Source organism: Suillus paluster, assembly GCF_016628075.1.
Source record: "Suillus paluster strain FC165 chromosome Unknown EDB91scaffold_53, whole genome shotgun sequence".
In the NCBI taxonomy this organism is placed as follows: domain Eukaryota; kingdom Fungi; phylum Basidiomycota; class Agaricomycetes; order Boletales; family Suillaceae; genus Suillus; species Suillus paluster.
In genome coordinates, this window is record NW_024537613.1 from 1 (window position 1) to 134,656 (window position 134,656).

Genomic DNA, 134,656 nt, shown 5'->3' on the forward strand with positions numbered 1-134,656 from the left:
GAAGTATGTGGAAAGTCTATTACTAAGTATAACAGATCAAAGCAGTGAAGTCGGAAATGAAGTAAGAATGGACAGATCAAAAGCATAGCGGAATAGGACATAACCAGTAACAGCAATAGCTAATCTAAAAGGAGTTAGGGGTGAGTGCGGAGATGAAGGCGGAGCACCAGGTGGAATAGTAAGAAGGAGGACCGGACTTCAATGAAGTAGATCCGGAATTCCGGATCCGGAGGTATGGGATATGACAGGTGTCCGAAATGCTATTTTCCACTTGTCGCCCTCCTTAATACAGAGGTGGTTATATGCAGACTTGAGATCAATAACAGAGAAAACTTTACAACCCTGCACACAATTGAGAAGATCATGCACTAGGGGTACTGGGTATCGGTTTTTCTTTGTTATGGTGTTGAGGCCATGATAGTTCACCAGTCTTCTTGTGGATAAATAGGACTGGAGTGCCAGCTGAGGAGGTTGAGCTCCGAATATGGCCATGTTTGAGGTTTTTTATTGACATATTTGGTTAGTGCTTCATGTTCTGGTGGGGTAATTCGATGTCCACGTCATATGAACGGTGCAGCGGGAGTCTCTTGAATTCGGTAGGTGACAATACAGTGGACATGTAGTCCATGTACTTGGGAGGGATGCTATTGTCAACTGAAGGAGGTACTGGGACTTCATTGTCGATGGAGTCAATGGAAGTCGATATGGTGGAGCGGATATAGGTAGGAGAGGATGGGGAATGGTAGTGTAGCAAACACGCCTCATTTGGATTAGAGCGTGCTGCTTTGGCAAATTTCTTCACAGAGACGAAGCAGATATTGGGTGTCACAGGTGCCGCGGATGGAGTAGCGAGTGGGTTGGAGCGACCATAGCCAGTCCAGGATGCGAAGGAAGCAAGGAATGAAGTTTTCAGATGAGTGGGGTTGGACTCTGGCATGGGTACTGGAGATTCGGCACTTGATGCTGCAGTAGGCGAGAGTGTGCGAGCTGAGTGAGATGCAGCATCAAAGAGACCAAAGCCAATTCCAACGGCTGCCGAGACATTGGGCGTGGATGGTAATAGCTTCGGCATAAGACCAAAGCCTTTTGCCATTACTACAACGGGGTTCATGTGAGTGAGTCTGCAGCACTTGAGTGAGAGGGTAGAGTCCTCCCAATCAATATTTGGGTTATGCTGGCGAAGCCAGTCTAGGCCTAGAATGATGGGATAAGCAACAGACACAACCGCGAGTGGTCGTGTCTCTTTGTGGTCAGCAACTGAAATGTGAGTGATGACATCATGGGTGATCAGTCCAGATGTGATCAGGCGGTCATCAACTGCCATGATGGGTATGGGTATGTCCTTAGGACGACAAGTCAAAGCATGACGAGAAGCAAAACAATCTGAAATACACGATGTGGTCACACCCCAGTCAATAAGGGCAAAAGTATGAATGGGCTTCTTGTCGGGGAACAAGAGGACAATAGAAATGAAGAAATGTGACGGCAAATTTAAATATGAATTAGAGGAAAAAATGTAGGCAGGAGCAGACTTTACAAGTGAGGTATATGTTCTGTCCAATAGATGAACAAAAGGGGGCATGGGAGTCACAGATTGGTCTTGACGTGTCCCATTTTCTTCAACTGGATGCCCAGTGACAGGGGGACAACCGGTTAAGCTTTTCCCGAGTCATTCCACGTGTTGAATTTCTTCTTGACATGTTTGGACATGTTCAGGCAATTCTTGACAGTATGCTCAGTACCTCCACAATACAAGCAGAGGCCCTGAGTGAAACGACGGTCCCGTTCCTCTTTGGTGAGAGGCTGACGGGGTACAGTCTTTGTGGCATCAATCTCCATTGGTATGCCAGGAGGGAGATTGGTAGCTGAGGTTGAAGGTTTGAATTGGGTGCTGCGCTGGGCAGTCATGTCCACAGCATTCTGTTGATGAGACATGGGCTTCTTGGTGGTCTTGCGTTCAACTTCACAATGGTGAAGCTGGTTGTCGATTGCGACTGTTAGAGTAACAAACTCATCAAATTCTGTGGGAGGATCGTGTACGGTTAGTAACAAATCCTTGACTTTGTCCTTTAGTCCTTCATAGTACTTCTGAATGGTGGTTGGGGTGTTGAAATTGATGTAAACGAGTAACTCGCGGAACTTGGAGGCGTAGCTCGCACAACTGCCAGTCTGCCGGAGGTTTTTGATCTTGCGCAGCGCAGTGCCTTCGGTGTCTGGATCACCCAAGTGGTGCCTAAAATCCTCAATGAGTAGATCAAAATCATGTAAAAGGTCCTCATTAGTATGGCGGATGGCTGTGAACCACAAGTGAGGAGAGCCGTTATCTAAGTAGGTGGACAAGTACAAGGTTTTGTCCATGTCAGTGGGGAGGGATGAGCGCAAGAGCTCAACGGCACTGAGAATCTCGTCCACAAATGGATCTACTTCAATTGCATTGCCTTTGAACAGGCGTGGCTCCCGAAATTTGGCAACACTGCATGGAACGACAGTATCCATCGAATTATGCATACTTGAGGCACTGGCAGGTGTAGTTGGGAACCTAAGGGCAGAAATCTTTTCAGTAATGGCTTCGAGGGCATGCCCAATGGTGCGCTGGTTCTCATCGAGCTGATAAGAGCTTTGTCCAAGTGCCAAGATGGCCTGCAAGAGTTGGTGGAAATTCTCCACCATAGGGGTATTATTGAGTTGTGGTTTGGACACAGCCTCCATCTCGGATCTTGTGCTACAGTCAGACATATCAGTAATAAGAGTGTGAGGATAGGAGGTTCGAGTTTTGAGAGTCAAGATTGTGGTCAAATCAAACTGTAATGGGCACTCAATGAGGTGAGCGGAGCGAGAACGATATGAGGGTGAACAGACAAAGAGAGGCCAGATACTGGCGTTGATTCAATGAGGAAAACAATACAAAGCCCCGAGCGCATATAAATACCTGCTATGTTGATAGTGTAAGGTGAAACCATGATCAGTAAGAGTGTCAATGAGATAATGAGTCTGTAATCATCCAAACAAGCTGGCCCGTGCATGCAGGCTATACTGTCATTGTATTGCATTAAACCAGGCTAACTACCAGTCAACTGTGTTGCATTAATGAGGCTAGTTAGCCTGATTATACCTTCTCACCCAAACTGGCAGTGTAATCACCTCCTCATGTTAGGCCTCTCCACACTATTCCCACACATTACATTTCCGCATTTTTCAATCACACAGTGTGGGAATTACCCCACAACACCCAAAACATCACCCAATATGGTATACCCCACAATTTCAATTATTCCCACACCCTCCCCACCTCACTGCAGCTTCACCACCACACCACAATAGCTCCCCCTGTATATATATGTATAATACAATATAATAGACCGCTTTTTTTTGTTTATTTGTGTGCCTGCTCCTGCTCCAGGGGCCATTCAAAATAAGGTAGGGTACAAAACACTTTCGCATTTTTGCCCATTTGATATGGAAGTGTTCCAGGGCATCCAGAACATGTTTAGGAGCATACATGAAGAGATTACCAACTCTTACTTCTATAGTGCTCAATAGAAAGGGATGTTTTTACATAATTCTAGCCTTAATATCACTTACCCCCAAGTCACAACATGGTGTCTATGGTGTAATAAGCTACTTCTAGATATTATACAGTCTTTTTGTCACTTGAGCAGCATTTGCAGGCTTGTCAGTACTGTTTAAGCAAATAGCATACTAAATAGTAGAGGTAAAAAGCATAGAATGGTGATCACCAATGAATTTCTGAAGGCTTGTATAGTGTCTACAGTAAATTTTATTAATAATACTTTAGTGGACACAAGTATAATGTGAGATATTCTATAAAAATTTGGTTGAATTGTGTAGAAAGAGTGTTGAATTGATTTTTGTATCTCCGCTCCATGACATCACTTTCCCACGTTGCATATCTCAGATTCAAGCCTGGATACGACGGATTCAGACATGTCCCTACAGCCCTATTATATTCCTACACCCTGGCTCACAATGATGCAATTATATGAAAATGTGCAAACATTGAGACACTTTTTTGAGCCACTGTATACTGTACCTATTGATGTAGGGCGCTTCAGGGGGTCAAATAAAGATGGTAATCTCTTCATGTATGCTCCTAAACATGTTCTGGATGCCCTGGAACACTTCCATATCAAATGGGCAAAAATGCGAAAGTGTTTTGTACCCTACCTTATTTTGAATGGCCCCTGGAGCAGGAGCAGGCACACAAATAAACAAAAAAAAGCGGTCTATTATATTGTATTATACATATATACAGGGGGAGCTATTGTGGTGTGGTGGTGAAGCTGCAGTGAGGTGGGGAGGGTGTGGGAATAATTGAAATTGTGGGGTATACCATATTGGGTGATGTTTTGGGTGTTGTGGGGTAATTCCCACACTGTGTGATTGAAAAATGCGGAAATGTAATGTGTGGGAATAGTGTGGAGAGGCCTAACATGAGGAGGTGATTACACTGCCAGTTTGGGTGAGAAGGTAATGCAGCCCACACTTAGCATTCCCCATGCATCACCACCTACTGATACTTAGCTGTTTTAATGCATTACTCCTACAGGATCTTGTAGTGCATGACGGAGTACATCGGCGCAATGTTTGGTATAGTGGAGTGACCATGAGCTAAATAGAATGGCTGTGAGCTATGTACAGTGACCATGACCGTGACAACGAGCAATCTGATTAGCTATACTGGTCAAATGAGCTGGCACATGCTCGGACACGCAGGATTTCAGTCCTGTCTGAGATGCCGAAGGGATAGCAGAAGCTGCAGAACTGTTCCACTGGTGAAAACTCATGTTTTGGGAATATAATACTAAACTCACAGTACAATGCACAAATTTATATGATGACCTATACATCCGTCGCCTAACCACACTTGAGGATTGCTCAACATTTGTATTGTACAGCATTGCAAGCGCCTGTCCTCCGGCACTAAAGCAGTGCTACGGTCCGACGAAAATATGTATAATGATGTTCTATACCAAAAGGTTTGAGGACGGACAATGGAGGAGCAGAGTACATTGAGGAAATGCTAGAGATGTGAGGTTGCTGAAGTACTACTGTACAATTTCATTCAATTCAATAGTCACATGTCACAGAAGGTCATGTCGGCGTCGAAATTAGCCCTATGTTACACATAACATTTCAGCTTGTCAAATTCATTTTTCGGGAACAGAATTTGCTTCCGCCAATACTTAATTAACTACCCCATCACTATATTTCTCATCTCAGTACTCAAATCTAGCCATCATCATGATGGCATCAGAATGTGTGGGAATACAGAGTATTGGCCTTCTTGTTTCTTCTTCCCCTGTTAAGACTGTGCTCAGGGGTAAAGCGGAGTCTGAGGGGCTTGGCTTCAGCTCGTACACTGTGCCCCTTACCTGAGTATGTGCCCCTAATTTCGGGGTGTAGTCTGATGCGAGTTCTATGGGTTCCGACAGGACGTCGGAACAGGGGTCCCCTGAAGGAGGACCGACGGACTACTAGGTGAGCATGGGAAGTTGGGCGGGGGTTGTTCTGCCTGACAGGAGGGAGGCGGGAGACTACTGCGGTCAGAACCAACAGTAGAAGCGGAGTGGAAGGAACTGCTTGGACGAAGTCCGAAGCAGAGTGGAACGGAGGGGATGTATGAGTGCCAGTGAAAGATTTGTTTCACCAATTGAGCAACTGAACATGAAGATTAGGTGAGCAAAAAATGGTTGATTGTTGGTTTGAACCATAACACAATCATATCACAGAGATCCAAAGAACTTGGGGTTGCATCGAAGGAGGTCTTTGCACTGGCGCCAGTCAACCATAGACTCGTAGTTGACTTGCAGATATTTGTATCCAGTAATCTAAATATTATGTTGTGCAGCACAATTTTAGTGAGTAGTTAGCAGGGTGAATTGTTGGTGTACCTTGTTGTCAGCCTGCAAATGAATGCACTTGCCATCTGGTAAAGGAATGTCATTACTGGGGAAGAATGTGTTCAGGAAGGTGTTGAGTTTGATTCGAAACCGACGAAGGCCCTGTCATCTGCATGCGACTGCTTGAGACTTGCAAATGAGATGTCACCTTGCATCGAGCCTAACTTTACGTGGGTGCAGGGAGCTGGATCCACAGAAATTGCAGGATTTTCTGTGTCTGCATCTTCTGTTGTTAGGATATTGGCTTTCCGATTGTACTCGTCCAACTAATCGAGTTCAGAACACATTGATGTTAAGGTTAGCAGCCAATGATCATAGCAAAGTATCTGAGCTCGTTAAGGGCAGTTCTTATTAGTTCATGTTAATCCAGTCCTGTTGACACATGAACCTGTGTAGCAATGTCCTTGAAATTTGTTCGATTGTGGTAGATGTCCCTCACGGGGCCGTGCATCTTCTCGTTCGGTTTTGTGTTGTAGTTTTGTGTCGCACCTTTCGCCAAGATATGGTCGAATAGATGCAAACTTGCGTGTTTCTTGGGGAAATTCCAGTCCTTGCCTGTTACAGGCTGTGAATTGAGAATATACTCCTAATCACAGATCATAGGTGAGTGGTCGGGAAGTATTGCGAAGCATAACTTACCTCCATCAGCGCTGAAAATTCCCGCAGAGCTTGTCTTCCTGCAACAATTGAATCTTCAGTGTGAACCTCAAATCCAGTGTAAATGTCGAGATCAATATAGTGGTGTATGCATCGCAGAAGCAGATAGCCGAGCTTACTCTGTGAACGGCAGAGGATCCTTTGTGCCACAAAGATAGCCATCTGAGGCTCATTAGCACAGAATTCAGCTTCAGTTGCAGCTTACCTTCAATATGTCCTCATGATGTAAGCTATCATTGAAATCAACTCCAAAAAACGTGTACCATTGAATTTGTATAGGCGTTGTGCATCAAATATGAAGTGTGGCGCAAGATGTTGATCTCGCAACATATCAAGAGCCCAATCCCAAAGAGGACGGTAGTGCATATCAAACTTGTGCACCTTGTTTTTATACAGAACCGAAACTACATTAACTTGAAACTTGATAAATTACTTATGTTTTAGTTAAGTGCGTCTAATTGAACTTGTATTTGCCTACTGGTGTGAAGCATTGGGAAGTGGTTGACCACAACTCCTGGACTTCACCACAGTTTTGTAGTGTAAAGGTTTCATCCCTACGTGCGGAATGATGAACGAGACTAAGCAGACAATTGGTTTGCTCTGCGGTGAGTGCAGCTTCAAGGGCAATTTCTGTGACCTCAAAATTGAGCCGTGTTCGGAATGGTTCCCATAGTGCATGATTCCGAGGTACTGAAGCTTCCATGGGACATGTGCGAGAGAAATCAGCGAAATGATGAATGGTGGACAGAATCTGGCTGTGAGGATGATAATCAACCTTGATATCATCCAGCTGCGGTAATGGTTCCTGATCTTCAGGATTTGCATCGTCATGGTGGCTCTGAAGGCCAGGCAATGCCATATTGAAGTCCGATATATGACTTCGAGGCGTTGATCCTTGCATGTCTGACACATAAAATGATTGATCAGTTTTTGGGAATCCACTAGATTATGCAAATGTACCAATATTATCTTCTGCAGCTTCGTTCTCGTGGTTGTGACGTTGCGTCGACCAAATTTTGATTGGATCAACTGACAATAGTATTATTCGAGTGATCAATGTGAAAGCAAATTAGTTGAGTGCTGACTTACCTGTAGATGACGCTGCACATTGTTTGGATTGATTGTGAGCCTTGTGTTCTGTGCAGTTGTGAGGTGAGATATGGGACAAAATGAAAATGGTGTGCATATGTACGTTTCTTCACCGCTTCTTTGATAATTGCTTTGACCTCGTCATCTTCTTCTTTCTCCCGTGCTAGCTTCCTACATTTCTTTGCATGTGGCACCAGTCCACGAGCTCATACTAGTATTCCACATATGTTACACTTCATGTCATCTGATGTCCATTGAGGAGGCATTGAAATGGAAATTGATGGCACTGAAAGGCGAGATGAGGACTTGTGGGGAATTTGTGAGCAGTGAGAAAGAGGCTTGACAACAGATTCTATCTAGTATGAGTGATACACGATGTAGACGTTAGAAATACTGCATACCTTTGATGCAGATGGTAGTGAGCAATAGAGTATAATTGAAACTCAGGTCAGGCTGTCGTGATAGTTGACAAAACCAGATAATATCCCACATCCATCCAACCCATCCTAAACCCATCCGTGGGTATCCATCTCCCATCCAACGCTCGCTCATGCACACATGGATGATCCGTCACCCGCATGCGCGGCCAGATGCAAGTGCATGCGCTCGGATACGTAATAAGGTGCATCAGATTGTTTCAGAATGTTTCAGGTGTACATGTAATAGTGAGTGTGTTTGATACAAGTCATGGACTCATAGGCAATACGCATGGTCGGTTAGCAAGTGGGTTTTTGCCCATATATCAGAGGTGCTTTGGTACATACTTTCCCTCAGTCGTTTCTATCGCCTCCTTTGGCAGCGGCTGAGGTATGTCTTCACTTACATTCATTTATACCAGTGTAGCCAATCTAGAGTAGTGCGGATCCTATCCGCTTTACTTAGGTGAATACAGTCGTTTCTATTGCCTCCTTTGGCAGTGGCTGAGTGCGGATCCTATCCGCTTTACTTAGGTGTATCCACAGACCCTGATCCGCGTTGCTTAGGGTACTGACAGGATCGCATCCACTTCACTCAAAGTTTTGTCAATAGTCTCAACAACATCGTAATCAAATTCATAATCAAATCGTAATTGCATCATGATTGAATTGTAATCGAATCATGATGGTGATAAATGTAGCATTACGATATGGGAGTATTATAATGCCTGCTGGAAATTTCCTGACACATTACAATTGTGGTTCTACTATGGCGAGTTTTAGTTTGTCTCTTGACGACAATTAATTGCCGGTTTGATTTGCAACCTCACTTTGAGTCCAAGAGCATAGAGCATTGCTGAAGGGTGAATTAATCAGATTATTGCAAGGCAAAGGTGAGACAGTTCGGGTGTGGCTGTGCATAATTTAGTATCGTGAGAATATTGGGGGCTTGCTCGCTGGCTGGCAGAGGTTCTTCCGTTTCTGTGGAGCCTTAGCTATTGACTCGGATGGGGATGAACTTGACTCTACGCCGGCATGCGCATTCGCGACGTCTTCAAAGAAGACATCGGACTCGGAGGTGTCATTTCCCTCCTCTGGTTCAAATGCCGGCTTCCCAGCTGGGCCACTAAATTCACCGAGATGGTGGTTCTATAGTACCCCACTGTCATTCCCCCTTCCCCACTGATCTCAGCTTACAACAATGCGCCAGCCTGGCCCTGTAATACCGCCCATTCAACTGCCTTCATATCACATATTGTCCCTATGCATGGACATACATCAAGCCTCATACTCTAGGTCTTACAAGCTGGAAGGACACTTGAAGAAAGTGAGGAAATCGTAAGCATAAATGGAGTGCCAGGAGAAGGCACAAGTCCGGTGTAACTTACCCTGATAAACGAACGCGCTAACTTTATGTCGCAGGACATCATCGATCCGTGAGGAGGGTCACTCTCAAAACATTCCCAGTCTCAAGTCTGGGTAGGATGCCGGAGTCTACACTCACTACAAACTGAGGATATGACAGCCTACGCATAATCCTCAGGTTGTAGTGAGCCCAGGCTCAACTGTCGTTGATTTTCGGGCGATCGTCTCCAATCTACATTATACAGCTCCGCACCTAGGTCGCAGAAGTGGTGCGTCAGTGACTTCAGCTATCAACCTCAGGGGTTTATTGCTCAGCAAGGCGAGTTGCGACTGATCTCTGTATTACAGGCCATGATATTGACTATGCTACTTTACGATGCTCCAACTCCCTTAGAGGCCATGTTCGAAAACTTCTTTTCAATCCCCTCATGTCGAACAACCACAACAGCTCACTTCGTAGGAAGTTTCCCCTACCCCACCAGTCAAGCCCTGCGTTTGTGTTGGGTGTCCTTGATCTGATCCTTTGCAAGAGGCTCATACTGACTTACTGACGTACGTGCCTACCACTATGAGCACCAACAGCACGACACCAGTAAGCAGCAAACACCCCACCCTCTTAAACATCCAGTTCTCATCCCGGATCCCCGCCCTATGAACCACCTTCAGCTCGCAGCACCCCACTCACAAGTGCCCACACACCAGGTGGTTTCATGAACGACGCGACCAAAGCCCTCAATAGTGCTGCCGAAGTCCGGTTCGGTCCGGTTCTCTGGCAAAATTTTCCGAACGCCAAACCGAACCCTAGGTTCAGGTTTGGCTGTTGGTTGAACTCTGGACCGAACGCCTCTGAACGCGTTCAGGAGGTCCGGTTTGCGTTCGAACCAGGTTCGACCTCAATGCATGGGTGAAAAAGTCCAAGGAAGGCTGACATAGTATCGCCTGTAGAAGATGGGTTCAAAATGATTGGAGGTGGTTGGATGCAGACGTCAGTCACAGATCAGCGTCCTGAGATCTTTGAAAACAGTGAGGTGAGGAAGCGGCTGCACACCTAGCTCAGTGCAGAAGTTCAGAACACCAGCATAAAATCTAATCATATTAAATATCGAGCATCGAGCTAGTGTCAAAGAGAACAAGCACATCTAGTATTCGTCAGATGAGTCTGATTTTGACAAGCGCTGAACCGCTGGCACATAGCCCATGTGACGATCAGTTCAGGAGCGATTAGTGCCGCTATCATGATGCCAAGTCACCGCCATAGGATGTGCAATGTACTCCAACAAGGTAAAGGATCATGCACAGAAGTAAGCGCATTATTGGATGTCACTTTGGGGTGGGGATATTGCACTTTGTATATCTCGCTCACTACTATGTGTATTTTATCTGCTGGTGAGCGTCATCTCAAGGCAGTATAATGAGACCCTGAGCAGAGATTACGAAGAACATAAACCCATGTTGAGCATGAATCTGGCGCCGTACTGCTTGTGAGACGCCTTGCCTGACAGTGTTTGCATTGTGCTCAGAGCTTGGTGACAACTTGAATGACAGTGCATCTGAAGGTCATTTCATTCCCATCCACAGGCCAAAATGTCTAGATTGATCTCGGCTTACCATGATATGAGACATCTCACGTCGATAGCCTGACAAAGAAGCCGAGCACCAAAGTATCTCCGTGCCACGCCAGGGTTCAGCTCCTGTTCAAAAATGGATCATGAACACGCTGAAGCCGATTGCAACACATACCTGTGATGGAAGCAGAAGACAAGTGCAATCAAGCGCCCAGAATCGTTCTGTGGTAGTTGAAGCATGGCCTCCTCGTTGCCGGCGAGAAGGTTCTTGATCAGGGCATTGCAGGCACTGCGATCATGATCATAGCATTGAGCAAGAGACAACTTGCAATTGGAAACAAAGGTTTGATTGAAATATGAAACACTATTAAAGCGCAAAATAATGTACATACCGTGAAACCATACAGTATCAATGCATCGACATGAGACAAGGGTCCCATTGTGCACATATGGGTAGACTATACAAGTCCGATCATGCCATACGAGTGGTGTTGTGACAGTCCTTATTCCAGACAGACAGTCTCTCAAGCACGGACTTGGTGAGTCCGCAGAAATGAACATCATAAGTACTGAAATGCAGATTAAAAAATGTGTGAAACCTACCCAAAAATTCTGAGGTTCGAACCCGTTCGAACCTATTCACTGTCAGCCGAACCCCGAACCTCTGGAGAGGTTCGGTTCTGAGTCTTGGCTGAACCTAGGACCGGACCATGAGTCCGGTTCAGAGAGGTTCAGGTTCGAACCGAAGTTCTGAACCGGACTGCGGCAGCACTAGCCCTCAAAGCTACACGCCAGCAATCCTCCATTTCCTATGTATTCTCACGCGTCGATGTGTATTCGCGACACGCGCATTCTACGTCTATGGCCGTTGCTGATGTGTGATAGGAAAACATACGGCCCATGGGGTTGGAGTTCATCCGAGGTTGGAGGCGGACCCGAAAGGACTTTGCATTCGATAAAGAGGCGGATTATGGTGAGGTTCGGGGAGTTATGTGGGTTGAACACGATCAGGGAAGGTCACGTCCATGTGAGCATTGGGAGTGCCAGTTCTAGCGGGGGTGTAGAGAGAGCTGCACTGACGCTTGCTGAGAAGTACGCCCTGATTTCTGCCTACCTGTATCAATATTGATGTCAATAGAATGCAATCACAGGCACGCCGACCTCCTGCACGCAATTGCAGCCATTGAGAGTAAACATCCCGAGCTGACGGGCGGGCTGGGTGTTGTGGAAGGGGAGTTGGGAGATTGTGAGTTCTTGCATTCTGTTTCTTCCCTCGTGACCTTCATTCAATGTGCTATTCGCCACCACACGTCCTGAATTCTTAAATAGAGCGAACTGACCCTTTCTTGTCTTCCAGTACAACGCCAATGGGAACAGATCGTCAACTGCGAACCACATTACCACACATTCCCCTTCCCCAACCCTCGTGCATCACCTCTGTCCTAGATGGCCTCAAAGGAGGCGCAAGAGTACTCGCATCTGGCCTGAGCGACCTAGGCGGCCCCACTTGTTTCATCCCGTCACACATTCTTGCACCAAATACATAAGGAAGAACGAGAATTCCAAGACGGCATACACAGCGCGAGAGCGACTCGTCTACATCAATACCTACCCATTCAAGGGTTAGGCGAGTTCCGTGTCATTCGTTTAGCATGAGGGCCTTTCTCTTCCTTTTCTCGACTGCGCGGAGGATATCGAGCCAAGTCTCACGAAGCACTCGCGAGACAAAGAAGCAGCAAGAGCAAGACAAGAGAAAATATTCCCTCGCAGATCTCACGATATGTCTCATCCTCCACCCGCATTTACAAGGCACGCTACGTTAGCATGAGCACCAGCGTGGATCTCGACTCGACGCCAGACGTCGTTCGGGTTACGTCGAATCTAGGAGTGGACACTTCTATTGTGGCGGTGGGCATGTCGACTCTAGAATTTGATGCAGCACAAATACGCTCCGTCGCACCGCCCTCGTCAGTGCCTGGTATTGGATCGCTCGCCGTGGTTGGTGGGGCATGGGGAAACACGGGGAGAAAGCTTGGAGGCGAGGTGTGAGTGATTTCTCCCTTCGTTCCTACAATGTATTAACCCCTCTTCACCAGGTTCTCCAAATTCTAAAAACGCGCCTCCACCCTCCTCTCAGATGTCTCCCGACCCATCATATCAGCACTAACCCCAGGCCCAGTAGCCATATCCCCAGTACCCGCACCATCCCTCTTTCCATTCCTACAATCCCTCCGCAGCCCCTCATCCTTATCCACCTCCCAATCGCAACACAACTCCTCACCTAACACCACTTCCTCTTCCTTCCTCACCCCGTCATCAAATACGAGCTCTCCACTCATGCGTTCTATGTACCTGCACATGGCTTCTGCCTCGCGCAAAACTTACCTCTGCATCTACCTCTGCGTCTGTTGGCAAAGTGTCCAATACGCTCGTATCTGCCAAGCCAGAGACGATGTCGAGTTTTGACGATGACGATGATTGGAATGGATAGCAGTTATTCTTTCCTGGCGCTGGCGTCGTCTGGTGGTTTCTGGAAGGTGAAAATCAGGTGGACGAGGGTGTAGTGTGCTTAAGTTTGACAGTGAGAATGCTACATTTACGGTCAACGAGTTTGATGGGCTAGTAGAAGCACTAGTGATTCGAGTGATGAGTAGTTAAACGAGACGTTGCTGTGCGACTTTCATCATGCAGGACAAGTAAACTACAATTGATCATGTACGACGACATGATGTGCACGGCTGGGTGTACATACTCCATAAGAGCACAAGAGACACGACACGCAGCTTCAGGTCACCTCATCCCTGCTGCAATCAGCTGACATTTCAACGCCGTGGTTGGCGCAGTATTGATTGCAACGCATTTCCAGGTCGAGTGTTGAAGTGTAGGAAATCCAATAAATTTCGCCAATGAAGGGGGGATGATGCACACGCTGAACGACGAGGCATGCGGTTTGCATCATCGCCCCAGAAGGTATTGCTAGCAAGAGCGCAGGAACGAAAAACAATATTGATGTATCTCCCAAAAACTCTGTTTTTGGCGTCCTGCTGAGGAACAAGACAGATATCAATGATTTAACGAGATGAATGAGTATTGCAAGGTTGTTCACGACTGAATGAAGGTCTTATAATAGACATAATCGAGTGAGGGATTGTACTTATAAATGTTGTCCTGAGGGTTCAAAACTTCCTCTCTTAGTGAAGGATCTCACATGAATGCACAAGAAAAGCAAACAAAATGTGTGATTAGGATGAAGTATTATGATCCTCAACGAGGCCCGGGGACATCAATATCAATAAGCGACCTTCCAACCCCACATCAATCACTCCCCAAATAAATCAACTGTCCACCAAGAGCATGCTGAGGGTCTAGGCGCCGACGTTGATAGGTGTGCAGCCAAGGTTAACCAAACCGTTCTAAAGTGTAACGATTACTAGGGAGTCACATAGACATCGTGGAAGAACTTACATATTTGTTGTCGGTACAGCACAGAGGCTCCTGGTTAGCTTCACAGCCAGAGCTGGTGCCGACAACGGTGACGCCGCTGCAGCTGAGCCCAACGACCGCAGCAACATCAGCAACAACGGGTACAAGACCCAGTAACTTGGCGGCACTGTTATAGTTGCTGGTCTACGGGTCATTCGTAATTTTTTTGCTTCACTAGGACAAATACATTCACATACGGAGGTAGTACTCTCACAGCACGAGATGCTGCCGGTGTTGCACTGGCCATCGGCAACAGCGAGGGCAACGAGGGAGGCAACAGCGAAGAGGCGAGCGAACATTTTTGAGAGAAGAGAGGATGAAGGGGACTGGTTGAGAGGTGCTAGGGATGTTGAGAGAACTGTGAAACGGAAAGAAAAAAGCCCGTATTTTATACGCTGGAAGAGAACTCTGTTCGGGCATAGTTCCCGAGGTCTGAAATTGCGGAACGTACGAAACGTAAGATGCCGAGACGCGTACGAGCACGTGCCTTGACTTCTGGTCCATTTTACAGTCTGGGCTCGACAATGATTGGCGGGAAACGGGTCAATGGCCCTCGCCCCTACTACTTAGCAAATTTTTTTGGTTACGTGCAATTAGAAAATTTTGAGAAGAATAACACTCTACCGCCGACAATTGCGGCCTCGCTAAGACCATTCGGAGGTGCAGGCTCAGTGTGAGGCACAACTATTCTGAATTGTCGTCTTCAAATCTTCTTGATCTTGTCTTCTGGTAGGCCCGGTCCGTCAACAATTTCAAGCATCGTATAGTAGGGAGGGACTCTACTCCTACAGCGACGCCCTTTTCCCTGAAGAGGCTATATCACCGAAGCAAGGTACAGGTGACAAGGAAAAGTGCGGCTGCCCAGGAGTCCTCGAGCTAATTGTTGGTAAGAAGACGGGCTCATCGAATCTTTGTCTTCACGTGTCGATGGCACTCAAACTCCAAATTGACTTGTACTGTACGTGAATCCTTCGGACACCAGAGCAGGAATCTCGGTTTTATCAGAGACGAGCATACAGGATGTAATGCCGAACCGTGTCAACGAGAACATGATAAGGGTGATGGAGGAGCCTGACGCGCACAAAATGTATTCGAATTCAGGAAGCGGGTGTGCGGTAGAGTGAGGTGAAGCCTAGACATGATCAAACTCATCAGTTTTGCAGGCGCTTGGAGGGAATAAAAAAGGGCACTAGCATGCTTGTTCGAAAACTTACTTAACTTGTTGAGTGCACTGGTGTGATGCCGCATCGAAGTCAACCTGGAATGGACGGAAGCGTGTTGGGAAGCAGGGCAGAAAAAAAGCGATTGTACTTGGATGTACATTGATTGAGGGAACGGGTAAAGGATGAGATCGAAGGGAATAGCTTGATGAAAGATAGTACTTGCCACTTAGCATCGCACAGATACATCGCCCACACACACTTGAGGTATCCTACGGACGAACAGATCCGAGATATGATCGGACGATGTTCGATACTGTCTCTGCGGGCCTATGATACAGGCGATTGAATACTGGGCGATATAGCCGGGACTATATTGTCTAATACGTCAAGCTAGGCCTTTCAATGAAAACTCGATATGAACTCACTGCGTAGTCGTAGACACGCCAATGGTCAATCTTGATGCTCGCGCGTTGATGCATTGAGGGGCCAGAAGATGACGTGGTTGTGACCCGGCGATTCACCTCGTTAGCAACAAAATGCTCGCGACGGGATAGAGAAAAAGACGGTCGACCCGTTTGCGCGAGTCGATTATGTAGGATCATTGGATAGTTTAATTGATAGTGTCGGACAGTAATCGCGTTTGCACCTATAAGGGTCCATATCGCCAGAAATTATGTGCTAACAAAGGTAGAGTGTATGTGATGGGAGATGGGGCGATAAGATGTGATGGTGAGGAACGAGAACAGTCGCAAGAAATAGAAAGAAGGGTGTTCGAATGAGGTGGTCCCTGGAAAAGGACCTCACGCTCGATGAAGAGAGCGTAGGTTGAATGCGGTTGGCGAAGGCCGCGCACATATGAGTGTATTGGGAGTGGGAGTGGAGAGAGAGAGCTATGCTGACGCTTGCTGAGAAGCCATACGTCGAGATCCCCACAATAAACAAGCTGAGATTCCAACACCGGGGTTGGATATGTCTTGCTTGTGACGCATTTGCAGGCCGAGTGCTAAAATACAGGGGACTGAGCAAACTGCGCCAACGACGGGTGGATGATGGGCTCGCAGGCGGAGCTGCGCGACGAGGTGCACGGTTCCTACCAATGCCCTAAAGGGCATTGTCCTGCATCAGGATCAGGCTAGCAAAAGCTTAGGAACGAGAAATTACACCGACATGTGTCGCCAAACATCTGTTATTGGCCTGCTGTGTGGAGACGGAGATGGGGATCAAAATCAAACGAGAATGAGTGCTAGAATGATCAGCTTACAACTGGAAATGCGTTCGAGCTTCGGAATAGACAGCGGCAAAGATGAGGAGCTGCCGAGAATATCCTGTATCTTCATCCTCGCGTTGTCAATGCTATGGCATGATTCGACCTCAGACTCACTTGTACTCGAAATACCTGAAGCTTGCGTGAATAGCAGAGCGCAATTTGGGGCTTGATCAGAAACGGTGTACTGCGGGAAGTGGAGTATATGTGATATAAGGGAACGAGGACGGGAATGTAATAGAGAAGCCTGACGCGCGAAGCGTGTTTGAACGCAAGACGGAGAAGGAGGTGTTTTGCATCGATGAAGGGTTACTTGATGAGAGGGCAAGATTATAAAAAAGATAAGAGCGAAGCTTAAGGGTAAGATTGATGACAACGGTGAGGTGATTCAAATCATGATATAGTCTAGTCGAACAGGATGTTAGAGTAGACCGAAAACCGTTCAGTCATACGTGTCGGTCAGTCTAAGGAACGACTGTCTTCCTTCTGATAGGGGAGACGAGTTAAACCCTAAGGTAGAATAAATACCAGTCTGTGATGATCAATAAAATTCATACATGTGAAGTACGTACTGAAGTCAGAAGCTAGAGTTCGTACTAAGTTCATTGAATGTGGCTGTGCACACTGCACTAGATTTAAATGATTCAGCAGATCTCGTTTGGTCGCTTGACGAACCCGAAATTCTCGTTCTATAGTACTTCAGTGGTACCTCATTAATATTGTCACTCACACACCCCACCATCATTACCCTTCCCCATGGCCTTGCAATCCGCTAGTTCCACTTGGATGCATTCAGTACGTGGCCCTCTGAGTGCCTCCGTCGCATCCATATCACAGATTGTCGCTATGCATGGACATCCACTTACTCTAGGTCTCACAAGCTGGAAGGACGCTTGAAGGAAGCGAGGAAATTGTAAGCATAAATGGAGTGCCGGGAGAAGTCTCTTCCCTCATAAACGAACGCGCTAACTTATGTCGTCGATTCGAGGAGGTTCACTCTTAATACATTCTCGTCTCAAGTCTGGATAAGATGGTGGAGTCTGCACTCACTATAAATTGAGGATATGACAGCCTACGCATAATCCTCAGGTTATATTCAGTCCAGGCTCAGCTGTCGTGGATTTCGGGCGATCATCTCCGATCCAAAGGTCAAACATATACAGCCCCACCCTAGGTCGCAGAAGTGGTGTATCAGCAACTTCAGCTATCAACCTCGGGTATTTCTGCTCAGCGAGGCGAGTTGTGACTGATCTCTGTATTACAGGCCGTGATATCGACTATGCTACTTTACGGTGCTCCAACTCCCCTAGAGGGCATGTTCGACCACTTCTTTTCGATCCCTTCATGTCGAACAAGACCTCTCTAAATAACTCTACGAAATCTAGTGTTTCTCTTTCAGTCTCTTCCTTCGAACGTCACTACTCACTCGAAGACAGATCCGTGTTTGATTAGGTGGCAATGCAGGAGATAACAGCGCCTGTGATGAACGTAATCACAAACGATATGCTGGTAAACTACCTTCTTTCTGTTATAATTCAGATGCACCTTTAACTTGACGCATATAGTCAGCCCTGGGGCACACGATCGATTGGCGCACTAATCGTATGACATAGACGTCTACTTACCTAGGAACTGGGATCGCAGGTATCCCAGCGTCTGCGTACCTACCGTCACAGAACCAGGGATACTCGTTTTCTATGGATGAACAGAACTGAGATGTAATCTCTGCCACCATATCTCATTTATGGGTTACAACTACTCCATACTGTTGTAGCATTGACTACTCCACCCCGGTGGGGAACGGAGTATGATCGACGCAAGGGCACAAGGGGGACCGAGCAGTGAGGATTCTGAATTGTAAAGTAAGAAAAAGAATCTACGTACAAAACACACGCCCACGAACTAAGAAGTCTTTGCATCGGGAGTCAGACACAGGTCTCCAGGGCATTTTGGTGTGACCAGGAAGAACCGCGACTTGTCCCGAATCTCCATCAATCGACTGCTTGGTCATACGGTTCAGCGTCATCAGTGAGTCTCTCGTTCACGACCTCACTCTCTCAACGCACCTGTCCACACCGAAAAGGCCGATCAAACGAAACCATGTAAGTAGAGGAATTTCGGTGAGGTTTCCCATAGTGCATCTTGGCGATCTCATGCGTCATACTTCATAGCATAGGGTGATCTGGACGGATACAATCGAATGCTCAATGTACATAGGATGGCAGGAGCGTGAGAAATAGCCTGTAAACGTACACGAAAGGGAAAAGAGAAAACCATCATCAAATAGCAGAGAGGGCTTCATCAGATACTGACCTCATGCCTGATGCGAGGCAGAACGACGGCAACCAAAGAAGAATCCGCAGCAGCTCACTTCGTAGGAAGTTTCCCCCACCCCACCAGTTGAGCCTTGTGTTTGTGTTGCGTTAGACCCTTGTGCCTCTGCTGAAACTTGACCTTGTTGCATTGAACTGTCAGCATTGTTGCCGTTTAGGCGTTGCATAGCTGCCGCCGCTTCTTCGTCAGTCTCGGGAGCGATGCCATATCTCTGCAAATTTATTTGAATAGTAAGAAACAGGCGAATATTAGTGGGGACGAGCGACTCACGTCATCCTCGCGACAAGGAGCAACAACCGAGTCGACGGGCTGCTTCGACATTCTTATGGGAGATCTGAAATTCCAACGCCTGGGCTGGAGCGGTATTGCTTGGGGTATATCTGCAGATGGAGTGTTGAAACTCAGCGAACCGAATAGATTGCGCCAGCGAGGGGGGGATGATGGGCTCGCAGGTGAAGCTGCATGATGAGGCGTGCGGTTCCTATCAGTGCTCCAGAAGTCGTTGCCCTGTATCAGGGTCAGCCTTGCAAGAGCTCAGGAATGAAAAGTTATACTGACATATTTTGCCAACTCTCTGTTGTTCGCCCGCTGTCTAGAGACCAGAAGGGGGTCAAAGTTCTAACGAGATGAATGAGCATTTGAAGAATTAGTGAACAATTGATCGGCGCACATCTCTCGGTCGGGTTGCACGTCCCTTATAAAAAGTGAGATGCTGTGTGAAAGAGAAGCAGAGTTAACTTACCTTGAGCTTTGCGTCGGGTTTTGCATTGCCATCATCACTCTGAATGACAAGCAAGCCCACTCAGAAATACACTAACAACAAATCAGTATGCTCACATTATCACGATCCTGTTGTTTGAGCGCTGCCTCCAGGCTCCATACATAGATTTTTGCGTCTAATCCAGCACTGACGACGTATTTTCCATCAGGGGATATAGCAAGAGCCCAGACTTCGTCATCGTGCAAGAGTGGGTCTCCAACTTGCTGATTGGTCTTGGGGTCCCAGATGCGAACTGAGTAATCCGTTGATGCGCTAACAAGATGGCATTCGTCCGGGGTCAGACTGATGGATGTGACACCGTTGGCATGACCTCGAAAAATAACAAGCTCCTGCCCATCAATCAACCGCCATTTTCGGATGGTGCGATCGAGTGACGACGAGAAGATGTGTGCGCCGTCCTTGGACCAACACAACGACATCACCGTGTCTTTATGTCCCTTGATCTCGATGAGCAGCTCGCCGTCCTTTGACCACACGCGGATCATCTCGTCCTCGCCGCCGCTCACGAATTTGTCGCCTTGTGGAGAGTATTTGATAGCATATACCCGACCGCGACTGGCCTCTATCGATGGTGCCATTTGTCGCTCAGTATCTGGGTTCCAGCGTCGTATGATGCCGTCTTCCGATCCACTTACTATCTCTAGGCCATTTGGAGACCAATCGAGGCACCGCACTGGAACATTATGCCCCTCCCACGGGTTGCAGACCATGCTGCCCTCTTTGATGTTCCACAACCATAGCCTGTCGTCTGCACTTCCGCATACGACCATCATTTCATCCGGAGATATTGCCATTGAGCCTACCCCTCCTCCGTCACCATGCCAAGGCTTCCCTACAGGCTCTCCGTCTCTCGTCCACTGCCGAATGGAACCGTCTTCCGAAGTGCTCATGATATTGCAATTGGCGCCCAAGCAAGCAAGACTCCATATGCACTTGGAGTGACCCTCGATGATGCACTCCGGTGTCAAGCTCCCTGGTGGACGTTCTGGCGTTGGTTTCTTCCACGATGTGGTCCGAGTGTTGTGATTGACGAAGTAGGACCGACCGAGTGGTGATATATGCCATTCGCATCCGGAAACAACAAGATACCCGGGATAATCTAAGCTCAAGCATCAGTTCCTCGCTTCTAGTGCTACATTCTTCTTTCACCTAGTCGTACCCCTGGTAAAGGTCGCTTCCGTGAATTCATCATGAGTGAGTTGTCTTGATATTCCGTTGTACCATCCAGCCTCTCAAACTGCCACCATTCAGGAGGGAGCGCTTCATTCCCGCCTGCTTGTGTTGAGTAAGTCACCAAGCATAACAATGCGATTGCTCACCTTCCCAAAGTGCATCCTGGCGGTGCTGTGCACCATATGGTGGCGGATTCTTCTCGCTCCTCCGAATAGGTTTAACAAACGCCGGTGAGTCTGACAGCGCTTTTCGTCCCACATCTGTCCGCCTTGCTGACGCGCTTGACTCTGCCACTTTGCGGGCCATGACCCTGATTGAAAAAGGTTGCCGTGAGGGAACGTTCGATAATGGGCCAAATCAATAGTCGAGGGTGGGGAGGGGTGGTGGAGGAGACGGAGAGACCTGCTATTTCACAGGGTTGATCATGCTGTAGATACTTAAGTACTTTTTAGTTGGCGATGCTTAATTATATTCACATCACGGTCCGCGTTCCAGAGCGTCTATTTCTTCACAGCAAGTCGCACTTTGTCAGTATGGTCTACCCGGGCGGCATATCACAGACACGCCAATGGTTCGTGGGTGATACATTGACAATCAAAAAATGACGCGGACGCGGCATAGCGACAATTCACATTCACCATGTCTCAGTCATGTCACTACAGTCGCCTGTGATGTTGTTAATAACCACTATTCGTGATGAGATCAAGAAGGCGACTGACTAGTTTGCGGGGGGCAATTAGAATGTTGGATGGTTGAAGTTATTGATGGTGTCTGACGATAGAATCAGATTGAACGGCGATAGCACATAGCTGTTAGATATCGACGTACATGTTCACTACTATGCTAGAGACAAAGTGACCCAACAAATCGCCTCGTTATGACCGCTTCACTTTCATGGCCTATAATATGGTTAGTCCTCCAGGAGTGTTGGGCGACTGCACCCTCACGGTCATTCAAGGGTTCAGATCTATACTCATAACCAACCCACTCGACTCGTCTGACGCACGAGCCTAGTCCATATCGCAAGGCAAGGTACCAAATGAACAGTCAGGTAAATACCGATTGCCGTTTTGTACCTCACCTTAACTCCTGGATGATGATGTGAATTAGAAGAGTGCGACTGCCGGAAGTGAGATGTCTGCTGGTCGAGAATATCGTAGATCATCGTCTGTGTTGTTCATCCGAGATTCGAACTGACCTCAAACTTACTCGTACATCTTTAAGTTTTCATGGACACCAGGCAGAAATAAAATGTGATGGTGTGATGAAGGAACGAGGACAGTAAGAAATGGGGTTCGAACTCAGGGACGGCAGAGGTGGTGTGGAGGAGGGAGCAATCTCATTAGCTATACTGGTCAAATGAGTTAGCACACGCTCGAACACGTACTTGACGTGCATATGCCGCATGTCAGTGAAGCGTGTATGGAAGCACGACAGAGAAGGAGTTGATTGACGATTATTCGGCAGTCTGGTATTCGGGAACGAGGCGGTAGACGGGATTCGGGTGTCTAGTGACGTCGCGCGAGACAGGTATTCAGTCCTAGGCATATACGGAGCAGTGAAACACAACCGAGAAACGGTAAGTATTCGGGAAGGATAACAGTTTGAACTTTGCATAGCTTATTAGTCAGCAGGGGACATCGTAAAAATGCTGCGCCACTGCTGCGGCAACTGCCGCGACCACTGCTTCGATGTTGCTAACGCATAACTACGCCGGCTGCTAACTATATCGACCTTCCAGCGTCTTCCAAACGAGCTACCATTGGAGTCGAACGTGCGCTGGTCTCTTCATGCATTCACACTCAGTCGAGCGCTATCATTAAGCATCCATACTCCTACCGCTTCGTCACATCCGAGTCTGGGCTTCTGAAAGGATAAGACGGAATAGAAGAGCTCGCGAGCATCGACGATAACACGGTGAGGTGCTTGACATAGTCTGGCCAGATGGGATGTTAGAGTAGATTCTAGAGTAAAATCACAGTAAACCATTCAGTTATATATATACGCGTCGGTTAATCCAGAGGCAGTCTGATAGAGCTCGTTCCGTCTTACGATTCGGTATACTCTGCAAGTCTAAGACTACATGTCAGTGTGGCTGTGCACTAGACATTTGACAACTTGAAGTTGAACCGAACGACTCCTGTGGTCCACCTGGCTACGCACCCGAAACTCTCATTCTATAGTAAGTACTTCGGCGGTAACTCACATTCCTCATTGTCATTCCCTCTTCCCCACTGACTTCACCTTACAACAGCACGCCAGCCTGGCGCTGCAAGCCGTCGATTCTAAATGGTTCACAATGCCCTACACGTATCCTTCTGTGGGTCTCCGTCACATTCAACATCTTCATATCGCACATTGTCGCTACGCACGGCCGAGCTCCTACAACCTTGAAGGACGGTTGAAAGAAACAAGGAAGTTGTAAAAAACAATTATGATGTTGCGAAGGATGGTGCGGGAAGCACGTGGAATTGGGTGCACCTCAAGAGGAGGTATAAATGGAATCGCAGGTGAAGGCTCAGACCTGATGTAATTCTTTTCATGAATGCGCTGATTTAATGTCGTAGGACATCGTGAGTAGTTTCACTTTCAAGACACCCAGTTTCAAGTCTGGGAAAGATGTTGGAGTCTGCACTGACCATAAACTCAAGATATGACAGCCTACGCATAATCCTTAGTTTATAGTCAGTCCAGGCTCAGCTGTCGCCAATTGTTGGGGGAATATCTCCGATCCAAAGATCAAACATGCACAGTTCATGTACCTACATCGCCGAAGTAGTGCGTCAGCCATCGGCCCGAGCTATTTGCCGTTCAGCGAGGCAGTTGCAACTTGTGACTGGTCTCCATATTACAGGTTGGAATATCGACTGTGCTATTTTATGATATTCTACCTCCCGCCGAGGACATCTTCGAGATCTTGCATCTCTCGTTCAGTCTCCCTCGAACGTCACTACTCACTCGAAGACAGATCTGCGTTTGATTAGGTGGCAATGAAGAGGATCACAACAGCTATATTGAATATAATTGCAAACGAGAGGCTGGTAAACTTCCTTTTCTTTGATGTAATTCAGATGCACCGTCGACTCGTCAGTCCTAGGCACATGATTAACAATTCAAGCGCACTAATCGAATGACATAGACGTCTACTAAGTATGAACTAACTACGAACGCAACATATATGTCATCTGCTTATCCACAGTCCAGAATCAGGGAACTCGCTCAGTATGGATGGACTGAATGGAGATGTGATCTCCGCCGCCCGATGACGCATAAGATCGCCGCGATGCATCATGGGGAGGTGCTACTAATTGACTGGGGTCAAAGCTGCTAGGTGTACTCATTGGTGCCAGAGTAGCGTGCGGGATACGTAATATAATACCAAGTCAATCATTTACATGGTGTTGCTGACATTTACCAGGGGTCTGAGCAGGGTGAAGAAAGTTTGGTCATGAACAAGAGACATGATGCGGATTCGAGCCAGATTAGAGAAACCGGCTGTATAATATAAATGGCCCCACCGGGATGGAGTAGTCAGTAACATAAGAGTGATTAGGGATACTGCGGGAATGAGATGATAGCATTGCTGTATAGGGTCATCTAGACGAATATAATGTTCAATGTACATAGGATGGCACGAGCCGGTGTGAGATCGCCTGTAAACACACGAAAGGGAAAAGAGACAATTATCATTGGATGACAGACAGAGTTTCAGCAGATGTAAACTCATGCCTGATGCGAGGCGGGACGACGACGACCAAAGAAAAACCCACAGCAGCTCACTCCTTCATAGACAATGTCCCCGCTCTATCAGTTGAGCCTTGTTGTGTTGGTCGTCCTTGAGACCCTTGTGCATCCACTGTAGGTTGTCCGGGTGTCGTTGAACTGTCGGCATTGTTGTCGTTCAGGCGTTGCATAGCTGCCGCCGCTTCTTCGTCAGTCTCGGGAGCGATGCCATATCTCTGTAAATTTATTTGAATAGTAAGAAATAGGCGAATACTAGTGGTGACGAGCGACTCACGTCATCCTCGCGACAAGGAGCAACAACCGAGTCGACAGGCTGCTTCGACATTCTTATGGGAGATCTGAAATTCCAATGCCTGGGCTGGAGCGGTAGTTGCTTGGGGTACATCTGCAGATGGAGTGTTGAAAAGTCAGCGAACCGAATATATTGCGCCAGCGAGGGGGGAATGATGGGCTCGCAGGTGAAGCTGCACGATGAGGCATGCGGTTCCTATCAGTGTTCCAGAAGTCGTTGCCCTGTATCAGGGTCAACCTTGCAAGAGCTCAGGAACCAAAAGTTATACTGACATATTTTGCCACCCCTCTGTTGTTCGCCCGCTGTCTAGAGACCAGAAGGGGGTCAAAGTTCTAACGAGATGAATGAGCATTTGAAGAATTAGTGAACAATTGATCGGCGCACATCTCTCGGTCGGGTTGCACGTCCCTTATAAAAAGTGAGATGCTGTGTGAAAGAGAAGCAGAGTTAACTTACCTTGAGCTTTGCGCCGGGTTTTGCATTGCCATCATCACTCTGAATGACAAGCAAGCCCACTCAGAAATACACTAACAACAAATCAGTATGCTCACATTATCACGATCCTGTTGTTTGAGCGCTGCCTCCAGGCTCCATACATAGATTTTTGCAGTCTAATCCAGCACTGACGACGTATTTTCCATCAGGGGATATAGTCAAGAGCCCAGACTTCGTCAGTCAGTGCAAGAGTGGGTCTCCAACTGGCTGATTGGTCTTGGGGTCCCATATGCGAACATGAGTAATCCGTTGATGCGCTAACAAGATGGCATTCAGTCCGGGGTCAGACTGATGGATAGTGACATCGTTGGCATGACCTCGAAAAATAACAAGCTCCTGCCCATCAATCAACCGCCATTTTCGGATGGTGCGATCGAGTTGACGACGAGAAGATATGTGCGCCGTCCTTGGACCAACACAACGAGATCACCATGTCTTCATGTCCTTTGATCTCGATGAGCAGCTCGCCGTCCTTTGACCACACGCGGATCATCTTGTCCTCGCCGCCGCTCGCGAATTTGTCGCCTTGTGGAGAGTATTTGATAGCATATACCCAACCGTGACTGGTTTCTATAGGTGGTGCTATTTGTCGCCCAGTATCTGGGTTCCAGCGTCGTATGGTGCCGTCATCCGATCCACTTACTATCTCCAGGGCGTTGCGAGACCAATCGAGGTACGTCACTGGAGCATCATGCCCCTCCCATGGGTTGCCGACCATGCTGCCCTCCTTGATGTTCCACAACCGTAGCCTGTCGTCTGTACTTCCACATACGACCATCGTTTCATCCGGAGATACCGCCATTGAGACTACCCCTCCTCCGTCACCATGCCAAGGCTTCCCTACAGGCTCTCCGTCTCTCGTCCACTGCCGAATGAAACCGTCTTCCGAAGTGCTCATGATATTGCAATTGGCGCCCAAGCAAGCAAGACTCCATATGCACTTGGAGTGACCCTCGATGATGCACTCCGGTGTCAAGCTCCCTGGTGGACGTTCTGGCGTTGGTTTCTTCCACGATGTGGTCCGAGTGTTGTGATTGACGAAGTAGGACCGACCGAGTGGTGATATATGCCATTCGCATCCGGAAACAACAAGATACCCGGGATTATCTATGCTCAAGCATGAGTTCCTCGCTTCTAGTGCTACATTCTTCTTTCACCTAGTCGTACCCCTGGTAAAGGTCGCTTCCGTGAACTCGTCATGAGTGAGTTGTCTTGATAGTCCGTTGTACCATCCAGCCTCTCAAACTGCCACCATTCAGGAGGGAGCGCTTCATTCCCGCCTGCTTTTGTTGAATAAGTCAGCAAGCATGACAATTCAGTTGCTCACCTTCCCAAAGTGCATCCTGGCGGTGCTGTGCACCATATGGTGGCGGATTCTTCTCGCTCTTCCGAATAGGTTTGACAAACGCCGGTGAGTCTGACAGCACTTTTCGTCCCATATCTGTCCGCCTTGCTGACGCGCTTGACTCTGCCTCTTTGCGGGGCATGACCCCGATTGAAAAAGGTTGCTGCGAGGGAACGTTCGATAACGGGCCAAATCAATAGTCGAGGGTGGAGGAGATGGAGAGACCTGCTATTTCACAGGGTTGATCATGCTGTAGATACTTACTTAAGTACTTTTTAGTTTGCGATGCTTAATTATATTCACATCACGGTCCGCGTTCCAGAGCGTCTATTTCTTCACAGCAAGTCGCACTTTGTCAGTATGGTCTACCCGGGCGGCATATCATAGACACGACAATGGTTCGTGGGTGATACATTAACAATCAAAAAATGATGCGGACGTGGCATAGCGACAATTCACATTCACCATGTCTCAGTCACACTGTGGGTAGTAGATCCAATGAAAATCATTGGAAAAAGCCCTGATGCTGAAATTTTCATTGGAACTTCTACTGAAATGGCAGGTAGTTAATTTCATTGGAGTGCTGAATCCAATTCAGCACCACTTTCAGCACTATTTTCCAATGAATCCGATTTAGCACCAACTTCAGCACCTTTTTTTCCAATGAATGTTGTAAATAGCTTACAATAATGATATTTTCACTAATAATTTTTTAGTAGAAGAAGGATGGTATATATTAGAATTGTGATTGTAGTAATCAAAGGTCCCGTGGTTTACACCACTGAGTGCCGAAAGGCTGTCACACAGGTCTAAAAGTAGTACCCTGTGACTGACCTCACCGCCACCTCGGTCCAATGTCTTTCTCGGTACCTCTTGCCAAGCAATATGATATATCTATAGGGAGGCGAGGAGGTGGAGGGGTTGGGAGACATGCTTACGGCCTGTCATATACCGGATTGGAGTACCCCAGTACCACCTATAAGCATCCCCACCCCTGGTCTGACCCCCTGTTTCCCCGTCCGCTCCATTCCTCCTTCCCTGACAATGCACGAAGTGCATCTCAGCAGGATTAGCCCTGCTACCTCCGCCTGACCCCATTCCGCTTTTCCGACACCACCCCTATGTCCCCCGACCCCATACCCCTTCCATCCAACCCTATCTGAGGTTCCGCTCCTCCGCCCTATCGGTCCGCCCGATCCTACTCCTACTCCCTCCGCTTTTCCAACCCATGGGGGTCCTTCAGTTCCGCTCATATTCCCCCACCTGACTGTTAGTCCATCTGACCGCCTCACTGGTCCACTCCTAGACTAGGAACCACTCAACTGGTCCTATCCCCGTTTAGTATCATAGTTCCGCTTTTCGGATCACTGGTAATTCCTATACCCTAGTGATTCTGATCCATCGCGTACATACTGTTCCCCGAGCCTTATTCTCGTATGTCTCAGTCATCCTATTGTAATCCTGTACACTCAGCACATAGCCCTCTGCTATGCTATGCTCATCACTTAGAGTATATAAACATATGTACATTTGTCTGTAGATACTCAGTCTGAATATTACCTTTTCTAAGCCCTGCTCTTCTGCCCTTTGACTTAAAGCTTATCCCAAGTCAAACTCCTGTTTCCTGGCCTAGGGGATTGACTTCCTAGGTTGGCTGTCCTCCAATCCTCCGTTGTTCCTCCGTTCCGTTGTTCCTCTGTTCCTCCATTCCCCGACTTCCTGTGTGTCGGAACTAAACCCCGCACTCTCGCATCCATCCCCTCCATTCTGCTCTGCATCGGACTTCATCCAAGCAGTCCCTTCCGCTCCGCTTCTACTGTTGGTTCCGACCGCAGTAGTCTCCCGCCTCCCTCCTGTCAGGTGGAACAACCCCCGCCTGACTTTCCTGCACTCACCTAGTAGTCCATCAGTCCTCCTTCAGAGGACCCCCATTCTGATGTCCTGTCGGAACTCCTAGAACTTGTGTCGGACTACACCCTGAAATTAGGGGCACGTACTTGGGTAAGGGGTGCAGCATACGAGCTGAAGCCAAGCCCCTCAGACTCCGCTTTACCCCTGAGCACGGTCTTAACACAGCCACCAAATGAGCTATTAGAGGCACCGTTGATACCCTGGCGACCAGAGCTATAGTTAATATAAGCATTAGAGGTTCTGGGTAGGTCTTTTACAACACCTGGCAGAAGCATCTCGCTCATACCTGTCACACAGGTTGGTCTCCATAGGTTGTGTGCAGATCTTCCCAATATTTGGTATACATAGAGTTTCAGCTGTGAACAATATTTAATCGACATTTCGTGCACCATTCTCATCTCACCAGCATGGACAGTTGCAGCGAACCAGGTATATTCACCCCATTCCCAGACTCAAGCATCTGAGCAAATGAAACGGGTCACAAAAAATATTGCATTACGACGGTTTAGATATAGACAACATTAGCAGTAGAAACAAATGTGATATATGTATGGAGCGATGGAAAAGAGGCAGTGCCGGAATGAACATCACTTATTGTCAGTCCACAGGAGGTTGTTCTGAATAGTGGTCTGCCACTGGGGACTACTGTTTGTGAGGAGCCTAGGAATGGTCATTTTACTGGGAAAATCAGCGAGGTCTTCCTGGAAATATTCTACAAGCATTCTTGGCAATAATGAGCAACAATTTGCAAGGTTTGATCATGAAACACCTACTGCCGAAATGCGGTTTCAAGTGTTGTTTGATTGTCCGCCGCCTCCTGCTTGGCAACCTTGTGAATGTTCTTGAGCGAGGTATCAACAAAATTCCAAAATCTTCCTGAAGTGAAAATGGCGGGCTTGCCATTGTCCCCAAAGCCAGAGTCGTCCTCAGCAATAACTCGGTTATGTGGGGTGGTATCAGGCACCTCGTTATCCTCAGGCTCATTATCCTGGTCTGCATCCCCATCGTTACCTGAATTCTCCTCCAACCCCTCTGCACCATCAGCTAAATCACCGTTGTCGATGGCTCCATGTCACGAATCCCTAACACGAATCATTTTTCATTTCTCGGTTTTCCTTCGGCTATGTCCCATACCCGAACCGGTCACGTGATACCTCCACCTTTCACGTTATCACATCATCACCATGTCACATTTTCACCCCTTCACATTTCACCAATCACATCTCCGATCGGATCCCCTATGCCCAGGGCTAGAACCATATGTCTTCCTATCACTTAATCTCCGTCTCTGACATCATTGCTTATATATCACTATGTCATGCGCAGTATCGTACAATTCTTTCTCATTGGCTGATTATTTACAGACTCAGATATCTCCAACTCAATGTTATGTATATAGGCCGGGTAGTTAGCGTAGTTTCTCTTTAGACTTAACCTCTTCGTTCCTACCCAGTGTAGACTCAGACGTTCACTCTCAATCTTATCCTTGCTCTTACTCTTTGACGAGTCCTAGTGGTTGTGTGAAACCTTTGCCATTCGGTGAACATTGATCATAACACTCCACTGGGAGCTCCTGCATTGTGCATTTCCAAGCCTTCATCGTCCTGATTATCTGAAATTTCTTCTTCTCTGCCTAGCATCTCATCCTCGATGCCATTAATGTCGATGCTGAGCTTCGGTCCAATTCTGGCACGGACAGCAGTGTGGAGAGATGGAATAAGAGAAGGCGAATAAAGGGCCTTGAGTGGAATGGTCCTGTAGTTGCTGATACCAATCATAAAGACGCGCAAGCAGCGCCGCTAATTGTTGCAGGTTATTATAACTACAATGACTGATAGTAGGATGAAAACGCACCAAAAATGCAAGCCTATTCCAATGAGCGGAGTCAACCTCGATGGAGCCATGCGCAAGTGATTTTGCCGTGTCCGTAATGCTCATGCGTTTGCAGATAGACGCGAGCAACTGAGCAATCATTTTAGCAATTCTTGAGATAAATTAAATATCACATTGCATACCTTGCTCTTCATGTTACCGCGAATTGATGAAAGCAGCTCACTGACAGTTTTTGCAAGTATTGCAGTCAGTTTGACGTCTTTGAACAGTGACAGTGGAACTTTGAATATACCACTGTTGTTCTTGATGAAATTCTGTCGCAGTATCAGTTCTTGTGAAAGAGTCATCATAACTTGAAGGGGGTTACCATGATGTGGGGAAGTGTGTCCTCCATGTACGCGGTAATGTTTGGTGACAGTAGACATGCTATCAAACGATTTTGGAGTGCAGACTGCATAGAACAATTAACCTGGTGACTTGTGGGTGGAGATGGCAAAAAATACTTTGAAATCTTTGGAGTTTATCAACTCTTTCAAATCAAGGAGAATGGCAGCTCTTTGGGCTACATCAAACTTCATCATACACACTTTGAGGTCGATAAGCATGTAATATATTCCTCCGGTCTAGAGGTGTTTCAAAAAATGAGGATTTGTCAAATGATGCAGCAACTCACATCAATAAAGTCATTGAGACCCTTTTCTGAGACATCGTTCTCAGCTGCCTTCTCAGCATATATTTTGAGCCATTTCATGCGTGAGGGCATAAGGATTGTTGGGTCATCATGGCCAGCCGCAGAATATGTCCTTTGGCGATGTATACCAGTGGTAATTGGCTCATTGATTGAATCACCAGATGAGGGAGAATGCGGAACAGCAGAATGTGCCATGTTGTCGCCAACAGTAGTCAGACTATGAGAAAGTGATGTGCTGTCGACTGGAAACGTGCCGAGTGGTGAGCGTGCACAAGCAATGTTTCCCATTGCCTGAGAACCACATGCAGAAGGGGCTCGTGATCCGCCAAGTTGACTCCTGCTGGACGTTGAAACACTTCTTCCTCGAGACTGCAGCAAGTTGATATCTGGCATCAACAGACCATCATTTCCTGAACTTTGGGCCTGTGAATTACCTGAAGTCTTTGAACCTCGAGAACACACAGGAAAACACGAAATCATGATGTCAAAAGTGAGGAAAATGCACGAGACCTGGTGTTGCCCAAGGTTGATGACGACAGACAAATGGACAGAAAGTCAGAATCCAGTCAAATCACATTGAACTTCACTTAACGTAAATTTGGTAAATTTGGGGCACACAATGAAACCAAGAAACAGACGAAGTGCTCTCAAGAGCAGCAGAGAAGATAAATTGAATAGCATTAAGTATACAAGTGGTATCAAGGGTAAAACAGTAGCAGGGAAAGATAGTATGGGGACATGTTGGATAAAAAACAAGCAGATGCGGTCGCTAATCATTTCTACATCCCATATCAAAACTTACCTTGACCGTGGTGTTCTTGAACTGATAGTTGCCAGCATTGGCAACCAAGCCTTGCATCTTTTTAAGGCCCAGCCAGTGGACCAGTGTGACAGAAACGCCCTTGAAAAAACTTTTCAATTGGCAGAACTGTGGGGAATCTGCATGGAGGTCCAGTGCACATGCTCTAGAACAGCGAGAGCGGCGATCTGAAAGTTACCCTGCTTGAACCTCCAGCGCACAACATTGGTTTGCTCTAGAACAGCGAGAGCGGCGGTCTGGAAGTTACCCTGCTTGAACCTGAGATTTATTTGAGTGTTAATGTATAGTAATCAAGGTAGGCTTGCTTATATGGCTGCTGTTGTAAGCCTGGATGAGGAAACTCTTCAATTCTCCTTGTCTCTCTAAGAGAAACCAGGAGGCAGGAAGTAGGGGTTTGGGATACTTTGGAACTGCAGTTCACCAGGAAGGATATGCAGTGCCATGCGAATGTTTGAACCTGATGCTGTGGGAGCCGACTGTGCATGGGTGGGGCGTGTGTCTGCACTTGGATGATAGCCCGAGTAAAGATGCAGGTTCAGTGGCACTGGTGGTGGATGAAGGTATGGCTATGGCAGATGGAGGTACATTTGTGACGGAGGAATGTATAGTTGCAGTGGAGGAAGGTATGGTTGTGGCGGAGGAACATATTGTTGTGGTGGATGAGGCAGAGAGTGGTGGAAGGATTGGGGTGGAGGAGGGTAGAAGCCTGAGCCCATTGGCGGCACGAAGTGACCCTGGCCATGCTGATCAAAAGCAGCAGCATTAGATTGAACCATGGAATTCTGCTGAGTGACTGGTGTCTCATGTGCAGACGATCTGTGAACAGTTTGACGAGCGTGAGATGGTGCAGCCTTCTTGCCCGTGTGCTGGAGCTGCTTGCTCTTGCTTTCGGTTTGGCGGTGGTCCTCGGTTTGGCGGAAGGTTTATTGAAAGCAGGAACTGGTACCAATGAATGCTGAACATTATTCTTGGTGCTTTCGGCTTCTTGAGGAGTATCGCCAGATTTCTTCAAAGCTTTCTTCTCCTTCATATGTTATACAGCTGTGGCCCAAACTTCTGCCACATTTGTAACTCTCAGTGGCATTTCGCGAAGCGTTTCCGGAACAACAAGATGGATATGCGCATAGTTATGAAGAGAGTAGGTGTTGACAAGAAAGTGCGGAGTGGACTTATGGTGAATGGTGGGTTTCATCCGGGAAGTTTCAATCCGTTCTTGACAGACACGCTGTTAGAGGGTGTCCATACATTGCGAATTGATACAGTTGTGCTGGAGATTGACAATGCATATGATATCCTGTTGGATAATGATCAGAATGATTCACGCATTTGTAAAAAAGACTCACTGATGCCGTTACAACTACTTCATCATCCATAAGATTCAGATGCGGGAGATGGACAGAGGCATGTAATGTATCCAGAAACGAAAAGAGCTGTAGTGCGACATGAATCACTGTTTCATGGTCCTCAGATGATATGAGAATCTCGCAAATCTGTCCAATGCCCACCTAGTAGTATCTCATGAATCAACAGCCACGAAAAGTCAGGAAATTACTCACCTGCCCATTCGCCCCTTGACAAAAGATAACGTGGCTATTTAAATGAGCGATGTCACCCTCACTCGCCACAACTGATTTGCCACAATAGTAAATGATGCCAGGCTGTGTGGTCTTCAAGGTCTTCGCACAATGAGTGTTCTTCCAGGCCACCACATCATTCCTTGTTGTTTTTCCATTCGTGCCAGAAGTCTATTGAGCCTTTCCAGAGCCTACAAGAAATATGAGTGAGGATAAAGCAAGGCACAATGCGCTTAAATACCAGGTACTGCAGGGATTTGAACAAAATGGGACAACCCAAGAAGTCGGGCTTGCTCTGGGTGATCGTCCAGGTACTCAAGGACCACTTGACCTCCCCGAACCCATTTTGCTACTTTATGGTCGTACCAATATCTGCTGGTGGCAACATGCTTGACGATGTCTTGGTGAGTGAAGGTTCTGCAGCTGTCACAGCTCAGCGCTTGATGATTGCTGTATATGCATGACAAACGGAAAACATGATTAAACGACTCATATCTTTCTGTTAAAAATACGATTGCAGGCCCAAACTGACGGATGTAAGCTGGGAGGTGGATCAAGAAGTGAAATTTGGGTTTGCTGATAATGATGCTGGGGGAACATTGTGCCGTGACATTAAGGAAATCCTCAATCATTCGAGATAACATTGCCTGAAAGACTCAGTGTGAGACCTAGAATCTACACTTGCATATGAACTTACAAGATAAGCTTCCATATTCAATATGTTGGTGTGCCATATGAGCACAACGAGTTCTCCGATGATAGTCCACGCATTGAGAACAGTTGAGGGCACGAGGTCATAAATTAAGAACGGCATCACTTGCGCCAAGCTCTTGAAATGTTTTCTGATCAGGCTGCCTTTATAATGGCAGATGTAGTCCGCACCCAAGCATGGAGCATTCAGTCCATCAGTATCAACGGAATGGAGATGGGTCTGAAAGACATCCATAAGCTTCGCTTTTTCGAGCAAAAATACCGTTTGTCCCCAGAAGTACTTGACAACACCAAGTAGCACTGTATGCAGGATTTCTGTTGGCTTGTCCATGTGCATATTGAGGCCTGTCAGGAGTGTTAACGAGAGGGTCAACATCATGGAAAGAAACTGACCATCCATCCCCAACAATGGATTGATGGTATCGTCAACTGTGTTGCCTCGCAGAAGTTTCTCAAATTCTTTCTCCAGTGCAGCCGTGACGTCAGCTTCAGACATTGCTTGAGTACCAGCCACGTGCTTTCGAAGCTTCTTTCCAAGTTCGACGAGGGTATTGATGATAGAGATAGAGGCTGAATCACGAATGCCCGTCGACGACACTGAATTCTTGATTTTCTCCATCACACTGGACTTCAACGCCATCTCAAACTGCTGTTGGATGTTTGTTGCAGTGCCTTCTGGTGTTCATAGATTTCCCGACTACAAGCACGTCATCAGGTGTTAAAGTTTGATTCAAATATGTGCTTACTGTGAACAGGCTACTGTAACCATCACCAGATGCCTTGAATTCTTTTGTTCCACCAATGTCACACGTCCAACAGAAATAGTTACAGTTTAACCCTGCATGACTGCACTCCTCTGCCTGCATAGGATTGTCCCCAGCAAGGAAAAGCCTGCACGGAATCAGCAAAACTTCTTCATTGTCTTTGCAGTCCCTCGTGACGACACCAGACATGGCTGCATCACTATAGGTCATGTTAGAACTTCAATTTGAGTGAGTCAACAAACCAACGGACGAAATTGATTGTTTCATTGCCCGCATGAGTTCCATGGGAGCAGCATGCGGCAAAGATGTGACGAAGCACACAAAAAATTCTTTCTCCAGCATCTCACGTGGTAAATTTGCGTTCGACATATAAATTGCGTGGTGTTTATTCCACTGCTTGGATATGTTACCGGAAACATTGTCCATGAATATGATAAGGGGGACTGTATATACCATGCGACCATTCGCTTTTTTGCGCATTGGACTTGGTGAAAGTGACGCATATTTGGTTGATGAGGCTGTTATCGTGTGAGTCCTGCAACTGCTCACACAAATGGATGCATAACACACCTGTAAGCCCACAATTGAGTTCGCCCTGTGTTGCAGCTATGTCTTCAAATGACCGCATAAACACAGACGTAGGAATGATCTCTTGTTCATCATGAACAATGAATCCGGCCTGTTTTTCGAGTAGTTAGAATATTATATGTCATGATAGATGCACAGCGACCATGTACCTCCGTTCGTTTGACTGCCCGACCAAGTGCATATAAGGGCTTCATGTCCACATGCTCACGGGGTTCAGTGTCATCGGAATCTGAGTCTGCAGGAGGTGAGGCGTAAAAAAAGCGCTCTGGAATGAAGTAGTCTCCAGAGTCATCCTGTAGTAGTTCATCTGTAAAATAAATTGTTCCATCCACTCGAACCGCCGGCAGTGACAGAAGATCAAACAACATCTTCTTCCTGTTGAAGACTTGCGACATCCCCTCACCACCATCCTCAGGGTAGTCTTTCATTGTGAACCGAGTCAGTGGATTTGCATAGTCCTAAATTTAGTGTCACCACTGCACTCGTGTGAGAGACGAGTTGGACGCACCTTTGCGATTGCTTCTGCGATGTTGTTGATATAAAATACATCACCAGAGCGAGATGTGGCTTGCTGAGTCAGATTGCCGACAAGATTATCCAGGTATGTGTGGCACTTCTTCATCGAACCCAGTGAGGGGACATTTCGAGTGCCAAGATCTCTCACCCAATTGAGTATGGCTTTTTTCTGAGTCTCAGAGAACGGGAGACACAGAGAGCTGAAAAGAAGGGATGTGATGAAGTGCTTGACAGGGATATAAGTATTAGGTTGTGATGTGGATACAACAAGAAACATACCGCTTTCGATGGCCACGGATATGTTGGGTTATTCATCGAGACCATGTCAAAGTTCGCACTTGCCTTATCATAGATATCATCTGGTGATGTTACTGAATGACCCCACAGAATGAACAATGATGTTACTTACCAGGGAGCTCAACCCCAAAATTGGGAGCGCTGTCGTCAAAGAGCTCACACTCCTCATCAGAGGACTGGGAAAGTGGAGTTGAGAATGGTAATTCACCCAATGCAAGGGTTGCTTGAAGTTCGGCAAATAAGTCCGGACATCCTCCTTCAAATTCAAAAGTGCGATGGCCAATTATCTTTTTCAAGAGCTCCGATAATCTAACATCCAAGTCAGAGTCCACATTATCTGACACTGTAACAGATGCTGCAGGTGGTACACCAGACTGCGCGCAAGCAAGCAGCACATCAGAAGTGTCGTCCATATCCATGAAAGAGTCATCAGCATCAAAAGAGATATCGATTTCGGCAGCAGGTGGTGGTGATCCGGACTCCATGTGAACGCCCTGGACAGAATGTGGAAGCCTCATCCCCATCTGTTGCTCCATGAAGTATCTAGCATGACGAAAATGAACTCCTTGTAGAGTGTGCTTCTTGGTATGTCGCAGCTCCATTGTACGATAGATACCATTTTTCCGAGGGCACACTGTGCAGAGGACGCGCTTTTGAGTAGTATTGCAGAATTGCAGAACTGTGGCCACTAAATCAGTACGCATAGAAATCATGAATGTATAAGATGAACGGGGAAAAACCTACCAGCGCCATCAACAAGATCAGCTGAATTCATGTCAGGTCAATAAGGCACTTGATTGTGATTTGACTTGACAATTTCCGTGGTGAAGCTCTGGTCACGTGACTCTTGACTGTTGAAATCAACAAGTCCGACGTTCTCATGTCCTTGCTCATTGTTGTCGTTGTTGTCGTCTTCATTCAACCAACTACCAACCAATGCAGTCTGGACTACTCACAAATGTTGTTACCATTTATCCAGATATTCAACACCTGGATGTCAGCACAGGCCCACTGCAGTCTGTGCTCCTTACTATATGTTTTTCGGGTAGACTCCCAAGGCCGATTATTGAAAGGAATATTGTGAGCTCTTGCCGACCACCATCAGAACCATTTTTGATGATTGGTGTATAACAGCCTATCCAGATCACAATCTCTGTTGCAGAGGAATATGGGACCTTTACCTCGCCAGTTGTGGAAATGGATCTCTGCTCCAGTGCTGGAGATTTGATGCACTCAGATAGCGCTGTGAGTCTACAGTCTTCGCAATTTCTTTTGAAAACTTACATTGCGCAGTCAGTCTGCAGTCATGGTCATGATGATTTTCCTGTGCTCCCAGATGACATTTGTATCCCATTCCTGCCCCTTCAACACTTCGACTACTCTGACCAGGCTAAATGGGCCTCACTGACGAAGGATATTGAAGGATGGCTTGTTGCTCAGGTAAATTGCCAGACGCAGCTGTGGACATGGGGACGTGATGTGTTTTGGCTTGCTTTCATTGCGGCATGTCCATCATTCCCAATGGGCTCGTGGCCAAAGTGGGATCCCCGAATTCCTTTGGAGGGTACATTCATTGAGCAATGGTTAGAACGGTCGGGTGATGTCGTTAGGACGGAGGATCAACACACTATAAATGTATTGGCCGACATTTGGGCTGAGTTTTGCAAACATGCCGCCCTCTTCTTTCCTTATCCTCTTGTTGCTTCTGATTGACTCCGAAATGCTTTTCCTCCTGCGGTAACAAATATTTTACTCTGTTAGATAGCTATCAGTGCATACTTCATGTGTATACTACAGTGCTGTGCTTATCTGCAATGCATACCTTGTTGAACCCTTTTGATTGGCCCGAACACACCGCCAGGACACTTCAAAGAGATTTATTCGACCATTCATGGCACGCAGAGGAATTAATGGTGAGTGCCATATATAGAGGTCACTCAGATATTGGTACGAGCTCTGTCATAGGTCTGCCACAGGTATGCCGCCTGACCTGTGCTACATGACTCATTCCGATGTGCCTGATGTGTGCAACTTCCAGGTCAGGACAAGCCCAGAATTGGGCAGCGATATAGCAATAATCAAGGTATTGCCCAGGATTGGGACAAAAGCTTTAAAAAGGACCAGATCCATGAACTTTACAGAATCAATTTATTATTTATGGGCCCAAGTCTATATTCGAACTCATATCCACCTGGTTGCCAGACCTATTAAATCCTTTTCGCGCTAGCTCAGTTTCACCCAAAGTGGCAGTTGGCAGTGTAGTGGTAGTGGTGCTGTGTATCTTAGGCTTCACAAGCCCAAGGTCATGGGTTCAATTCCTACCATTGGCAAATTATAAATCGTGAGGTAAGGTCATGACGCATCACCTGATGTGATGGGTGACATGTCACAACGTCACACTTTTTTTTTTTCGAGCAAGAATTTCAGCACATCATTTCAGAGTATATTTTCAGAGTAAAAAACGGCAATTTCAGCACCTCGGTTTCAGTGCATCATGCTATGAATTTCATGAAGTTATAATCTGATTTCACCCACTGAATTTCATTGGATCTACTACCCACAGTGGTCATGTCACTACAGTCCCCTGTGATGTTGTTAATAACCACTATTCGTGATGAGATCAAGAAGGCGACTGACTAGTTTGCGCGGGGCAATTAGAATGTTGGATGGTTGAAGTTATTGATGGTGTCTGACGATAGAATCAGATTGAACGGCGATAGCACATAACTGTTAGATATCGACGTGCATGTTCACTACCATGCAAGAGACAAAGTGACCCGGCGATTCGCCTCGTCACGACCGCTTCATTTCCATGGCCTATAATATGGTTAATCCTCCAGGAGTATCGGACGACTACATCCTTACGGTGGTTGTATTTGTCCATTCAAGGGTCCAGATCTATACCCACAACCCACCCAGTCGACTCGTCTGACGTACTGGCCTAGTCCATATCGCAAGGCAAGGTACCAAATGAACAGTCAGGTAAATCCCGATTGTCCGTTTCGTACCTCACCTTGACTCCTGGATGATGTTGTGAATGGGAAGAGTGCGGCTGCCGGAAGTGAGAGGTCTGCTGGTCGAGAATATCGTAGATCATCGTCTGTGTTACTCCTCCGAGACTCGAATTGACCTCAAACTTACTCGTACATCTTTAAGTTTTCATGAACACCAGACAGAAACGTGTACTAGCATATTTGATGGGAGATGGGGCGATAAGATGTGATGGTGTGATGAAGGAACGAGGACAGTAAGAAATGGTGTTCGAATTCAGGGACGACGGAGGTGGTGTGGAAACAAGCAATCTGATTAGCTATACTGGTCAAATGAGCTGGCACACGTCGTTGACGTGATGCCGCATGTCAGTGAAGCGTGTATGGAAGCACGACAGAGAAGGAGTTGATTGTGCATTGCTGAAGGGCGAATTAATCAGATTATCGCAAGGATCGGTTATTCGGTAGTCTGGTATTCGGGCAGGAGGCGGTAAACGGTTATTCGGGTGTCTGGGGAGGCAGGTATTCGGTCCTAGGTAAGAACTGCACTGGTATTCGGAGAAATATCAATTAAATATTGTGATACGATTAAATGGTTCGATTACAGTAGTGGTTCGAGTGTGGCTGTGCATAATTTAGTATCGTGAGAATATTGGGGGGCATAGATAAAATACCATCTCGATCAAAAAATACAGCAAGCTATCTCCTTCTCCCAAACAATGTCTTCAAAAGGTTCAGTTTCACTTTTTACAATAGAAATTCAGAAGACTGACTCTTGATAACTAGCAATCCGTGAATACGACGCAAAGTTGTTGCTAGCCTATTGGCTTCAACGCGCTCCATCACCAAACCCAAACTTTGCTCCTTCACCTTCTTCTACTCTCCAGTTCCCAGCACCACGCGTAGCTCAGATCCTATGGGACCCTCAATCTGACTCGATCACCCCAGACACCCATCTCCCATCTTGGGTTTCTACTACAAAGCTCGTCGCAAAGCCAGATCAGCTCATCAAGCGTAGAGGCAAGGCTGGCTTACTCGCTCTTAACAAAGACTGGCAAGACGCGAAGAAATGGATTCAAGACAGAGCAGGAAAACCACAGAGGGTCAGTGTTTTTCTTTTGACGCGACTTTTTATCTCATCTAATCTCGGTCCCTTTAAAGGTCGAATCCGTCACCGGAACTCTCAGCTCTTTCATCGTAGAACCTTTCCTCCCTCATCCATCAGACTCTGAATATTACATCTGCATCACCTCCGCTCGTCACGCAGACACACTCCTCTTCACCACTTCAGGTGGTGTTGACGTCGGCGATGTCGACGCAAAGGCTCTCAAACTCGATATTCCTGTCATCGGCGCTTTCCCATCACGTGCTGACCTCCAAAACACCCTCCTCCGCGACGTCCCAGCGCACAAGAAAGAAGTCCTCACTGACTTCCTCGTCAGACTCTACTCTGTCTACGTAGACCTTCACTTTGCTTACCTCGAGATCAACCCCTTGGTCGTCCTCGATGACGGTGCAATCCACTACCTCGATATGGCTGCAAAGCTCGACCAGACCGCTGAGAGCATCTGCGGCCCAAAGTGGGCTGTCGCAAGAGATTTGACTGTCTACGAGACTGGTCCAGCTGCAACTACCACTGGCTCAAAGATAAACGCTGACCGTGGCCCACCCATGGTCTGGCCCGCTCCTTTTGGTAGAGATCTCACAAAGGAAGAAGGTACGATCCTTCTTATTTCTCATGGCGTCATACTCATTATAAATAGCATACATCCAAAAACTCGACGCTTCTACCGGTGCTTCTCTTAAGCTCACCGTCCTCAACCCAACCGGTCGTGTATGGACAATGGTCGCAGGTGGTGGTGCTTCCGTCGTCTACAGCGACGCCATCGCCGCAGCCGGCTTCGCTCACGAACTCGCCAACTACGGTGAATACTCTGGTGCCCCAAGCGAGGGTCAGACTTTCGAATATGCCAAGACAATCCGTAAGTCCTCTTCATTCCCATAGAACCAATCTTCTGATATCGCTGCAGTTGACCTCCTCACTCGCCCGCCCCCACGTGCTGATGGCAAGATCCTCATCATCGGTGGTGGTATCGCCAACTTCACAAACGTCGCTGCCACTTTTAAGGGCATCATCCGTGCACTCACCATGTTCAAAGCCCAGCTCATCGCTCACCAAGCAAAGATCTACGTCCGTCGTGGTGGGCCCAACTGGCAAGAAGGCCTCAAAGCCATGCGTTTACTCGGTACGTGTGTCATCTCACTAAAAATCAACGTAATGTACTGACTACCCATAGGTGAATCGCTCGGCGTCCCAATCCGCGTCTTCGGCCCCGATACCCACATCACCGAAATCGTCCCTCTCGCACTCGGTCTCAAATCAACAACCTCAAGCACCGCACCCGTCAGCATCCCAGCCACTGCCCCAGGTTCACCCAAGGCCGCACCCGTCACTTCTGAGCCAGGTACAGGCGACGTCGGTGCCATCCACGCAGATGGGGAACGCACCCAGCCCGATGACGTCGTCGTTCGTTTCGATACTGTTGATGACAAGGCTGCGAGGCCTGCATACAGACCCTTTGACGAGGACACGCGCAGCTTTGTTTATGGCTTGCAGCCCCGTGCTATCCAAGGCATGTTGGACTTTGATTACAGTTGCAAACGGTCCCGTCCCTCGGTCGCTGCTATGATCTACCCTTTCGGAGGTCACCACATCCAGAAATTCTACTGGGGGACGCGCGAGACCCTTCTCCCTGTATACACATCCCTCGAAGAAGCTGTGAAGAAACACCCTGATGTTGACGTCGTTGTCAACTTCGCGTCCAGCCGGAGTGTCTACAGCAGTACAATGGAGTGTTTGGGCTATCCAAGCATCCGTGCTATTGCCTTGATTGCTGAGGGTGTTCCTGAAAGACAGGCACGCGAAATTTTGTGGAAGGCTGAGGAGAAGGGTGTTTTGATCATTGGCCCTGCTACTGTTGGTGGCATCAAGCCTGGCTGTTTCAGGATCGGAAACTCTGGAGGGTTTGTCTTCGTTTTTTTGTCATCGAATTGACGTTGACATATTATTTTAAAGCATGATGGACAACATCATCGCCTCCAAGCTCTACCGCCCCGGCAGCGTAGGCTACGTCTCTAAATCTGGAGGCATGTCCAACGAACTCAACAACATCCTCTCATTGGTCACAAACGGTACCTACGAAGGTATCGCCATCGGTGGAGACCGTTACCCAGGAAGCACATTCATCGACCATCTCCTCCGCTACGAAGCCGATCCCGCTTGCAAAATGCTCGTTCTCCTCGGTGAAGTCGGTGGTGTAGAAGAATACCGTGTCATCGAAGCCGTCAAGCGCGGACAGATCAAGAAACCTATCGTTGCTTGGGCCATCGGTACTTGCGCCAGCATGTTTACCACAGAAGTCCAATTCGGTCATGCGGGTAGTATGGCGAACAGCGATGCTGAGACTGCAGACGCCAAGAACCGCGCTATGCGTGAAGCCGGTTTCATCGTTCCCACCACATTCGAGCTCCTCCCCCAAGCCCTACAAGCCACCTACGAGAAGCTCGTGAAAGAAGGCGCTATAGTCCCTTCGCAGGAGGTAGAGCCGCCTGTCATCCCCATGGACTACAAATGGGCGCAAGAACTGGGTCTCATCCGTAAACCCGCAGCATTCATCAGTACCATCTCTGACGAGCGTGGCCAAGAGCTCCTCTACGCCGGGATGCGCATAAGCGACGTCTTCAAAGAAGACATCGGACTCGGAGGTGTCGTTTCCCTCCTCTGGTTCAAACGCCGGCTTCCCAGCTGGGCCACCAAATTCATCGAGATGGTGTTGATGTTGACTGCAGACCACGGCCCGGCTGTGAGTGGTGCGATGAACACGATTGTTGCTACGAGGGCGGGTAAGGATTTGATATCGAGTTTGGCGAGTGGGCTTTTGACGATTGGGAGTCGATTTGGGGGGGCGCTTGATGAGGCTGCTGGGATGTTCAGTGGGGCCAGGGATATGGGGTTGACGCCTAGAGAGTTTGTGGATAATTCGCGGAAGGCTAACAAGCTTAGTGAGTCTCCCTCCTCTTTCTCCTCCTTTCCGCTTTGCGCGTGTTGGGATGCATGAACTGGGCTGACGTGATATGACAGTCTCTGGTATTGGCCACAAGATCAAGTCGGTCAACAACCCTGATCTGAGAGTCGAGCTCGTGAAGGAGTATGTGAGGAAGAACTTCCCGAGCCACTCGTTGCTTGATTATGCGCTCGCTGTCGAGAAGGTGACTACGTCCAAGAAAGATACCGTGAGTCTCCTTTCCTTCTCTTCATCCGCCGAAACCAAACTAACACCTCCCCCCCCCAGCTCATTCTCAACGTCGACGGCTGCATCGCAGTCTGCTTCGTCGACCTCCTCCGCGACTCCGGCGCCTTCACACCCGAAGAAGCCGATGAATATATCAAAATCGGAACTCTCAACGGCTTGTTTGTTCTCGGTCGCAGCATCGGTTTCATTGGCCACCATCTCGACCAGAAGAGGTTGAGGGCTCCGCTTTACAGGCATCCTGCGGATGATATCTTCATCAATATTGCGGATTTGAGTCAGCCTCGGGTTTTGGGGAAGATGTTGTGAGCGCGCGCGCGCGTTGACTTGACTCTCACCCAGACGTGAGCTGTCCGGGATGGTATCATTGTAAAAGAATGACTAATGCATAATACGAATCGCATCATACGACTGTTGACTGTTTTTGTTTTCAATTCTTCTGATTGTTGTCGTACTCATTGACTTGACCTTGGGGATAGAATGTCTAGAATTCGTACTTGTACGTGCATGTAACAACGCATTTTCATCGCTGCAATCGGTTTGTGATCATCGGGTTTGTGAATTCGGGTTTGTTTGTTTGTGTAGTCAGCATGGAAGGCAGGTTTGTCCCGCCATGTTCATGTTGGGCTTTGTCCAACGCAAGAATTATTTGTCTTCAAATCTCTGCAGACTCTAGAGGACAAGCTATCCATGTTCTGATTCATTCCATTATGGAGGCGTTTGTCTCGCCGTTAGATACAGACACCTTCATAATGACATGAAAGTCAAGTGACGAGTCTTCCATTCCGTGAGGTGAGTTGCTGTGGTTCAATTGCGTTGCGTGTTGGATATTGCTCGAGGCTTGAGTCGTGTCATGTCGATCCCCAGTGTCTACAGGTCTTTATCGAACAGCGATCCGAGAGAGGATACATAACTACAACTGGGTCTGGGTCTGCGAACGGATGCTGCGTCACACAAGACCTTCGAAGGTGCACCGTGATAGGATCGAGAACAGCGGGTGTTTCCAGACATCACGTCGACGTGACTCCTTGTCGTATGGAAGACGTAAGTTGCTCGTCATCACAAGTATTTACCGGTCTGTGAGGCTGATACCCTTGGACTTAACACGCAGGGATACGACATTGCCCCTCCTACCGAGGAAGAAGTGGCCGCAGCTATGCAACGTACAAGTAGCAACGAAGCCGATAGTTCAACGCATTCAGGTCAACCTGCAGCGGAGGCACAAGTATCTGAAAGACTATCAACACAAACACGAGGCTCAACTGGCGTGGTTGCTATATGGGAAGCTGCTGCGGACTTACTTTTCTTTGGTTGTCCGAGTCGCCGTCCCACTTCGCATGGTCGTGAGGTCGATTACTGAAACTGTCTCTTTCGCTCGATGATCTTCTCTTCCTCTCTCACGTGCTTTGACAGACTACCTCGCACTCCAGCCATATACCTTGTCTAGATGAAAGCCCTGACTCATATGTCATTTTCTCTGCTGCTAGGGAGCCGCTATGATTGCTCTCACTCATATTGATACCAAGGCCTTGTTTAACTTCATACTGCCATGCCAGTGCAGTCTTCCATTTCGTGAGGTAAGTAAGTCATTTGATTGCCCGTGTCAAATGTATGACGCCTCAACAGGTCTTTGAGTTGTCTCCATCACACTGCTGTGTCAAAAAGAGGCTCTGAACGCAGATTGTGCTCGGAATCGAGAGAAGCCTACGTTGATCTAGGCACGCGATGTCTAATCGCCCCTGACGGTTATTGCTCTAGCCTGTACTCTAGACCGCAATCTAAGATAGCGTGAACAGGGACACTACTACGACTTGGTCTGTGAGGAAAAAGGCGAGTTGCGCAAGCCCTGGTGTCATCTGGCGCTACAGCAGTTCTGTTCAAACGTGAAAACTTGTAGGAAGCACAGTCGGAGGTCTTACATGTGACCGCCGTACTTGGAGCGTACCCACTCAAAGACATCGCAGTGTCCCAAATTCCAAATCTTGACGTTCTTTGACGGTGATTTGACGGCGATGACGAAATGAACCGCCTCAAATTGTTCCGAAGCGAAGTTGCCTGCCATCGATGGCAACACTGCCATCAACATCCGGTTGAAAGGGGTACCTGCGAAGAAATATGCGCAACTGACTGCCCAGTAAGTCTCTTCATCTTCATATCTTCTTGGCCCTGATGGTCGATTCTGCTCGTTATCGAGCTGTGCAGTCTGTAAAGCACAGCGCCAATTTCAGAACTCTCAATTAGCATCACGCTCCTTGAAGTGGCCGAGGCAAGTACATCAGCAAACCGCAAAAACGCAAAACGAGAAGCGATGTAAGACTTACTGACAGCAACGGATATACCTCTGACAAGCGCGAAGTACCCGCCCACCTACGGTGCACAACGCCGTCAGGACGCCCTTTGGGAAGGTGAGCAACCGAATTGTGACGACTATTAAATGACTCAGCAAGAAGTAGGCGGAAATGAAGTACTTCCTCCTCGGTGGCTGATGTATGACGTCCCGGGTGGTGAAACACTACATCAAGACAACGCACTCATAATGGCTTCATGGAACAGGCCTTTACCAGGAGTGCGACTAGGTTAGTGAAGAATATGCCGGTAGTGGCGGGTAACTCACGGTTCGCCATTAGATTTTCCTGTGCAGCTCGTTCCCCTTGTCCCTCTACTCTGCTCGCAGGCCCATCGTCTCCCCTTCGTTGGCGCAGGTTGTTTGGGTCCCTGCGCTTCAGCGCCCGACCTGTAATTTCAAATGTGCGATACTGTACGAGCCCCGGCGTTCGAATTCTCCTACGAGAATTTCCATACATCCCCTCGAGGTTGCTCGTCGTTGGAATATTCGCCCATTTGTGATATCATTGAAATAAATTTGCAGAGATACGGCATTGCCCTTCCCAACGAGGCAGAAGTGGCTGCAGCCATGCAACGAGCAAGCGGCAATGGCTGACAGTTCAACGCATTCGGGTCAACTTGCAGCAAGGGCACAAGGGTCCGAAAGACCGCAAGCACAAACACAAGACTCCGCTGGTAGGGCCGGAGAAATTTCCTATGAAGTGAGCTGCTGCAGATTTTTCTTTGGTCGTCGTCGTCCCACTTCGCATTAGTCATGAGGTCAACCGCTAAAGTTGTCTCTTTCACTTAATGATTTTCTCTCTCGTGAGCTTTTCTATCTCGCCATGGACCTCGGGCCATCCTGTACGTACATCGTATCTTTGTCCGGACTTTGTTTTGGTTGTGCCTAGACTATATAAGCTCCACGAGAAGCAGCGCTGGAAGTGTGAATCGGAAAGAGGATGACGAGTGGATTCTGCTGACAAGTATGAGGTAGTTGTACTTCTACGACTACCGACTTTCCCTGTACCGTTTTATGCTGTTTTAAGGACATAGCCTCGACCTGTGCTAGAGTTTACTCTGTACAGGCGTTTTATCGTCATGAGACTGGCCCAGATAAAACAGCGTCGCATCCTTGAGCTCACGTATCCACTCCCGTATGGTCTCGTCGTCGAAAACGCGCTGATCATAGGAGAAAAAATATTGCAACCGCCGGCGCCAAGACGCCGCAAGATAGAGCTCCGCAGGGTGCGAATGAAGATAAGCGCGCACGTACTCGACATGGAGTCGCGGAGTTTTGGCGTCCTTGAGAGCATCACCAGGGGGAGACCACGCTGGATAACCGGCACGATTAGGGTGGGGCGTCCTGCACAGGGGTGACAGCTCGTGATCAGCATGTAGAGGATAGTCCAAGGGTATCACGTTATCAATCTGGAAATGTTCAGTTGGTTGAATCTAGATTATGAAAGCCACTGACGTTGCCTAGGGTGGATCCCATCTGCGTGACAATCGGGTTCAAAGACTGGACGGGTCTCACACTTTCATGCCCATCGTCTGGGAGAACGCTATCTTTCGTCTCTAGCCACTTCAGAGCAACTGCCTTCCTTAAAGCAACACGATTGTGTCCAGCGGTACATATATCAGCGAACCGCGGGTGGTTAAACATCTTCTGGGCTTGTGCCTTCACATTAGCGCACCGGAGAAGAAACCGGTCAAAAGACATGAGCGCCGGGAAGTCCGGTGCCCCATCGACAAGTTCCAGCTTGCTAGCATGCCCCTTGGACATCTCGCCAAGGGGCATGAACGGAAGCGTGTACCAGAAGAAGCTGATATTGATACCGATATCGCCTGAGCCGCCCGTCTCTGCCCACTCCTTGTCTTGGTATGGGCGCAAGTTCAACATCCCGAAGATGTGCATGGGTTGGCGCTTCCTGTACTCCCATTCTTCTTCCGAGATCTGGCCCCTCAGGTACCGTCGACATATAACGCGTGCCAAGGCCACTTGGCTGAGAGCATAGTACGCAGCGTTCATGGTGATTTTATGGCGACGGCAATTGGAGAGAATGATTGTTGACACTTTGGTAGAAAAAGCAGTGATGTGGCTGCGTGGTTTAGCGGGAGTAAGAGGTGTGGATTCCCTGAAGTTTCCGGGGAGTGTGTGGCCACCCTGCCCCGACGCTTCAGCTCTACTACGATACCACGAACTGAGCAACTGGAATGCTGACCTTGAATTTGGATGACCACACCGTGAACAATGCATAGCCTAAAGCCCGCCTCCACCGTCGTTTGACAAGCGGAATATCCCCATGACCCAAACGGCTCTCTAAAGGCTGATACATATGCACCCTTTCGCCCAGAGGAATGTACGGCGGTTCAATCCGAGATGCCAGCGTGTCTATGAACGTCCTAAGCACAGTGGTCATAGACGGTGAATCCGCGACGCAGTGAGCGACCATGAATAGGATGTGGAAATGGCCACTCTTGTCCGTTCGGCGCAAAATATAGACACGAGCAAGTAACTGGGATGAAAGAAGTCGCGGGCCATCCATGATGTCGTTTATGAAGCATTCGGTGTCGTGAAGGGAGTTGACCTCCTTGAATATGACATCATCAGGTCCAAGATTTGTGACCGCTTCCTCGCGCAGAATGAAGCGTAAACCAGACTCGTGCTCTAGCACTTCAGCCGCAATGAGGGGAAATCGTCTTTTGACAGACACCCAGGAGCGCGTGACATTCGGTTGTGAATAAATGTCTTGGTCATTTGTTTGTATGGTGCGAAGGTGCACATGCACCGTGGAATCTGCTGTGCCGTTAAAAACGCTATCCCAATAGAAGCATGATTCGGTGATTCCGAGTGGGCGATAGAAAACACGTCGACCTGGGGTAGAATCTAATGACGTCCAAGGAGATGATATCATAGCGAAGCTGACAGTGGGTCTAGAGCGGGGGGAGGGGACCCTACGGCGGGTGACGACGAGTTTTAGCTCAGAGTGATCAGGCGTATTATAAGTTATTTTTAAGCGATAAAGCCAACACAAAGGAACTTCACCAGATTGTCGGTGATGAACTCGCCACAGACAAGGATTTTCAGATCCCAATTTGTTATTCTCCATTGCGTGGTGGGTTGGTTGTTGGTGGGAACGTCTCACTCGGTCCTGCTGTCATGTCGCTAGGTTTTGCTGTCATATCGCCAGGGTTCTGCTGTCAGTACTAGATAATGGCATGCCGTCCCAGGAGCCACCTGTCGATGAGGACGTACGATCAACAAATGTGGCTGAGTCTGTCCTGTTGTAGAGAAGTTCTTGTCATTGAGCGTGTACAAGCCATTGGGTGGGGTTCTGGGAGCCATATGTCTGATGCAAGAGATATTGATTGGGCCACGCACACGGGGAGGACTATTGTTCCTTCATTACATTAAACCATCATGATGTTCAATGTTCAAGTTGAGTAACCCGGGAATCCATATTTGTAAATGATTCGCGAAGTTCCGCGCAGTTCGTCTTCATGACTCTCGCAGTGTCGTTTCGTCTGTAATGTTTTTATCATCTAGCTTGCGAGAGGGTTCGCGCGCGAATATCTCAAACGGAGTCTTCCTGCCGGTGTATAAGACGAATTTAAACATATGAGAGAGCTATTTAGTATAGAGCGATCGCTGTACTTTCAGAATCGAGTGGAGTTATATGGCCCCGGTTCCTCTCACTGTTGTGTAGCCCTGAGTGGCTGCAACGCATCGTCGGGGATACGTGCTAATGAAGTTTCCAGCCGCTATGAGTAGAATGGAGGAAGGTTAGCAACCCGTAAACGTCGTTGTCAAGCGGGCTTCGTTGTCATCGGTTGAACGATCACTAGTCGGCTGCCTTCTCACTGTTATCAACGTGGCGTACGGCGATTCTGATGGCTTGAGTGATTTATCACTCGCGTACACAAGATGTGCGGGAAACTACAGTCCGTGACGTCGGCCTAGGGAGAGTTCCATCGAAGAAACCCGAAACCCTGCCATCTCAATTCTCGACGAGCATCTGTACTCTCTCTGCCAGGGAGCGTAAAGTTTATCCAAGATCCAGAACAAGAATCTATCAGCATCCGCGATCACCATATAGCAGAAAAGTTGACATAAGGAAGAAAATACAATAGATCGCAACCCAGCAAACAGATGAGTTACCTCACCCATGGATGAGAATCCCTCTACAAGGCTTCCAAACACGCTCTTTAATGCCTGATCTCCTTCCAATACGGCCCTCGCCTCCTCCCAAGTCATTGGCATCCGCCGCCTCCCTTTCTGCCTCTATCATCTGTGCGCGGGCGTCGCACAATCTTGCTCAACTAGTGGTGTTTAGGATCGGATACCAAGGAGCCCGGCACCAAAGAGGCTGGAGAGAACCAGGTAGGGGAAAGACGTCGTCTATACATCTGATTTCGAAGTGGTTCGAGTGGTCGCGAGGGATACAGTCATTGGTTCTACACGCCCAGGAGGAACACAAAAGCGCACGTATGGGGAGCGTGAAGGCACAGAAGGTAGCTGGGATGCGGTTGAATAAACCAGCTAGGAAAATGCGTTCGCGAAGGGTGAGAAGATTGGCTGATGCCTGGTTCTTGTCACTCGCTTGCGGCTGGCTATATGAGAGCGTAAATCAGAAAATGTGAAGGCAGAGTGTGAACATGTAGGCAAGAGAAAACAGAGAGACGATCAGCTGCGGAAATAGCACGTACAATTATCCAATTATAACCTTGGTACAAATATCGCACGAAGTTCGTGTCTGCTTGCGACGTGGTGATAGTCTCTCGTGTGTGTACGAGCGCATCAACAGCTTCGAGAGGTAGGAGTGAACCCGTCACGATCTCGTACTGTGTTGCAGCACGCAGTTAGCACACCAGAAATCACAAACAAGAGGTTGGGATCACCAACCTGCCCTGAGGCTGCTTCGGAATGATCACCATTAGTTCGATCCCACTATCAGTGAGTCCGTGTACGATCTTCTCCCGGCTCCATCACTTCTGCCTCCTTGGTTCCGGAAGTTAGCGTTCACGCGGTGTTCTACCCGTGTAGATTGACCGCCTCGATTGGGTTCATTTTTTTGAGGATGAATTCGGTCAAATCCAACTAGAAACACGGCATTGTGAGACTGAGCGGTGCTGAAGTCTGGACCAAGTGAGTTCACATAATATTCAAAGAGTGATAACCTGATGGATGACAACTCTACCGCATACAGGTACCCCGCTACCGCCCCAAACCCAGACGCGATCCTGATACCTGCAATGCCGAAGAGGCATTGGACAATGGTTATACCCGGTCTCGAGGAAGCGAGTCGGAGACTCGGAGGCGCTGCCAGTGGTTGTCCGAAGTTGTGATAACCGATAGTACTACTGGGAGGGTACAGGCTAATTTCCTTTTTTGTCACACGACCGCAGCATTTCCGACTGACACTAGAACGTTTCTTTTGCACAGCCAACATACAGCTGCATCTTGATTGCGCACCGCGAGAGCTCTTGAGTCTTACACGGTTTCTTGAGGAGCATCCTTCCCTCCGTATGAAGCACTCTCTCAGAAAGCTCCGACTCCGAGCATGGCAAAAACAGGTATACGACTTCATTGAAAGTGACGTCCCGAGTGATGGCAGGTGATGGCCGAACGGAACACGCGTCAAAGAGCGCCTAATTGCGGTTCAGATTATGAGACGATAAGCTTTGTGCCTCTCTAATTGGTCATGGAACCTGTGTTTTGCCGGAGATCACCTCCGGCGAAATACAGTAGTGGTCCACTGGACTTGGTGACGTGAAACACGGCCTCTCATGGGAGCTCAATAATAGCCAAGCGCCTGAGTCCAAGTCTGAGTTCAACGACGTCTTACCGTCTTTTGACACCCTTCACACTGCTACTCACAGTATCACAATGGTGGAAGCATATGAGCTTCAAGAGCACAGACGACATGACGCGGCTCACTTAGAGGCACTACAAGTCAGCTCGAGTGGTCATCTTCCACTGGATGTTACTTCCATGGATCTTGTGAAACGAAGGCTCAAGCAACGTCATATCCAGATGTAAGTCTGTGATCGATACACAAGCTTTCCTACTTATTTTGTTGGCTCTCATTCACTCATGACAGGATAGCTGCAAGTCCCTGAATGTCTAGCTGTCGCACTCCTCTGACCATTTCCCCCAAGATCGCTGGCACCTTGGGTACGGGACTATTTCTAGGCACCGGGGAAGCCATCGGCACAGCTGGGCCACTTGGTGCCTTGATTGCATTTGCCCTTGTTGGTTCCGTAGCGTATTCGTAAGTCTGCATTTCGTGCGAGTTACGCCTGCTCAATTCAGCAAGGTCATTATGCTCAGTCGGGGAGATGACCTCCCTCGCCCCGATCTCAGGATCATTTCCCCACTTCGGTTTGTACATCTCCTTTTGAGACTGAAAAGATGACGACTTTACACCTTGTCATATAGCCTCTCGCTGGGTAGATCCCGCATTAGGATTTGCAGTGAGTGACCTATGATCCTGCCTCCGACCAACCTTACATATTCTCTAGGTTGGTTGGGTACGTTTTTACTTGTTCATTAAATTCGAACATGGCTAATCGAGTGTCACTTGTTAGAACTATTTTCTCGTGAGGTTCCATTTTCTGTCTGTCAAAACTGTGCCTTATCATGATTACTCTTCTATTAGACTAATGCGTAGGTGTATACGGTTGATCACAACGACGCAGTGGTTCACATCAGTAATTATTTTCAGGCTCTACGTCCCTGTGGAAATATCTGGAGCACAAATCTTGATCACCTTATGGGATGTGAGTTTCCTGAGCTATACACATTCCTGCTGTGTCCTAAATGTCGGAATCTCGTCTAGTCACATCATGCTGCATCTTATATTGTAGCTGTCTGTATTTTGATATGCGCCACGAATATCTTCGGTGTAGTGTGAGTCTTCGAAGCAGGTTATGCACATGTACTCATTCCTAATTTTTAGATACTTCGGAGAAAGTACGTCCGTTATTATCTCCAACATACATGCTCATTGCTAAAAAGTGATTGTGAACAGCTGAATTTGCGTTCTCCATCATAAAATGTATGTTGGTCTTCTGTTAATGTACACAAAACTCAATGTCTCCATTAGTGATAATGATCACTGGTCTTATCATTGTTGGCCTCGTCATTGACCTTGGCGGAGCACCAAATCACCAGCGACTGGGTTTTCAAGTATGTCTTGTTTTACCAACGGAATGATTGGCTAATCATTCAAAGTACTGGAATAACCCGGGTCTCTTTGCTGGACCTGGACTTGAACCTCGGCATCATGCACTTGATCACGTCCTCGGAGTCTTGAGTGTCATCGCTCAAACCGCGTTTTCTTACCAAGGAATGGAGATAGTGGCTGTGTATGTCCAACTATGTCGCACCTCATTCTAGGCTAGTATGTAATTACTAATGATCCGATAGTGCCGCTTCTGAAACGGAGAACCCGCGAAGGAATATCGCTAAAGCTGTTCGCAGAGTGTTCTATCGAATCCTTATTTTCTACGTTGAGTATCATAGTATCTCACGATGATTGATGTCTCACAGCTCAGCAGATTCTCGGTGTTTTCGTCGCAGGGCTCATCGTACCTTCAAATGACCCTGACCTGTTAATGGGAAGCGGCACCTCTGCACAGTCGCCATTCGTGATTGCGATGCAGAAGTCAGGAATAAGAGGTATGTACTCAATTCTCCACATAAGTTACGTCTCATTTTCCTCCCTGTCATGCAGTGTTGCCTGCTGTAGTTAATGCAGGCTTCATAACCAGCGCATTCTCCGCAGGCAACTCGTTCCTTTTCTGCTCTTCGCGCATTCTCTATGGTTTAGCACTTCGCAAACAAGCACCCCATTTCCTCACTATCTGTACGAAGAAGGGCTTGCCTATTGTAGCAGTTCTCTGTTCGGTAAGCATGGATGCTTCTCTATTTAGTCCCAAGTATCACGGACGCTGATGCGGGATCAAAAGAGTGTCTTTGCCTTTTTGTCTCTCATGAGTATCTCGTCGGGTGCAGAAACTGTATTCAAGTGAATTCCATGGATCGTCTTGTGTTCACAATTTGGCTCATGTCGTGTCTCAGCTGGCTTGTGCATCTCAGTGCAATGGGCGGTTTTTTCGGTTGGCTTTCGATTAATATAACTTACATTTTCTTCTGTGAGTACCAGACATATTTATGGATCATCGACAGACTAATGGATTGACCAGATCGCGGGCTAAAATACCAAGGCATTGACCGCAGGAAACTTCATTACTGGAATCCCCTACAGGTCAGGCACGATCACCAAAACGCATTTGACAATCGCTGACATTTGTCTGTAGCCGTGGCTCTCCATCTGGGGCTTAATCTGGTGCATAATATTTATCCTAATAAATGGGTATAGCGTATTTTGGGATTTTGATATCCCAAACTTCTTGACATCATGTAGGCCGGTCCTTGTCTACTGATAATGTCTGACCAGTTGTCACAGATGTGAATATCCCGCTATTCATTGGATTATTTCTCTTCTGGAAGATTACACAACACACGGCGGTTTGGAAACCAGATGAGATGGACTTCACGACAGTACGTGTTTGACACATCGGCTTAACTTAGACTCGGGCTTACCTGTATCAATCAGGGTATTCCTACCTGTGAAGAAACCGAAGCTCCTGAGATCCCTCCGGAAGGTTTCTGGCAACACGTTGCTGCCGTGCTTTTTTGACTGGAACTGCATCTGCGAGCATGTAGTAAGAATGAACGACTCTTCGGTTTGTATAAGGGGAAACTAAAGCACGTTGACTACTTATTTATCCATTCTTAGACAATACTTTGGAAGATACCCTGTAATGTAGTAATTTTCTCCAGGTATCGAGCCCGTCTGTCTGCCGATACTCGCAAAAGAGTAGTTTGATTGGATTCTGTTTCAATATTGTTAGTATGATATTCCCGGAGCTCAAGCGCTGATCTCTGTACGGATATTCTGCAAAGTGGGTGTACTTTCGCCAACACGAATGGGGTGTCATTCAATGGATCATACTCATATTACGGGGTGGGACAGAAGTCACTTTGTTCCAGGAGAGAATCGTGGTTGTAAGGAGGCGACGATGACAAGCTTTTGAAGCGTGTGCTCGATGTCTCAGACTATTATCGTGCTTCAGTACGCCCATCTAAAATTAAGACGAACGAGAATACACATACGAGTTAAACGGGTTCCATCAAATCCACCTTGTAGGGCAGTACTTGGACTGAATAGATTCCAACAGTTTTGCCCATACTTAGACGAAGAGTCCTGACTACTGGTTTATCTGGACTCTCAACCATAGTAAGGGCCCTTACGAGAGCCGGCGGACACCCCAGGTAATATGCCCAAGTGAAATGCTTTTTGAGCTGTCATAACCTCGAATGCGACTGGAAAACCCGTTGTATCGATCTGCAGCACAAGGATCGGAAGCCAGGATGTTGTTTCCGAGCGGCCAAGGTAAGTTTCTCGATATCGTTGCGATATTCAATAAAGTTACAGTAGAACTCCTCGAGCATGGCAAGCCACTGGCAGGCTTCGCCGCATATCACGAGAGTCCAAGCAACCTATTTCGCATTAGGTGCAGTACAGAGGCCAAAATTCACCGTAACCGACCTAAGGATGCTCGAAGAGGACCACACCAATGCGTATGATCCTTCCAGTCTGCAACCTGGCACCTTTTAGAACCATAATGCGCAACAGTACAAGCAGAGCATCGATAACTAGGATGAGTGGATGTGTCCAGATCGTCTGTTACCCGCGGGCACTGTGTGTCTATCAACAAACACCATTTGATGCAATGGACAGTCTTGACTTACGTTGTTGCTTCTGCATCGCCGGGCGAAAAAGGGCTCGCGACGTACGTTTGTTTTCAGCTGAAGTGCCAAAAGTGGGAGAGCAGTGTCGACTACCATATACCATTTACTCTTTATCAATGGATCGCCAGGATAATTCGGATCGGGGTCAATGCGCATGAGTTCTTGGTTGTGTTGGAGCCTCTTCATGATAGTCAGGGAACCGAAAAACTGGGGAAGAATGGAAAGAGTTTCGACAAGCTGGTTCCACGAGAGGCTGTTCCGTGCCATGATTACGGTAAGGAATGTTGATAGCTCGATTTATTGATTCGAGAAGGTCAGTTTTAAGTGCTTCATCCAATGCTGAAACGCTATTATCCGCGTGATATAACACGAAGTTGACGTAGCGGAAACAGGCTCGGATGAGACTCCTCCTCTTCTCGAGTTCAACTCGAGGTAACTGTTGAGTCGGATGGTAGTGGATCGAGTCACTCACAAATTTCGGCCATATACAGGAAATAGCGATGGCGACTGTGTGCATGGACCCCATCTCGAGTAGTAACTCACGACATGAGTTACTAATCTCGCTGATGAGGAAAATGAATTCGATGGCGTGCGAAAAGCCTATTACCATCGAGATGCAGTATTCATCTGCATGGACATCTTGCGGCTGTGACTTATTGGGGGACAATAATGAAACAAGGGACTGTAACTCCCTTGTCATACGTCGAACATATTTGAGAGCCATAGAAACGAAAGTTGTTGCGCCCCCCGCCAAACGCATAAGGGATGGAAGCAATGAGCGGTCATGTAGCGCAGCAACAGCGACCCCAGCCAGTGATGACCGAAGCGTGCCCATGACATGGTATGTCTTGAATACAGGACTGACGGCTTCTACCTTGCGATCACTCGGCATGGTTCCAATCATTATCCATAGCTGGACAAAATAGTTCTGGATTGCGGGAGTGGTCCTGAAAAGTCGTCGCCCATCTGATGAGAATTCGCAGATGGTTCTAAGCGTCTGGATACAAATCTTGACAGCGTCAAACATAGTGAGTTTGAATGAAGCATCCATCGACGGGTTTCTCCAGGCTGCAGACAGCTGGTGTGCAAAAAACTGCATCCATGGGAATAGCATATCCCACTTGGAGGTCACAAAACGGGTGACGATGGGATCCGCGTCCGCCTCATCATCACCGGCATCACCACTGACTATCATGACCCCAAGGAAAGCTTCCTTAGCCAGCAGGATGTTTGTGATGTGTTCAACGTCGGAGCCTGCCATGGTAACTTCAGGTATGCGAGAAGCGTCCAGGAGAGCATGAAACACCGGGATCAAATGAATTCTGTGTTCGCGTGAAGGAGGCAGGTTTTTGACGACTAGGCGGAGGTCCGCTACGCTTCCATGTAGGGCTCGTATGGCACATTGCTAAAAATGAGATGTGTTGGGGGCTACGTGTGACTCGGAGGCTGTGATTACAATCCAAAACCGCACCTGAGTATTACGGGGTAGGGCTTTCAGCGCATTCATTTCTCGAGTGGATATTTTGGACACCATGACCTGTGCTGCTGCCACTGGTGACTGCTTTAGACAATGATCCAGCGTCAATTTTGGGATACGAATCTAAGCCGATCACGACTCCGTCACTCCGAACAAACAAATTGATGGTCCCGCACAGGATTAGAATCGCCGCCTCATGCGGGCAACGTATATATATTCAATAAGTTAAAGTTCATCATGATAATAGTACTCTCGTCCACGGTGCCATGGATAACCCGAACAAGAACTGATACTAGTGCTACTATCGATATGGACGTCCGGAAGAACAATCATACTCTCACTATTCTGTTTTGGAGAATAAGTAAAAGTTGCATGTTGACACAATCTGATTGCCGACTTCATGAGCTGTCCTGTACTTGCAAATCGTGATTATTAGCATTATCTTGGCCCGACAATCTTCACGACTGTAAGTAGCAACGCGGGGAGACTATACACGGACGAGAGTTTGAGTATATCATTGGTCCGTGCAACCAGACTGGCCATCCCCAAGAAGTTATTCGACCCATCCACCAAGTTCGACTACGAACCCGACAGCAACCTTTGCGAACTCGAGAGCATGCTGTTTGTATTCCATCGTCAGTGATTCTCAACGTAATGTAGATCAGGTCAAAAATCGCACCTCAAATGAAAACTCGCCATCGGCAAGGTCCATCCGGTCTTCCTGACGTGTGGATGTACGGGTTGAATGTCTTGAATGGATCACCCTCTGCGGCAAATATGGCAGGGAATCCTGCTCGGTGCCATGACATGTGGTCTGAGCCCTGCACCAGCACTTTGCGCAATAGGTTCAGTAAGAAAGACCTGCGAGACCTGTGGTACCGCAACTTACAAAAGTTTTGCACCGCCCACCACAGACGTAGAGTACTTCTTCTGCAAGCGCCATTGTCCAGTTCGTCAGATTCGAATCAACGTCCGTCGTGATAAAAGTCACAACGGGAACTTCTCCCTTTGGTACGTATGCAGTCATGTCCTAGTACTCAGTCGTTTCTCAGCTCACAATGATAGGATCACTAGCATGCTCACAAACTGGATCATGGCGCCCACTTCCTTCTTCAACTGCTTATACTCAGATACGACTTCCTGACTTCCTAGTAAGCCACCCTCTTCTGCGGCATACCAGTGGAACTCGACCGGGCGTTCTGGTACGAACTCAGCTTGAACAAGAGCTCTGAAGGCCTCGAGGATCGTGACCGTTCCTGAGCCATCATCATCCGCTCCGGGCGCAGGGAGTAAGGGGAAACGATAATTTGCGGAGTCCTGGTGAGCGCCAACGATGATGCGCGGAAGGGCTATGGTTGGATTGGGAGAAGAGCGTCCAAAGAACGGCTCAAAGCGGGCAATGACGCTGGGCTGGGGGAACGTGTGAGTGAATGTCTCGACTGAGAGACGGACACCGGGAGGAGCAGCAGAGACAATCTGCACAAGTGGATTAGATACTCAAGTCCGAAGAATTTCATTTGATAACACTGACCTCCAGGATCTGATTGTATAACCAGCGTGAACTCTTGACACCAAACTCCGAGCGATAATACCGGTTGTGGAAGGAGGTTAAGTTGCCCAGGTTGTTCTTCATCTCGTCCTTGCTCAGAAGCTTGGTGACGGACTTCACCCTGTCTTGATATTGTAGTCTAGGCCATGCTATTGACCACTTAGATTGAATAAGTAGCAAGGGAAGTACGAGGCGCACGAACTTGACTCAGCAGACTCGGAACTTGTTTGCAAATCCTGGTGATCGGTGAGGTCGATGAACCCGAGGCCCTGCTGCCGAAGGCGTAGTTTGTCGCCTTCGGTCATCCATGTGACTGCCTCAGTACCAAAGATTTGCAACAGCCGTGGAGCATCGAGTTCTGACGCATTTTCGGGATCCAGAAGACGCATAACGCGTACAGGATCATCATCGTATGTATCAAGCAGCTTCTCGATGATAGCGTCACGGTCGGTCAGAGCATCGACTGTGGGTCTGCCGAGTACTTCCTGAGGTGGCTGATCGAGGACGGCAGCAGATACAAAGAGAACAGAAAGAAGCGCATATAGTGCGGTGAATGTCCTCATTGTCTACAGCTTGATGAAGAGGTTTCAATCAGAACCGGAAGCTTCCTGCAGGAAATGGTGGTAGCCTAGTTGAACGAAGTATAATTCAAGGTTCTGAATTCGAGACTAGTCACGATGAACGGCCCACAGTGGTCCAATAATATGCGCCAATCATATGCATGTTCTATTGTTACATTTTGAGATGCAAGCGAGGAGGCAGCACGCTGCACGGTCCGTCACAGCCGTCGTTCTTCGCACCACTGCCAGATCGCGCACATGACCCGCAATCTAGAGGATACCTATCCTTCCATCGTGAAAATTCAGGCCGCCTCCGCATGGCGCATAAAGGACCAAGTACACGCTGAATTGATCCTTGACCATGACAATCAAATATTGATATCGTGCGCTGTGAACAGCCTACTAGTGCTTTAAAAGTTTAAATTCCATGTCGGCCTATCAGCAATGCCAAGTTCCATGAACGTGAATCATACGCAGACCAGCCAGCTCCGTCACATCAGCACCAACGGCGAGAAAACTCCGCAGCCTCGTTATATATGGCGACCTATGATGCTAGTGCTTCGTTGTCCAGCAAAAATATACAGTCGAGGTGATCTCATAGCGCTGAACACTACAGCACTGAATATTACCAGCTTGGCACTCAGTGCTGGTAAGAGCTAGGGCCACAAGGGAGAAAACAGTAAGAAGGCGAGCATGCCGCTGAACTTGGAATGGAGGTTCCATGGGATGGACTGTTGAAGAACTGGGCTCAGCAATGAGCCGCATGCGGACTCTCGACAGTCACAGCCATTGTCCTCCAAAAGATGATTCCGCACTCAACTCGTTGCGTTGTTGGTCTGGACGCCCACGAATGCTTGGACCCGTTAAAATACTCGGCTCGACGACCTAAATGAACTGTATACCTGTAACTGCCTGCGCGGATCTTATTGAGTATACGTCTCCCACTGACTTGACACATAATCGCAGGACACAGCTGTCATGAGGCCACTGAGCCACGCCCGCAACGATGTTCTCGGTCCAAGACACACGAAAGTTCCAGGTGCCTATGTAGTCTTCTAGTAGCAGTACATTGGGTTGTGGTTGGTCCGTTCGCAAACTCGAATTGTCGGATTTTAAGTAGCGATCACAGCCTATCGCTTTCTTTTCTCCAGTCTACGTCGCGACCAAACGAGGATTCTGTAGTCACCATGGCTGATTGTCAATTTTCAACGAGTGTTTGAGATACGTAACTGTGACCATGTCAGTTCCCACTGTTTCTTCACAAGTCGCCGTTATTAACGGCGCTGTGCTGAAGAACATCAGCTGCAAGTAGGTCCATCAAAGCTGTCGAGATGCATGTGTCGAACATTCCATTCTAGGAGTTGTTTGGCTTTGTTAAATTCGAAAGGTTTTGAATTGCATCATCAATTCGCTTCAACCCTACTATGTAGGTAACGGAAAATTATTGATGACCATGACCCTGTGCTTCTGGCGTGATCCTACTAGCGCGCATCACTGCTTATGTGATGTCATATAGCACAAATTCATCGTAACCCCGTGGATCATTTTTTCTAGCCTGAGGTAGGCATCCTCGGAAAATGACTTTAGTTGATGCTAAGTACAATTTGACAAGATATGCAACCGAAGTATGCAGGTTCGCTAAGGAAGAACTGTATCTGATAGAGCATGTGTCACTGAAACCAACGCGCTTTCTCGGCACAAGATAACTCGGCCTACTACCAGGGTTGAACGGAGCGTAAATATTACGAGCACGGGACAACATTATGCAGACTAGTGCGTTCTCGGTGGTGACCATAACAACACTTACGCAAAACGCCCTCTTCTGAACCTTTTGACATAGTTTGATACTACTTAGTTTCTAGAAGCCAGTTATGTACGAATGCTCTATGTAATACCAACCACATATTTTGATATCACAATTAATAGGCCGCGTCGCATCCCCATTTGGTCCACATACAATCGGCAGACTCCACACCAACGAGCATTGCAAAAAACAAAACAATTGAGCACGGATCGTCCATATACTATCCTGAAATTTACCTCTTGGTGAAATCAATCAAGAATCTTATGAGCCCAAAAGAAACGCAAACAGCGAGCGTGTGATTAGGATGAAGTACTATGACCGACAACGAGACATTGGTATCAAATGAGCGACCTTCCAACCCCACATCAATAAGACCTCGTGTCCATCACCTGCCCACCAAGGGCATACTGGGTATCTAAGCGCCAACGTTGATAGGAGTGCAGCCAATGTTAACAAGACCGTTCTAAAGTACGATGATTACTTTAAGAGGCAACTTTAAACTGTATCACAGAAGCACTTACATATTTGTTGCCGCTGCAGCACAGAGGCTGCTGGTTAGCCTGGCAGGAAGAGCTGGTGCCGACAACAGTAACACCGCTGCAGCCCAAGCCAACGAGCGCAGTAACATCAGCGACAACGGGTACGAGACCCAGAATCTTGGAGGCAGAGTTCCAGTTGCTGGTCTACGGGCATTCGTCTGAATCAGCATCATGTTTCACTGGAAAAAATACATTCACATACGGAGGTAGAACTGTTGCAGCACGAGATGCTACCGGTGTTGCACTGGCCATCGGCAACAGCGAAGGCAACGAGGGAGGCGACAGCGAGGAGACGAGCGAACATCTTTGGGATAAAAGAGGTTGAAGGGGATTGGTTGAGAGGTGCTAGGGTTGTTGAGAGAGCGATAAAGGAATGATAAAAAGTGGTCTCCAGTGCCCGTATTTTATACGCTAGAAGGGAGCTCAGCCTGAATTTATTTGGGTATAGTTACTTTACGTTTAGATGCGCACTTTTAATGCTTGAAATTGTAGAACGTAAAACGCCGAGACGCGTACTAGCACGTGCCTTGATTTCTGGCTTTTATTGTGAGCGTTGATTTATTGATTGAGGGTCTATCAGGGTCCGTCTTGGTCTGGGCTCGACAACGATTGGCGGAAAACGACCATGCGTCCCCGGCAATTTTTTTCGTTACGTGCAATTAGAAATTTTTGAGAAGACGACACTGTAGTGCCGACATGATTGAGGACTCCAAGGTGCAGGGTCAGTGTGAAGCATGACGCTAACTCAACCAGTTAGGTCACTGATGCTGACAGTCACTCAAATTTGAACAGTTTTGGTCTGAGGAATGTCGTTGTGGATATGCAGATCTCGCGATGGATTGCCAGCTATCGCCTAGTCTCCCGTACTGCTTGGAGATTAGTACGGCAAATAGAGGCGGGCCATTGTGCATGCAGGAGCGTTCACGGAGAAGATTGTCGAGGCTCTCGAGATCGTGCAGGAGGATGTATCATATGGTCGCCTTCGCAAGCCCTCGCAGTATGGAGTTCAGATGCCCTGTAACACTAGTGACTCCCGCGAACTTATGGACATTGAACAACTTGAATGACATCGCTTACTGCTCCTTATGTATGCTTAGCAAGATGGCGGGAGGTCAAGACCAACAACTTCATGGGGATGCAATTTTCCATCAGAATGCACTAGCCATTGGAGGAGTGTAAGAACACATTTTTTGATGCTAAACGCTGATTCGACGACGTATCGGGCATTATTTTCCGAAACAGCTGTTCCGAATACAAGTAAAACACACACTGGTGAGAAGTTTGAGGTCGATACTTCACTGGCACAACCTGCAATTACGAAGAAGGGGCAATTACATGGGTTTCGCATGCACATCAAGACCTAGTTTGAAATGTACATGTGGTCGACACGATGGATGTTGTGCCGAGAAAGTTAAATTGAGTAAATTTTAAAGCGAAGAGCACGGTGGTTGAAGAGATGGCGCTGCTGTGCTCGAGTACGCCAGATTCGGAAGTAGACTCCAATCATAAAAGTATCCTTCTTTGAAATTATGATCCGGATTCCGGAGTAAACAGATAAGATCAATCAATGTTCGATAGAATATTGATCATTTATTGGTTTGATTTTGTTGAACGTTGAACACAACGTCGAGCTTTCAAATTTAAACGTCCAAAGCTTCACATGTAAATGTATCATTTCGCGTGTGACGTGCACCAAATTTTTCTGGGCTAATACTTAGAATTGGAGTGCTACATACATTCATTTTGGGCCAAATGAACGTCGTAGACGCATTTTTGTGGCGGTATTCACACGTAGTCTGAGAGAAGATGAGATGGAGAGAAAGTAATATTCATCAGCTAAGATATGTGAAATGCGCGAAGTGTTGTAGAGATACAACTGAAGAGAAAGGTGTATATAGTGAATAGCGAGTAAATATTACTTACGGAGAGATGAGATGAGACGTAGTGTGTTGAGAACGAATCAAAGGGAGGTTGTTTGGTTTTAATTCGTTTTGTGTGTGGGAAGGTCTGGCTTTGCCAGACCAGTGCAGGAAGGCAGGGATCTGGGCGAGGCGCGTGGATCCCGCAAAGTCCAAAAGAAGCAGCTTGTGCTCGGAGGGATTTGGGATCGACAAAGACAAGACAAAGACAAACCTTCGGAGCGTCTTGAGTCCGGAAGGGTCCGAAAGGAAACACTAATCCAGACCAAAACACACAGGGAGGTGCATGCGTGCGGAAAAAATGGGAGAGCGAAGGGCAAAGGAGATGAGCGCAGAGAAGAAGAGGATAGCGGCGCTGATTTTCAAGTCGAGTCCTTTTAACCGGGGCGACTCGGACGTGTGCTTCAGTAGAACAGAAGGACACATATGGCGAATATTGCGTCAACTGCTCGCTATCCACTTGAAACGGCCACGTGCTTTGTTTTTGGGGGAAATGCAGACCAGAGCCAGCTCCAGTTTGTAAACAAAAATGATTCAAATTGGCCAGTCATTGACAAAGATCCGACCGTACGTTGACGTGGCAGTTGGATCCGGAGCTCATCTTTATAAGTTACGCTGTGGACTCATCCTCTCTCAACAACACAAATCCACAGAACTTCCGTACTGCTCCAGTTAGCCATCGGTTGGTGGTAGATTCGATAGACAGAACACCAAACGACATGTCTGGACAACCCCTAGAATCGTTTTCGCAGCATTTGTCTGTGCCTGGGACAATGGATAGTCGGGTGCCTGCGCATGACAGCTACGACGGGGCGACGTTGGTGAATGAAACAAGTGAGTTTTCGGTTTCGGTTTTATTTGAGATCGGATGTGGGAGGTTGTGGATCGGAAGAAAGATAAACGCCTGGCAGGAAAGATAAACATAACTCTGATAAGGGCTATAGCCTATCACACAGCCCCGCATTATTTCTTCAGTTCTCGCCCGTCACTTCCTCTGGGGTTCTCTTCTTATCTCCCAGGGGCTAGCGCTGTCTTTCGGCTATTACCTGTCACTGATCTGCAGGTTCCGACCTCGTGCACAGCTATAGCTTTAACCTAGCTATTGCCCCTGCCGCCATTTCTGGCTGTCTCTAGTTTCACTTTACTCCCTTTCATCTTTCCATCACCATCGTTTTCTTACTCCCAGAAGCTTATCCCTGCTCATGGCAGATTCAATCGACAACGAGAGCAGGTCCGTGTCGCGGGGACGCGATTCGTTTGTGAGTGCACTCTCATTTGCCAAGGACATCTCATAATAATTTCGTGTGTTAGCATTCTTCAGGTAGAGGTGGTATAGGCAACATTCGGCGCTCTTCCATCTCAAGCGATCCTCGCCCTACTGATAGTCCCGATGATTTTGCTTCGACCCGTGGGCGGGAGCAAGCCGTGCACCCTGACAGGGTATGTTGTACATTTCTCTCTCTAGGGTTCTTACTTAGGTGGCTCTTGGCAGATGTTCTCGGTGGGCAGGGGTGGAGCGGGTAACATTCGCACTCCCTCTCAGGATGTGGGAAAAGATCACCCCCAGACTGTAACTATCCTCAACGAGCACGCTGCGGTACAGGCAGAATACGAACAGCAGGTCAAGAAGCACCACGCTGAATCCAACCCGATCGTATGTCCATCTGATGTCATATCCCGCAACATTAATACAAGCCCGATACATATTAGCATTCCTCTGGAAGAGGCGGTATTGGTAACATATCGGGCTCGCGCTCTCGCTCTCGTGGTCCTGTATTTCACTCCACAGGACGAGGCGGTGCAGGGAATCTTCAATATGGAGCTGCCACCGTCGACGCCATGGACGAAGAAGAAAGAAGGAGGCATGTTCATGCTCAAGCGAGGTATACATGCTGCTTTCGCTGCGGTGTTGAAATTACAAACTCATGATCATCCTATCTCAGACACTCGGTTGGCCGAGGCGGAGCTGCAAACCTTACGGATGTGCACTCGCCTGATATTGAACGTGTAATCCATCATCAGAGCGAATTTGAGTCCTCTGGGCGCGGCGGAGCTGGGAATATACGCTCCCGCTCCGCGTCGCGCGACCCAAGTGGAAGGGCTCCTTCCCGCGATCCCAAGGAGAAACACGGCATCGCCGCTCTTTGGAGCAAGGTATCTCACCCCTCCAACCCCGGCTCTGGCTCTGGGGATGCTGCGTCCCGGGAAGAATGACTTCTGCTTGAGCGTCTCCGCCCCGTCCCCCGTTTTCCTTCTTCCCCGTCCTCATCCCCAGTTCCTTACACTCTCATGCGGAGGCGCTCAAATCTTGTTGACATCCCGTCGTCGCGGCGAAACGCACGTCATTTCTCGTATCCGTCCTATTCTAGTTCGTCATCTGACAATGCTCCGAGCGCTGGCTCTCTTCCAGTTGTATTAGAGGATCATGAGTATGTGTCTTTCTTGGAACTTTAATCCTTTTTTGGTCCTCCGCTTTTTTTGTCTCATCCTATTGGCTCTTCTCTCTTTCTGCCTGACTGTTATTTGTCTTTGCATTTTTATTTCTGCTCAGGTTTCATGCTGTACCGGAACGTTATCATACCCATTGACATGCTGTATATTCTCACACTCTTTTGCATCCCGCGCGTCTCTGTTCTCATCTTTATGTGGGCTGTTCCCATTATACAGCCTCTTTCCCTCCTTATCACCTTGCATCATGTTGCGCGTCTTTTCATAGATGTCTTCTTTCGTATGTCCTGTGCGCTAGACCATGACATGCTTCCGTCATATAACCCTCTTTGTCACCGGCGCTTGTTAATCATCCGCTTCTTCTGGCCGTTCCTCTCGAGATAACCCCATTCCGGTTCCGGTGATGGTGGCAAAACTCGTCAATGCCCTACCCGTCCCCTTTCCCATTCCATCTTACAAAGCTTTGAACCCAATCTAATTTTCCTGTCATGATCTTCCGCTGACGCGCATTGTTTTCCCTATTCTAGGCGCTGCATTCGACGTGATCGAAGGAGGCATTATCGCCGCAGATGGGGTGGAAGTCAGGTGTGGGTGTAACGCACGGGGTGAAATGAGAATAGTTTCAATGATATCTCTTCATGTTCTTGAGCTGGTTTTTGTTTATATTGTACTAACACCAGATGTCGACTGTAATCACGTCTGTCTTTGATCCATGTTACAACATGTATTCGTTTGCGAAATAATCCTGAAGTTTGTTGAACCGTAACATGCATGTGATGATGAATTGATGTGGAGATGATGGTCACATTATCTCAGTCTGTGAGAGCACCTCGTCGAAGTTCACCGAGTGCGTCCAAGCATTTTGTCACTTCTAAATAGACCATTTGAGGCCCCGAGATCGAGATCAGCGTGATAAGCAGCTCTCGTCCAATACCATCACAATACTTTACTTGCCCCAGGCAGCACTGGTTGGCTCTGACGCGGCTTACGGCAAGGTATTTATAAGTATAGATGAACTATTGTGGTGCAAGTTATGCACACGCCTTCGGACCCATGAGACATAGTAAGGAGATGGAAGATCCCTCATTCGCAGACTAGATTTGTCCAGAAAACCCTGGGTTCCACTGGGACCGATGACCGCAACATAGGGCCGCCTGATGTGGCGTATGATGTCGGAAATGACCAGGCGACGCAGCCCCAAACTCCGCTAGGACACTATCTCAGGACGTAAACAATGATATTCAGTCGACCTTGAATCAAGCTGTGTAGCCGTAAGATGACAGTGCATACAGCAAGTTGGAGGACAACGATCATTCAACTTTCCGCTGAAGCGCTGAAGAACTTTGGACAGCACATCGCCTTTTCTCGACAGGCACCCGCACGAATGGACTTGAGAGGTTCGTTGCACAGGAACTCGCAAGTTCTCAACGATATGAAGTGTAAACCCAGGCAAAGACTGCATGAGTGTGAGTTAAACGAGTTGTGAGAAACAGTTTCACTCGCATACGCAGCACTAACTTTTTGAGAGACACATTTCCTTCCGATTGGTGATCACCACTTCATCATGCCAGGGCTGAGTCTTTCAAATCGGTTGTGCTTTCACGGAGTTAAGTTTCAATACCGCTGACATCGTGGGCCTTGTGCGACAAGGGCTTCGATCCTAAAGATGATCTTCGATCACATACAGTTACCCCACACTTGGATCCAACCACGCCTCTCTACTGGAATGACAGTTAGGCAATAACGTCGCCTCTTTTTAATGGGTCTCACAGTATTATACATGCGGGTCGTCCCAAATGTCGGCCCCCCATTCCATCCGCGTCCAAGGGATGACATAAAAGGTATGAAGTTCCATAGTTATAGTTTGCATGTGATCCGTGCTCCGGTCATCCAGCCACAGGTCTGATGATCATAACCATAGACTGTCATGATTGGACCTCTTAGGAAAGAACACACCAGAGCCAAAATTGGCTAAATTTAGCGTCCAGTTGAGAGGGGTGAACGTCCCCTAATCCTGGGACGGAAGCTTCCGGTATATAGTTGTTCAATAGCGATGCCGTCGGTGGCGGTCGGTGGCTGCACGTGAGATATCTCCACGCAGAAGTCGACCCAGATCGCGTCGCGGGATGAGAAAAATGAGTTCTTCATGGCCAAGAAGGCTGGCAGGAGATTAACTTCTTTTCTAACGTGGTTAGAGCAATCGTAATGGAAAGACCCATTCAAGCTGACTCGTGTGCACAATACAATAATATCATCCTTGGCAAGAAGTTCCTTTATAAATAACTTCGCTAGCTGGGAAGGAAACCCATTGTCGGTTCAAAGATCTCAGTTAAACATACACAAGGATAATATTACAACGCAACACACCTGAAATACTGTGAGGTCGGCACGATTTGTCAACTGCTCTTGTAATGCAGGACACGTACACTGAGATGTGGAACTACCACGAGGGACCAGCGTTGCCGCTCCCCCGAATGAATTATGCGATCCTGTTGTTCTTTTGATGCGGGACTCTACTGCTCAAACTATATAACCATTATTGGTCAGTTGGCTGCTCCGGTAATGGTGTCGGCCTACCTCGTGCCCGAGCCTTGCCATTGGAAAGCACCATAAAGAAATTAATTATTGCTTTGGTACTATTTTGCTCACCCTAATCATATAGCGCCACTGAAAGGATGCAACTGCAAAACCTGCACTAAACGATGGTGTGAGACATAACCCAATATCATCTGACTTGTTCTCCACGAACTTACAAGATAGGTTTAAATCGATTAGTAACCACCACTAGACTAGGAGCATATAATGTCATGCACGCTGTTATAAGGACATATATTTGACTGCAGTAAGCGTCAGTGCCACATGAATTGTCGACCATCTGTCTAGAAAGGGGTTGTAGATCTACGCACCATTGCAGAACAGCATGTTTGAACGCCGGCTGTTCGTGATTTCGGCGAACTCCGTTCTCGAGAAGGTCTCGCTACGCTTGTCATCGTTGATCTAACAGAGGTCTAGAGAGGTCTAGGCGTGGTGTGATCGGACTTTGGAAGGTATCTAATGTGACCAGTAATTCGTCAGTACCATTTCTCGACGTGCGCAAGCTGTGCTTCCGAACCACGCTAAGGATGACAACACTACCGCTATCACACCCGCTAGCCAGAGGCATCAAGACAGCGCACAATTTCTGCACGAAGCACGGATACGCGGGCCACAAGGGCCATCCCTCATCACTGCACGAGCTGCTAAACGAGTTCAAGATCAACCAGGAAAAGATGGAAAAGATCACGCCGATCTGCCAGTTCCCCAAATGGATCCCAGACGTCACAACAAGCATAGCGCAGAAAGAGGAGGAGGCGGTTAAGGAGGAGGAGACAGCAGACGAAGATTTACGCGTTTATTCGGACGGGTCAGCGATAGACGGGGGAGTGGGAGCTGCAGCGGTCTTGATGAGAGGAGCCAAGATAGTCAGCGAGAAGAGGTTTCATTTGGGCAGCGACAAGGATCACACGGTATATGATGGAGAAGTGGTGGGGATGATACTGGCGGTGAAGTTGCTGAAGGAAGCAGGAGGGAGGGGAACTATGTCACTCGGGGTGGACAACCAGGCTGCAATCCGCTCCACGGGGGCCTTCCGCTCGCAACCCGGCCACTATCTGGTCGACAAGTTTCACGACGACCTTCGGGACCTTCTTCCAGACGATGATGACAGAAAGCTTAAGATTAGGTGGACTCCGGGCCACAAGGGGATAGCGGGTAATGAAGCAGCAGATAAGCAGGCGAAACGAGCAGCGAAAGGGGAGACTTCAAAGGGCAACGTACTCCCAAAATCACTGGCGCAGTGGGACAAGACTCCGTCAATTCTACCACGTAGCAAATCAGCGGCGAAGCAGGTATTCCACAGCGTGATCAAGGGCGAAGCCAATAAAACCACACTCCAATCCCCGCGCTGCCTCATACCCCATACCATCGACCCGTCAGCACCGTCAAAGGATTTCGCCAGCCTCATCGAAGACCTTCCACGCCGCCACAGCTCACTTCTGTTTCAGCTCAGAACCGGACACGTCCCTTTGAACAAACACCTACATCAAATTTCGAAGTCACCGACGGCTCAGTGTCTACAATGCAACGGGGGAGAAGAAACCGTTCATCATTTCCTCGTAGTTTGCCCAAACTACGCTCGTCAGAGAGACGTCCTGCGAGAAGAGGTTGGAACGAGACGCGCCAGTCAGCTCAAGTGCCTGCTGAACGAGAAGAGATACATCAGAGCCTTATTCAGATATATTGCACGCACCAGACGGTTGGAACAGGTCTTCGGGGACGTCACGCCCCCATCGAGGAAGAAGAAGAACAAGGCGTACGACGAATCCTCAAAGAGCGTATCATTTTATCAAACGCCTTTGGTTGGCATTTCCGTTCTCGCGCCTGCGGCTTAGCTTGAACCATTATTACTGTTACTCTAATTGATCATAAGCACACGAGCATATATAGGTTACATACGGACAATAAACAAGGATTTTTTAAAAATAAATAAATAAATTTCTCAACATCAAGAGAGAAAGAAAGCACAGCCGCCGTGACATGGCTCGTGAAATTTACAAACATCCAAACTGAAAGAACGTGCTATTAATCCAAAATACAATGAGTAAGCTTAACAAGTAACTGCGAGAACAATTTGCAAATGACGATGACCTACACCTTATTTGTGAGTCCTGGAGCGATATGTTCTAAGATCAAATGCACAAACCTCCGGGAGCGTCGTAACACTCTCAATCATACAACCTCCATCCTCGTACCCGCCTCCGCTTCCAGAACCTTTAGGTGCGTGAGACCGCATGCCCCATGGACCCAGTCGCGCACGAGGCGATACTTCCGCATTTCAGTACATCCAGGGACGTCACACCGTGGTTTCTCTTTTGGCAAGGGTGGAGGTGGAGGTGGGGCTAGCGAAGCGCTAGAAAGGACAGAGACGGGCACTCCGAATGTGAGGTTCATCTTGCCCTCAGCAACACTCTCCTTCGGCATGGGCGTGGAAGAATCCACCAGAGGTCGCGTGCTGGACACCCACCGCCAAGCAGTTGGTAGGATGACGTCCTTCTCTTCCTGCTCGACCTCACGCTCGCCTTCGGATGCACTTGCCTCTGCGGTGGATAGTGCACTGCGCTTGGCTTTGGACTTGGACTGCTTTTTGAGGAGGCGGTTGATAGTTTCTGCCTGCAGGGGGTGGATTTGTATGTGAAGGGGCACAATTAGTGGATATGCGGACGGAATGTCAGATATGCCGTTGGTGGTGCGTGAAATTAAGAAAAGCGTTCAGGTCCCTCCCACAAGGATAAACATGATCAACTAACCTTCTCGTCCTCAAGTTTTTTCTCAGTGAGATTGCGACGTTTCCGTGCTGTCTCTTCACGCCGAAGTGCGAGCTCGCTCTCTGTGAGTTGCTTCTTCTTTCGAGAGGATTCGCCAGTGGCTGTCAATGAAGGTTAGCAATCGGCATCCAGGAAAATGAAATGTGCGAAAAGCGGCAATATGTGAAGATACCAGCAACAACCCGTCAGATAAGTGACAAGGCTTAAGAACTCAAAGCGAGAATCAAGCAGTGGACAGCAAGAAAACATACATAGAGATACATGCGAAGAGCCCACGACGCTCGCAAGGACCGCCTGGCGGGAAGTCATGGGGCGCGTCGAGCCCACCGCCTCCTCTTCGTCATCTTCATCTTCGGACTCTACGTCAATATCTGCGCGTCACAAGCCCAAAAGTCAGTTGCACGCGCAAAGCAGAATGACGCAGAACACACCGCCAGAACGCCCACGTGATCCAGTATCTTCTGTGCTGGGTACGCTTGGTAGCTTGAGTTTGATCTTTAAGCGGGGCTGCTTGGGCGGAGACGGAGGAGGAGAAGCCTCCTCAGACTCTGGAGCATCCTGAGGACATGGAATTAGTACGGACATCCAGCAGTATGAGATCGACACACCTCTTGTTCAGGTTCTGGCTCGTCTTCTTCCTCATCCTCAGGCTCGAGTTTCTCATCCTCCCCTTCATTATCATCTTCCTGGAGTTTCTGATTCACCTCGTCGACCTCCATTTCCGCGTCAGAGCCTGAGTCCGACATTTGCATATCTGCTTGTAGTGTTAGTGAATAGGAACAGTATCATATTTAGCCGAGGTGTGGGAGCGGGGAAGCGGGGGAAAATGGTCGTGGATAACAGACCTGAACCGTTGTACTCGTCGTCATCATCGTTGGACACGCTTCTTACAACTCTCCTCCTTAGTTGTTGCATCGATTCAAGGAAAATTCAAACCCAGATAGACCTTAGCATCAATCTTACATATGACACGACGTTGGAATTTACACCTAGGACAGGACCGTCCGTGGTTAGGCTTTGTTGTTCATAGGAACTTGCCAGCACAGCGATAGAATATTTTGGTTATAGCCTCGACCGGATGCCTTAGGCCGTTACCAAAATGCAGGTGCTAGCTAATGAAAATATCGTTGACCATGACCTGCTCCACCGAATCACTTGTCTCGGAGTTCATCCATCCAGATCCCCGTATCTTTCGAAGGCCGATATGCGGCTGTTGATGTCTCAATGCGTCGTGCAGTACCACCCACTGCATTATTATGGTTGATTCATCTACGGCTTACTTCCCACTTGCATGCGCACTGGCACGATACCGCGTACTCATTGATTCCGTGCTGTATATTCCACTGACGAAATTTCGAAACTTCGTTACAGAATCATCGTGATAACTTGAGATGCAAACCCCAGTTGAGTCCAAGTCGGACTTTCCTTTACTCCTTTTCATGCAGGTCCTCGGGATCGCTATCTGAAGTGTTCTGCCTCTTACTCTGTGGCTACATTGCCTGCAACGTGCAGCAATGCATTGGTGCCATCATAGCGCATGCTCCTGTGATTCGGAAGGGATGAATTGGGCGTGAGCAACTGCTAAAACTTGAATCCGACCTGCGTGGTGTAGTGAGGAACGGCTGCATGCAAACAATCATAAGGGAATGGAAGACGCAGATTCCCATGCAACCTCACCTGGATAGGATTCAATTGATGAAATCCACCCCCTGCCTCACAGGATCAATCGAAGATTCTGGGTAGGACTGATCTTGCAACCGGGGCCGACCAACGCCACCAGACTAGATGATGAAATTCGGGCCCTAGACTAAGAGTTCGACCGAGACTGTCCTTCGACAACGCACTTCAGGCATGCTTTTCTACTTGTCTTCGATCACATGCGGCTTCCTGGCAGTTTAGCGAATATTCCTTCCACACAGCTCAGGCGCTTTGCAATTTTGGTTAACCGGTGAGTCCGGGGGCTTCTTACTAGCTATAGGCTACTATTTAAGCGCGACCGGTTCTTCTTAAACCTGCTAACCCTTCGAGTTAACGCAACGACGACCTCCATTACCATGGGTTCCTGCTTGTCATTCTTTCGAAAACCCAAGCAGACTGAAATTGTTAGGCATTGTTTCGGTCATTAGATTCGACCACTAACCTTGACGTTATACTTTGATCAACAGTCCGAAAATGGCGTCAATACGTCTGAAGATAAACCGACCGTCCCCACGGGGTCCACACCGTGAGCTTTCAACCGAAAATATGGAGAAATGGTCTTTCATGTTATAACAGCCTCCCCTTGACGATAAAGTCGGTGTCCGACACCACCAGTACTCTGCAGACGTATGTCCGGTCACATATCATGATTGGATAGCGCTGAAAATGCCAGGTACAGAGATGTGGCACGAAGTAATCCATCCGCATCGCAAGCTGAAAGGCAGCCCAATTCTTCGGTACCATCCAGCAGCGTGGATGGTTATTTCGCATCGTAAGTACTTCTCCCGCTTCCGGTTTATAAGGCACTGATGGGATAATAGCAGCGCGTCACAGTCAATGACCACTGCGATACATGAAGTGCGGCCGTGAGTTCAGCTTTCTTCATAGATTGCGGGCATCAGAACGTGAGACACAGAGTGGCCTTCGATACGGACCCATGCGCCATTCGGTGTACATCTATCAGGAAGCAGTCTGATTATCCTACGACATCTGGTGGCTTGGGTGATATCTGGAAGTGTACATTCACTCTTGATCCAGCAACCTCTATTGATGTACATATGTTGTTTCTCTGCAATTTTCCCGACTAATACCTTCTGGACAGGCCGCTGTCAAAGCTATCAGAATTGCAGATATACGCAATGAACAAGCCATTCAAAAAGCGACGAAGGTACGCGAACTTTAATTCTGCGCTGTAAGGTACATTGAATCTCGCTCGTAGAGACTTCGCCGCGAAGTAGCGGTGTGGATCAAATTGAAGCATGCGCATGTTCTCACTCTTCACGGCACGGTCTCAGGATTCGGACAATTGCCTGCCCTTGTTACTACATGGATGCATAATGGGGCACTTCATGGCTACTTGGGGCGCACGGTACTCACCATGGAACAGAAACTACGGCTGGTGAGATTAAGCTATCATGTGCAATATAAGACCTCACTCAACAGATGCCATTATCTAGCTCAAACAGGTCGTGGATGGTCTGGGATATCGTACGTAAACGCTGTTCTGAACATATCTTTTCTCTCTGACAACATCTCTAGTTCATGAACACGAAATAGCCCACGGGGACCTGACCAGTGTATGTACGCTTCAATACTTCTGAGTCCTTACTAACTCAATGGTTGAAGACAAATGTCATGATCGACAGTGATGGCAATGCGTTTCTAGCAGATTTTGGTCTCTCCGTGGCTCTCGCAGACGCCGACAAATCTTACTATAACTCGTATTCGAGTGGTGCCATCCGATGGTTAGCACCCGAATTGATGGGCAATCCGGAACCGGCAAGCATCGACGGCGATGCCACTGTCTGTGATGACGACTTCCCGAAACCGAACAGTCAGAGTGACATATTTTCACTCGGCTGCATCATGTTAGAGGTAAGTCGAATCTGCTAGATCTTGGTCGAGTTCACCTCAATCTTACATCGCGCAGGTCTTCTCGGGTAAACTTCCCTTCTGGTGGCTCGCAAAAGTTCAACACGTTTTCAGTGCCCAGTTGGGGCGCTCAGAGCCATATCAACCCGAATCCGGTGTGCCTCTTGACCCCCAACATTTGGAATTTATGAGGAAGTGTTGGTCCGCCAAGCCTGAATCTCGTCCTTCTATTGGGGACGCTGCTTCCTTTGTGAAACACGAGTTGGCCAAGGTGGACTCCAACTAACTGGGCCTCGACGTCCAAATTGCAATTTGGATCTGGATTGCAGGGATTGACCTATATCGATCAGGATGCTTCATTAACATGCTAGTGTATCATATCACCGTATTACGCACTACGTAGTTGTATGTACGCTAAAATATAATCACCAGGTATCCATCGTAGACCGTGATCACTCGGAGGTGAGGTGGACACAAGACAACTTGAAACTCCGACCGTTAACAACTTTCCTTTCACCATCACATTGACCACTTTCGCTTGTCAGCACCATGCCGGCCCAATACCACGCACTCTCAACCAACGATCCCACTGAAACGGAGACTGATTCACAACTGCAGTCTCAAATCAAGCAACTCCATGCAGACCCTCGTTTTAACCGCCCCGCACCTTCCCTCTGGAAGCGCATTGCACTCCTCCTTGCGGTTGCGTTCCTCTTCTGGCTTGCATTCCAGTTCCAACCCCGGAGATCCCAACCTAAGGTCGTCCATGCTGAAAGGTAAGTCGCCAGCTTGTGTAGTTTAATGGCGTTCGATGCTCTCTGTTCCTCGTTTACGCTCCGGTGAATGGTGCATAGTCTGACTGTCATCTTGAACAGATACTCGAAGGATTTCAAGTACCGTCCAGCAGCGAGTCCGATAATCACAGAGCGGCTCAAAGATGGTGTCGTCCGCCTTCGCGGGGCATATCCCTCGGCGTAAGCGTGTTGTTGTTAAGGTAGATTTCACACCGTCACAGTACTTTAGTATCTGAGCTCACCTTTCACGAGGACATGCTTTTCGGCCAGTCATCATACATTTTAGATATCATTATCATTCCCGAGCTCCTTCTCGTCGTACTTATTGCCGTTCGTTTCTTCGACCTAATACCTACTACGCTCTTTAAACAGGACTGAGGTTTGTGCCGATCCGCGCATCTTCGTGGATGCGTATATCCCTCAGCCCTGAGCTTGAAGATACAGCTAAGGCTGAAGAGTTATACTTTTTTTTTTGTTGCAGACAGCAGTTTTCGTGACTCAATCACTTTGTCCATTTTGTTGCATTGTCGGGCTCACTTTGTTCATGTGCCTTACTTGTCGCTGTCGCGAATTTCCGTAGGTAAGTCGGTCGCGAACACATGTTTGGTTTATCTTACACATATTGCAGCCACTTGACTCAGCCGTCGTCATTTTCTGTAGTCTTCAGAACGGAGCTGGGGCTGTTTGATACCAGACTGCGGCTCAGGACGAACTGTACTCTACGTCGCGGGACCCCAGCGTCTCCAGGGCGCGAGAACAATTGATATGCCAATGAATGTCAAATTTATTTCTACCTTCCACCGCAAAGCCTTTTTTTCCCTTCTTAGTTCTCCAGCTTATCAATTGCACGAACATCCATTCTATATGTACGCGGTCTGTAGCATTCAGCGTTGTCCGCAAGTACAGATATCATCAAGTGGTCCAGGTATCTACACGTTCACATTATCTACAGTCCGTGTTCTGATATAGTGACATTATAGTTATCGCATGGACGGATTGCCCTCAATGAACATCGACAAAATGCTGTTCCAAGTAGTCGTGACAACGTGGAGAAGATGCATCTTATACCCCGGGAAGCACTTTGGATTCCATTGTGGAATTGTCATCCGACGAAGATGCACTATCATCTGAGCAAAGGGATGCTGTATCGAGCGAGGGTATTCGACACGGGAAAGTCGCAAGTGAACAATCAGAGAGATTACTGAGCTCTGTCAAGTCGACCTCAACATCATGTAAGCCACATGGTGCATGTGGCGCATCAGCGTGCGCCACGATGCATCCTGCGTGTAAGTGATGCGGATCGTGGGATTCTGCGCGTGGAACAGATCTCATTTCCACTGCACAGGATATTTGAGGAGGTGCTGCTACTTGCGGGACAGTGCTGTAGTTGCCTCTGTAGACACCAGTCCTGCGCCGTTCGGCTTCGCTTGTGGTCTGGCATGACAAGGTGAATAATTACAACATACCTGGTGCATAAAAAAACTTACGATCACCGATGCCCGAAGCTCTTTTACGTGAAAACAAGCGACTCCAATATCGTAGCTGAGCCCTCTGAAGAACTCTCGGTAATCTTTGAGCAATGTGGTCGCGCTATATGCTCTGGATCGCAATTCTAGCGTCGCTTCGCGCAAACTATGCAACTATTCATCAGCTGCACAACGTCCCCATAGTGGACCGAACGTACACAGCAAGTCTTTCTCCCATTTGGCTTCTAAGCATATCTTCGGGTAGCAGACCATCCTCCACTGCGGACTCGTACAAGCCTTGGGTTTCCTCAAGCAGCTCTTCAAGCTCCTTGATCCTTTGGCTAGGTAGATGGGACTGGAAAAATCCAAGTAGGATTCCAAGTATTGTCGTCGCCCCTATGAAAAGCCCAAACACATTAGAGTAGAATGAGAGCCCGTTGTTCTCCATGTATGAGGTATAAGATCACGTCCGGTATATGCAGTACTGTGGTCAAGTAGTTGTAACCAAGTAGGATGGCTGGCAGAGAAGGTTTCATTGGTCTTTTAGAGTCGCTCAGCCACTCTCCAACATGTTTATCGTGAGGACCGGTACTTGTATGTATCGCACATCGCATCAGATATATCAAAACTACTGAATCTGCCATCAACTTGGACCTACAACTCTGGCGGCATCTTCCGATCCATGCATGAACAACCAAGAGCCAACTTGCAGCACTCAGTCATGATCTATGACGAGACCTATCGCAATACAAGCGAGACGCGGTGGTCCAACAACTACTTTTTCCTGGAGGGAAAAGGGTATGTGCTTCGCTCACGATATCGTCCAGATTGGACTGCATCGTGGCTCGGGACGAATCGCAACAAAGGCCAGTGTGAAGATTCGGTCATTCCAAATGTTTGCCAATCATTCGTTGCCGCAAAATGACACATTGAACATAATCCCTCTTAGCTTCCCCACATTCTTGACGCCACGCAACGAACTACTGGTCGAACAGTCTGCATCAAGTGGATCAGGCAAGCCTACACAGAAAACGAGAGAGCCATCTGCGAGTACTTGCGTTCGCCGCGGCTATCACTAGATCCTACGAACCATTGCGTTCCAGTTATTGAATTCATTCCGGATCTATCTGTCGATGGCGCATGCTTCCTCGTCATGCCGCTACTCCGTCCCTTCAACGATCCGGAATTTGTGGTAATTGGAGAAGTGGTGGAGTTTATTCAACAGATTCTTGATGTATGAAATTTGTATTTCTCACATGAAGTATCCTAATTTTCTATGCAGGGTTTGAAATTTATGCACAAACATGGCGTAGCTCACCGGTCAGCGCGAGTCTTCTCTGAATTTGATTGGTTGCATGACGTTCCTGCAGCGATTGTGTCGGCTTGAATATCATGATGGACGCGAGTACAATGTATCCCAATGGGTGGCATCCAATCCTTCGTAGTTTCTCGCCAAATTTGACCGATGTTGCGCACCATTGCGATCGCATCGACGCAAACGTCAAGTACTTTTTTATCGACTTTGGAATCTCAACCCGTTTCCTCCCAGGACAACAACGTGTTGTTTCTGATTTTCGCGGGCGTGAACAACGGCCTTCTGAGCTTGTGGCTGGACTTCCTCATGATCCTTTCAAAATAGACATGGCCATCATTGGCTATCTACTCGATGATAATTTCTACAAGGTGCGTTTTCACTGCAACATACCGAGCGTTTTTGACTCATTCTCATAAGACATATGCGGATTTGCATTTTCCTGTCTCCTTTGATCAACGCGTTGAAGGCAGACGATCCAGCTCGACGTCCAACAGCGGAAGAAGCTCTTATGGCATGGAACACCATCCGCCGCGTTATCGATCAAGCAAAGTATCATTCAAGGCTGCGCAAACACGGAGAGACGTTGTCGGAGGCATTGCTCAACAGCTCGCTTCATGCCTTCAAGGGCGTCAGGAGACTTGTCGCTTCATAAGTGGTACCGACAACTTCTCGTGAGGTATCGCAGTTGCTTATCTACGCGCCCATTTAGTGGTGAGTGCGCACCATTGAGATGACAATTACGCGGCTTGACGTTGATAGCAGTGTCTGCGTGTTCAAGCGATCGATTACTAGTGGTAGATTCCTAGTATGAGCAGCTTCTGCCACCAGTACGGCTACACCCGAGAGGCTCCCATGGCTCGCAGCTCGTCGGCCTGCGCACAAAAAACATTCGTGCATCCGGTTCACTCATCGACCTGTGCTGCTGTTGACATGGTTGCGTGGCTATCGCTGCTTAATCCAAGAAGCTTTTACTATAATATACATTTCGACGCCTCCTACCATTTCTCGGCATTCTCTGAAGTACACTGTCAAGGTTGCCACTCGATGACTACCTTCGACCTCCCCATACTGCCTTTGTCTCCCGGTCCAGAGCTGGAAATATTCTTTCGGTCCCCTGTGCTTCGCGCTCCTTCAATGTGTGTTGTCCTTGACGAAAATGTAGTTCGTGATCGTCTATGCCGTTTGATACATATTGGGATCAATGCATTCCATGTCTTGCGAGCTTGGATGATATGAGAACGATACTACGGAACCAATATGATTATGCGCATTCTGAACAAGACCCATGCCCGCTAGAGGCTGGGTCACCATACTCCTGTTTCACCGTTGCCTCCAAGCTCCACACATAGATTTTTGCATCTGATCGACCACTGGCAACGCATTTTCCATCAGGGGACTTCATCGTTTTGTAAAAGTGGGTCTTCAATTGGCTGATTGGTCTTGAGATTCCAGATGCGAACTGAGCAGACCCTTGAGGCATTGACAATATTGCATTCATCGGAGAGAATGACTTCGGAAGGGATGTGATGTCGTTGGTAGGACCTCAAGGACCTCCATATCAATCGACAAACTAACGAGGTCACCTAATCAGTTATCATGTCCACTGATCTCGATGAGCAGTTCGCTGTCCTTTGACCACAGGCGGAGATCTCATCTGAGCCGCCGCTCGCGAACTTGTCGCATCGTGGAGAGTATTTGACTACACACCGGTTTTTATCGGTGGTGTAATTTGTCGGCCAGTATCCGGATTCCGGACCGTTCTGCAAAATCGTCTGTGGTAGCATACAGTGGATGAACGCGAGCCTTGTAGAATCCAAGTTGGAAAGACGAGAGAGTCGAGAGTCGAGACGCATTTTGGAGACGATGCGCGATCACTCATAAGACTGCCACTTGGAGCTTTGCGAGTTAATGGCCAGCGCCAACGTTCTTCTACAGGTATGGGCCTTACATGCAATGTTGCAGACCATTGGGGTGTCTACTCTCACCCGGCCAACCACGGCAAACTAGAACAAGGGGGCGCTGCCAGTGAACGAAACAGCTCGAGGAATCAAGTTTGTTGAAACCAAAATGGCGTGGACGAGGGAGGGCAAGGAACAGGGTGGGTGCAGACAGCGCATCAGTAAACCGGTGAGACTCAGATATTAGTAGATTTTGTAGTATTTTGTAAGCCCAATGCTTCATTGCATTACTTTACATTACTTTATATTGTTTTATAACGTCATGTATAGGAAAGAGCATTTAGCGTACAAAATATGGGAATATCAGTGGCTCACCGGTTTACTGATGGCAGGTTAGGGAGAGCGGAGTATGTAGTGCTAGCCTGAGGGACGTATGCCAGTGCAGCCTCCGACGAACGCGGCTCCCACGTGTTGTTCTGACCCAATTTGTTTTATCGATTACTTCACTAGTACTTGCTGTAGACTACGTGATTCAAACTTAGCCACAGCCTATCGTTGATCCCACGATACTATTCCTGAGTCAGCGCAAGTAGAACGCATGGGCGGAGCTATCGTGTAGTTCTTCAACTCCTTCTGCGCACTGTCACTCACTGGGTTACCGTTAATTCATTTCACAGGCGATATCATACACACAGATGCCCAGCATGCCTGAATTCTTTTCATAACCATGACGTACTAAGGGTGGTTAATCAATCTTCAGGCGAGTATCTGCGACGTGATAAACACACGGATATCGGGGGACCTTTACAATGCGTGCTAGTGCGTGGAGTTCGGCTGGAAGGTCGACATGCTACATACCACAGCATACGGGGTTCCTTCACCAACACACATTACCGCCGCCCCATCGTTGTTCCGCGGAGTCATGAAGTGCTCGATCCAAGATGCTCATGAGCCAGGTGGAGAATGAGGATGAAACCGAGAGTGGCTTTTTAGAAAGCAACTGTGTAGAGGTCTTGACGTACCGAAGACGTGAATTCCAACATCTCACCGGTCATGCCGCAGAACAGTGTATGTGGTCCCAAGAGATTGTCTAGCGGCGGTGTCGAGGTTGCTACTTCTGATGGCAAACAGTGAGATCTTTTCCGCGCGTTCTCGCATGACATACTTAGTAACTTACGTCCAACAGCTAGGGTTCCGCACGGGTAACACCGCGGGTCGGAAAGCTGACACCGTACCCGTACCCGCCAACACCGTACCCGTCACGGGTACGGGTACACACCGACCCGTCAATAAGCACTGATTGATTGAAAAAGGATTTGAGGGTGGCATACCTGGGACGGAGAGATAGTCTAATACCATCCGATGCAACATTGGATAAGTACGGCAGTTGTTTTGCCACCATGCAAGTGGGTCCTTGGTCTTCACAGTTGGCAATCGAAGGAACTCGTCCAGCTCGCTACTGGTGGTATGAGACATGGAACCAAGTGAGTAGTCACCAAAGTCATCCTCATTCTGTACAGTTGTCAGTGTCAGTGTAGAATTAAATGTTGGATACAGACTACATCTGCTGCAGTGTCATCAGTAGTCTCGGCAGATTTCTCGTATTTATCAGTAAACTCTTCACGGACAAGCTGCTCGGCAGTATCGATCCACTCTTTCTCCCAGGATTGCTCACGGAAGTAGGCAAAAATCAATGGAAAGCAACGCACCGAGATCTGCAGCGGGATCAGGATCAGGATCGGCCGTTGCTTTGTCGTCGTCACTGGCCAACGAATCAGTACTTGATCGTGTGAGATCAACAGTGTCTGTGGGTTTCGATCGAGCAGACCGAGACACAAATGACTGTTTGACCTTCTTCAAGGGGCGGGCCAGAGCCTTAACACCCTTTGCGACGGCCTTTTTGAGTGACTTGGCCTTCTCAGAGATGGACGACGAGATAGACTTAGACGATGAGTGGGTAGACGAGGCATCAGATGCCTTCTTTGCGAGCTTGGTTTTCATGGAGAGACGATTTGGTAGACTTACTGGTCTCGAGTTTTTGCCTTGGCTTTATGGTAGTGACTCGAGCTTCTCTGTAGCAAAGTGTCAGCTCGATAAATTGCTAGAATGATTCACAGGGGCACGAAAGACATGACAGAAATCAATATAGCAAATATTGGGTTGTGATCCTCAAGCACTCAGAGTAAGCCGACACAGAGAATTATAGTACGGTGTTCAGTGGCTGTCAAGGTTCCCGATTTGGTAAGTCATACCCGTTAAACACCGCCAACCCGCGGTAAAGGGTCGTGGTATGGTCACGGGTATGAATATCCAACACCGTACCCGTACCCGCCAAACCCGTCAGCAAAGAACCGCGGTGTTACCCGTACCCGTGCGTTTCCCTACCAACAGCAATGGAATGGGGTTGAGATCCGAGGGCAGTGGCATTCAGGCGGTGCCTTGTCATAATCGAAAGTGTAGAATGCCCTGCGTGTCTTGAGCCTCGCAGCCTACTCGTTTCAATTTATTCAGTTGTGCCCTACAACGTGCCCATGAATGAATCTATGGGTCGCTCGACATGCTGCGAGTCGCTTCCGTCCGTTGACCCGGCTCCCGGAAGTTTCAACACACCCGAGTACTGCACATCACTGGGTGTTACGTGCATGCTGCGGTTCCCTCCTTTATAATCCATCAGCACTTTGCAGGCATTCAGCGTTTCATACCTCTAACACATCTTACTCTCAAGCGTTAGTTTATCATCCAAATGTCAAGTTTCGTGCCTAATCCTCTCGATGATCGCCCCCCACCCTTGGGAGAGGAGCCAAATCACCCTCAGGATCCGGGGGAGACAAATTTTGTCATCAGTGCAGTGCTACAAGTCGTTTTCAATAGTATGTGCCATCTAGCTTCATTGAGCATGTACCAATGACTTCCTGAAGGCATTCTGGCGATGCTTTATTGCGTCATTACTCAACTGTTTCGTTTCGTGGCACCCTCCGTACTGGATCCACTCGATGATACCATCCCACCCTTGAGTGAGGAGCTAAGCCACCCAGAACATCCACAGGACCAGGCAGAGATATACTTCAGTGAAATACAACGCGTCGCCATTACTTGTGGGTGATATGTATCTCCATTTATCACGCATTGTCAATTTTCTCCAGTGATCCGCGCCACTGATCTTACTCTTGGTCTCCGACGGATACCAGCTGGCTTCCATGTGACAGTACAGGCCGATGGTGCCGAATGGCAGACAAGCAACAAATCTGCACATGTAGACCAGCCTGTCGTCGAATGGAACGAGCGCATACTTCTGTAAGTTGTCCTTAACCCAGTCTTTCCTGCAGGTATTGAGAAGGATTGTAGGCCATCAGAGCCATCTTCGAAGGTTCTGGTCAAGGTTTATGCCTCATTTGAATTAGATCCCATGCTCGGTCATGGAGATCTCCTCCGCAAATTTGAGATATCCGTCGGAGAATTACTGGATCGCAGTGAAAGGTCACAACGTCAGTAACTTCTGATTTGAGTGACTCGTGACGGATGTTGACGAGATAATCCAGCTATCATCTTCCAGCCAAAGGCAGGGGAAGTCGTGTCCCCGTGTACATCACTGTTGATGACGGTGGAGCAGCGACGTTCTGATGAAAATGACACTGCAGTTCTTCGCCCCCTTTCTACCGTGAGTGGCCAATGCGTTCTGATAATCCGATACTGAGAGCTTGTAATATACAGCTCACCTCCGGTGATATGAAGACACTAATATTAATAACGGATGCCGGACATCGTCTCCTCGCACGATACCGCAGGACGCAGAACAGCACGGATCTCGATCAATCAATAACACACTTCGAACGCGCCTCTCATCTGTGCCCTGTTGATAACCCCTGCCGCCCTGCAGCACTGTTCAATCTAGCTACCGCAAAGTTCGTTAGTTGCCAGGTTAATGGAACCTACCTCGACCTCGACATCCCCATATCTCTCTTTGAAGAAGCCCTTGATATGCGTCCCACAGGTCATACAGACCGACCTCTTACCCAACTCCATCTTGCCATCGCTCTGCTGTCTCGTTTCATGAAACGGGGATTTCAAGCGGATGCTGATGCGGCTAAAGAGTTACTGAATGAAGTTCGCAATGTCTCCCTTGCCAATAGCCACCTATCCAGAGCAGCTCTGCTTGCAATCGAAACCTCTACCTTCGCCAGGAGCACCAATACAAATACACTTGAGGCGGAGGAGCCCATTGGATCCATGCTTCCGTGGTCCCCGAATGAACTTGCTCGTCGAGCAAAGTTATGTTTGCGCACGGACGATCCCTATGCCCTGGATGAAGTGATATCCCTTCATTATGATGCGCTAGGATACTACAGCACGGCGAATGATCAGCGAGGGCAATTGCTGGGCAATCTCAGCGTAATGCTATCTACCCGCTGGGAGCGTCGAGGTAATGACCAGGACTTAGATGAGGCTATCGTGCTTCAGAGGGAAGCGCTGGCTTTGCGCCCGGTCGGTCATACAGATCGGTCCGGGTCATTGAATAACCTTGCAAATCAACTCTGCATCCGCTTCGAGCACCGAGGCAATGACCAAGACTTGGATGAGGCTATCGTGCTGAACAGGGAAGCGCTGGCTTTGCACCCGGTCGGTCACACACATCGGTCCTTGTCATTGAATAACCTTGCAAAGAAACTCTCCACCCGCTTCGAGCACCGAGGCAATGACCAAGACTTGGATGAGGCTATCGTGCTTCAGAAGGAAGCGCTGGCTTTGCACCCGGTCGGTCACACACATCGGTCCACGTCATTGAATAACCTTGCAAGTCAACTCTCCACCCGCTTCCAGCACCGAGGCAATGACCAAGACTTGGATGAGGCTATCGTGCTTCACAGGGAAGCGCTGGCTTTGCGCCCGGTCGGTCACACAGATCGGTCCTCGTCATTGAATAACCTTGCAAGTCAACTCTCCACCCACTTCCAGCACCGAGGCAATGACCAAGACTTGGATGAGGCTATCGTGCTTTACAGGGAAGCGCTGGCTTTGCGCCCGGTCGGTCACACACATCGGTCCACGTCATTGAATAACCTTGCAAGTCGACTCTCCACCCGCTTCCAGCACCGAGGCAATGACCAAGACTTGGATGAGGCTATCGTGCTTCAGAGGGAAGCGCTGGCTTTGCGCCCGGTCGGTCACACACATCGGTCCACGTCATTGAATAACCTTGCAAGTCGACTCTCCACCCGCTTCCAGCACCGAGGCAATGACCAAGACTTGGATGAGGCTATCGTGCTTCAGAGGGAAGCGCTGGCTTTGCGCCCGGTCGGTCACACACATCGGTCCACGTCATTGAATAACCTTGCAAGTCGACTCTCCACCCGCTTCCAGCACCGAGGCAATGACCAAGACTTGGATGAGGCTATCGTGCTGAACAGGGAAGCGCTGGCTTTGCGCCCGGTCGGTCACACACATCGGTCCATGTCATTGAACAACCTTGGAAGTCATCTCTCCACCCGCTTCGAGCACCGAGGCAATGACCAAGACTTGGATGAGGCTATCGTGCTGAACAGGGAAGCGCTGGATTTGCACCCGGTCGGTCACACAGATCGGTCCGGGTCATTGAATAACCTTGGAAGTCATCTCTCCACCCGCTTCGAGCACCGAGGCAATGACCAAGACTTGGATGAGACTATCGTGCTGAACAGGGAAGCGCTGGCTTTGCGCCCGGTCGGTCACACACATCGGTCCTCGTCATTGAATAACCTTGCAAGTCAACTCTCCACCCACTTCCAGCACCGAGGCAATGACCAAGACTTGGATGAGGCTATCGTGCTTTACAGGGAAGCACTGGCTTTGCGCCCGGTCGGTCACACACATCGGTCCACGTCATTGAATAACCTTGCAAGTCGACTCTCCACCCGCTTCCAGCACCGAGGCAATGACCAAGACTTGGATGAGGCTATCGTGCTTCAGAGGGAAGCGCTGGCTTTGCGCCCGGTCGGTCACACACATCGGTCCACGTCATTGAATAACCTTGCAAGTCGACTCTCCACCCGCTTCCAGCACCGAGGCAATGACCAAGACTTGGATGAGGCTATCGTGCTGAACAGGGAAGCGCTGGCTTTGCGCCCGGTCGGTCACACAGATCGGTCCATGTCATTGAACAACCTTGGAAGTCATCTCTCCACCCGCTTCGAGCACCGAGGCAATGACCAAGACTTGGATGAGGCTATCGTGCTGAACAGGGAAGCGCTGGATTTGCACCCGGTCGGTCACACAGATCGGTCCGGGTCATTGAATAACCTTGGAAGTCATCTCTCCACCCGCTTCGAGCACCGAGGCAATGACCAAGACTTGGATGAGACTATCGTGCTGAACAGGGAAGCGCTGGCTTTGCGCCCGGTCGGTCACACACATCGGTCCTCGTCATTGAATAACCTTGCAAATCAACTCTCCACCCGCTTCCAGCACCGAGGTAATGACCACGACCTCAAAGAGTCGCTAGAGAATCTCCGCTGTGCTTTGGCTCTGTTGACACAACATGATCCTCGTCAATTAGTAGTCCGTCAGTCGCTAGCCTCCGTATATCTGCTGGCCCATCAATCAGGCCTTGGCGAAGACACCGAGGGTCTGAATGCCGCCATGCATCATCTCAAGGTAGCAGCAAATTCTGTCTCTGGCGGTTTGCTAGCCCGCCTGCGCACGAGTCTCATCTGGGTTCACGATGCTGATAAACATTCACATGGCACCGAGCTCGAGGCTTATGCAACTTCCATGCAACTTCTGGACGCTTACATGTCTGCAACAGCTTCGGTGTCATCACGTCATCATATCATGAAGGAGTTCCCAAGCACACTCGCAGTCGATGCTGCATCATGTGCTCTTCGCTGTGGCGATGTGTGCCGTGCTGTAGAGCTGCTGGAACAAGGCAGAACTCTCATATGGACCCAGATGGCGCGATTCCGCACGCCTCTTGACAGCCTCCAGGACCATGGCGCTGATGCAGAGGCGCTGATGAAGAAATTCCGAGACCTTAGCTCCGTCCTTGATCGGCCACCTTCGGATCATTCAGAAGGGACATCAAGAGTCCACGTAGAAGCAGAAGCTACGGGGTACAGACGTCTAGTGGAGGAATGGAGCACAGCTCTACAAGAAATCCGGAAGATCGAGGGCTTCGACCGCTTCCTACTCGCCCCCTTGTTCTCTGAACTTCAACGTGCCGCTCGTGATGGCCCTATCATCATTCTCATTGCAAGCGAGTCGTCTTGCGATGCAATCATCGTCCCACACAATGACCCTCCTATCACTGTAGGACTCGCTATCACTGTAGAAAAATTGGTGCAATTGGCGAACGCACTCCAACGGACGGTGAGAAATGAACAGGAGACACAAGCAAAGCTGGTGGAAACTTTGAGACAGCTGTGGGTCGACGTAGTGAACCCTGTGGTTGAAAATCTCGCCGGAGTTGCAGAGCGAGGGTCGCGAATCTGGTGGTGCCCAACCTCATTATTCAACTTCCTGCCTTTGCATGCCGCTGGCGAATACAAGGGCGGTGGAAAGTCGCTTTCGCAGCTATATGTTTCTTCATACACTCCATCGCTTACCGCGCTCATCAAGGCTCGCAAACACCGTGACAGAGCACTGCCCGTGTCCTTCGCTGCCATTGGTCAGAACCACCCCTCAGGACATTCATTTGCTTTGCCCTGTGTTGAGCCTGAACTGAACTTGGTGCAGAGGCTCCTACCCCCTTCCCCAACTGTGTCCTTCACCAAAGTCACGAGCATCGAATCAACAAAATCGACCGCTCTGCGCACATTGCGTGATAACCACTGGATCCATTTTTCCTGTCACGGGACACAGCACTTTGCGGAACCCTTCAAGTCGGCATTTCTCATGCGCGACGAACCACTCCAACTTCTAGATATCAGCCACACGGATCTGTCTCGGCACCAATTTGCATTTCTTTCTGCTTGTCAGACCGCAGTCGGTGTCCCCGACACTCCTGACGAAGCGATTCACTTGGTGGCTGGTCTGCAATTTTCTGGGGTGAAGAGTGTCATTGGGACATTTTGGAATGTCAATGACAGCACCGTGCAAAGCTTGGTCGAGGCATTCTACAAGGAGTTTTGCGGAGATGGCAAGATGAATTCAAAACGAGCTGCGCGAGCACTGCACAAAGCAGTCCAGTCGTTGAAAGACTTGCCCTTAGAGCAGCGCATCGTGTTCATGCACATTGGCGTATGATCAATTTCGTGGGTCCTCACTCTACTTTCCTGAGACGATCTGACGACTTCGCATGTAGCATCCAACTATGAGTGCGCGCCGGTTGTGGCCAAGGAATGATATTTCAGACTATAGGACTGTATAACTCGCTGATATGTATTACACCTAATCTCGACTTCTATTTGCATTGCATCTCCCAGTGTGTTGACTCAGAGCCCAAGGCGACTGCTTCTAACGTGTGGGTAAGACTGAGGTTCAAAATTATATTATTGGTTCAAACACAGAACTGGTACCGCACGACATAGGGACAAAACATAATTATGAAGGAGTTGATAATTGTGTATCTGAATTGTGCGACTCGTGATCGACCAGCATATCCGCGTATGTAGCATTCCTGTGGGCCTCATGTGCGGCAGGGCGGAAGGGGATGACTTCGAGGATTCACAAGGCAACCGAGTACTGTCTGGTAGATGCTTAGCATTGTCGGTGACACGCTGCACTGTCAACTCACTACATATATAATACGGCTTCAACAAGCATGGAAATGTACTCCAGCATGACATCCATCATGGGATTGGATGGACGCCAATGGTGATTCGTGTCACCAGGCGGCGAGGTAGGAGCTTCTCACAACACACAACGAGCTAAATTATTGAGACAGGACTCGGACGGTGCGATAGCGGAGTTGTATGCGTGTTTGCGATTAGCGATGGACCTGCCAGTAAGGTGTTGATCGTGTACGAAGGAAAGAACGAATGAGAAGTACCGGTACCAGGATCCGGTCGTCTGGGAGATGGGTATTACTATTACATCGCAGTAAGTTGTTCTCAGCCATGCGCAAATATAGCGAAATCCAGTTTTTAGGGCTCAGAGGAAATAGAATCAGCTACTTGACACGGATTCTTCGTCCGAAGTAATATCTCGGCACTTGCCGATTGTAAGGCCTCTACTCAGTTTCTAACTTGGCCTGGTCATGGCCTACATAACATTCGCCCCGAGAGTCAATTGAGGACGAGCGCCCGAAACGTGGAGAAGTTGTTTATAATAAGCTAGAAGAGGGAGGCTTGAGGAGCCAGAAGAGGTCTACAGACTTTCAAATTATATGGTGCGTATATCTACATATACTTTCTTGCTTGAACTTCTCTAACCCTCTTTATGGCCTAGTAGAAATCCCACTCTTCTTATCCTCCCTACAGCGCTTCATAACTCCATTATCCTATCCAGGGGCCAACTCTGCTCTCCGCAACCTACCTCCACTCCCCATCATCATTACCTGAATCAAAACATGTTCTTGCGAGGACCTACATCAGCTCATACATGACGTCCCTCATAAATTTGCCAATGGTGCTGCTACTGCACACCTCGCTCACTGCGCTGTACCCCCCAATGATTTTACCTCGCATAGGTGTGCACACCGCTGCGTACGTACGCGAGCGGTTGAGCTTGTCTGTATAATGAGATTCCCTGGATTGAACTCCAACATCGGACCGACTGTGGGGCAGAACAGTACGTGTCCTCCTAGCCTTTTGATCAGACTCTCGCTAAACCTGACATGCAGTGGGCACAATATCACTCCCATCGAGTATCCGGTCCATCTGCCACAGATACTACGACGGCTGTCACGCCGTACCACATGCCATCGATGTGCGAGACCGAGAGAGGCCCGGTGAGGGCTGGGGAATATTGGGTACGTTCTCTTCCCGTTCACCATGCCCTCAAATTGAAATATAACAACGAACGTCTAATTACGAATACAAAACAGATTCGGTCCTCCTCTCCTTACCCCAAATGTTCAACATCTCACCAACAGACAAGACTCTCTTGGAAGCCTCTCAGCAATAGAGGTAAGACATCGATGTGAAGACCGGATCAAAAGGGGAGGGAGAGCCCGCCGGGACAGTTTGAGGAGGATGAGTATGCGGAGATGGAGAAGAAACGGCAGAGGATTACGAGTTTGGATGTTTGGGGCGTTATGAAGCTTGAAGCTTGATGTGAGTGGTTTTTGAGTGTGATATATGCGTGGAATTGACTGGCGCTTTACTTTTTAGAGTTCGTGTCCGGGAGGCCATGTATTAGCTATTCTGGAGAATACAGAATAGTAAACGGTGAGTACATTGCAGATAGTGCTGGGTTTGATTTCTCACTGGTTGTTGTTTGGTCAGCAATCTAGCAGAACAGCGAGCCTTGTGTTTCGTTTCGACCTTGTCTTCCGCTGTATATGCGCAGCGCTACATCATTGACTGCAACCTTGTCATAATGACGGATCTGGTGACGCTGGTGGTTTCTTAGTGTTCGTTCATTCGCGCCTCGTTCTCATGCGTCCTGTTCGGTATCGATTCAATTCACAGATCCGTTCTCCCCTTGTCCCCCCATCATCTGCAACACAGTGGGAAATATTGTGTGCCCGTGGCAGCACCGTAAGTGTCAGCGCATTGTGTACTTCGTGTGGAATAGAGCTGGAGTCGAGATTGCGGGATATTCTGTTAGACCTCAAAGCACCAGAGGGAATATCAGAAAGGACAAGCGCGACATGGATAAACTTTGGAAGGAAGCTGGACACGTCAAGGCTATCAACTCCGACGCGATTTCGACTGTGGCTAAGCGGCTGTTGGCAAATAAGCATCCCGTTCTACCTTTTTGGCTATTCGAGTCTACATGTTCATTAGAAATTGCATCATGCGCCGATGAATCTGCTGTGCTTGACGCAGCGCCTTGTGGGCTTCCCTCTCGCAGGACATACGAGTAACTGATATCATAATACATGTCATTCATGCATCTAATCCTGGCACGCGAACGGTCCACACGGCAGTCTTGCCTGCTGTCGACATATAGTGCGAGAATAACTCTGAAGTTGTAGTCAGCAGCCTGCGCAGATTTGCACGACAAAGACCCAGAAAATGAGTTCTTTTTGCCGTTACATGCTGCTGGCGAGTACTACAAGCATGGTTGAAAGTTCCTTCGAATTATATGTTTCCTCATGCACGCTATCATGTACGGTACGTGCTGATCAGGGCTCGCGGGAGTCACAACAGATCCTTGTCCATGTCTTTTGCTGAATCGTGATCAAAAGGAGAAATCAATGATGAAACGTAGTGCGCCGAGTTACGAATTACAATCATCTAAGTTTACAGATGAGAAACATGTACATCATGATCTTGTCCTCGATATATGTTTGATCTGCTAGTGCTTGCACATCAAAGAGCGTAATAACTGAGACACTCCCTCGAAATGTGGTGCTAAGGAGATAATAGATTCAGTGTATCTTAAGACTCCTGTCAATACCACTGCATGGAAAATCCCAGAGCGCCAAGGTTGGGTATCTTTTACAAACACGGAAGAAAGAATGAGCTCAGCCAGTCGCCTAAAATATGAACTTCTCTCGCAGCCCAAATGAACTACAATGGGGGAGCTCGCAGTAGGTCGCTTCTGCTTCTGTTTTCGCTTCTGCGTCCATAATAAATCGATAATTTCACATATACAGCAAAATAAATAGAAACTAAATCGAATATACCATTTCTGGCCATTCCGCTCGGAATGCGCTATGTAAGTCGCATTGTACTCTATTTTATACCTCGCATGACTAGATTGAAGAAGACACAGAATATACCCTACATTCAGTGGAGCGCGAACGAGCACTTGCGTGTCATCGCGGAAATCGGCGCAAAGGCAAATTACAAGGTTTTGTTTGGTGAAAAGATCAGCATGAGGTGAGCCTGAGGACATCCGAGTCACTAGTACTAATTCACAGGGAGTCCTAATTTCCACGCGCACCATTATCCATACCGGCTTGTTTGATATCAGGGTCACTTATCCTCGTGTGCTGGTATGTCATCTAATACGCACTCGAAGCTGTCTAAGACATAATATATACACACCTCCAGAGTATCAATGTAGCTGCATCTGCTCCGTTATCAGCTGCACCACGCCCATCAGGTGCATCATTCACAGCCGAAGGCGTCGTCAACCCATCCAGCCCTTCAACGCACCCCTCAAATCCTCCCCCTCCTCACTCCCACAGCTCAAACGCACCCAGGGTGCAAAGATAGAAAACTCGGTGTGCATTAAGACCGTGAAATTTCATGCGCATTGCGAGAGTTTTGGCACCGCGCTGGGCGAGCCAACAGTCAAATGCGCTCGGGAGGAGTCGGTAGGAAACGGAGCTTTTGCGCGAGCCATTACTTTCTTATGGAATACTGCCGGTAAGTACTAGTACCTTCAACTTGAAGGGAAGCACTTTGACCTTGTAAATTTGCCGAAAACACCCCGAGTTGGAACAGGTATGATGATGCTGACAGCACCACCGTTTATTTTACCGTACTAATGACCTCCCAGCCTGGTGGCTGGCGTGCGTCACTGCATTACACACGCTTCTCACGCTGTCCAGAGCTGGGAATATCCTTTCGCTCCCCTTTGCTCTACGCTCCTTCGATGTACGTTGTCGTTGACGAAAGTATAGTTCATGATTGTCTATGCCGTTTGATACATATTGGGATCAATGCATTCTATGTCTCGCGAGCTTGACTGATATGAGAACGATACTACGAAACCAATATCCTGGTATGATTATGCGCATTCTGAACGAGACCATGCCCGCTAGAGGCTGGGACACCAAACTCCTGTTTCACCGTTGCCTCCAAGCTCCATGCATAGATTTTGCATCTGATCTACCACTGGCAACGTATTTTCCATCAAGGGGGTTCATCGTCTTGTAAAAGTGGGTCTTCAATTGGCTGATTGGTCTTGAGATTCCAGATACGAACTCGGCAGACCCTTGTGGCGCTGACAATGTTGCATTCATTGGAGAGAATGACTTCGGAAGGGGTGTGATGGCGTTAGTAGGACCTCGAGGACCTCCCTATCAATCGACAAACTAACGAGGTCATTTAATCAGCTATCATGTCCCCTGATCTCAATGAGCAGTTCGCTGTCTTTTGACCACAGGCGGAGATCTCATCTGAGCCGCCGCTCGCGAACTCGTCGCCTCGTGGAGAGTATTTGACTGCACGCCGGTTTTTATCGGTGGTGTAATTTGTCGGCAAGTATCCGGATTCCGGACCGTTCTGCAGAGTTGTCTGTGGTAGCATACAGTGAATGAACGCGAGCCTTGTAGAATCCAAGTTGGAAAGAGTCGAGACGCATTTTGGGGACGATGCGCGATCACTCGTAAGACTGCCACGGTACCGCAAGTTGGAGCTTTGCGAGTTAAGGGACAGCGCCAACGTTCTTCTACAGGTATGGCCATTGGCGAGGGGAAACTAATAAGCATAGAAGTCATTGTGCGTCGTTATTCGCCTCTTCTAATGATGCGACTAGGAGACTAGGTGAGCCAGGTGGTGTGATTGAGATGTAGAACTCTTGGTAGTCCTTCACGATAGGTTGAGGGTGAGTCCAACATCAATTTCATTCGCACAGACCCAGATTTACTTACTACAGAAATAACAGAGGCAATTTAATATCGCAGTGAATGATGTCCATGATGTGGGATGAACCTGAATACTTTCCTTGCTCATGTGGCATTCCTTTTCCCTTCCCGCTTGTGAGTACATATCTCTGTACTCTGTTGCTAGCTGATGTTGGACATCGCTCGCCTCCATTATGACAACATGCCAATATCAGCCTGTATTGCATGTAACACCCCGAGCGGTTACTTATTTATGTCTAAAGATAACCTGACTGACCTGACCAGGCGGCCGTCATCTCCAGCTTTGCATGTAAGGTGCTATCGCAGTCTACATATATAGTATTGCTACACCAACAGAGTCAGTTTGGTATTCAAAAAAAATCAATGGATGAAAACAGCACTACGAGCACATCATGCGACACGAATCGAGCTGAGGAAGGTTAAGGGAGAAGACTTACTCGTCTATTACCCAGTCACCCAACGATTGCCAAATTCCGCGGGGGATCTTGCCAGGTTTGATACCCGTGTATGTTTGAGGTCTACACCAGCAAGCGAGTAAATCATGATTCCATACGCCATTAATATGTCTTCGAAAGAGTCGGAACAATAAACCTACTCCTCAGGTACAAGCGCCTGTGATGGACATTTCATTGGCAAGCGGAGAGGTTGGCGGGGTCGCATAGCCAGGCAGCCCTCTGTGGGCATCTATCAGGAATACAGCGTCTGGCCGCGCTGGGAAGCTATGCTCAGAGGACCATACTCGACGCGCCACATTCCATCCGTTCCCATGTAAAATCCTAGCTGTCATATACGTCCTGGAGGGAATATCATGTCCACATTATTATCAGGGTGAGGAAGTGCGGAACAGGCCAAAAGACGTGGTTGACGTACCGGGAACAAATTTTATGCTAGATTTCTCTGTAATATGTAGGCGTTTCTGGAACATTCTGAAGCGGAAAGAAGCAATGAAGTGGTTGGCGCCAACTCCATCCCTCTTATGCACTTAAATCCCATCTGGCGGACAACCCAAAAGAAGTCTTAAAGACTCATCCTTGGCTGGTACACGATGAATCAATCACCACACGGGCATTGTGAAGGACCATAAACTTACTATTTTTTCCTCCCAAATTCAACTCCATAAACAATGTGTGGTCGTGAACTGTCATGCAAGCAAGACGCAAGTCGGAAGTACAGACAGACGGGAAGTGGGAAATGAATGTGATAAAAGCCCAAAGGGCTTCTCGGCGGTTATTTACAATCGCCCAATACAGCGCCGTGTGATCCTCGATATTGGGTTGTTGCAGGAGGTCGGGGAACTCTGCTGCCAGTGGGAGAGCAGCAGCGCATGAATCGAGAATTAGGGCGAAAGAGGAAGAGGTGAAATTGAGAGAGGAGACAATATCACAGATGCGAGATAGAACTGTGGCACGAAGTTCCTCTTCACAAGCAGACCTCAAAATTTCGTTGTACGAAGGGGGGTGTATTACAGTGTAAGAAGCACTTTTCCGACCTCCGGACAAGCCTGAAATTGCAAACATAAATCTTTGCGCACTGAGCCTGTTGCACAAAAGAGCCGCCCATCACAGGAAGCACTGCCACCAACATGCGGTTTGAGCAAGGCGACGACAAATACAGGCTGCAGCATGCGAAATCGACCATATAGTTTTATCACCTCTAACGTCTCTCCTCGCCCACGACTATCCATTCTTTGATCGAGCTGTAACTGACTGATAGGTTTGTAAAGCATGGTGGGAATTTCAACATGTTCTCCTATGGTCATGCTGCACCAAGAGACCGAGTCAAGCACGTCAGCAAAAGGTAGAGAAGAAAAACTAGAAGATTTGTCACAGTCACCTCTGGCGAGTGCGGAGGATCTGCCACCCTATGGTGCACAGCACCACCAGGATGCACTTTGGAAAGGTGAGCGATTGCTCAGTGGCACCCACTGATTGACTCAACAAGAAGCAGGCGGGAGTGAAGCGCTCCCTCCTCAGTGGAATCAGTTTGTGGTGCCAGATGGACCAACAGTATTCCAACATATCAACGCATACAAGGCTTCATGGTACCGACCTTTACCAGGAGAGTCCATAATGCTATATTGATACATCCAAACTGGACTATAAGCCTAAAACTAGGATACATCATCCAGTAAGATTATCCATTATCCATTGGATGTATCCCATGGTGGATCCCATCTGTTGCATACACAGCCGCATTTTTCGCATTTTTGAAACTCAGCTGTTTGTCATTCCAGGATATATTCATTATTCACAAAACATATCCCATTTTGGTCACCTCCTCATGTCAGGTCTTCCCACATTATTCCCACACATCACATGTTCGCCCCCACAACACCAAAAACATCGCCCATTTTGGGAATCTCCACAATATCAATTGTTCCCACACCCTCCCCATATCACTGCAGCTTCACCACCACACCACAATTGCTCCCCTTTCATATATAAGTAGTAGTTTGGTTTATATATGTATAATATAATATAATAGACCGCTTTTTTTGTCTATTTGTGTACCTGCTCCTCCTCCAGGACCCTTTCAAAATGATGTAGGATATAAAACATTTTCGCACTTTTGCCCCTTTGACAAGGAAGTGTCCTAGGGTATTCAGAACATGATTATGAGTATATATGAAGATATTCCCAACTTTATTTGACCCTCTGAAGTGTCCTACATCAATAAATCTAACACATATATAGAAAAACACAAAATATGTTCCCATTTAATTATTTGTAGATGGATGGACTTGGAAAAATGATTCCAAGCACCTATTCAGTAATATGAACAATGTATCAGGAGCCTAGGACCATAGGATAATCCCCTGTTGCATGGTGTGCCCCCCTTCTCCTAGTGGTTTACCCCCTGTGAATTTTTTTCCTGAAGGACCGGACCTCAATTGAGGTGGGGGGTCTATTTCTATGTATATTTGAGGTAGGTCTATCATATAGCTGGCCCAGGACACACATAGGATCCTGCTACAGGAACAAAAACATAGAAAATCGCATTTTTGACATTTTTGATGTGTTTCAGTATTTTACCATTGCATCTATGATACAACCTGTTCATATATAATGAGCATAGCATATATACTTGCTTTTTTATGACCAAGATCGGCTCACAATAGGCTGGAGCTGTGAGCTAGTGTATATGCTTGCTATTTCTACTGATAAGGGGCCCATGCCTTCAAAACATCAAATATTAATGATCAGAAACCTGGAGTACATTTGGAATATATACAGCATCATATATATAAATGTATAGAATAATCCAACAATGATTGAGTGCTGAGGAAGTGAAATAGATAAGAAATTAAGTGTGGGAAACTTCACAAACCCAAAACATCGAAAATGGTCAGTTGAGCAGTAGTCAGACTTTAATGCTGGGTCAACTCATGTTTACACTACATCCCTTCCCTCCACCCTTTACCCTCAGGGCAGTAGGTAGTATAGGTTCCTTAGGTAGTTTACAATCTATCCTACATATTTTAAATGAAATCTTTGACATTTATCATTTATATATATATAAATGACACTTTGTGCAAAAAGATATCAATTGTCACTTTTCACACATGTCATTTTGCCTGTCATTACATCAATCCTTCATGGATCTTTCTAAGCCTTTAGGGACATCATAAGGGATATATATAGGGGGTATCACAGGTCTCTGATTACTTATCACAGGCTTGATTACCATGTAGGCTTCTGATCAGTAGAAATACCCCCTCTACATCAGATCTCATGTTTTTGCCATATATCTAGCTGGTATTTGGTGTAGAACACATGTATGCATGTACTACTGACTATAAATGAGCAGGGTTGACCATGTGTGCAAGTGTAATATACTAAAAAACATCAAAAATGCCAAACATACAATATTTTATGTTTTTGTTCCTGTAGATGGATCCTGTGTGTGTCCAGGGCTAGCTATATGACAGACATACTCCAAATATATATAGAAATAGACCCCCTACCTCAATGTAGGTCCGGTCCTACAGGAAAAAAATTCACAGGGGGTAAACCACCAGGAGAAGGAGGGCACACCATGCAACAGGGGGTTGTCCTATGGTCCTAGGATCCTGATACATTGTTCATATTACTGAATAGGTGCTTGGAATCATTTTTCCAAGTCCATCCATCTACAAGTAATTAAATGGGAACATATTTTGTGTTTTTCTGTATATGTGTTATATTTATTGATGTAGGACACTTCAGAGGGTCAAATAAAGTTGGGAATATCTTCATATTCACTCATAATCATGTTCTGAATACCCTAGGACACTTCCTTGTCAAAGGGGCAAAAGTGCGAAAATGTTTTATATCCTACATCATTTTGAAAGGGTCCTGGAGGAGGAGCAGGTACACAAATAGACAAAAAAAGCGGTCTATTATATTATATTATACATATATAAACCAAACTACTACTTATATATGAAAGGGGAGCAATTGTGGTGTGGTGGTGAAGCTGCAGTGATATGGGGAGGGTGTGGGAACAATTGATATTGTGGAGATTCCCAAAATGGGCGATGTTTTTGGTGTTGTGGGGGCGAACATGTGATGTGTGGGAATAATGTGGGAAGACCTGACAATGAGGAGGTGACCAAAATGGGATATGTTTTGTGAATAATGAATATATCCTGGAATGACAAACAGCTGAGTTTCAAAAATGCGAAAAATGCGGCTGTGTATGCAACAGATGGGATCCACCATGGGATACATCCATCTGGATAATAGATAATGGATAATCTAACTGAATGATGTATCCTAGTTTTAGGGCTATAGCCCAAAAGGATATATCCATCCAGCAACATCAGGTGACCAGGAGTGCGACTCGGTGAGCAAAGAAAATGTCCCTGGAAGCGTTGAACTCATGCCAGAATGTAGATCAAGATGGAGATCTTGTTCCCGGATGGGAATGGTACATTTCACCCCTCGGCCGGTCATACTTTGTCAACCATGATACTTGGACCACAACCTGGAGGAAACCAACACCAAAGCATCCAGCAGGGAGCTTGACACCCGAGTGCCTCATCGAGGGTTACTCCGCGTGCATATTGAACCTTGCCTTCTTGGGTGCCACTGGCAATATATTGGGCGCATCAAACGATGGTTCAATTCGTCATTGGACAAGAAATGGAGAGCCGGTAGGGAAATCATGGGATAGTGACAAAGGAGGAGTATTCTCCTTAGCAGTGTCTCCCAATGACACAATTATCGTGACTGGAGGCGTAGATGGCAGACTACGGCTATGGAATATAGGCAATGGTAACATGATCGGCGAGCCATGGGAGGGGCATGCTGGTGGAGTGATGTGCCTCGATTGGTCTCCGCATGCAGTAGGCATACTTAGCGGATCACACGACAGCACCATAAGACGATGGAACCCGCATACTGGCCAACAAATCACCCGACTGATAGAGACTGGTCATGGTTGGGTTCTTACTGTCAAATACTCTGTATGGGGCGACAAATTTGCAACCGGTGGGATGGACAAGGCGGTCCGTGTGTGGTCAAAGGACGGCAAGCTGCTCATTGAGATCAAAGGTCGTCACGACCACTGGGTGATGTCGCTATGTTGGTCCAAGGATAGCGCACACATCTTTTCCGCATCAACGGATAGCACCATCCGAAAATGTCAGTCACTTGACGGGAAGGAGCTCATCGTTCTTCGCGGTCATGCCAAGGCTGTCACATCCTTATGTCTGTCCCCAGATGAAAGCCGTCTTGTCAGTGCATCACATGATTGCTCGGTTCGCATCTGGGACCTCAAGACCAATCAGCTAGTCGGAGACCCACTCTTGCACGACGATGAACTCTGGACTATGACCATGTCCCGTGATGGAACATATGTCGCAAGTGCTGGGTCGGATGCAAAAATCTATGTATGGAGGCTGGAGGAAGTGCTCAAACAGCAGGGTGATGGCCAGGTTGGTGTGCGTATATGCATCATTGTTGTTGTCTTTTCTAAGTGTGTTTTGGGTCTGGTTCAGATTACGCATGATGGTAATGCTAAGCCTGATGCAATGCTCAAGGCAAGTCATCTCTGCTTCTCTTTCGTCGTTTGCTCATTTATTCGTTAGATGCTCGGTGCCCCTCCCGTACCTAAACAGCAGGCCAACAACAGAGGATTGGGAAGATATGTCAGTCACGTTCCATCGTTCCTCAGCGCTTGCTGTGCTGACACTGATACAGGGTGACAACTTTTGGAGCAACGGTGCAAACACCATGCCTAGTAGCTCAGCACCGCTCGCGGGCTCATCATCACCCATGCATTGGCGCAATTTGCTCGATTTCCTATGCTTCAGCTCTCGACCTGCGGATACTGCCCAACCAATACCGCTCCAACCCCGGCGTTGGAATTTTGCCTCATTTCCTGTCAGAATATCCAGACATGCTGCTGGTGTTTCTCCTTGTCATGATGAAGATGTGAGCCCCTCGTCATCATCAATACTCACCCCCTTTGATACCATTGAAATAAATTTGCAGAGATACGGCATTGCCCCTGAGACTGACGAGGAAGCAGCTGCAGCCATGCAACGTACAAGTGACAACAACGTTGCCAGTTCGACTCAGGCTACAGTGGGCGCGCAAGGGTCTCAGGTCGGCATGCAAGGACAACCGACACAAACTGCTCAGGAGCAAAATTCTGCTGCCGCCACAGAAGAACAATCGTGTGTGATAGGATGTTGTGGATTTGATCTTCATCTTGTTCGTCGTCGGCCGACGTCGCATTACTCACCAGGCGTTCCGCGCAGCTGATACCCTGATCCAGTATCATTTCCTATCTATATCACGTCACAATTCATAACGTACTGTATCCACACATCACTTATCTGTAACGATTTACGATTCCAGAATCCTCTGTTTCTTGGTATGTAGCTGAGTTCTCAATGTTGCATACATGCCATTGGCTCACCGTCTCGCACCGAATGGACATGACCACCAAGTTGGTGGGATGCAACAATATTGAACATACTTCAGAGTCCCAGATCAAAATCCAGGATGAAAATCTGTTCACACAAGTTGCAAAACCACAGTCTCACCTAGTAGGAAGACAGTCACAACCACGCTCCTGCAAAATTTCAACTAGTCCTTTGTAGTCCAAATGCCAGTCCCCTCCTCTGAGTCAGAGTCAGCCGCGAGCTTCGCATGATAATCTCATCTCCCAAGGAAGATGAGTCCAATAGCAATGAGGAAGGGTCAGTCACAGATAGGAGGGTAAAAATACAGGCGACCCTGTCATATTGATGCATTAAATCCTTACAATTGTAACACTATTTTGATGCACGAGCGCTACAATTCTAATGCCACTGTCTGATGCATTAATATTGTACATAATGCATCAGGCCTTTAGAATGATGCATGATGCACCCACACCGCATTTTGAGGCACTTACTGTGGGAATTACCCCACAACACCAAAAACATCACCCCATTTGGTCATTCTCCACAATATCAATTATCCCCAACCCCTCACTACAGCTTCACCACTACACCACAATTAGCTATACATTGCATAGAAGTAGTAGTTTAGTATATATGTGTGTAATAGAACATAATAGACCGCTTTTTGTGCTAACTATTGCTCCAATGCCTCCTATAGGCCCTTCCCAGTACAGGGTAGGGTAAAAAACACATTCGCATTTCCCCCCCTTTGATAGGAGAGTGTTCTAGCACTATTGGAACATATTTAGGAGTATATATTAACATATTACACCGCTTATTTGACCCCCTGAAGGGCCCTACATCAAAATATATAGCATATATACATAAAAACATAAAATAGGTTCGCATTTGTGTATCTCTAGGTATACGGACTTAGGAATACCGTCCCCAACATCTACTCTAACATAGAAACAATGTATCAGGAGCTCATGGCCACAGGACAAGACCTTGTGATGCTGTGAACCCACCCTCTCCTGGTGGTTCATCCTCTGGGAAAAAATTTCCTGCAGGAACACAGCTGCAGGAGTATATAAGGATCATTCCTAAGTATATTTAGAGTATTTCCACCAGGTCTGTACATCCGGATACCTACAGGAACCTTCTATACAGGCTAAAACTTCCAAGATCGCATTTTTCGCACTTTTGGTGTTTTTCCCTACTTTATCATTGCATAAATGATCCAGGTTACTCATATATTATCTTTACTACATATACATCTATGTCTCATCCCAAGGATCAGTTAGAAATATGGCATAATATTGTTATCTCAGGGAAAGGGGGTATGTCTACTGATAAGGGGCCTACATTCTCCAAAGGACAAAATATAATAATCAGACACTTGCAATATATTCTAAGCATGGTCAATATCATGGTCCCAGATTTCTAGAAAGATCAACTAATAGTTGAGAGCTAGGGCAGTGAAATACCTCTGAAATAGAGTGTGGGAAAGTCCCAAAGCCCAAAACATCGAAACTCACTAGTTTGATGTACATTAGTCTTGAACCAGACTCAACTGACATCCCAAATTGGGAACCCTGTCAGTAGAGTCTGGGATCCAACTGGAGGCAATAAGGGGGTTTGGTAGTTAGTAGTCAAATGTGTCATGTCACGCTCTTAACGCATGTCCAACGTCTGCCTCGTCGGTGTTGAGCAACCCGTTTTCTCTCTTCATTTTGTCTCAGAGCAATACAAATAGGCTGCTGCAATATGTACCCACTTTGTTCATACCTGAATTCTCTCAACGACATTGAAGCAATCAGTTCTGTTGGGTCTGAGTCCTCCCCTATAACACCTCGTGTCGACTTTCATGACCTCCCACAAGTGCCGTTTCTGGATCTCGAGCTTTCACAGTCCGATGATGACGACTTTTCATATATACCAACTGGTGGTCATGATAGACCTCAACGACTCAATGCAGACCAAAAATGCCTCGAGGTGCTTGCATTCATGACTCATCAACTCTCCCGATTTTCACTCCGCACTCTATTGGAAACATTGTTTTCCTCCGAAGACAGCACAATTAAACATCACGCAAACATATTTCTAGCTGGTGGTGGACCTCATCAGCTGATGAATCTATGGTGGGAAAGGATAGGTGCACGAGACAGCCAGTTTCAAGAGTGGGTAGTCGAGAAGGCAGCCGAAATATGTTCGCAGGAATGTAGTTGGCTCACGGACAAGGTGTCTGAAGGCCCATACTATGCAGATGCTCTGTCGCTTTGTGTATCCCCAAAAAATGTGACTTTTGACTTGGTCAAAAAGTTCTGCCTCAATGATCTCAGGATGAAGTATGAGCGTGTCACTCCATGATTGCAAACATTTTTGAGATCCATCATCCTCACACTAGTAGTACTACCAGTGTTCGTTCCCCTCAAGACGTGAGTACCATAAAATAACCTTGCTCGATGTTGGCTAACAAACATATCAGGGACGGACAATGATTACTAGTATGGTGCTCAACCTATGAAGCCGCTGTGTCAATCTTCACCCAGCAATAACCTGCCTTATAATGTGGGACAACCAAGTTCCCAAGCGTGTTGTTCAACTGTGGAATCGTTATGGTGCATCGTCATCGCATCCTTTCCAAGGACGTGCAATTTTTCACCTCAGCCAAGACTCACTTTGTGTCACACAAGCAGTTGCCAATGACGGTACCAAAATCAAGCAGTTGCCATATGACAACTTCAACTGGATGTCACAAGCTTGGGAAGTATCAGCTATCCACGGGTCGGCACAGCATGATCAGGTATCTGCAATGTTGGTTGTATTGCCAAGGCCGGAGGATGTCCCTGCATCTTATCTTGCCAATGTAGCTCGTTTTGATGCACTCACTGGGTCGTGACACAAGATTCCTCGAGAGCAGGCACTTCAAGATATTTTGCCATCATTCACCAACCAATCTATCTTTCGAGAACATGCTGTATTGCATGTTGCACGTATTCTCTGTGACCCGGTCGTGAGCAGAAATTTGGTTGTTCCTCAGTGGAAATCCACGAGGGCAGTATCTTGGTGAGTGTCTGACATGCCAGCATGCAAAATGTCAGCGAGAGAGGGGGGAAGATCCAAAACAAGAAGGCAAGTATGAAACCACCAAAACATCTTCGTTAACATGTCGATATCATCACAGTACACAAGAGTCTGTAGTATTGTGGGTACATGGGAACCATATGGTAATAGGAATGCAATATCGTCAAAGCTTGATTGATCATGGTGCATGTTGATGATAACTGTTGAAGTTCGGGGCGGAAATTGCCCAAATTGATCAGCTCGTACTCGGTTTTCATGCCCACATGTATGCAAAGGGAGTCACGATAGCTGGTGGGTAAAGTAGCTGAAATTGCAATGATAGGAATGTGGTCTCCAATGAGCTTGCGAAGTAAATGGAGGCAAGAGTATGCAGGCCGCCAGGAGACAGACTCGTGGACAAGATGAGACTCGTCAATGTATATGGCAGACAAAACAGCCTTAAATGAATCCGCATGTAAAATTTTTGCCATCATGGGACTCTCCATCATCTCCACACATGTGAACACAACTCTATAAAGTCCACGTGCAGCATCAGCCAGTGTGGTAGCAACCTTCTGGTTCGCGTTGATGAAGACTGAGCAGATTCCGAGAGCACAATGCCTGTAAATCACCATAAAGCCCATGTCAATTGAAAAAAAAAAAGTGGAAACTCACATGTCTCGGCCCTCCGAACCTAAGCTCGTATAAGGCGTGATGACAAGAGAAACACCCGATTTCTGAACAAGCAGTGGGAGAACCCAGGGCAAAGACTTGCCCTGGCCGGTCAGTGCAATGACACAGACATCCTTCGAGCATCCGATTACGATGTTGCTGCATTGAATCTGGAAGTCGCGTGGGCGGCAGTCTGCTGGAATGATGGCAGCACCAGTAGCAAGAGCACTCCACTCATCAGGAGTGAGCGGAGAATGGGGGTTTATCGAGACTTCAACCGAAAAGTCAAAAGCATGCTGCTGCTTTTGCCCACGAGAGGACAGGGCATATGGCTTGTAGGAGGGTGTTTGCAGCTTGACCTCATATCCATTGCGGAAGCATGGGGTAAGGTTGATAGCATCAATGAGTGGAAAACATGAATTGAGGGTGCAGACATGTGTATTGACGGAACAGATGGGTGTGGTTGGATTGGCCTCACCACTGGTGCGAGCGCTTGACAAAGGGCTGCGCGCGTGTTTACAAACAGGAGGCCAGCAGGGTGTCAAATTTTCGTCCATTATGAGTATATAATTGACCTAAAATGAAGGATAGTGGTTGGTTATGGAGGAAAAATAGGTTTGAGCAGAATAAATAAGAGAAAGACGTGTCTAACAGGTTGCTCGACACCGACGAGGCAGACGTTGGACGTGCGTTAAGAGCGTGATGTGACACATTTGACTACTAACTACCAAACCCCCTTATTGCCTCCAGTTGGATCCCAGACTCTACTGACAGGGTTCCCAATTTGGGATGTCAGTTGAGTCTGGTTTGAGACTAGATGTACATGTAGTGGTCAGACTTTTACTCACCAATCCTAATACTTCTTCACCACACTCTTCTACAAACCCTCTACCTTCAGGGCAATGTGTAGTTTAGGTTCCTTAGGTAGTCTAATATGTATACTACCACATTTTTAATTAAATCTTCGACCTGTATGATATGTGTCAGTGACTTTCAGTGACAGGGGTCAATTGTCATATCTTACAGTCAATACTTGAGGAATCTTTCCAGAACTTTTGGACAATGATTATGGACATGTATAGGACATATGACAAGTGTTCGATCACCAATACCGTCCTTGATAGTGTTAGAAGCTCCTTATCAGTGAACATTTCCCTCTTACATTAGATAAGAATATCCTGGCCTATGTCTAACTGATCTGTGTTATGAAAAGCAGGTATATGTGTAGTAAAGATAATATATGAGTAACCTGGATCATTTATGCAATGATAAAGTAGGGAAAAACACCAAAAGTGCGAAAAATGCGATCTTGGAAGTTTTAGCCTGTATAGAAGGTTCCTGTAGGTATCCGGATGTACAGACCTGGTGGAAATACTCTAAATATACTTAGGAATGATCCTTATATACTCCTGCAGCTGTGTTCCTGCAGGAAATTTTTTCCCAGAGGATGAACCACCAGGAGAGGGTGGGTTCACAGCATCACAAGGTCTTGTCCTGTGGCCATGAGCTCCTGATACATTGTTTCTATGTTAGAGTAGATGTTGGGGACGGTATTCCTAAGTCCGTATACCTAGAGATACACAAATGCGAACCTATTTTATGTTTTTATGTATATATGCTATATATTTTGATGTAGGGCCCTTCAGGGGGTCAAATAAGCGGTGTAATATGTTAATATATACTCCTAAATATGTTCCAATAGTGCTAGAACACTCTCCTATCAAAGGGGGGGAAATGCGAATGTGTTTTTTACCCTACCCTGTACTGGGAAGGGCCTATAGGAGGCATTGGAGCAATAGTTAGCACAAAAAGCGGTCTATTATGTTCTATTACACACATATATACTAAACTACTACTTCTATGCAATGTATAGCTAATTGTGGTGTAGTGGTGAAGCTGTAGTGAGGGGTTGGGGATAATTGATATTGTGGAGAATGACCAAATGGGGTGATGTTTTTGGTGTTGTGGGGTAATTCCCACAGTAAGTGCCTCAAAATGCGGTGTGGGTGCATCATGCATCATTCTAAAGGCCTGATGCATTATGTACAATATTAATGCATCAGACAGTGGCATTAGAATTGTAGTGTTCATGCATCAAAATAGTGTTACAATTGTAAGGATTAATGCATAAATATGACAGGAACCTGTGAAAAATACACATACTTACTATGACCTGCAGTGGGCATGTGGAAATGACAATGTCTGCTATCGGTTGAGATTTAGAGGACACATTAACTGCAATGGGTCCTACTTAGAAAATTGGTGTGCTTACCCCTGTCTTTGATTCTTCGCCACTCATTCCCACTTTCATCAGGAAATCTCGAGTTTACCTTCTCAGCCTTTTAGTACTTAAAATTCGCTTTTTCACTAATTTTCTGCATGCGGAAAGTGGCCACTGTGAAATTAAGTTGGAAGACTGAAAAAAAGTATAATAAGAGAAAAAATGCAAATTAGGGTGCTCCAGCTAGTATAAGCAGTAGTACAAAATATAAGTCATGACTGCATCAGCAAAACCCTTGTGTGATTTGAGGTGATGTGCAGTACCACACAGTGCCATACAGTGACTGCAGCATCACAGTGAAGTCCCCCCCGTGCAGTGGAGCCACAGTGACACACAGTGCTGTCAATCTGAGTCAAGCTGTGCATGAACTAATTTGTTGCTACCCAAAATATCTCACGATCACTAAATATAGCGCTGTGCAGACTATTACTGGCGCTGTGCGGTACTATATAACCACCTCTAGTAGCTATATAGCAATACACTGAGTTGTACACTACTATTGTGCACGTCAGATGCTTTAGACAACTTCTTGCATGCCACAGCTGGTATCAAGCGCAACATGAAAACATTAGCATTGAAGCAGGGGTAATACTATGGTAGTAGTAATGATGTGATCAATGAAACTAGTATACTATATCAATTGAGTTTGACCACCCAGTTGGAATCACTCTCGATGCCTTGAGGTTTGCCATCAACAACAACCCTGGTCCTGTCTTGATGATCAGTAATACCAGGATAAAATACAAAGGAAAACATACATGCCAGCCACAGCCCAAGATTGGAGCTTATCATCAAGCTTCTCGCAATGACATTCATCATCTGTGACCTGCTTGAGCATATTCGTTAGTTTCCAGTACACCTTTTCAGAATCTCCCAAGGTTGTTTGCTTTGTGTTCACATGGCCATACATTGAGTAGATGTGAATAACATTGTGAACCTGAAATATAATGAGTCAATAACAAAAACAACGATGTACATACTGATTCAATAGGCTTACAATGGTCGTGACCAGGAGAAGGGCTTTGCGAGGGATGGTGTGATGAAATTCGGGAAATTGTCGTAAATATTTCAAACCACCGTCATAGAATGCTTGAAGGCAGACAGAGTGGAGGTTGCTGTGCGCAAAGTTAGAAGTATGATTGTTAAGGTTGTGCTCAAGGGGGAGGTTACTCAAAGGGCTTCGGCTTCAGCTCGTGCGCTGTGCCCCTTACCCGAGTATGTGCCCTTAATTTCTGAGGGGCAGAGGGGAAGTCCGACAGAAGTCTGGGGGAAGTCTGGAGGTCAGACATTGGAGGAGTTCGGCGGAACTCTGAAAGATTGTGAGAGAATGGAGCAAGGCTACTACAGACAAGTCCGGAGTAGAAACAGAACAGAGTTTAGACTACCCTAAGGTAGAGCCGGAGATTCAGTCCTAAGGTTTTAACCCTAAGACTCAGAGGTAGACAAGAGATGAGATTCAAGTCCAGAGATGCAGGAATGAGCAGAACTAAGATGATATTCAAACTGAGAAGCTCCAGAGTATTACAGGAGCTTATATATTGTAGGTATCATGTAAGTAAATCAGTCAGCAAAGTAAGGGCTATGTATGAAGCATGTGGAAAGTCTATTAGTAAGTGTATACGGATCAAAGCAGTGAGGTCAGAAATGAAGTACAAACGGACGGATCAGTAAGCATAGCAGAAAGGATATAACTGGTAGCCGGAGCAATAACTATCCTAAAAGGAGCTAGGGGTGAGTACGGAGATGAAGGCAGAGTGCCGGGCGGAATAACAGGACGGAGAACCGGACTTTAGTGGAGGGGATCTGGAATTCCGGATCTGGAGGTATACTAGAAGATTAGTATCGGGTTTTGAGGTCATGATGGTGTGTACATGCTCATCATGTTCTCCATGGAAAAATTTCAAGCTCTTCAACAATGCCTTCGCCTTCTGTTTGATCTCACTCTTGCTACTGCACAGCTTGTACTCCACAGGAACAACATTAATTGTGATTTGCTTGATCCTACTGTGAAAGTTGATGGAATCATTGTAAATCTGTTGGAGCATGGAAGAAACGACACTTACGACAGTGGCCATGTCATACTCATACTGGGGATAGAAATCTGGACAAAATTGTTAGCGGTGTACTACTATTAGACCAGCCAGAAAAAAATACCTGCTTCAATACGGCGGTTTTGTGCCTCCCAAGCTACAATTGATTCCGTGATTAATTCCAGGCATATACCAGTGTCACTAAGGGCTTCGTCGCATGTGGGGAATGGGTCTGTGATGGAAAGATGCAACCTAAAGCAGGCCTTGGTATAATTCAGCAGTTTGACCCAAAGATCTGGGAAGAAACCAAGTGTCTTTCATTTTGCAACAACAGCACCATCCTGTATACTCTTTGCTGCCTTCATGCAGCACCCAACACTGGTGTGTCGGACCTCCAAATCAGTATCAACTTTCATGTCACCAGAGTCCCCAGCCGCTTGACAATCATTGTTTGACTGGAGATTGCTGGTGTGAGCACACTTGGTTTTTGGCTGGTTGACAGTGAAGCCAGAATAGCATACTGAATGCAAGTGCGTCGGTGATGGAGAATGAGCACGACAGTCAGTCTTCTGATGCCATTTGATGACATCATAATCCACATTAGGCTGATGGATATGATGAACCTGAGATGAGTATAAAATATAGTAATTACTTACCACTTCCACAATTGCATTGGAGCGAGCTTGTGGTTGGCTCTGTTTACCAGGATCTTCACGCCTGTTCCGCCCATAGTCCTTTTGAGATGCATGCACAGGGCGGCCGACCCATCGTTCTGCCTGACCTTGATGGCACTGGGTGTGGTCGATATCCTGATTCTCATCTGTGTGTCTATCAGGTGAGAATTCGATGGGTGGAGATGTATGCATTTCGTCGTCACTCAGAGGGAAATTGTTGTTGTCGACCATGTTTAACTCATCACAAACCTCAGACATATCCTTGTCGCTGTGATGTTTGGTTTCTTCATGTTCTGAGATAGAACCAGGTCGGATGGCTTTGGGCGTGGGATGGTAGACTGCGCCACAGGTGGACACATGACAGGCGGCTCAACAGTGGGCCTTGTTGCAACTTCCACGTGGGTATGGGAGTGTGGTCTATCCCGCTGAATATGAGACTTCAGACGCACAGGATGCTCCCATCCCAAAGGCTGCAAACCAACATAACCTGGAGGAATGGGGTTCTTCTGTAATCCAAACCTTTCACCATTCTCTCCAACGTGCAGAGTAGGTGCAGAACCTGCACCATCTGATCGATCTGGTGTCTGAACTGCTGGTACAGCCTACAGAATATCAAGCATAAGGGAATGTGTAGCTTCACATTGTAGAACTTACTGTTTTTTGACCTTTCTTGCAAGTTCTCTTTTTCACTGGAGACGGTGCCATGATGTTCTCCAGCTCTCCATCAGGTATAACAAACTGTCATCCCTTGCCAGCGCATCTTGCTGGAGCATCAATCATGGCCTCTCCAACCTTCCTTAACTGAGAGGCTGTTCCACCCTTTCCAGCATTGGGACCCTTGGTACACCAGGGCCCCGAAGGTGAGTCAACCTGAGGCTCGACAAGTGGAGTCACGATCCCCAAGTCATTATCGCTGTGCGCTGAGGAATCGGATAGCACCACTGCTTGCAGACTCTTCTTCCTGCCCATGGTTGGTGGAGAAAACAAAGGCAAAGACAGATGGCAGCCTAGTCAACTTGCCAATTAAACCAAGTCCCATGATATGAGGTAAAATGCAACTGTAGACTTGTAATTGAATTGAGCAACATAGTATTACTGTTACATAAGTCTGTGTGTTCCCGCCTACCATGCCACAATAATACTGCCGTAGACACCCGTCTATTCACTCATGAATTGTTTCAACTAGATACATTGATATTGCATTATGCCCTCTACTATTCACAACCAAGCCTTAGTGACACCAACTGTAGCTATTTCTGTGTTGTCCGGCCCACTCAATGCTGTGATACCTGCTTCTCCCTCCTGAGCCGAAAAAGTCCATACTATTTCTAAGCATACCATCCCCCAGACTCCCATTATCCATCCACTCATTGGCAAGTCTGTACAATGTATTCCAAGGTCAACTGGAACTCCTAGGGCTATTGGTGCTCTTCCAAAACACATACCCTCCAAGGCTGGAGGGCTCATGCAACACTTGAACACGCCAAATATCTCAGAGTCATGCCTCAGCATTGCTGCCCATGTGTCCGCCCTCCAGCTAAACAAGGATTGTGATGATAGCGATGCTAATACTACTGGTGATGTAAATTATGCATCAATTCGTGTTCACGCTAGACTATGAGTGCTGATATCACCTAGGAATCCACTGACTCCACCAGAGAAGCTAGAGCCATGCTTGTTTTGGACGCCTCCAGAGCACAGCGAGATGTTTGTCTTGCAGAAAAAAAACTTGCAGACTCCATCATCAAGGATAATGATGCACTTGGGAGGCTATACAGGTTCCAAGCAGGCGAAGCTCAGAAACAGCTCGTGAACGCCAACATCGGTATTGGTTATATATGCCATTCCATCCGCAAGAGTGGCATCACATTATTGGAGAATTCAAAGCCCTGAAAATGTCGCCGCACCTCTGATAGTCGAATTAATGACTCGGATGTTGAACATTCTCTGAGTCAACCACCGGTAGCCAACCCAGCAATGCCAGGTAAGCAAAATTTGATTGTACAGTATCTCTTCAATTTACATACTCCACAAGATCCTCCAATGCTTGAACCCAAGCCCACTTACGACTATGACTTGGAGGCCCCTGTCAAAGGTTGATAATGTTGTCTGTCCTATGTCCTGTTGTCAAATTGTACCTAGCATACACCATGTCAACCCCTGTTGCCTCCAATCCAAGTCTCTTTTCACTAAGTTGTAACATGTACTGCTGTGATGGTGGCAGCTCATATACTTATTTGAATCTTGCACAATCAGTAAGGATGATTTGTTTGACATGAAGTATGCTACAGAGTGCTACAGTACAGAGCATAGTAGTGCTGCAGACCACTGTATACTGCTACATGCCTCTGTACATGCATGTATACCACTGTATACTGCTGTGGAGCGTGCTGTGTTTCAGGTTTGAACTCCGCTCTTGCTCAAAAGTCCCAGCTGCTGTCTCCATAGCTCATGGGCTTTCTAGTTGTATATTGAATCTGACAGCGTCGATAACTGCGCTAGCTCAGTATCAGAATTGTGCAAAAAGACAGACTTGAAGTGGATTATTACTAGGAGCAGCATGATTTTTAAATGTATGTCCACTACTAGATATGTCAGCTGGCTGCCAGTGTCAAGCTGCCACATAGGCCAATAGTCCTTTGTTGGCATATTAACACTCCCCGTCATGGCTGTCAGCACTAGCAGACATGGGTCTCTCCCTCTCAGCACACCCTCATTGTACTCTAATGTCACTCAATCAGCAAGCCAGTCAGGAGGCTGGCTGCCTTTAACACCCTCAACCAATCCTAAGTTGTCCTTCATTTTTGGTCAACAACCACTTGAAGAATTGCATGGAGACATTTTCAGGCCTTCCCCAGCTGTAGAACTACCTGATCCTGATCAGCTAATACTTCTTGGCGATAACCTTAAAGCAGCTTTCATAAAAACACTTGCTTTTGACCATGATCAAGCTGATGAAGGCTTGAATATTGGTATGAATTATTTTGCTATCTCTTTTCAGTTAGATCTGATGGTCACATTCTTCAGATCACTGTATTACAATTCTTGAAGAACTTCAACAGTTTCAAGTAAACATGATTGTAAGCCACTAGTAGTATTAGTTGAGTTCATTGAGTATCTCTAACACCCTTCAAGACCATCCAACATATCACACTAGTGGAATACGCAGCTGTCTTAGCGTTTATGTGCAAATCACATATAGAAATCAAAGCAAAGTAAGTCAGTTGCTAAGATTGGTCACTTACATCGTGCCCTGATTGCTACCAACACATACTAGATCCAACTACTTTCCAGACACTCAAGAAGTTGAGATCATAAGCCCTTCCCCCATTCATGAAACTATCATCATGTGGCTTCAAAAATGCTTCATCACCTACTCTTCGCAGATCAGTCACAACAACTGGTATGTTGACACACAATTCTTCACAAACAATCGGCCCCCCAATGAAGAATCATCACAGCAAGTCCCAGATATCATGGGTGTCGTGCACTGTGTCGATCAGTTTGGCAACAATAAAAGTTTCGTTCAGTGGCTTGTCAAGGTGGGTTTCAGCAAAAGTGACACATCCATCATGCGCAAGTTTGGGCACATGGTGAAGAACAACTCAGATATCAAGCAGCTAATCAGGGTATCAATCAACAAGGATGGCACGTTCCAAGGCCCCGAAGAGCACACTGAGGTCACGAAGTTGCTTCACAAATCTGGATCGTGGATGAACTGTGAGAAGTTCAAGAGCCTCGTTCTGCCCAAAACATCTGACATGATGTTTGGGCCTGTAGTTGTTGGGGGGCATAATTGGTTAAAGTTGAAGGCAGTTAGAATCACGGTGTTCTTGAAGGATGAAGCATCAAGCAAGTTTCGATTCAATTGGAGGGATCCCGAGCACTACGCTGAAGGGGTACATCCCATCTTTTTATGTGTTATTCATCTTATGATCCAAACCTACAGACTCCCATTCCTGATGTGGATATGATGAATGTAGATCACCTACTCAACATGAGCGCTGCGAACCTCAAGGCCGAGATGATTACTGTTATGGAGGGGTTTGTGCCTGAGAAGAGCATGATAGACAAGGCCCATAATTCCAAACCCGAACTACCGCTCAACTGGTCTGCCGCTGCTATGCAGATGTCCTCCACCATTTGTGACACTGCCTACTTTCATTACGTTGATTGGTTCAACTATAAAAACAATAACAAGCGTAAGAGTGCTACTACCGCTCACACTGGCACAGAAGTCTCCGGCAAGTTATCTCAGACCATCACTCTGGATGCTCCTCTTGCCAGTGGTTCCACTGAATGTGACTTGAAGAAGCTGAAGGTCTCAAAAGACTCAGAGGAGACAAAGAATACCATGAAGGTTTCAAATGAGGAGACAAAGAATGCCAGCTCGAAAAAGAAGAAGAAGAAGAAGAAGAAGAAGAAGAAGAAGAAGAAGAAGAAGAAGAAGAAGAAGAAGAAGAAGAAGAAGAAGAAGAAGACAAACAGCAAGGTGAGTTCTACCAGTATCTGTGATTGATCTTGAATGTTTGCGCTAAGTCATTGTCTCGCTGCTAGTAGGATCTTTGAGCCTGAGTGATCTTCATTTCACACTGACATTTGTTCATTGCATCTCACCTAGTACTAGCCTGAGTAGTACTACTTTACTTGTACTAGTATTTTCATTGCCAACTGTTGTCTGTGTTGCATCCGCCATACCATACATACAACTACTATAATATTCATTCATCGTGCTGCTCGTATGTTTTTCGTGGGATGAAAATTAAAAAGGAAAGTAAAGAGCGGGTGATATTAGAAGTGTTGGTACACACTGTTGCTAGATAGACACTAGCTATCATAATGTCCAACTGCCCGAACTGTCTAAAGAAGTTCAAGGATGCCTTGGGTGTTACACGTCACCTAATCCAGCCCCTTGTATCATGCTGACAATGTACTACTGTGGAGTTCACAACTGCAGCAGAAATACTCAACTCATTGAACCAGTGTGCATCTTTTGAATCCAATCGATCATCATCACACTCTCAGTCTTCTGCTCATTCTGGCAGACTCAGAACTCAAAGTCCTCATGGCTTCTCAATGGACTTAGATCTGCCGCCAGCATGGAACCCGGGCCCTAACTCGGATGAGGATGATATGGTCTACCACAATGAAGAAGCGGATGTGGAGAATGATTTTCCGATCCCCGGTGGAGAGACGCTGGGTCATGGAGCTGCAGGGGGGCATTTTACATGATATGAAGGTGTTGCAAGGGTACATGCACAGGGCCTGACTTTCCTGGAGTGGTTCAATGATGATGTATATGCACATCATTGTAACAATAACTTGTATTATCCATTTTCATCCTTTCAGGACTGGGAGCTTGCTAGTTTTCTACTGTCCTCAGCATTGAGTATGGTGGCCATAGATTGCTTCCTAGGGATAGAACTGGTATGTTTTCCTTCACTGACTCCAGATCAAAGCCTTACCGCTCTCCTTTCACACAGCAAAAGAGCTACGGGGTTGTGCTGAGCTTCTACCCTCTGGTCCCAAGTGGCAATATTGTGTTGTTTCCACCGATCATCCAATGAAAATACCTGTGCACCTGTATTGGCATGATCCGCTGGACTGTATTGAATCCCTCTTCAATAATCTGAGATTTGCCAAGGATATTGACCTCATACCTGAATGCATATATACCACGGCGGAGCGTACAGTATGGATATACAGCAAATGGATGACTGGCAAAGCAGCCTGGACAATGCAGGTTCATACCTTAGTGTTTAGTGTGATTACTTTGTCTAACTTCTATTGCTCTATTGCAGTCCAAGCTTCCAGAGGATTCTACATTGCTTGGTGTAATACTTTCCTCTGATAAGACCAATATCACGAACATGACCGACGGATGCATTGCTCACCCCCTCCTCATCAGTCTTGTCAACATCAAGATGGCAGTTCAAAACAAGGCATCATCACACGCTTTTCTTCTCACAGCCCTGCTTCCCATCACTGAATTTTTACATCTGGTCAAATGTATGCAAGGTGTTCTAGAAGCTCACCTAATCCATCAGTGTCTTGACATTATCCTCAAGCCACTCAAGCAGGCTGCACGCATTGGACATATGATGTCAGACCCAGTCGGGAACCTTAGATATTGTTTCACTCCCCTGGCTTCATATATCGTGGATACACCCGAGGCGGCCATGCTCACCAGTGTTTGAGGAAAGACCTCACAACTCACCATGGCTTCATATAAGCAATTCAGTGATGCCTTCCAACACCCCCCACGCACAGCCAAAACCACCCTTATGCAACTCATGAGCATCAAATCTATATGTGACCCTCTAAATGTCAAAGCATTCTTCGCCGCATGTGAGCCCAACCACCTCAGCAGTGTTGCTGATCCATTCTGGTGCAACTGGCCATTCGCAGATCCAAATTTGTTTCTGACTCCAGAGGCCTTGCACCATTGGCATCGCGAATCCTATGATCACAATATACAGTGGTGTATTAGAATTGTTGGCATGGAGGAGCTCGACTTTCATTTTTCTGTCTTACAACCACTCATGACATTCCAACATTTCAAACAGGGTATCTCAACGCTCAAGCAAGTCACCGGAAGAGTGCAGTGGGACATACAGTGTTACCTTGTTGCTGTCATTGCGAATGCTGCACATCCAGGTGTTGTCATAGCTGTCCGTGCGCTAATGGACTTCTGTTACTTATCTCAAGCAGTAACCATCAATGAGAAGCAATGTCAGAAGATCCTTGATGCTCTCAAGACGTTTCACGACCACAAACATGAAGTTATTGTGCATGGTGGGTGTTGAGGTGCCAAGAGCAAAAACATCCTCGACAGCTGGTACATTCCAAAGCTTGAATTGATGCAAAGTGTTGTGCTGAGTATCTATAAAGTCAGTTCCCCTATACAGTGGTCAGCTGACACCATAGAACGAGCTCACATAACTCTCATCAAGGATCCAGCAGAGTCTACGAATAACCAGAACTATGATCCCCAGATATGTCAATATCTGGATTGCATCAAAAAATGTCAACATTTTCATCTTGCGACGTCTATTGCTCAGCAATCACAGTCTCAGACGCACACTGCCACTGCTGAATATAGAGATGATTCGGATGATGGGATCGATGATGATGAGAATGCCAATGAAGCAGGTGATATCCAGGCTGCCATTAGTGATTTCTGGGGGACAGGACATGTTGTATCGAATTTCTTCAAGAAGGCACAACTTGCCTCATTGTCCACCAAAGTGCCCAGACCACTCCACACGTTCATCGTTGGCTCCACTGCCATAGATCTCAATTTTGACCCCTCGTTACAATGCCAAGCTATCAACGATGTTGCTGAGAAGTTCTGTTTGCCTGACTTGCGAGCAGCACTCGCCAATTACATTCAACAGGAGGGTCAGACTGTTCAAATCCTCCACAAGTTGACAGGACAACATCAAGTGTCACCAACCATGAATCTTCCATTCCAGCATCTTAATATTTGGTTCAAAGTACACGTGCAGCAGATGCCACGCCACAGCGGGTCAGCCCTCCTTCCTGCTCTGACAGTTAATGTGTCTCCACCAGATGCCAATTGGAAGCATGGCCACTATGATGCTGCCATATTTACTGTTGATGGCACAGAACAATGGCCTGCTAGCAGGCTTAAAGGTAACTTGATATGTTCTTCAGTGTTATTTGTTCTGAGGTACAAATCTAGGACACGTTGTTGTTGAGGTTCGCCTCATTATGTTACCAGTCTCACCGCCAGGCAGAACTCTCCCGTGGGCTGCACATTTCCTTACTTATGTCCAACGTCTTGACATAGTACCTCAGCAACGCAGAATGGTATTGGACCACACTATGCAGATGCATGTTCTAAAATGTGCTACACATACAGGAGCGATGCCTTTCGGGGACATCCTTCCTCTAGATCAACTTTGCTCCTTTGCTCACATTATTCCCCGCTTTGGTCCTGTCACTGACATTCATCTGACACCACAAAACAGCTCTAAGTTCGCTCAATCATTTTTGCTCAACAAGTACATCAACAAGGATTTTTACCATACTATCTCCGAGTCAAATGCAGCGGTGTGGGGAATTCCCCCACTGTAGGTGTAAAACCCCGTCCTTTCCGCATCGTCTCACATCAGTTCCACGTATTCCGCACATTCCGCGTTTCCCGCGCATTGTCCGATGGGTTCCGCATTCCCACGCATCCTTCGGAACCCGCCCGCACTATCCGATATTCCCGCGCATCGTCGGACAACCTTCACATGTCCTGTCCCCATCCTTCCAGGTCCATTGGTACGCTGTATCCCTCTTCCCGCTGTTCCTAATGTTATCCGGATCAAACTGACACATGCCCTTATGGCACGGACCCCTATTCTGGAGTATTGCACCCATGTGCACTGCCTGCCTTCACTTCTGCTTCCTGAGAGACTTACTACCTGTACCTCAGTGTTCCTTAAAAATAATCTTCCCTTTAAGTAGTGGTACTCAGGGCTTGGGGGTATTTTATCGAATCCCATCTTTTACCTTCCCACTTTTCCTTCACCTTACTAGAGGATCGCTTTGACTTATGCCCACTATCAATCTAACCTTGTGATATACTTCCTTTGACTTCGCCTGCGAGTTCTGACGAATCAGTACGTTCTGCGCTTTATCCGTTTGAGTTCCGTTTCATTCCTTTCCATTCCACTTGAGTTCCACTCGGGTTCCACTTGTTCCGCATTTTTGCGGATCCTCATCCTACCTGTGGGAGGGTTGATTAGGGTCGTTTAGACAGAGACTAGTACTCCCAGTAGCAATCCCCTTTAGGGTCGAACATGCTTGCTCTCAAGTGAGGCAGTAGGCAGCAAAGACCCAACTGTGTAGTAGATCAATTTCTCTCCGCTGCACTTGTTGTACCCACAGCGGCATAGTAATATTAGCTCTATGTATTACCTTGTCCATACCAGTTTTCTTTTGAAATAAAAATTCATGCTCTGTAACCACTGTATCATGCTACAGGCCACTATATTACTAGACTGCTAAGACTCGTCTGTAAGTGCACACTGTAACCTACTGTAATATAATCAAGCACTAATATTAGATTTGAGTCAGTTGCTACATGTCACTGTGGATGCTGTAAGTTACCACAGGTGGCTGTACTCGGCTAGGGCACTACGTCATTTTGGGGGTTTTGCTGATGTCTATTGCACTGTTTTCAATCACCAGCACCCTTACCAAGTAATTTTACCGAGTAGTTTACTTTCAATGTCATAATGATTCCATGAAACCTTGTTTGGTGCCATACACCCTCTTATGAGTGGCAACTTTGGACCTCATGAATGGCTTAACAAGGGCCACAGTCATCCTGGATCCACCCACTTGGTTTCAAAAGGCTGAACTTCATAGGAAATACAAAGCAACTGTGGCAATGTCTGCAGTTTCTAGTCTTTTCGCTGATAGCACAAGTTAAACCTTGAGTTGTGCATCCACTTGCTTGGTTTCAAAATGTTGAATGTAGGAAATGCAACACGACTACGGCAAGATTTGCAGCTTCTAGTCTTTTCGCTGATAACACGAACTAAGCCTCAAATCATGCATCCACCTGCTTGGTTTCAAAAAGCTGAATGCAGGAAATACAATGTGTTCATGAGGGCGTCTGTGATTCTTAGTCCAATCACTGACAGCACAACTTCAGCCCCAAATCGTGGATTCACCTACTTGGTTTCAACAGTCTGCCTGTAGGAAATGTGTTGTGATCATGGTCATCTCACACAATCAACAGACACATTAACTTTGAAGTCCCTCATCACTGGATTAAGAACCTAAACCACCAAGGCCCCAAACCCCTCCATCAAGAAGTTCTCTTGCAGTGTGCGAAGGCATGTGATTGCGCTGATCCACGGGGCAATGCACTGTATGCTTGTCAAATGGTAAGTGAGGCACAGCAGACAGTCATTTAGACATCTGAAAGAGATGGCAGAAAAGTCAGAAACAACACACACATGCATTGTCGGTTACTTGTGAGGAAATGTGTTGTGGTCATGGCGATCTCAGACAATTGACAGACACATTAGCTTTGAAGTCCCTTGTCACTGGATCAAGAACCTAAACCACCAAGGTCCTAAATGCCCCCATCAAGAAGTTCTCTTGCGGTGCATGAAGACATGTGATTACGCTGATCCGCGGGGCAATGCGCTGTATGCTTGTCGAATGGTAAGTGAGGCACAGCGGGCAGTCATTAGACATCTGAAAGAGATGGCGAAAAAATCGAGAGCAATACATACATGCGCCATCAGTCACTTGGAGGATGCATGACTATTGCCTGGAAGCTACTGGCTTTTGCTCTGACGTGGAAAACTGTCCCATAATTGATAGGAATCAAGCTTGAACACTTAAATTTCTTGTAAGTTTGCTTGGCAAACACATCCCAATTGCTGGCAAGGTATGGCTTTTTCGCACGGATTCCCAACTGAAATATAGCAGACAATCATTAGATATTATAAAGTAGATAGTGTCAAAATTCAAAGTAGCAGGTATATTTACTCTCGCTCACCAATTGAACACATCGCCGTTCTCCGGAAGATGCTGTCCTTCATTGTTAGTCAGAAAATTGTCCTAAGACTGACGGACATCAAGCATTTTAAGTTAGTGATGTGCATGGCCTGGCTTGAGGCCCTGGGCCAGCCCAAGCCAGGCCCAAATAAGCCAGACCCAGCCCAAGCCTAAGTCACGGCCTGAGGAAGGCTTGGGCCTGGGCTTGGGTTTCAAAAAGCCTGAGCCAGCAGCTTAAGCCATGGCTTTGGCATGTTCAGTGGCACTGCCATAGAAGCCTCACTGGAGGTACATTTCCCGACTCTATTTTTGTCTTTCTAAGCTTCTGACTCCCATCGCCTTTATCAGCTTCAACTCAAATCGCCTTTATCAGCTTCGACCTTCAACTCGAATAGTCCACATGTTACAGTGAGTTGCTATGCTTGTGCTTCGGTTGGTCGACATTACTCACATTGCAGTCAAAAAGCCTGCACTGTCCAACATATCCAGCAATCTATCCTCCTTCAAGGCCTCATTTCTTGTCTGTTGCTATGAAAAAGCCACGGTGAGCCACCAGCGCTATGTCCTGTGCTTTGCGAGCTCAACATAACTCACTCAAACCCAGATCTCAGTTGCACAAATCGATATTTTTGGTAAATTGCGCACCCAGTACTATCTTTCAATTGATTTATGTTGGTATCAATGGTATGTGTCCCTCTAACATCCCTACCTGCTACCCACCCATGACAAACACAGATGCCAAGCACCATGTTGAACGTCCCATATGCAAAATGAAACCTACAGCCGCCCTTCTTCAGCATGCCAAGAAGGCAGCACTGCCATCCCAAACCAAGGTGATTAACGAGTTCCATGCTGTGGAGGCTGCTAAACGTGCTGCTGAACATACCTCCACTTCATCCCCTACCGAAACCACACAATCTCCATCCACCTCTCCCGTACCATCAGCACTGTCTGCTGTTAACACCCGCAAAAGGGTCCACCCTGAAGACTCTGACAGGGAATCTAGTGATGATGAGCGTGAAAATGCATGTACTAATCCCAAGCCTCAAAAGCAGCGCAAATCGGCTGCTGTTCCAACTGAACCAGAATTAGTTGACGTTGACGGTATTCTAATCAACATTGATGTGAGAAGCCAAAACTGCTGACATTGATGCGTTCTTTGGTGCTACCTTTGATCATGCAGGGGCCAATTGGAAGGTGAAAAAGCACAGGAAGTGCAAGATGTGCCCGTAAGTCTGCTCACTTGTAGTAATACACATGCTGATGCATGCTCAATAGGAAAGCATGTATTCTTGTTAATGAAATATCTACCCTCCATCGTCATGCTGAGGCAAAGTTCTCTGGCAAATATCGGGAATGGGCCAAAGAACATTTGTTTGAGTTGATGCTTCCTGGTGATGTCAAGGCCTGCAAGGATGATGTGGCACAGCAGAGCATTGACACACATCCGACTGAGCAGAAGCTTGCTGAGTGAGTAGTTTCATACTTGGATAAGTCATTCAAACAGGCTGCAATTGAGTGGCTTGTGGCCACTGACCAGGTACTACGTCTCTCTTCCTACAGAATTGAATTGACGTCTCTTTGTCTAGCCAATTCAAGCACTCGAGCATCCAAAGTTCAAAGAAATGATTGATGTTGCTGCTCGAGCAACCAATTGCATCAAAATTCCAGCCAGGAAGGCAACTCATGCAGAGATAATGAGAACATTCAAAACTCATCTTATGGGGCTCAGGAACACACTCAATGTAAGTAATATTTATGATATTGCTCTATCTACTCAACTAATGTGGACCGATGTAGGGCACAACTGTTAAGGGCGCCATCAATACTACCTGTGACGCATGGCAGGCCGAAAATACTGACGGTTACTTTGCTGTCACAGGACATTGGATTGAAGAGAAGATTACCATGCAATGGGAACTCAAAAGTGTGCTGCTCGGATTTGCTCAAGTCAATAATGCCCACACAGGCAAGCATCTCAGTGGTGCTTTGTTTAAAATCCTCGATCGTGTTGGTGTCACGCACAAGGTAAGTTCGGTTTACTGCAAGTATATTTAGTAGCCTTATAAATCACTCTAGCTTGGACATGTCACTTGCGACAACACCGCAAACAATGGCACCACCCTACAGGAATTTGCAAGGCTATATGAGGCTAAGTACAACGAGGAGTTTCCCTGGCGCCAGCAGAAAATAAAGTATGTGCTTATGATCATTTCTTATTTAATGAAATCACTCATGCGACAATCTCAATAGCTGCCTAGCTCATGTTATCAATATTGCAACACAGACCTTGATCAGCTCATACAGCAAGTCCCCTCATTACAACCTGCATGACCTGAAAGCTCACAAGCCATCCAATCGAGACAAAATTGGCCTCATTCGTAGCATCTGCATTAAGGAACATTTGTCTGCAAAGCGAAAGGGATTGTACCGGAATGTTCAAACCAAGGGAGGCGTGTCCCAGCCGATGCAGCTGTTAATCGACATGAAGGTTTGGTGGTCCTTGACTTATATTATGCTCAACCATGCGGAGATGAATAAGGAACATGTCAACACTTTCGTATATGAGATGGGTAATCAAGAGTGTGATTTGGCTAGACGCGCGAAGATTGACTTTTTGCAGCTGTCAGAAGTTGAGTGGATGCATGTTGGGCAGTTTGCCAATCTTCTCTCAGTATGTTAATTTCTATTTATTTGAAGTTCGCTACTTATCTAGGTTTTACAGTATGTTGATGTGGCCCAACAAGCTTTCTCATCCGAATGAAGTTCAACTTACACTTGGCAATTCCAACACTTGAAACTCTCTATAAGGCTTGGTCATCACGCGCAGAAAGGTCAAAGTATGTGCAGTTCACTCCCGCACTCAAACGTGCCGCAGCAAAAGTGGATGAGTATTATGAGAAGACAACACACTCTGCTGCATATGTGTTGTCAATGTGTATGTTGTTTATTTTTTCACAAACAACTGCGAGTCTGACATTTGCACTTCAGTACTCAACCCCACAGGGAAAATGGCATATTTCAAGAAACATTGGCCAGAGGACCTGCATGATGATGTGCTTTCTACCATGGAGACAGTGGTGAGTCATATTTTTTTTGTCGGCGTCAATTTAATCTAAATATGCTACTACTAGTTTAAGGCCTGTTATCTTGAGTTGAACCGAGTGACATCATTGACATCGCAGCATGCAACTAAGCCAAGCAGAGCTGGCAATCTCAAGAAGTTAATTCGCAAAGTCCTCAGTGACTCCGAGGATGATTCATCAACCAACCCAGCGCCTACTTCAATTGGTGACCCAACAAGACCATGGAGGGCTGAATTTTTGGCCTACCTTGAGACGGTTGAAGCAGCTCCATCATCTGGCATGTCTACCATTCAATGGTGGGGTGTATGTATTTTTTTCGCTACTCAAAAATTTCATGCTAATGATAATCTTGCTTAAGATCAATGTGCAGAGGTACCCTGTTTGGGCATCACTTGCACGGGATTATCTGTCCGTCATGTTGTCATTGGTCTCGAGTGAGCGGGCATTCTCGCAAGGTGGCATCACCATCACCAAACAACACAACCAGCTTAAGGCTGACATTGTCAAAGCACTCCAGTGTGTGAAATGTGCTCTACGACAAGATCTTCTGTTCTGGGAGCCTGAACCATTGTCTCTCATTGAGTTAGAGTACCTGGATGACAATGACAAAGAAGTGGAAGCGGACACGGAGACTGGTGACATTGTGGATGAAGAAGAAGGTTTGGACATTTTACTTTTTGGGTGATGATGCTGAGGACATGTCGGATGTTGAGACAGACATTTAGACACATTGTAATCATGCTGTTGCTTGTCACTACTAGCCTGCACTAATGCTAAAGTAGTCTTGAGTGTCTGTTTGCTTCCAAAAGCCACAGCCTGGTTGGGCCCAAGCCCCAGCTTTGGGCCGGCTTGGGCTCACAGCCTAGGCTCAGAATTTTGTGAGCCTAAAGCCCCTCAAAGCCAAGCCTAAGCCAGGGCTTTGAGCCTAAGCCAGGCTGGAACATCACTATTTCAAGTAGATGGTGTAAATACTTAAAGCAGTAGTTATAATTGCTTTCGCTCATTCGTTGGACAAGCGGCCGTTCTTTGGAAGATGCTGATACTCACTCTTAGCTTTGAAATAGCCAGGGTTACTTCTGACCTGACAGCTATGATTCTTCTAGCTTGACTATTAGCTTTGCAGGACTTAAATTCACTCTCACTCACTTGATGGACGCCTTGTCTTTCTCTGCACATTACTGATGTTTACTCTTAGCTTCGAAGTGATGAATATGTCCTTCCAACTTGCTAGTTGTCGCCTCTCTATGTTGGTGCACAAGCGCACGTGATATGACACGACGCGTCAAGTGGAGTATGATTGATAGGAATTCAAATCGGACTAGTATATATACTCGTTTTCCTTTGTATCGCCTCTTCCCTCAGTCTGTTCCATTGAGACTGAGGGTACGTCCGTTTTTATCCCACTACTATGACTAGACACTAACGCACATTTATATTAGTATTAACAGTGTCTAGTTTCTATAGGTTATGAGCCCTGCTCTCTTGTAAATGAGGAGCAGAATTACCTACTAGGCACCAGCGTACCACTTAGGAATGACCCCCACTGGGTTATTAAAACCCCAGGCTCATCGAGAACGACAGACTTCTGTCAGCATTATCAGAACACTTCATCTCTTCCTTTTCAGGCGAGAAGTGTCGAGCACAAACGCTCATGCATATAAATATCCGCGACTCACAGATTTCCCTTTCTTTCCATCTTGTCCCATCCTCTCATTATGCCTACCACTGTGCATACTCGCTCTAAAAGCTCCAGTACCAAAGGCACAATCCTTGGTCTGCCAAACTTAAATCTGTCTATTCCTACTATTAACGCCATGTCCTCTCTGCAAGTGACTGTCACGGCTATCTCACTCAGCCAGACCAACTTAGACAAGATCGAAGTCCTAGACTGCAGTAAGAACAATTGGGGTGTTTGGTCTGATCACATGCAGAACTACCTTCTGTTAAAACATGGTGGTCGATATATCCTAGGTTTAGTCACATGTCCTGATCCATCTATGGACCCTGCCAGCATGAGTCACTGGGATCTCAACAACTTATGCATTGTCACCGCTCTGCGCATGCATTCTAGCTCTGAAGAGAATGAGTTTCTCTGTGGGTACACTAACACTTACCTCACGTGGAACACCCTGAAATCTTGCCACAAGAAGGTCAGCCCCATTGCCCAGATCCTATTGATCCAACAGGCATTGGCGGTTCAGTACCACCGCTCAGAGTGTCTCTCCACTACGAGCACCCAGCTCAGCAAGCTCGTTTGGCGCATATATGCTATAGGTATACCCAAGGAAGAGGATTTTCTTACCATCATGATGCTCAACACCATGATGGAGGACCTCCCCCACATATGCAACCATATCACAGATGCTCTCACCACTAGCACCTCCACCACCTCTTACGGTCCCTCTAACATTTTCTTGCATCTTGACGTCAGACAACAGCTCATCAATACTGAGAGATCCAAAGGGGGGGACATTGCCATGGCTGCCACTAACAAAGGAGGCAGCACTCACCGTGATTGCACACCATGCGGCAACTGCAGCAACACAAGCCATCCCACAAAGGATTGCTTTGGCAAAGGTGGGGCTATGGAAGGGAAGCGTGATGAGGTACTGGCCCACAAACGCGCTGCTCACGATGCCAAGGGGTCCTCTGCTGGGGGAAAGACTGTCACTACTAAACCTGCGGCAGCTACTGGCAAGCCTGGCGGTCTTCACTACGACACCAGTGGCCATGCATACCTGCTCGACAGCGAATCCAATCAGGCAATCTATATTGCCTCTGCTCCAGAGCCTGCCGACCCTCCTGCTACCTCAACAGAGTTCACAGGCCTTGCAAGTGACACCATCACTCCTGTGTTCATATGCAAGCTCTCTGCCACAGAGGAGGACGAATACACCACCCTTGTTGCTGCTGTTGACTAGACTCGTAACCATTCTGCCTACGTGCATTTTTGAGATGTGTGTGAATTTTGCCGTAGGCAGACTGGTTGATCTCGGAAAGATTTGGCAGGGGAAGCACGGAGTTCGAAAATTTGCAGTTGCCAATTGTGCCGCTTGATGTTATCGTTGTTATCATCCAGTGTCAATGATGCTGCATCATTTGTTTGCAGTATAATCATACCATTTCCTGTGCTTTTACCTCAGATGTTGCACTATCATCAACCATCCGAACTTCTGGCATGGACAGTTGACCACCATGGCCTTAGTGAAGACATCAAAGTTCTAGCGATCCTGGAAATACTTTGTGGCTTGCGGATGACTGTAATAGACTTACTTCTGTGCTCTGTCTCGCAAAAACCTGCCATGATCAATTGGAGGAAGGGCTTCTTCCGAAGCTCTGCACTCGCACAATTTCTTAACGTGCTGGAGTCCGATGAGCAAGGAGCCATTCACCTTCAGAATGTACTGCAACCTCGCACTATAGAACTCATCACCCGTGAGATCAATGTGGAGATGGAGGACACTAAGCCGATTTTTCATATGTCTACAAAGGACATCACCCTGGAGTACTTGCTCTCTTTCGACATTGAGCATGGATTGACTGTCCCGTTGAAAGAGACAACTCCCTGGCTCCGTCAGATCCTTATGTCTGCTATGCGGACAATACGTGCTGTGAAAGAGAATAAGCATCAAAATGTCGAAATGGTTAGCTTTTTTTCGAACCACACAAAACTAATGTAGACATCGAGCTAGTACTGCACTGTAATCCAATTGCAAATTGTGAACATTCGCTCACAAAACAACCTCACCTTTCAGATCATTCACGGACTTTGCTTGTTCAGCAGTGGTACATCTTGCAAAACCATTGACTTACTTGCACATTGTGGTCTTTCGCCTGGGTATGATGCATTGCACATTTCTCATACTATGATCTTTTAGCTGCAAAGCGAGGCGGGGAATGTGTCCACCTTCTGGGAAAAATTGTTCCGGAGCAACGAGCAAGTTCTTATAGCGGCCAGCAGCTATATGCTGTAGAGACTTCATCACAAAAGCACAAATCATTTAGTGTGAGATTCACTTACATTCCATAGTGTCTTGTCATGTGGGGTATCATGGTTGATTGCGATAGAGGGAATGCCATACTGGACAAACTCGTTGACCTACAGACAGATCCAGAAAGGTTAAACTCATGATTTGAATTTTCCGAGTCAAGTGTACATGATCTTTTTGCAAAAGCTTCAATGGTGTGACAGTGATTGCAATCTTGTTGGGAGAGAGCAGCAAGGGAAGGATCATTGCCAGTGTCTTGCCAGCACCTGTTGCAGCCCGGACAACAACATGTCTTGATGTGAGCAATGGCATGAGGCACTTGAGTTGAAACAGCTTTGGTTGCTTCATTCCTTCTGTAAGAAAATCGAGTCGGGCGAAAGAGTCTACAATGTTCTGGCGCTGGGATATATGCAAAGGTTCAATAAACTCTGTCAGAAGGTTCTCAAGTGCATCTAGCACAGCAAGGGACATTGGGAAAACAGAAACGGCCTCGCAATCCATGGTTGCAAGGCCACGATCATAGCATATGCGTGAATGCACAAAGACTACAGTATAGTGATTTGAGATTGAGTACCACCGGCACAATTGGCAACTGCAAATTTTCAAACTCCGTGCTTCCCCTGCCAAATCTTTCTGAGATCGATCAGCCTGGCTACGCCACTCGAGCATCTGTGGTAGTATACGCCAGGCTGGTCATGAGCCTAGCTGTTGACTCCCTCGACACTAGTCTCAACTGGCGTAAGTGCATGCATGCGGTTGACTTCACTGGAATCACTTACAAAGCGCCCAACCAACGTCAATGCACCATTGTGGACCCCGCCATCATCCCGTTCTTTCTTGATAGTGGCACTTCCGTTCACATCAGCAATGACGAGGCCAACTTCTTCAGTCTCCGACCCATTCCCCCTCATTCTGTCAACGGTGTCGGCAGCTTTTCCATACAAGCCATGGGTGTTGGGACCCTGCGCCTTGTGGTTGCTAGGGGGATTCATATCACCCTCAATAATGTCCTCTTAATCCCCACTGCCACAGTACACCTTGTCTCTGTGTCTGCCCTTTGTGCAACACACCGTTATATCGCGTCCTTCAGCTCCACCACTTGCTGGGTACAAGCACGCAGCAGTACCCACATGCTTTCGGGCACTCTGACATCACGTCATCTCTATGCTCTGTCTGGCAGGCAGCTCTCCGCTGAACATGCCTACATCGCTCACCAACTACCTACCCTCCAATCCTGGCATCGCCGCCTTGGACATGCAAACTATTGTGCAGTCTATGACCTTGCGCGCTCTGGGAACGCTACTGGTATGCCCGTTAACCTTTCTGCCATGCCACCTAAGTGTGACGATTGCATCCTCAGCAAGCAGACGTGGACTAGTGTCCCAAAGACACGTGCAGGGAATAGAGCTAGTAGGAAGCTGGGAATCATTCATGTGGACCTCATGGAGCATCCTGACACTGTATCGGCTGCTGGTAATAAATATGTCATGGACCTCATTGACGACTTCTCTTCTTATGTATGGGCTATCCCACTCGCGGCTAAGTCGGATGCCTTTCCCACCCTGCAAGCTTGGGCACTTGCCCGTGAAGTTGAGTCTGGTTTAAAGGTCGGTATTTACCACTCCAACAACAGTGAGCTAAAGACCACCGACATGCGCAAATGGCTTCTCTCGCATGGTACCCAGCATCAATTCACCGCCCCCCACACCTCTGCGCAAAATGGCCGTGTCGAGCACTTGCATCGCACGCTAATGGGAAAGGCCCATGCTATGCAATCCACTTGCGGTGTACCAGTAAATTGTTGGGATGAATTTGTGCTCACCGCATGTTACCTTTCTAACTGTACTCCTGTTACCTCACAAGCAGGGCATACACCTTTTGAACACTGGACTGGCCTCCATCCTGACCTCTCACACCTTCGTGAGATTGGTTGCAGGGCATTTGTTCTGATCCAGAATCACCACAACCTCAAGGTTTATAGTCACTCTGTCGAATGTGTACTCATCGGGTATTCTCTTGACTCAAAGGTATATTGTTGTTACCATTGTGCTACTCACAAGGTCTTTGTATCCTACCACATCTCCTTCATAGAATCTCATCAATGCGGTACACTGCCACCTTCTCTGCCTTGCGCCCCTTCAGTTCCTCTCACCACTGCTGCCCGTTCTGTCACCATTGAGGAAGTTCCCGATATTGAGGCTCCCACTCCCGCATCTCCCATGGTTCCACCTGTTGTTGTTGTTGACCCACCTCATCAATCTTCTTGAACACCTGTCCTGTCAGAATGCTGTTGTGCCACTGAAGGTATCCCTTACACTAACACTACACAGCGCAATGTCTTAGCTTCTTTGGCTAATGCTGACCATGCTCGTATCCTGCCACTGGTTGCTGAGTCCAGGGGGCCTGCATTATCAGCTGCAATCGCTGATGAGGACCTCACCGACCTGGAGGCAGAACTGGCCTATTTAACCAAGATCTTCACTGCTATCCCTGATGACTTCGAGAACAAACATCCCAGTGACCCCATTACCTATACAGATGCTATGAACTCAAACTATGCCGCCGAATGGACTCAGGTGTTGCATGACAAATTCAATTCCCTATGCGATCTTGGTGTATACAAGCTTGTCCCCCGCTCCACGATCCCCACGGGCTGAAAAACCATGAAAGGCCAAGCCATATTCAAGCTCAAACGCAATCAAAATGGGAATCCTGCTCAGTTTAAGGCACGATATGTTTGTCGTGGTTACTCTGCTGTCTGGGGGCAAGATTATACCAAGACTTCCGCACCTACTGCTCGTCTTGAGTCGTTCCGCATCCTAGCCCACATTGGTGCTGCACTTGATTGGGAGATCAAACAGCTCGATATCAAGACCGCCTTCCTCTACAGCCTGTTGGACTCCGACAAGGTTTGCTACATGGAGCGACCCAAAGGGTTCATCAAACCTGACTTTGAGGATCACGTCTGGGAGCTACAGAAGGGACTATATGGCATGAAACAGGGCGAACTTGTCTGGAACCGAATGCTAAACAAGGCCATGCTCTCTTGGGGGTTTGTGCGCTTAAAGAGCGAGCACTGCATCTACTACCGTCACAGTAGCTCCGGTATCCTCCTCGTCACCGTTCACATGGACGATTTCTTCACCATCAGCAGCTCTAAGGGGGTAATATCTGACTTTAAGGCACAGATCAAGACAAAGTGGCAGGTCTCCGAACTCGGAGACGCGCATTTCTGCTTGGGCATTAGTATCACTCATGATCGCACCGCCCGCACCATCTCACTGTCTCAGACTGCCCTTATCGACTGCATAATCACTCAGTTTGGCCTTAAAGATGCAACTGTGGTATCCATTCCTATGGACCCTGGCCTTCATCTCTCACATCGCGATCACTCCCCCCACACCGACACACAATGCGAACTTATGATATGTACCCCTTATTGTTCCTTGGTCGGCTCCCTTATGTACCTTGCCATAGGCACCTGTCCTGATATCTCATATGCCGTTGTAGGACACGGATCAGCACCAACATGGTACTCCCTTGATGTACCGATCCACTGCAATATTCACCCGACCCTGCGCGCTCTATCCGACTCCTTGCCAATCAAACTCCCGCCCATGCACGTTCAAGCTGCTTGCACAAGCGGATCGGCCAATGACAAATCAACGCACATCATCGGTCGGTCGCGCGCATGTTTTGCCTTTCTAGCTCACAGATACTCAGTTGAACCCCATATCCATAAAATCCTTGTCCACTGGTGCGTAGTATATTCTTCTTTGGTTTATTTGACTGATACAGTACTTTTACCTTTCAAATTCCCTATTACATCGCCTTAAGCGGCTCGGACCAACTTACTCTCACATATCCCCATACATATCACGGACAATCGACCGCATGTTCCGCATACATGTCTAGCAAACCACGAGGTAGCCCGGACATCCCAAGCAATGATTATCTCCATTATTTACCTAGTAGCCGATTTTGTACTTAAGGAGCGCTCACCCATTATTGCAATCCAGTTAATTCTCACTCAGAAGCCGTGTCTTTTGTGTTCCGTTCTCTTCTGATCCTATTCTCGTGTCCGTCCGCACATTCATCTTGAAACTTCCGTTCCCCATCATCTATCTCAGTCGGCCACACTCACTCGTGCACCGCATAGCGGTCGGTGGAAATTATAGTCGGTCGGCTTTGTGGGTAACCAGTTACGCTGAACACATATTGGATCAGCCGCCCTTTGACTCGTTGTCGCGCCCCTCGTATTTTATACTGAGGCAGCAATTCTGTTTGCTTTGTTCTGCTTCCCTCAGGTCGAACTGAACATTTTAGGCTCACTACTCGAATCAGCCGTTATCGTGCTGAGGTCGTAGTGGAATCTGCTCCTTACACCGTCCAACAACTTTGCAAGTTCCTCGACTCCTATGGTTGGGTTCATTGGGATGCTGCCAAACACATCGTTCGCTATCTCAAGGGTACCCGCGACTTCTGTCTCATGCTCAGTGGAGAGCATACTGCCCAACTCATTGCATACACTGATAGTGATCTGGGTAGTTGTATTGACTCACACCGCTCTGTCAGTGGGTACTGTTGTTCACTAGGTGGAGGTTTCATGACTTGGAGCGCACGTCAGCGAAAGACCATCGCACTTTCCACGTGCGAGGTGGAATATGTTGCCACATCTGAGGCTGGAAAAGAGGTTGCCTGGCTGCAGATGCTTCTTCGCGAAATCAAGTTCCCCCAACTCTCAGCATCACCGCTCATGTGCGACAACAATGGCGTCGTCATTCTCACCGAAGACTCTTCCTTCCATGCCCGTGTAAAACACATCAACATGGCTCATCACTCCATCCGAGAACATGTCTCCCACCACCAACTCAAATTACACTATGTTCGCTCTAAAGACAACATCGCAGACATCTTCACTAAAGCCTTACCAAGGAAGGACTACGATCATTTGCGCACTTGCTTGGGCCCACGGTGAACCATTCAAGGAGGAGTACTTGTCGCGTTGAGGAGGAGTGTTGGTGCACAAGCACACGTGATATGACACGACGTGTCAAGCGGAGTATGATTGATAGGAATTCAAACCAGACTCGTATATATACTTGTTTTCCTTTGTATCGCCTCTTCCCTCAGTCCGTTCCATCGAGACTGAGGGTACGTCCGTTTTTATCCCGCTACTACAACTAGACACTAACGCACATTTATATTAGTATTAACAGTGTCTAGTTTCTATACTCTAGGCTCATCATTAACTTCTGCTCTGCCTTTCCTTTAAGTTCGAGTTTGAGTCATGTGAGTGTCTCTTCCTGATCCCAAACTTGTGTAAGAAAATCAGGAACTCTCCTTTCTTTTATAAGGTCAAACAAGACCATGTGATAATCCATAGCAGAATTATGCTGACGCTGGTCATTATGTACTATATATTGTCACATCAGGAAATTCTCACATTGCTTATTTCAGCACTTATCACTACTTTTCGTCACTTTTCAGCAATGGATCTACTTTTTTCTCTTAAACTGGCCACCACCAGCAAATCAAGTATCTCAAACTGCTAATAATATGTCAAATACATATTTCATTGTGATAGAATACAGTTTTCTCATGTGTAGCTGCCTAGAGAGCGCATTTATGTCAAGAACTTATTAACAACTGTTGTGGTGTTTCTGCTTGACCACAACAGCTAATACTTATTCTCATGTTGTCAAACGGATTTCTAATGTATAAGAAACATTTTGGTGTACTTAAGTTGAAGGTGGAGGCTAGTTGAAGGAAAAAAAGTAGATCCATTGTGGAAAAGTGACAAAAAGTAGTGATAAGTGCCAAATAAGTAATGTGAGAATTTCCTGATGTATATATGTCTTTCTAATTTGTCCACCGGTTCACTGATGACACTATGAATGACCAGTTTGATGTATCTGATTTTTCGTTATGCTACAAGTATTGATGTACAGCTACTGGTGCATGTTCAAGCTTACAACAAGACTACAAAACTGCGTAGTACATAAGTACTTCAATTATATTCTATGTATTCAAGTATTTGAGATTTCCTCTATTACAAGATCTCCATTGCTCGAGGCGCAGTGAAATTTGTTCTGAAGCAAGTACGTTGATCAACTCAGCAACAAACTACTAGTAACTCACGCGTCGTGCCATCAACGCACTGCATCGATGCGAAAGCAGAAACACGACTCACTGTAGTTCACTGTCACGACATGCCACTCGCTCATACACAAAAAAATATGTACTGCCATGCCAGTGAGTCATGTGGTTAAATCCAGGACATAAATTACTCATACTCACCGATGGAAACCTGAATTCGCATTCCTGCCCAGGGCAGCATCCATTAGTAAAGCAATATGTGGGACATGTTTCACTGTCAGGATCACTGGCGGGTATTGATGCTGCAGATATGGATGCTATGAAAGCAGCAACGACAGCGAGGACAGTGGATAAATGCATTGTTTGTGAGGATGTGATATGGGAAGCGGATCAAATTAATCTGAAGGGGACGGTAAGAACACAGCTTGCTTTTATGTGAAGAACACATCCACTTGAAATCTCATTTCGGACTGATTCGACAATGCCAACAGTTTGCCACGTAAGATCTACCTTGTGAAGCAAGGCTTATTGGCAATTCGACGTGGAACCAAACGAACAACTGTAACAAGGACCGATCAGCTCGTCCACCTATTACTTATGGGAAATCGGAGTCCCGCGTTGACCGGTGTACGAAGTCCTGGTGCCCGTTATGGATGCGTGACGTCGAGCATGAGAACCCTATAGTCTCCACTGTCCAGTAGCTAATGTTGTGTTGCAAGGTCTGCTTCAAATTGCCTTCGATACGAACATTTGTCGAAGATCGGCGCCTAAACCAGAGACGCGTCTTCCTGCAAACGA

The 134,656-nt window shown here is 47.3% G+C and overlaps 34 protein-coding genes and 1 pseudogene across 35 annotated transcripts; 18 read left to right on the plus strand and 17 right to left on the minus strand.

Annotated features, from left to right (window-relative positions):
- Positions 1-5,983: 5,983 nt before the first annotated feature.
- EDB91DRAFT_1251331 (uncharacterized protein) lies at positions 5,984-6,740 on the minus strand (the record flags this gene model as incomplete). The annotated part of the gene is made up of 3 exons (XM_041323365.1): positions 5,984-6,187; positions 6,310-6,507; positions 6,561-6,740. The coding sequence occupies 3 exons, from the start codon at positions 6,738-6,740 to the stop codon at positions 5,984-5,986; spliced, it is 582 nt and encodes a 193-aa protein (XP_041174276.1).
- A 292-nt stretch (positions 6,741-7,032) lies between these two features.
- EDB91DRAFT_1251332 (uncharacterized protein) lies at positions 7,033-7,933 on the minus strand (the record flags this gene model as incomplete). The annotated part of the gene is made up of 5 exons (XM_041323366.1): positions 7,033-7,481; positions 7,539-7,607; positions 7,668-7,715; positions 7,771-7,838; positions 7,902-7,933. 5 exons carry the CDS (start codon positions 7,931-7,933, stop codon positions 7,033-7,035), a joined length of 666 nt encoding a protein of 221 aa, XP_041174277.1.
- A 1,074-nt stretch (positions 7,934-9,007) lies between these two features.
- On the minus strand, positions 9,008-10,542 carry EDB91DRAFT_1084397 (uncharacterized protein; the record flags this gene model as incomplete). The annotated part of the gene is made up of 9 exons (XM_041315756.1): positions 9,008-9,209; positions 9,281-9,344; positions 9,472-9,492; positions 9,588-9,609; positions 9,685-9,701; positions 9,902-9,937; positions 9,997-10,097; positions 10,148-10,340; positions 10,497-10,542. The coding sequence occupies 9 exons, from the start codon at positions 10,540-10,542 to the stop codon at positions 9,008-9,010; spliced, it is 702 nt and encodes a 233-aa protein (XP_041174278.1).
- Positions 10,543-11,487: 945 nt separating this feature from the next.
- Positions 11,488-12,459, plus strand: EDB91DRAFT_1084398 (uncharacterized protein; the record flags this gene model as incomplete). Its single annotated transcript, XM_041315757.1, has 4 exons — positions 11,488-11,552; positions 11,899-12,105; positions 12,165-12,259; positions 12,371-12,459. 4 exons carry the CDS (start codon positions 11,488-11,490, stop codon positions 12,457-12,459), a joined length of 456 nt encoding a protein of 151 aa, XP_041174279.1.
- A 1,887-nt stretch (positions 12,460-14,346) lies between these two features.
- EDB91DRAFT_1148857 (hydrophobin) lies at positions 14,347-14,847 on the minus strand. Its single transcript, XM_041319355.1, has 3 exons — positions 14,694-14,847; positions 14,479-14,640; positions 14,347-14,426 (listed from the first exon to the last, which is right to left on the minus strand). Exons 1-3 carry the CDS (start codon positions 14,793-14,795, stop codon positions 14,379-14,381), a joined length of 312 nt encoding a protein of 103 aa, XP_041174280.1. The 5' UTR covers positions 14,796-14,847; the 3' UTR covers positions 14,347-14,378.
- Positions 14,848-29,585: 14,738 nt separating this feature from the next.
- Positions 29,586-33,372, minus strand: EDB91DRAFT_1251337 (uncharacterized protein; the record flags this gene model as incomplete). Its single annotated transcript, XM_041323367.1, has 13 exons — positions 29,586-29,721; positions 29,772-30,042; positions 30,495-30,507; positions 30,558-30,797; positions 30,853-30,960; positions 31,014-31,145; positions 31,199-31,282; positions 31,335-31,454; positions 31,505-31,813; positions 32,325-32,423; positions 32,483-32,600; positions 32,928-33,247; positions 33,304-33,372. 13 exons carry the CDS (start codon positions 33,370-33,372, stop codon positions 29,586-29,588), a joined length of 2,019 nt encoding a protein of 672 aa, XP_041174281.1.
- An 882-nt stretch (positions 33,373-34,254) lies between these two features.
- On the minus strand, positions 34,255-34,497 carry EDB91DRAFT_1006109 (uncharacterized protein; the record flags this gene model as incomplete). The annotated part of the gene is made up of 1 exon (XM_041312318.1): positions 34,255-34,497. A coding segment is annotated over one exon (243 nt), but the record flags the coding sequence as incomplete, so codon positions are not given.
- Positions 34,498-34,544: 47 nt separating this feature from the next.
- Positions 34,545-35,847, minus strand: EDB91DRAFT_1057515 (uncharacterized protein; the record flags this gene model as incomplete). Its single annotated transcript, XM_041314078.1, has 4 exons — positions 34,545-34,972; positions 35,021-35,276; positions 35,326-35,590; positions 35,642-35,847. The coding sequence occupies 4 exons, from the start codon at positions 35,845-35,847 to the stop codon at positions 34,545-34,547; spliced, it is 1,155 nt and encodes a 384-aa protein (XP_041174283.1).
- A 115-nt stretch (positions 35,848-35,962) lies between these two features.
- EDB91DRAFT_1010726 (uncharacterized protein) lies at positions 35,963-36,718 on the minus strand (the record flags this gene model as incomplete). Its single annotated transcript, XM_041312410.1, has 3 exons — positions 35,963-36,070; positions 36,129-36,437; positions 36,488-36,718. Coding segments are annotated over 3 exons (648 nt in total), but the record flags the coding sequence as incomplete, so codon positions are not given.
- Positions 36,719-37,728: 1,010 nt separating this feature from the next.
- EDB91DRAFT_1057553 (uncharacterized protein) lies at positions 37,729-38,505 on the plus strand (the record flags this gene model as incomplete). Its single annotated transcript, XM_041314085.1, has 3 exons — positions 37,729-37,872; positions 37,927-38,037; positions 38,086-38,505. The coding sequence occupies 3 exons, from the start codon at positions 37,729-37,731 to the stop codon at positions 38,503-38,505; spliced, it is 675 nt and encodes a 224-aa protein (XP_041174285.1).
- Positions 38,506-39,044: 539 nt separating this feature from the next.
- Positions 39,045-39,122, plus strand: EDB91DRAFT_t93 (annotated as a pseudogene). Its single transcript has one exon. The product of its transcript is annotated as a tRNA-OTHER (tRNA).
- Positions 39,123-40,501: 1,379 nt separating this feature from the next.
- On the plus strand, positions 40,502-44,806 carry EDB91DRAFT_1300400 (ATP citrate lyase; the record flags this gene model as incomplete). Its single annotated transcript, XM_041324974.1, has 9 exons — positions 40,502-40,514; positions 40,569-40,885; positions 40,944-41,499; positions 41,546-41,764; positions 41,813-42,028; positions 42,080-42,806; positions 42,859-43,844; positions 43,924-44,075; positions 44,135-44,806. 9 exons carry the CDS (start codon positions 40,502-40,504, stop codon positions 44,399-44,401), a joined length of 3,453 nt encoding a protein of 1,150 aa, XP_041174286.1. The 3' UTR covers positions 44,402-44,806.
- A 2,679-nt stretch (positions 44,807-47,485) lies between these two features.
- Positions 47,486-49,335, minus strand: EDB91DRAFT_1057481 (uncharacterized protein; the record flags this gene model as incomplete). The annotated part of the gene is made up of 3 exons (XM_041314076.1): positions 47,486-47,848; positions 47,895-48,584; positions 48,643-49,335. 3 exons carry the CDS (start codon positions 49,333-49,335, stop codon positions 47,486-47,488), a joined length of 1,746 nt encoding a protein of 581 aa, XP_041174287.1.
- Positions 49,336-50,256: 921 nt separating this feature from the next.
- On the plus strand, positions 50,257-51,150 carry EDB91DRAFT_1148906 (uncharacterized protein). Its single transcript, XM_041319356.1, has one exon. The coding sequence runs from the start codon at positions 50,591-50,593 to the stop codon at positions 51,059-51,061; it is 471 nt and encodes a 156-aa protein (XP_041174288.1). The 5' UTR covers positions 50,257-50,590; the 3' UTR covers positions 51,062-51,150.
- Positions 51,151-52,307: 1,157 nt separating this feature from the next.
- Positions 52,308-55,125, plus strand: EDB91DRAFT_1057516 (amino acid permease/ SLC12A domain-containing protein; the record flags this gene model as incomplete). Its single annotated transcript, XM_041314079.1, has 20 exons — positions 52,308-52,456; positions 52,549-52,692; positions 52,738-52,802; positions 52,860-52,894; positions 52,943-52,951; positions 53,120-53,200; positions 53,260-53,330; positions 53,380-53,393; positions 53,452-53,478; positions 53,527-53,609; positions 53,655-53,788; positions 53,850-53,931; positions 53,981-54,101; positions 54,157-54,329; positions 54,392-54,450; positions 54,504-54,577; positions 54,629-54,690; positions 54,743-54,845; positions 54,892-54,986; positions 55,042-55,125. The coding sequence occupies 20 exons, from the start codon at positions 52,308-52,310 to the stop codon at positions 55,123-55,125; spliced, it is 1,665 nt and encodes a 554-aa protein (XP_041174289.1).
- A 920-nt stretch (positions 55,126-56,045) lies between these two features.
- EDB91DRAFT_1338103 (uncharacterized protein) lies at positions 56,046-57,856 on the minus strand. Its single transcript, XM_041325609.1, has 3 exons — positions 57,712-57,856; positions 56,241-57,645; positions 56,046-56,188 (listed from the first exon to the last, which is right to left on the minus strand). The coding sequence occupies exons 1-2, from the start codon at positions 57,772-57,774 to the stop codon at positions 56,386-56,388; spliced, it is 1,323 nt and encodes a 440-aa protein (XP_041174290.1). The 5' UTR covers positions 57,775-57,856; the 3' UTR covers positions 56,046-56,188; positions 56,241-56,385.
- A 65-nt stretch (positions 57,857-57,921) lies between these two features.
- Positions 57,922-59,949, minus strand: EDB91DRAFT_1148931 (Zn-dependent exopeptidase). Its single transcript, XM_041319357.1, has 6 exons — positions 59,469-59,949; positions 59,249-59,415; positions 58,801-59,193; positions 58,607-58,747; positions 58,397-58,549; positions 57,922-58,336 (listed from the first exon to the last, which is right to left on the minus strand). The coding sequence occupies exons 1-6, from the start codon at positions 59,827-59,829 to the stop codon at positions 58,271-58,273; spliced, it is 1,281 nt and encodes a 426-aa protein (XP_041174291.1). The 5' UTR covers positions 59,830-59,949; the 3' UTR covers positions 57,922-58,270.
- A 2,096-nt stretch (positions 59,950-62,045) lies between these two features.
- EDB91DRAFT_1251345 (fungal hydrophobin) lies at positions 62,046-62,473 on the minus strand (the record flags this gene model as incomplete). The annotated part of the gene is made up of 3 exons (XM_041323368.1): positions 62,046-62,093; positions 62,152-62,313; positions 62,372-62,473. 3 exons carry the CDS (start codon positions 62,471-62,473, stop codon positions 62,046-62,048), a joined length of 312 nt encoding a protein of 103 aa, XP_041174292.1.
- Positions 62,474-65,151: 2,678 nt separating this feature from the next.
- Positions 65,152-66,408, plus strand: EDB91DRAFT_640281 (uncharacterized protein). The gene is made up of 5 exons (XM_041327965.1): positions 65,152-65,347; positions 65,400-65,528; positions 65,581-65,742; positions 65,799-65,971; positions 66,032-66,408. The coding sequence occupies exons 1-5, from the start codon at positions 65,291-65,293 to the stop codon at positions 66,300-66,302; spliced, it is 792 nt and encodes a 263-aa protein (XP_041174293.1). The 5' UTR covers positions 65,152-65,290; the 3' UTR covers positions 66,303-66,408.
- Positions 66,409-69,619: 3,211 nt separating this feature from the next.
- EDB91DRAFT_1011368 (uncharacterized protein) lies at positions 69,620-70,090 on the plus strand (the record flags this gene model as incomplete). Its single annotated transcript, XM_041312422.1, has 1 exon — positions 69,620-70,090. A coding segment is annotated over one exon (471 nt), but the record flags the coding sequence as incomplete, so codon positions are not given.
- Positions 70,091-70,997: 907 nt separating this feature from the next.
- Positions 70,998-72,827, minus strand: EDB91DRAFT_1148954 (PAPA-1-like conserved region-domain-containing protein). The gene is made up of 7 exons (XM_041319358.1): positions 72,745-72,827; positions 72,508-72,653; positions 72,331-72,457; positions 72,151-72,270; positions 71,882-72,000; positions 71,278-71,744; positions 70,998-71,222 (listed from the first exon to the last, which is right to left on the minus strand). The coding sequence occupies exons 1-6, from the start codon at positions 72,812-72,814 to the stop codon at positions 71,304-71,306; spliced, it is 1,023 nt and encodes a 340-aa protein (XP_041174295.1). The 5' UTR covers positions 72,815-72,827; the 3' UTR covers positions 70,998-71,222; positions 71,278-71,303.
- Positions 72,828-74,100: 1,273 nt separating this feature from the next.
- On the plus strand, positions 74,101-75,916 carry EDB91DRAFT_1148970 (kinase-like domain-containing protein). Its single transcript, XM_041319359.1, has 10 exons — positions 74,101-74,224; positions 74,277-74,369; positions 74,419-74,463; positions 74,514-74,649; positions 74,700-74,765; positions 74,817-74,996; positions 75,055-75,085; positions 75,137-75,174; positions 75,224-75,472; positions 75,528-75,916. The coding sequence occupies exons 3-10, from the start codon at positions 74,435-74,437 to the stop codon at positions 75,753-75,755; spliced, it is 957 nt and encodes a 318-aa protein (XP_041174296.1). The 5' UTR covers positions 74,101-74,224; positions 74,277-74,369; positions 74,419-74,434; the 3' UTR covers positions 75,756-75,916.
- Positions 75,917-76,018: 102 nt separating this feature from the next.
- On the plus strand, positions 76,019-76,447 carry EDB91DRAFT_1057544 (uncharacterized protein; the record flags this gene model as incomplete). The annotated part of the gene is made up of 2 exons (XM_041314082.1): positions 76,019-76,245; positions 76,345-76,447. 2 exons carry the CDS (start codon positions 76,019-76,021, stop codon positions 76,445-76,447), a joined length of 330 nt encoding a protein of 109 aa, XP_041174297.1.
- Positions 76,448-77,278: 831 nt separating this feature from the next.
- Positions 77,279-78,278, minus strand: EDB91DRAFT_640668 (uncharacterized protein). Its single transcript, XM_041327966.1, has 3 exons — positions 77,948-78,278; positions 77,751-77,895; positions 77,279-77,697 (listed from the first exon to the last, which is right to left on the minus strand). The coding sequence occupies exons 1-3, from the start codon at positions 78,175-78,177 to the stop codon at positions 77,326-77,328; spliced, it is 747 nt and encodes a 248-aa protein (XP_041174298.1). The 5' UTR covers positions 78,178-78,278; the 3' UTR covers positions 77,279-77,325.
- Positions 78,279-78,450: 172 nt separating this feature from the next.
- EDB91DRAFT_1238595 (uncharacterized protein) lies at positions 78,451-79,696 on the plus strand (the record flags this gene model as incomplete). The annotated part of the gene is made up of 5 exons (XM_041321741.1): positions 78,451-78,639; positions 78,679-78,963; positions 79,012-79,049; positions 79,100-79,412; positions 79,511-79,696. 5 exons carry the CDS (start codon positions 78,451-78,453, stop codon positions 79,694-79,696), a joined length of 1,011 nt encoding a protein of 336 aa, XP_041174299.1.
- A 3,989-nt stretch (positions 79,697-83,685) lies between these two features.
- EDB91DRAFT_1084413 (TPR-like protein) lies at positions 83,686-89,156 on the plus strand (the record flags this gene model as incomplete). The annotated part of the gene is made up of 6 exons (XM_041315758.1): positions 83,686-83,812; positions 83,861-84,037; positions 84,086-84,236; positions 84,288-84,427; positions 84,482-84,600; positions 84,654-89,156. 6 exons carry the CDS (start codon positions 83,686-83,688, stop codon positions 89,154-89,156), a joined length of 5,217 nt encoding a protein of 1,738 aa, XP_041174300.1.
- Positions 89,157-90,452: 1,296 nt separating this feature from the next.
- On the plus strand, positions 90,453-91,881 carry EDB91DRAFT_1338112 (uncharacterized protein; the record flags this gene model as incomplete). Its single annotated transcript, XM_041325610.1, has 6 exons — positions 90,453-90,560; positions 90,694-90,822; positions 90,898-90,979; positions 91,184-91,240; positions 91,425-91,533; positions 91,590-91,881. The coding sequence occupies 6 exons, from the start codon at positions 90,453-90,455 to the stop codon at positions 91,879-91,881; spliced, it is 777 nt and encodes a 258-aa protein (XP_041174301.1).
- A 654-nt stretch (positions 91,882-92,535) lies between these two features.
- On the plus strand, positions 92,536-93,720 carry EDB91DRAFT_1338113 (uncharacterized protein; the record flags this gene model as incomplete). The annotated part of the gene is made up of 5 exons (XM_041325611.1): positions 92,536-92,550; positions 92,629-92,678; positions 92,720-92,842; positions 93,069-93,334; positions 93,413-93,720. 5 exons carry the CDS (start codon positions 92,536-92,538, stop codon positions 93,454-93,456), a joined length of 498 nt encoding a protein of 165 aa, XP_041174302.1. The 3' UTR covers positions 93,457-93,720.
- A 1,449-nt stretch (positions 93,721-95,169) lies between these two features.
- Positions 95,170-96,177, minus strand: EDB91DRAFT_641197 (uncharacterized protein). The gene is made up of 3 exons (XM_041327967.1): positions 95,648-96,177; positions 95,428-95,592; positions 95,170-95,351 (listed from the first exon to the last, which is right to left on the minus strand). The coding sequence occupies exons 1-2, from the start codon at positions 96,072-96,074 to the stop codon at positions 95,540-95,542; spliced, it is 480 nt and encodes a 159-aa protein (XP_041174303.1). The 5' UTR covers positions 96,075-96,177; the 3' UTR covers positions 95,170-95,351; positions 95,428-95,539.
- A 7,021-nt stretch (positions 96,178-103,198) lies between these two features.
- Positions 103,199-104,333, plus strand: EDB91DRAFT_1238597 (uncharacterized protein; the record flags this gene model as incomplete). The annotated part of the gene is made up of 8 exons (XM_041321742.1): positions 103,199-103,312; positions 103,334-103,379; positions 103,410-103,572; positions 103,600-103,652; positions 103,683-103,752; positions 103,774-103,779; positions 103,819-103,869; positions 103,961-104,333. 8 exons carry the CDS (start codon positions 103,199-103,201, stop codon positions 104,331-104,333), a joined length of 876 nt encoding a protein of 291 aa, XP_041174304.1.
- Positions 104,334-104,470: 137 nt separating this feature from the next.
- EDB91DRAFT_1251357 (uncharacterized protein) lies at positions 104,471-105,726 on the minus strand (the record flags this gene model as incomplete). The annotated part of the gene is made up of 3 exons (XM_041323369.1): positions 104,471-104,718; positions 104,802-105,118; positions 105,173-105,726. The coding sequence occupies 3 exons, from the start codon at positions 105,724-105,726 to the stop codon at positions 104,471-104,473; spliced, it is 1,119 nt and encodes a 372-aa protein (XP_041174305.1).
- A 2,360-nt stretch (positions 105,727-108,086) lies between these two features.
- On the minus strand, positions 108,087-111,827 carry EDB91DRAFT_1084418 (uncharacterized protein; the record flags this gene model as incomplete). The annotated part of the gene is made up of 16 exons (XM_041315759.1): positions 108,087-108,159; positions 108,209-108,387; positions 108,448-108,539; positions 109,393-109,483; positions 109,514-109,551; positions 109,605-109,775; positions 109,830-110,103; positions 110,137-110,308; positions 110,404-110,492; positions 110,604-110,756; positions 110,809-110,892; positions 110,947-111,115; positions 111,281-111,312; positions 111,493-111,533; positions 111,600-111,691; positions 111,805-111,827. 16 exons carry the CDS (start codon positions 111,825-111,827, stop codon positions 108,087-108,089), a joined length of 1,773 nt encoding a protein of 590 aa, XP_041174306.1.
- A 3,559-nt stretch (positions 111,828-115,386) lies between these two features.
- On the plus strand, positions 115,387-118,254 carry EDB91DRAFT_1057502 (uncharacterized protein; the record flags this gene model as incomplete). Its single annotated transcript, XM_041314077.1, is given in 6 exon segments — positions 115,387-115,581; positions 115,607-115,897; positions 115,956-116,286; positions 116,425-116,949; positions 116,962-117,810; positions 117,860-118,254. Coding segments are annotated over 6 exon segments (2,586 nt in total), but the record flags the coding sequence as incomplete, so codon positions are not given.
- Positions 118,255-120,936: 2,682 nt separating this feature from the next.
- On the plus strand, positions 120,937-122,258 carry EDB91DRAFT_1084420 (uncharacterized protein; the record flags this gene model as incomplete). Its single annotated transcript, XM_041315760.1, has 8 exons — positions 120,937-120,972; positions 121,033-121,092; positions 121,143-121,228; positions 121,289-121,368; positions 121,420-121,788; positions 121,868-121,913; positions 121,963-122,154; positions 122,192-122,258. 8 exons carry the CDS (start codon positions 120,937-120,939, stop codon positions 122,256-122,258), a joined length of 936 nt encoding a protein of 311 aa, XP_041174308.1.
- Positions 122,259-126,355: 4,097 nt separating this feature from the next.
- On the plus strand, positions 126,356-127,537 carry EDB91DRAFT_1338115 (uncharacterized protein; the record flags this gene model as incomplete). The annotated part of the gene is made up of 4 exons (XM_041325612.1): positions 126,356-126,682; positions 126,748-126,848; positions 126,880-127,275; positions 127,326-127,537. 4 exons carry the CDS (start codon positions 126,356-126,358, stop codon positions 127,393-127,395), a joined length of 894 nt encoding a protein of 297 aa, XP_041174309.1. The 3' UTR covers positions 127,396-127,537.
- Positions 127,538-134,656: the final 7,119 nt, after the last annotated feature.

What these genes read in the sequence shown, in the direction of transcription:
- EDB91DRAFT_1148857 (XM_041319355.1), bottom strand. Translation starts at nt 14,795, where the DNA reads ATGTTCGCTCGCCTCTTCGCTGTTGCCTCCCTCGTTGCCCTCGCTGTT. An exon ending in GCTGTGAGAGTACTACCTCC is followed by an intron (nt 14,641 to 14,693) that starts GTATGTGAATGT and finishes AATGACCCGTAG; the next exon opens with ACCAGCAACTATAACAGTGC. An exon ending in GCTGTACCGACAACAAATAT is followed by an intron (nt 14,427 to 14,478) that starts GTAAGTTCTTCC and finishes GTTACACTTTAG; the next exon opens with AACGGTTTGGTTAACCTTGG.
- EDB91DRAFT_1148931 (XM_041319357.1), bottom strand. Translation starts at nt 59,829, where the DNA reads ATGAGGACATTCACCGCACTATATGCGCTTCTTTCTGTTCTCTTTGTA. An exon ending in TATACAATCAGATCCTGGAG is followed by an intron (nt 59,194 to 59,248) that starts GTCAGTGTTATC and finishes CCACTTGTGCAG; the next exon opens with ATTGTCTCTGCTGCTCCTCC. An exon ending in TGGGCGCCATGATCCAGTTT is followed by an intron (nt 58,748 to 58,800) that starts GTGAGCATGCTA and finishes ACTGAGTACTAG; the next exon opens with GACATGACTGCATACGTACC.
- EDB91DRAFT_640281 (XM_041327965.1), top strand. Translation starts at nt 65,291, where the DNA reads ATGGCAGATTCAATCGACAACGAGAGCAGGTCCGTGTCGCGGGGACGC. An exon ending in AAGCCGTGCACCCTGACAGG is followed by an intron (nt 65,529 to 65,580) that starts GTATGTTGTACA and finishes GGCTCTTGGCAG; the next exon opens with ATGTTCTCGGTGGGCAGGGG. An exon ending in ACGCTGAATCCAACCCGATC is followed by an intron (nt 65,743 to 65,798) that starts GTATGTCCATCT and finishes GATACATATTAG; the next exon opens with CATTCCTCTGGAAGAGGCGG.
- EDB91DRAFT_1338103 (XM_041325609.1), bottom strand. Translation starts at nt 57,774, where the DNA reads ATGGTGTCCAAAATATCCACTCGAGAAATGAATGCGCTGAAAGCCCTA. An exon ending in CCCTACCCCGTAATACTCAG is followed by an intron (nt 57,646 to 57,711) that starts GTGCGGTTTTGG and finishes TCTCATTTTTAG; the next exon opens with CAATGTGCCATACGAGCCCT.
- EDB91DRAFT_1148906 (XM_041319356.1), top strand. Translation starts at nt 50,591, where the DNA reads ATGAGAATCCCTCTACAAGGCTTCCAAACACGCTCTTTAATGCCTGAT.
- EDB91DRAFT_1148954 (XM_041319358.1), bottom strand. Translation starts at nt 72,814, where the DNA reads ATGCAACAACTAAGGAGGAGAGTTGTAAGAAGCGTGTCCAACGATGAT. An exon ending in ATCACGTGGGCGTTCTGGCG is followed by an intron (nt 72,271 to 72,330) that starts GTGTGTTCTGCG and finishes TGTGACGCGCAG; the next exon opens with ATATTGACGTAGAGTCCGAA. An exon ending in CTCTTCGCATGTATCTCTAT is followed by an intron (nt 72,001 to 72,150) that starts GTATGTTTTCTT and finishes CTTCATTGACAG; the next exon opens with CCACTGGCGAATCCTCTCGA.
- EDB91DRAFT_640668 (XM_041327966.1), bottom strand. Translation starts at nt 78,177, where the DNA reads ATGGAGAACAACGGGCTCTCATTCTACTCTAATGTGTTTGGGCTTTTC. An exon ending in ATGGGAGAAAGACTTGCTGT is followed by an intron (nt 77,896 to 77,947) that starts GTACGTTCGGTC and finishes ATAGTTGCATAG; the next exon opens with TTTGCGCGAAGCGACGCTAG. An exon ending in AGCTTCGGGCATCGGTGATC is followed by an intron (nt 77,698 to 77,750) that starts GTAAGTTTTTTT and finishes TTGTCATGCCAG; the next exon opens with ACCACAAGCGAAGCCGAACG.
- EDB91DRAFT_1148970 (XM_041319359.1), top strand. Translation starts at nt 74,435, where the DNA reads ATGACCACTGCGATACATGAAGTGCGGCC. An exon ending in CCATTCAAAAAGCGACGAAG is followed by an intron (nt 74,766 to 74,816) that starts GTACGCGAACTT and finishes TCTCGCTCGTAG; the next exon opens with AGACTTCGCCGCGAAGTAGC. An exon ending in CGTGGATGGTCTGGGATATC is followed by an intron (nt 75,086 to 75,136) that starts GTACGTAAACGC and finishes CAACATCTCTAG; the next exon opens with TTCATGAACACGAAATAGCC.
- EDB91DRAFT_641197 (XM_041327967.1), bottom strand. Translation starts at nt 96,074, where the DNA reads ATGTTTGCAATTTCAGGCTTGTCCGGAGGTCGGAAAAGTGCTTCTTAC. An exon ending in GAATTTGGGAGGAAAAAATA is followed by an intron (nt 95,593 to 95,647) that starts GTAAGTTTATGG and finishes ATCGTGTACCAG; the next exon opens with CCAAGGATGAGTCTTTAAGA.